This window comes from Eleutherodactylus coqui, chromosome 8 (assembly GCF_035609145.1).
Source record: "Eleutherodactylus coqui strain aEleCoq1 chromosome 8, aEleCoq1.hap1, whole genome shotgun sequence".
NCBI lineage: Eukaryota > Metazoa > Chordata > Amphibia > Anura > Eleutherodactylidae > Eleutherodactylus > Eleutherodactylus coqui.
This window is the reverse complement of record NC_089844.1, coordinates 133,984,543-134,128,721: the sequence shown is the minus strand read 5'-3', so window position 1 is coordinate 134,128,721 and position 144,179 is coordinate 133,984,543. Positions and strand designations below refer to the sequence as shown.

The 144,179-nt window shown below is 43.7% G+C and overlaps 1 protein-coding gene across 1 annotated transcript; it reads left to right on the top strand.

Annotated features, from left to right (window-relative positions):
- Positions 1-47,322: 47,322 nt before the first annotated feature.
- NTN3 (netrin 3) lies at positions 47,323-129,876 on the top strand. Its single transcript, XM_066576442.1, has 7 exons — positions 47,323-47,713; positions 70,331-71,301; positions 92,156-92,344; positions 103,038-103,187; positions 108,783-108,836; positions 121,955-122,029; positions 125,641-129,876. Exons 2-7 carry the CDS (start codon positions 70,353-70,355, stop codon positions 125,967-125,969), a joined length of 1,746 nt encoding a protein of 581 aa, XP_066432539.1. The 5' UTR covers positions 47,323-47,713; positions 70,331-70,352; the 3' UTR covers positions 125,970-129,876.
- Positions 129,877-144,179: the final 14,303 nt, after the last annotated feature.

Sequence of the window (144,179 nt, the reverse complement as noted above, 5' to 3'; positions counted from 1 at the left end):
TCCCTGCGTGAACCTGCATGCATTTATTTTATTTGAATTGGATGTGCTGTCTAACCTCGTCTAGAGTCTCTATGGGTAAAGATACATGGAGAGAAAAAGAGGAATAAAATCCTTATAGGGGTTTTTCATAGACCACCAGATATAACAGAAGCCAGTGAAAATCTATAACTGAGGCAAATAGATGAAGCAGCAAATCACAATGAGGCAATTATTATGGGGGACTTTAAAGGGGTTGTCCCGCGCCGAAACGGTTTTTTTTTTTTTCAATAGCCCCCCCGTTCGGCGCGAGACAAACCCGATGCAGGGGTAAAAAAAAAAAACGTCCAGTACTTACCTGAATCCCCGCGCTCCCGCGACTTACCTTAGTAAGATGGCCGCCGGGATCTTCACCCACGATGCACCGCGGGTCTTCTCCCATGGTGCACCGTGGGCTCTGTGCGCTCCATTGCCGATTCCAGCCTCCTGATTGGCTGGAATCGGCACGTGACGGGGCGGAGCTACGAGGAGCCGCTCTCCGGCACGAGCGGCCCCATTCGGAAGGGAGAAGACCGGACTGCGCAAGCGCGTCTAATCGGGCGATTAGACGCTGAAATTAGACGGCACCATGGAGACGAGGACGCTAGCAACGGAACAGGTAAGTGAATAACTTCTGTATGGCTCATAATTAATGCACAATGTACATTACAAAGTGCATTAATATGGCCATACAGAAGTGTATAACCCCACTTGCTTTCGCGGGACAACCCCTTTAACTATCCGGGTATAAACTGGGAAGCTGAAACCTGCGGATCTCATAAAGGTTATAATTTTCTGTTGATTGCTAAAGATAATTACCTTATCCAACTTGTACAGGACCCGACTAAGGGAGTGGCCATTCTGGACTTAATACTAACCAACAGACCTGACAGAATAACAGGGGTGCAGGTTGGGGGGGGGGGGGGGCACCTGGGAAATAGTGTTCATAATATAATATATTTCAACTTGTCTTTCATGGACAGTTCTATAGGGGAGCTACGAAAATACTAAACTTTAGGGTGCCTACCCACTGGCATTTGCGATTTTCGTGTGTGCACGTGCTGCAGGCACGGCTCTTATTGAAATCAATGAGAGCCGTGCCTGCAGTGACAAGCGAAGGCCACTACACGGAGATCGGCACGGAGGCTTCCGCTCTGACCTGTATTTGCAGTGCCGACAGCATGCGCCCGCTCAGCTGATCGGTCGGGGTTCTGAGTGGTGGATCTCAGCCGATCGACTATTGATACATCATCAGTAGCATTCTCCCTGAAAAAACTCTTTAAACCTTTTCGAATCCACTGTCTGACGTCTTCCAACATTCTGATTGAAGCCTGTACAGCTTCAATATCGTAAGACGTCCGGCAGGGTATTCTTACTGTATATTACTGGCCGCTCTGTTGTCGGGGGCCTCTCCGGCATGTCACATACTGCAGTACTGGCTCTAGCCAGCAGATGGTGCTATTGTAAAATGGCAGAAAGAGAAAGCCCCCTAGGAAACTCTGAATCCAAAATTAAATCGCAAAGGGTTAATAGACTGTAAGCCTGCATGGTATACTACAGGTATCAGTATGCCTTATCTATGTGCAAGCATTATACTAAGCAGTCACTCCCCCAATATGTAGTAGGTGTAAGTGGTTGTTCATCAGTATATTGCCCTAGTACAATCCTTCTCCATATAGCAGTCTGCCTGTGTCTTCTTTACCTGCCCTTTCATTTTGTATCAGTATAAGGCCTCTTCCACACGACCATGTACATTTTCATGCTGACCGCATCGCTGACGAAAATCATGGTAAAAAAGGCATGATTAAGTCTCGATCAAAATTAGCATTTTCTTATCCTTTCATATGGGCAGCTGCGGCGTATTAGGGAAAATATATGCTGCACATTAATCCTTGGAATAACTTTATAGATAACTAGAGACATCTGTAATCTTCTCCCGGCATTGGATGCTGCTAAACTCCCTCCCCCTACTTTTTTTTCAGCTCCCACAGGAGTCTATGGGAGCTTCCAGCGTATCTTGGCATAAAGATAGGACAAAACCTATCTTTTCCGGCAGCGTATAAAATCGGTTGCCGTTTTCTGTCGCCATTGTCCTATGATTCCCGGTATGATGTTTTTGGGCAGTTAAAAATCGCCCATCTGAAATAATACAATGGAATCCAATGCTTCCTATGGTTCCAATTTTTTTATTGCAGCTAAATTAGCCGTGTAAAAAGTATAATGTGAATAAAGCCTCAGCGGTTTAAGACAACTGTATGCACAAATATGCTCGCCTCAGCGCAACGTACTTGCGCTATGAACAAGGTTGATGATGTTAATTTGCGCCTGTGTCTGTGCATAGTACTATACTTTTTTGCTCAGGTAGGGCCAGGTCACACAAATTTGCAACACTCCCCTTCCATGGATTAAACGGCTATTTAGCCTGATGAGGTCCAGATGTGTTCTGTTTTTTCATGGAATTGCGCAGCGTATTGCACATGCGCGCACATTCCATATAGACTTCTATGGGGGCCTTTGCTGCACAACATGCAGATAGATAGGGCAGGAGAATGCTCATGAGAACGAAACCCATTAACATCAATGGGTTCTATTCTCTGCGTATTGCATGGGCAACGTTTGCACGTGCAAAACACGCACAAATAAGGTCTTCTGAAAGCGCCCTAAAGGCTTATTCAGACGGGCATATATCGATCGGGTTTTCACGCCCGGCCGATATATGCTGCCCCTCTCTGCAAGGGGAGGAGGCGGAACGGGACGCAAACAGTGGCGAGGGGCGGAGAGGGGGCAGGAGCTCAGTGCACTAGCTCCCGGCCCGTGTCTCCTCCTCCCCTTGCAGAGAGGGGCAGCATATGACGGCCCGGACGTGAAAACCCAACCGATATATGCCCGTCTAATAAGCCCTAATAGTAAGTTTGCCCGCTGGCAGTGATTTTTAAAATTGATATGTCCTTTTGCTGTGATTTACTTGTTATGAGATAGGTGTGGTCAACTGTTAAAAGATTTCTCAAACCACATCCCCCAGCACCACTTTTCAAAGATGACGTTCAAGTGTCCTATGTACCATAAACAGTCCTTAAAAATATCCTAGGTGATAAATATGGCAGACACCACCTGTCGCTTTATTTAGGACAATCCTAAAGTGCTTTCACACTTGCTCTGGGGATTCCACTTTCCTGCTCCGTTCGGGGAGCAGGTAAGGAGAATCCCCTTGGCTGAACGTAACTGGACAGCGCCGTCAAAACCCATTAACTATAAAGGGGTCCGCCCGCTTTCCGCCCAACTGCCTGGTTTTGGGATGGAAGAAAAAGGGCTGCTGGAGGTTCTGACACTGATGTGAAACCATCTTTATGCCAGTTTTAAGACTACAACACATTGAGAAATCCTTGTCAAGCTCTTTAGGTAACATAATCCAACAGCATTGTTAAAGGGGTTTTCCAGGCATTTATTATGATGACCTATGCTCAGGATAGGTCATTAATAGTTGATCGTAGGGGGTTGGCCACACCATGCTGTTAATGCAGCAGAGCTGGACATTGTTATGGTGGTCAGAGAAGGAACTGCTTTGCTCTGACCGTGATGCAGACTCCACTGCACCGATTATAGCCTGGAGGATCAGTTGATCAGTGAGGATCTCGAGCAGCAGATCTCCACTGACCAACTATTCATAATCTATCCTGAGGATAGTTCATCAGTAGTAAAAGTCCTTTTAACATGGTGTAATGGTAAAATAGGATAATGCAAAAAAACTAGCAAAGTACAATATTGACATCTGGTGGCCACGTGACGTTACTGCAGCATTTCTACAGCATAGGGAAGTAATTGATTCTGATAATAAGTGAGTAAAGGTATCTTTTACATTGGGTTATCGCCCAAATAATCACAGGAATCAGCCAATTTAGGCAATAATCACTCCGTGTACACACGGCCACCGAGGTCATTGAACGAGAAATCGCTCACTTGTTGCAGTCACTTGGTTTTTTGTAGAAGTAACAGTCAAGTAACTGTCAGACCGTGTAATTGTAGTCGTTCACCTATGAATGGCTGCCTGCTTACTGTGAATGGAGGCGGGCGGGCCGGATCGATATTCCACCACTTCACCTCCATGACACCGCACAGGAGCAACAGTCAGGTAGTAGTCAGTGGGACGGCTGTTGGGTGCTTATGTGCCCGGCAGTCGTCCCGTGTAAAACTATCTTTAGTGAAAACGTACAGAAAATGCTTTTTTTTTATAGACACACAAAACAGATTTTTGCAAAATCTATCCTGCATACTGACTATAGTTTCCAGATGTCAAGCAAGGTGGCCCAAACATTAGAAGAAGCAAGCAGCTACTGGTTACCAGGGATAGACACTAAGCCCCTGGACTGTAGGGGTGTGTTCACATGTAGCCGATTTAGGGCACGTTTTCTGCAGCGGAAAATCCACACTAAAATCAGTATGGCTAGGGATCATTGTATTAATTTGTCACTATTTTCAAGATCACTGTTTGCTTTAAGTGAATTTAAATATTAATTGTTTAAATTCAAAAACTGGAAATCAGTCCTGATTTATATTCTACTCACAGAGGTGCTGGGTTGGCTGCAATGTATCAGTTTAAGGCCTCTTACACAAACCCATATGCGTTTTTACACTGGCCCGATCACTGCCAAAAATCGCATGAAAAGAAAAAAGCTGTGAACACCGTCACAGTGTTCAGTAATGATGGGACTCCCCGCGGGCATGAAAGAATGGCCTGCCACACCTGTCACAGCTATCCTATTGCTTTCAATGGGGCCGATGCTGCTGTCGCCCCATTGTAAGCAATGGGATAAAGGCAACACCTGCAGCGATGATTTTCGGGGGGGTAGCTTGAAATATAAGCCTTAGCCCGAAAATCATCCCTAGCTGTTAAAAAAAAATGTAACTCATCAATGAATGGCAGAGCGCTGCCTCTGATTGGCTGAGAGCTGTGACTAATCAGAGGCAGCACTTTCTGGAAGTGGGGATTTTTCAATCCCCAGCCACCAGAATACAGATGAAGACTGCCGGGGGCGGGCAGAAGAGCCGAACAGCGCTTTTTGGTGAGTTATATATATTTTATTAACAGCTAGGGATGATTTTCAGGGTAGGGCTTATATTTCAAGCCACCAGCCCAAAAATCATCGCTGCAGGGGATACCTTCAACCCATTGCTTTCAATGGGGTGGAAGCAGCGCCGGCCCCATTGAAAGCAATAGGATAACATCTTGTTCCTCTGCAACGGCTGTGACAGCTGTGACAGGGGATTCTTTCAGTCCCACGGGGAGTCCCATCATTACTAAACACTGTGACCGTGCTATCACAGTGTTCAGTGATGAGAGGACTTTCATGGAGCAGCTGCTCCAGTGAGCAGGCATCTGAAACTTTCCCCTTTGAAGGTCTGCACACACTATTTTGGGCACATGTAAAAAAAAGCACGCACATTTTGCACATCCATGGAGCGCATTTTTTTGCATACATAGGTGCACCAAAAAAAAAAATTGCTTATCTGACCGAGCCCTTAGGCCTCATGTCCACGGGGAAAATCAGATCCGCTGCAGATTCTACATGTAGAATCTGCAGCGGGTCCCTCCTGCCCCGCGGACATGAGCACCGAAAATAGAAATTTAAAAGCATTTACCTATCCGTAGCGGGCGGCGAAGGTCAGCTGTTCCTCACGGCCGGATCTTCATTTTCGGCCGGCGGATGAATTCCTGACGCCGGCGGCACGTCGCCGGCACGTCGTCGACGTGCCGCGCGCATGCGCCGGGCACATCCACCGAGCCGAAGCAAGGGAGATGCGGCCGTGAGGAAGAGCAGAGCTTCGCGGCCCGCTGCGGGTGAGTAAATGCTTTTAATTCCTATTTTAGGTCTCCCGCGGATCCGGACGGCTTCCATAGGCTTCAATAGAAGCCCGCGGGAGCCGTCCCCGCGGGAGACCCGCATGAAAATGGAGCATGGTCCAGATTTTTTCATGCTCCATTTTTTTTAAAATGCCTTTTATTGACGATCCGCGGGTATTTATGTACCCGCGGGTGGTCAATGCATCCCTATGGGGTGCGGATCCGCGCGCGGGAGATCCGCTGCGGATTTTAAATCACATTTTGCCCGTGGACATGAGCCCTTAGGCTGTATTTACATGGGTAAGTGCAATGTAGGTCAGTGAAAATCTGAAAAATCTGATCTACATCACTCACATTTTCTGCAGTCTTCCTGCATGTATGATTTGTATTGCAGTACATGCATTTTTCATGCGCGTCAAAAAAATCATATGCGCTTCCAATAGTTAAAGTGGTAAAAAAAAAAAAGAATTGCACTTGCATGGAAATCACATAGTATGTGATGTCTATACAGTTCAGATTATTTCCGCAGGTAGATTTCAAATCCATGTACAAAAAAAAGGTGACTAGTCACCTATTGGCGTGGATTCGGTTCCACTTCTGTGCAGATCAAACGATCCACATCAAGATTTCTGCACATGGATTTAACCATTAAAAAGTGCTACGTCCACATACGGTTTCCACGATTCTGTATCTGCAGATTCCTGCCGTAGCTTTAACGGTACGTTCACTCACCCTTGGTGCCGATTTTGACATGGACCCACAGCTGACTTCACTCTTTCAATAGAGGGAGTGAATCGGCTGTGGATCCATACCAAATTCCTTACCAATGGTGCGGATTTTAATATAGCAAAAACACAGATTTTGGTGTGTATCTTCCACTGTGGAAAATCCGCTCAATTTCTGCTGTGTGTGAATATATCCTTATAGGAGGAATCCACCCGGAAAATTAAGCATTGGATTCTGTTGTGTGCACATAATCTAAAGGTGCCCATACACATTAGACTAGTTCTACACTGGCCAGTGATGATGAATGAACATTTGTTAGAATGCCCATTCACCCAATCATTGTCCTGTGCAATTAGGGCAGCGATCAGCTGGTGTACGATTAAATGCTTGTTCATCAACTGATCGCATCTCTTGTGCAGCCAAAAAATCAGTTGTTTTCAGGGCTCTTTCACACGTGCGCTGTGACTTGCGGTCGCCCACATCGTGGCCAAAAATCACATGAGAAAGAGAAAGTCACGGCGAAATCTCTTATTTTCTCACCCATTCAGATGGCTGGGCTGCGATGTATATACGCCGCAGCCCGGAATTCCATCGGCTGGGGGGAGAGACTTTAGCTCTGCTAAAGTCTCTCCCCCTCACTCCCTCTCCCTTTGCAGGATGATCGCAGCAATAGAAGTTCCCATAGTAGCCTATGGAAGATGCTGGCAAAAGGAGGAGGAGGGACTTCAGCAGCGCTTGTCATACTAATTTCCCTCCCTTCTCTCCTCAGCCTATAGGAGCTGCCAGCAAGGGGAGGGGGAGGGACTTTAGCAACGCGAGCCGCTGCTAAACTCCTTCTCTCTCCCTCACCTTTTCTGTCTATGGGAACCAACTATGTATTCCAGCAAAAAGATAGGACAAGTCCTATCTTTTCCAGCTGCGCGTAAAAGCAGATGGCTGGAATGCGCAGCGTATGCTCTATCTTTTCAGGTCGGACGATGTTATGGCCAGTCTGAACAACTGATAGCCAACATGGACTATAATGTGTTAGCTGCGTCTGCGAATCAAACGCTCAACAGGCGTTTTTTTGTTTTGTTTTGTTTTTTTGATCAACCGTCAACCTACTTCTTTCTAATGTGAATGTGCACTTTGAGAATATATGAGGATATATCCCTACATTATAACAGAACATGTAAATTAACTGGAACTGAGATGAAGGTGAACATCTTCTAAATGAATTAAAAGAAAATCTAAGCCAGAAATACTTATATTAGCTCAGATTTAGGGGCAATAGATCTTTTTGGAATTAGTCATTTATGTGTTTGAATCCTGATGAATGAGGCACAATGCAGCTCACACGTAATGATTAAGATATACATTTTTAGTACTAATCGCTTAATGCAAGCCTGGATGAGGCCCAGCAATGATGTTACTGCTGGCAATGAACTTTTCAAAGTCTATGGCATCTGAGAAAGATTCTGCTGGCTCCTTGGTGCGTCTGACTCCTGAATTATACATTATTTTCTCCATATGTGAATAATGTTAATATAAAGTCTGAATAAAATATATTACTGGTGCTTGAAAATGGAGATGGTGACATTTATTTGGGCCGAATCCCATGTCAGAGTATTTCATGCACAATCAATCTACATTGCTAAAGAAGACTAAAACAAGAAGCTACTTAAGGGGAACTTGTCATCACCTCTAAATCACATTTTGGGGCTCAAAGGTGAGGAAACGGGGTTCTGGGAGCTGTGTTTCATACTCACTGGGTATCTTGTTCCAGCGCTGTGTCCCCATGAAGTTAGCGGGTGCACGTAGTGTAGTGGCCCAAAGTCATTGGGTTCCCTCCAGAATGAATGGTATATGTAAATTGTCTTGTAGTTTGTCTGGTATAGCATCTTATATGAGGAGTGAATTAGCTAAATGTACTAATGTTTGCAAGAATGAGAGGGTTAATGTCTGCAAATGTGTTGTCTGTGTCTGGAAATGTAGCATTTTGTGTTGTGAGTGGGAAGTCATGTGACCATAGTTCATATATGTGTTTGCAAGGTGGAATGCAAGTCAGTCTGATGAAGTGTTGTCAGGACAGTTAGTCTGCAAGAGAGAGAGGCAGATGCTTTTGGACCCCCGCAGACACTGATCGGTCTGTGCGTGGATAATGGAAGAGGCTGAGCGATTTTCCGAGAGTTGTTCTAGGACTACTACCCCCGGGAATTCTTCCCACTAAGCAGAGGAGAGGAGATCGCCACGCAACGCTGAGAGCGGCTGAAAGTGTGAGTGTTGACAGGTTGAGAGTTCGGGGGAGTCAGGAGTGTATTTTCCAGGAGCGGAGCTGGACAGATAACTGGGACTGTGGGCCCGATATTCATCCTCAGTTTTGCCTCCCTGTCTCACCACCAACATTTCCTGTATCGGTGTTTTGCTCTGGCCTATGTACTGTTGGACTGTTTAGTGTTGGTGTTTACAAGTAAAGCAACAGTGATGACTGTTCCTGGCTGTGTTTTCAGCTGTACTCTGTGTGTATGTACTATCATTCTATCATCCAGCTTCACCGCAGAGGACGGAATGGTGGCATCACGTGACATCGAACTGTAAGTGCTGAACCGCAGCCTGGTTCATTGTTCCCCTTGAAGTCTCCCTCTAAGCCGTGGCCTGGATAGGTCTCGTTCATCCCTTATGGGGGAGGCGATGGTAGAGCCACCGTGACAAGTGACATCTCTACCCCCGCCATCTCCTCGGCAGTGGGCCCGCTCCTCGCCCGCTGCAGCAGTGTGACTCTTTTTAGATGGCTCCTTTTTAACCCTTTAAATGCTACTGTCAATTCAGACCGTGTCCTTAAGGGTTTAAAGGCGTTGCTTGAGCTATGCAAACTTCTGTCACTGGGTCCTCCATGCCTTAAAATTAAAAAACAGCGCTGAGCCATAATCACTGAGCACTGTCATTGGTTGCTGCAGCTTATTTGTGGATGGGCTCAGCATGCATAGTGGCGTCACCGCCGAGGCCAGAGCTGGCAGCGGAGAACGAACAGGGGAAAGGTGAGTAATTGCTGATCTTTTTATTGTAAGGCATGAGGAATCCGGTGACAGGGGTGTCCCTAATGAGGACAACCACTTTAAATATTTTTATATGAAAAGCTGCTGCACTGCTGCCAGGACTCAGAGAAAGCCTGTATGTCCCACTTTCTTGCCCACTCATATGGAAAGCCCATGAGTCTTATCTCCCCCAGACACAAATAGGAAATGCCTTGTGAGTCCTGCTTCCCCCACCCAGGACCATTTTAATACCGAAGTAGGCCCAGTGCATGGCTATTAAAATGGCTCCCCCCGCTACAGTTGTATAGAAGCCCCGAAAACCATCCTGGTCCCCTCCATATATGTCATGCATGTTTGTCCTATGTGGATGCACCGTGCAAAACTTGTCTTGTTATATCCAGTATGTGTGTTGCACAGCTGCTGCGCTTGGGAGGTTAACTCTTCATAAAAATCATAGTCTGCCTGTGAATGTATCAGTTTGTCATGTCATGTGGTATAAGTGAAGGTATAAATAGGAGTGGATGAGAGTGGGAAGGAGAGAGTTCCATCTTCACAGTGAGTGCAATCTTGTTCAGGGACCCAAGAGAGTGCTAACACAGAGCCACATGGAAGCACCTTTAGCTTCCATGTAGGTGAAGATGGAGGAGAAAGAAAGAAAGCATTTGAAGTCTGGATGTGAATGGAGTGAGTCCCGAGATCCTAGAGAGAGAAAGCAATTCCCAATAATTCTGTATAGAGGAACCCACTGTACAAGTATCAATACACACTACTAGTTTTTCCTGTGTGGCCGTCCAGTCAGGATCACCACACAGAGGTACCTTACTGAGACACACCCACGCACCTGCTGTGTGGGGTGTTATTACTAAAGCTTTAAAGTAAATAGTTGTCTGCCAGAGTGTGACCTTTACCCTCCTTCCTCCTCTGGAGTGCTTCCAGTCCAGGAGCGGTACCGTACAGATAACGTGGACTGTAGGACCGATTTCATCATGTGTATCCTCCCTGACCTCTGAGCACTAGTCATCTTGCATTTAGGAGAATTGTACCTGCATTGCATTAAATCATTGTTTGTAAAAGTTATTTCTTCAAATAAAGTTATACCGGGCCCTAACCGTTCCTGGGGACCCGAGGTACTATACACAAGTCTCTGTGTTATTTCTCTGCCGCATAGCATACCAGTGTGTGGGAACGGTGGCGTCACGAGTGATAACTACTACCCCCATCAGCCTGTTTATTGGCATTCCCTATCCTAGGGATGTCGGTGTCCTGCAGTCCTACTCTGGCCTTGGCTACGTGTCATCCCTCTGGGACCTGAGCCTGGTAAGTGCCACCATGACAACCCAACACTTATCCCTCCCAGCTCTGCACTGTAGTCACCCTCTGGGGTGTTGCAGTTGCACCCCCCACTGTTGTCCCACCACCTCTATCCCTGAAATTTTTTGTTTAAAAAAACAAACACTCATACTAGCCTAACCCAGGCACATCAAGCCGCAGGATTTTCATCAGTCTCTAATCACTTCCAAGTCCAGCGGTCATGTGACTATCTAAACATGTGACTGTTGTGGCCAATCACCGGCCTTAGTGGGTCCTGAGACTAGTGATTGGCTACAACAAGCACATGACCACTGGACTTGAAAGTAAGTGAAGAATAAAGCGACAGAGACACGCAATAGGTGAATATAGCTGTATATTATTTCTTCACTTCATCAATACTTTTCAACTGTATCTGTGCCAGGAGCCCAGCGCTACCAGAGGGCCCAAATATTCTGTAGCAGGACAATGACCCACAACATACAGCAAATGTCATTAAGAACTAAAATATTGCCCCCACAGATTACAGTTACTATTGTATCTTGTCACCACAAGATAGTAGTGGTGGAGACAAGATTGACAGGCCAGTGACGCCCCCTGTTCCTGATTGGCTGCAGAGCTGACTCCTGTGCAGGTCCTGGCAGCCAACTAACCTTCCCTCGGTCTCCCTGCTCTGTCACTCGGTGCTGCGCTGGTTCTTGGCTCCCGGCCCTGATTTCACCTCCCCGCTGCTGCTGTCACTCTCCCTGCCTCCCTGCTGTCCGTGTCTTTCCCGGCCTTGATGTACCTCCCCGCTGCCGCTGATGTCACTATCCCTTCCTCCCTGCTGTCAGTCTCCCTTTTCCCAGTAACCTACCCGCTGCTGCTGTCACTGTCCCTGCCTCCCCGCTGTCCGTCTCCCTTTTCCCAGGCCTCAGCTAACCTCCCCGCTGCTTCACTTGCTACCCGCGATTCCGCTCGCCATCTCCATGCCTGCTGCTTTCACTTGTCGGGTGGTCTGCCTTCTCCCCTCTCTGCTCTGCTGCTATGCAGTTCCCCAGCACCGACCTCACATCAGCACTGACAGATGATTTTTTTCCTGCAGTGCTGGAAAGGGGAGGCCACTTAGTGCTGGAGACGGAGAGCGGCAGAGCAGGTAGCCGACACATTGCAAGTTCTAGTAGCGTGGGGACTAAACTTTGGCTTGGATGGAGGGTTAGGGTGAGGGTTTGTTTAAGTGTTATTGTGAAATTATTAGCAGTAAATGCTTCCAATTTTGGCCATTTTCAGCTAATAATGTAAGCCTAACACTTAAACAAACCCTCACCCTACATCCAAGGCAAAACACACTCCCCACGCTGCTAGGACCTTCCTGCAGGCAACCAATCAGGACTTTTGGGGGCGTACCCTAGCCCTAAGCTGTCACTTTAGGTCTCCAACCATTATTCTGGTAGAGACAAGGTATAATAATACCCAGATTGCATTAAAAGTCAGAAGGATTTGAGTGAGCCTACATCCACAGAAGATCTGTTTCGTTCTCCAAGATTTTTGACGAAACCTCCCTGCCAAGTTCCTTCAAAAACTGTGTGCAAGTGTACCTAGATGAATTAATGGTGTTTTGAAGATGAGTGGTGTTCACACTGAAATTTGATATGATTTTGATTTATCTTTTGTTCATTCACTCAGCAGTTTGTTATTTGACAAGAAAACAATGAACACTTCTACTTTTGAAAGCGTTCTAACTTTCCCACTTTTTTTCTAAAACTAATTGCATAATACTATAGATAGATAGATAGAAATCTACTCTAGTATCTAGATACGCACAGATTCAGAAAAACAGACTTTTTTTTGTGTGCATTTTCAGTTAAGAGTCAAAAACTGTCATGCATATTTTAACCAAGACACCATCATGTAATCACATCTCTGTCCAACAGATGGCGATCTACACTGTATTTTGTAATATTTATGTTGCCCAGTATGTTGACTGAGTATGTTCACTAGCAAATTACTTCTACGCAGCTTTACAACAAATTAACCAAAGGGATATACATTTTTTGTCGTGAAGGGTGACAATATGAAAAGAAAATATTACATCTTCTCTGTTGTATTGTTAACATGTGTATTTGCAATGCAGAAGAACGATTTTTCACCACGTATTGCGCATGTGTTGCCCAGCTACGTGATACATGGTGAATGGAGTCAATGAAAGTCAATTGACTTTTTACTGATCCATGCACACATGTGTGTAGACACTGTGTGTAGATGGGCACGAGAAATAGATTGCAGCTTGCTCTATTTCTCTGGGTGCCACACAGTATGATACATATACATTTGTAAAGGCTGCGTATGATACGCTGTCATACGCAATACATTCAACCCAACTATGAAACAGAGCAGAAATTTTTAAAGAAAAGTGTCATACTGTGCATGACTGTGTTGCGTGCGATAAGACCCCGCCTCTAGCAAGAGATTGCTCTGATTGGCTGAGTGCGCAGGCTCAGCCAATCAGAGCCAGCGCTCGATGAACCCATCGCTCGATGAGCCATGACAACGCAGCTAAAACATTGTCAAAAATGCATGACAACGCTGCTGAAACGACAGTAAACGCAGCGTTGAAAAATGCTGCGTTTCTGCAAACGCATGTGTGAGGGAGGCCTAAGGCCTCATGTCCACAGGCAAAAGAAGAATTAAAATCCGCTGCGGATTTTAACTCTTCTCCTGCCCGCGGATCCGCACCCCATAGGGATGCATTGACCACCCACGGGTAGATAAATACCCGCGGATGGTCAATAAAGGTGATTTTTAAAAAAATGGAGCATGAAAAAATCTGGACCATGCTCCATTTTCGTGCGGCTCTCCCGCGGGGACGGCTCCCGCGGGCTTCTATTGAAGCCTATGGAAGCCGTCCGGATCCGCGGGAGACCTAAAATAGGAATTTACTCACCCGCTCCGTTTCTTCTCTTCGCCGCGGTGCCATCTTCTCTCCGTCGCAGCCGGATCTTTTTTCTTCAGGCCGGCGGATGCGCAGGGCACGTCACCGACATCATCCTGCGCATCCGCCGAGCCGACGAAAGAAGATCCGGCCGCGACGGAGAGAAGATGACGCCGCAGCGAAAAGGAGATCCGGAGCGGGCGGGAGGTAAGTTTATTCTTATTTATTCTCATTTTCAGCGCTCATGTCCGCGGGGCAGGAGGGACCCGCTGGAGAATCCAGAGCGGGCCTGATTTTCCCCGTGGACATGAGGCCTAAGAGATGGAACAATACCTGTGCAGCGCCACCTACTGTTACAGACATTCACTACGAAGTTCCATGCACATGACAGAGCCTATTACATTATTTATTGGCATTGGAGAGAGACAGCATGGACAGGAGAGAGGGCATCCCTAAGATCTGCCCACCCCATTCAAGCTTCAAAGATGAAGTTAATATACTAAAGATGCCTGTGTTGTGATCTGGAAATGACCACCTCATTTATCTGAAAGATCCAACAGAAGAGACCCCATAACTAGGATCATGTTTCCAATAAAGATTTTCATCTCCACGTACTGCTATATACTAACTTTTGTCCGTTTGTCGTATCGCCCAGGTGGAATTGAAAACATCAAAACACTAAAATAACCTATGATAGATAGATATGATATGAGAGATAGATAGATAGATAAATGGATAGATAGATATGAGATAGATAGATAGATAGATAGATAAGATAGCTAGATAGATAGATAGATATGAGATAGATAGATAGATAGATAGATAGATAGATATGAGATAGATAGATAGATAGATAGATAGATAGATAGATAGATAGATAGATAGATAGATGAGGAAGATAGATAGATATGAGGAAGATAGATAGATAAATAGATAGATATAAGATAGATAGATAGATAGATAGATAGATAGATAGATAGATAGATAGATATGAGGAAGATAGATAGATAGATAGATAGATAGATATGAGATAGATAGATAGATGTGAGATAGATAGATAGATAGATATGAGATAGATAGATAGACATGAGATAGATAGATAGATAGATAGATAGATAGATAGATAGATAGATAGATAGATAGATAGATAGATAGATAGGAGATAGATAGATAGATAGATAGATATGAGATAGATAGATATGAGATAGATAGATAGATAGATATGAGATAGATAGAGAGATAGATAGATGAGGAAGATAGATAGATATGAGGAAGATAGATAGATAAATAGATAGATATAAGATAGATAGATAGATATGAGGAAGATAGATAGATAGATAGATATGAGATAGATAGATAGATGTGAGATAGATAGATAGATAGATAGATAGATATGAGATAGATAGATAGATAGACATGAGATAGATAGATAGATAGATATGAGATAGATAGATAGATAGATAGATAGATATGAGATAGATAGATAGATAGATAGATAGATAGATAGATAGATAGATAGATAGATAGTTAGATATGAGATAGATCGATAGATATGATTAGATAGATAGATATGCGATAGATATGAGATAGATATGAGATGGGTAGATAGATATGTGATAGATAGATAGATAAATAGATAGATATGTGATAGATAGATAGGAGATAGATAGTTAGATAGATATGTGATAGATAGATAGATAGATAGATAGATAGATAGATAGATAGATAGATAGATATGTGATAGATAGATAGATAGATAGATAGATAGATAGATAGATATGAGATAGATAGATAGATAGATATGAGATAGATAGATAGATAGATATGTGATAGATAGATATGAGATAGATAGATATGATAGATAGATAGATGATAGATAGATAGATAGGAGATAGATAGATAGATAGATAGATAGATAGATAGATAGATAGATAGATAGATAGATAGATAGATATGAGATAGATAGATATGATAGATAGATAGATGATAGATAGATAGATAGGAGATAGATAGATAGATAGATAGATATGTGATAGATAGATAGATAAAATTAGATGAAAAAATAATCTTACAAACTTGGCTTGGTTTGCAATATTTAAATCCAAGCAGTACAGTTGAGGCAAAAAGTTTTGAGACTGACACAAATTTTGTTTTTCACAAATATTGCTCATTCAGTGTTTTTATACCTTATAGCCAGATGTTTCTATGGTTACTGAAATTCAATTACTATATAAGCATTTCGTAAGTTTTTAAACTTTTATTGACAAATTCATCCAGTTTAGGCAAAGACTCAATATTTAGTGTTGGCCCTTTTTTCTTTTTCTTCAAGACTTCTGCAATTCGCCCTGGCATGTTGGAAATTATCTTCTAGGCTAAATCCTGACTGACGGCAACCTATTCTTGCCTAATCAGTGCTTGGAGTTAGGGCTTATGTCCACGGCCGCATGTGTAAAACGGCGCGACTCTTGCACGCCTTTTCAGACATACACAGGCCTTTCGCTTTGCTGTCCTAGACCGCGTATGGGCCGAGTATGCACTGTGTATGTTCGGGAATCTGACGTCAAAAACGTGTGCAGCATGATTTTAAACTGTTTCATTTTTTCAAATTTCCCGCTCTGTTTAGAGCGGGGATGTGTATCGAAACGCTGCCCTCTCACACTGCTTGCGTAGGGACATCGTTTCAATACGGATCCCATAGAAGGGCTCCATATCATACACAGAGAAATAGTGCATGCTGCGATTTATTTCTCTTGCGTATTTAACCCTTTCCAATCCACTGTCTGACCTCTGAAGACATTATGATTTAAGGTTGTACAGCCCTGATGTTGGAAGACGTCCGTCAGGGTTCTCTTACTGTAAATTGCCAGCCTCTCTGCTGTCGGAGCCTATCCAATGTGTCACCTCACGCAGTACTGGCTTTAGCCAGCAGATACCGCCATTGTATAACGGCAGAAAAAGAGTAAGCCCCCTAGGAAAACCAGGATACAAAATGGATTGGAAAGGGTTAAACGTTGTGTCTGCACGCTGGCGTGCATGGAGGAAGGAATGTCCATTGACTTTCATTCCCTCCATTCACCGCATATAGTGCGTGCAACGTGCGCGTAATACGTGGTAGAAAAATGCCTGTGGACATTAGCCCTTAATCACAATTTCTGTGTTTTTGTTTGTCCACCTGTTTTTTGGGGATTCCCCACAGGTTCTTAATGTGATTGATATTTAGGGAGTTTCCTGACCATGGACCCAAAATGACAATGTTTTGTTCACTGAGTCACTTGTTTCTCACTTTGTGACATGAAGCTCCATCATGATGGAAAAAGAATTGATCATCACCAAATTGCTCCTAGATCGTTGGAAGAAGTTGTTCTTGGAGGATGTGTAGATACCATTCTCAAAACTGTGAGCGAGCCCACTCCCCTGGATGAAAAGCAGCCCCACATATAAATGGTCTCTGTTGGTGTGACACAGGACTCATGGTAGCGCTCACCTTTTCTTCTCTGAACAATCATTCTCTCAGATGTCCCAAACAGTCTGAAGGGGCTTCATCAGAGAAAATACCTTTAGCCCAATCCTCTACAGGTTTAATCCGTGTACTTATACAGAATGTCAATCTTTTCTTGGAGAGAAGTGACTTCTTTTCTGCCCTTTTTGACACCAGACCGGCTTCCAAAACTCTTCGCCTCACTGTGTGAGCAGATGCACCGACACCTGCCTGCTGCCATCCCTGGGCATTTTATGGCAGGACTGAAATTCTATGGAAATGGGTTTTTTTGTGATTAAATTAATTTTCATGGCAAAGAATGACTTTCCACTTTATTGAAATTCATCTGATCCCTCTTCATAACAATCTTCAGTTTATGCAAATTACCACTATAACAACTGAAGCGGCAAACTTTGTGAAAAATAAAATTTTGTGTCAGTCTCCAAACATCTGGCCACGACTGTATAGTTGCAGATAAGAGACTGCCAATGCGAAGGAGATAAGTGCCAGAAACCAAGGTACACAATCTACACAGGTCTATATTGGATTACCACTGTGACCTAGCACCACTTTATAATGCCACATGTCCTCAATAATGGATATCTAAGCAGTTACTTCCGTGATTAGTAATTTACAAATTAACAAATGAATGAGCACAACAGAGTCCACAGATGATGGAAGTAAAAAAAAGAGAGGAATGAAATAGTTTTATACACTATCCACATCAAATGCACACTACAACAGATTGCAGGATCTCAACCCCTTTATGGGCTGCAGCAGCCTCTCTGGCAGTGAAGGAGTGCATGAATACATTCCACTGCCACTGCTGCCCTTCCAGACAAAGTTGCCCCCTCACTGTAACCAGAGCCGGCCCTCAGTATGTGGAAGGCACAGGGAGACCAGGCAGAGTTCTCTCTTGGTTTCCTGGCACTCCCTAGTCTGATCTGGGCCGAGACCCATTTAAAACAACACGCCTTATGTGTGTGTGAGAGCATATGTCTGTAAGAAGGTCTGTGGGGGAAAGAGGAGAGAGAAAGAAAGGGAGGGAGAGCCATGGAGACGAAAAAGAAATGGAGGGACCCAAGCAAAGAGGCAGAGAGATGGGAAGAGATGATAGGAGTCATTGACTTGTATATGTGTGTCATGCTGCAGAAACCAAAAGGAACATTTTCTTCATAAGCAAAAAAGTACATTTTCTGCATTCAGTGAGATCATTTGTAACCCCCCGTCTATCGTGCATCATTTATAGCATTGGTCTCCCCATATGGGACAAAGGACTTTAGGGCTTCTTGAAGCTGCAGGACCAGGTGTAAGTACTGTATAATCGCTGCACCCCCTATATGTACTTGACCGCATCATTATATGTGCTGGTTACCAGGAACAGATTTTACACTTTCCCCCCAATCAGATCTACATTTTTACACGTACATTGCTACAATGGGACCAATCTTTATCGGTAAATTGTTGCTTTCATGTCAAAATTAAAAACTTTTATTTTACAGCATGAGCGATGTTTGCTAACCTCTTAAGGACAAAGATCATCCTGCCTCCAAGCATTCTGTAAGGCGTAATCTTTGAAAATTCCCGAAGAACAGGAAATGTCCCCGAAGATTAGAAAAGGGAAAATGTCCTTATCTTCAAAAAAGGAAATAAGGTGAATCCAGGAAACTACAAGCCTGTGAGCCTGACTTCTGTATGGGGAAAGATGTTGATCGCAGCATTTAAAGGGTTCGAAGAGGGAGGGCGCTCCTCTGTGAAGTCATCGGCTCACCACGATGTAATCACGGAGGGCCTATGGGTTGCCATGGCAACCAGACGCCAAATTATGGCGTCCGGGTTTGCCATGGCCTATGTTTGCTATTATTAGCATAGCCATCATTGCTTCACAGGTTCAAGTGCCCTACAGGGACATAAAAATGTAAAAAAAAAAAAAATAGTTCAAAAAACACATATTTGCTATTGGGACATCTATAACAACCTGTACTATAAATAGAACACACTTTATATCCTGCAAAGCAAATGCTGAAAAAAAGGTAAAACACATAGTGAAAATGCTTGTTTATTCAATTTGGCTCCCCAAAAAAGCAATTAAAGTCATCAGAAAAGCCATATATCCCCCCAATTTGTACCAATAACTACTAGTAATACAAAAAAACAGGACCCCACAGAGTTCTGTCCATGTAAAGATATAAAAAAGTCATAAAACTTTGCAAGGAAAAATATTTTCCCAAAAAAGGGTTTTTATTGTGCAAAAGTGGAAGAACCTAAAAAATGATTTAATGTTGGTATTGATATAATCGTTAGAACTAGAGATGAGCGAACCTACTCGTTTCGAGTAATTACTCGATCGAGCACCGTGATTTTCGAGCACTTCAGTACTCGGGTGAAAAGATTCGGGGGGCGGGGGAGGCGTGGCCGCGCGGGGGTAGCTGCAACCCCCCCCCCCCCACTCACCCACGGCGCCCCCCAAATCTTTTCGCCTGAGTACGGAAGTACTCGAAAATCGCGGTACTCGGGCGAAAAGGGGCATGGCCGAGTAGGCTCGCTCATCTCTAGTTAGAACCTGCAGAAAAAATGTATTGTGTCATTTAGGCCTCATGTCCACGGGGAAAATCAGATCCGCTGCAGATTCTACATGTAGAATCTGCAGCGGGTCCCTCCTGCCCCGCGGACATGAGCGCCGAAAATAAGAATTTAAAAGTATTTACCATCCGGCGCGGGCGGAGAAGATCAGCTGTTCCTCACGGCCGGATCTTCATTTTCGGCCGGCGGATGAATTCCTGACGCCGGCGGCACATCGCCGGCACGTCGCCGACGTGCCGCGCGCATGCGCCGGGCACATCCGCCGAGCCGAAGCAAGGAAGATGCGGCCGTGAGGAACAGCTGACCTTCCCCGCCCGCGCCGGATGGTAAATACTTTAAATTCCTATTTTAGGTCTCCCGCGGATCCGGACGGCTTCCATAGGCTTCAATAGAAGCCCGCGGGAGCCGTCCCCGCGGGAGACCCGCACGAAAATGGAGCATGGTCCGGATTTTTCCATGCTCCATTTTTTTTAAAATCCCTTTTATTGACGATCCGCGGGTATTTATCTACCCGCGGGTGGTCAATGCATCCCTATGGGATGCGGATCCGCATGCGGGAGATCCGCTGCGGATCTTAAATCATATTTTGCCCGTGGACATGAGCCCTTAAGCTGGATGATTAACATTGTAGGGGGGAAAATTGTGGCAGAATTGTTTTTTTCTCCCTGTCCTGCAAAAAAATTAATAAAAGTTATACAATACATTACAAGTACCAAAAATGCTACCAATGAAAACTAGAGCTCTCCATGCAAAAAAAAACAGCCCTCATGTGGCCATGTCAGCAGAAAAATAAAAAAGTTGCAGTTTCTTAAAAGTAGAGATGAAAATTCCCCAAAAATTGTTCGGTCTCGAGGTCCAAAATAGGCCGTGTCACTCAGGGCTCTGCAGATGGGTGTGTTTTAGCCCCATTATGCAGCTGTGAAAATTTACGGCCGCAAAACGGGCCGAAACAAAACCATTGATTATAATGGTTTTGTTTCCACTATCAGGTTACCCGAACTTTAAAACTATGTACAAGAAAAGATAGAGCAGGACCTATTTTCCCGTTTTTTTCTTCAAACTCGTGCTCACTAGCGCCAAATTTAAATAGTCCGGAAAAAAAAACAAGAAAACAGTTACTATTCAGCAATTAAAATGTCATCCCCCAGCAACAATGTATGTTTAGATTTGTATCCTTGTCACCTATCTAAGTGCTAATAGGCTCCCTTCACTTTGGATAATCGTTTTATTTAGGAAGGCCCCCAAAGACCAGTTGATCACAGGTTGAATTGTTACCAAAACTCTCCAGCAATCAGCTGAAATTATCAGGGGGCTTTACCTACCGATTTTCCTGATAATAAGCCCTAACCCAGTTTTGGGGGGAGGCTTGAAATATAAGCCCTTCCCTGGAAAATAAGCCCTATCTAATCTACATGAAAAAAAACTAAACATTAATACAGTAATGCCTTGGGTTTAGAATTTAATTTGTTCTGTGACGGGGCTCTTAACCCAAAACACTCGTAAGTCAAATCAATTTTCCTCATTAAAATTAATGGAAAAGTCATTAATCCGTTCTGGATCGCGAAGCTCTTCCACTGATTCCAATGGGGATGGGTTTGCCCTATTGAAAGAAATAGGATGCGGGCACCCCCACAGTGATTTTTGGGGAAGGGCTTTAAATATAAGCCCTTCCCTGAAAATCATTCCTAGCTGTAGTAAAAAGATTTAAAAAAATCTATACTAACCTGTTGGCCAGGGCTCAGGCGCGTCTAGCCACCACTTGTTCTCCCTGCACTGCTCTGAAGCTTTTCAGCAGGCGGGGATTAAAAATACAGGGAGAACAAGCCGAGGCTAGACAAGCCTGAGCCCCTGCAGCGGCTGTCAGGTGAGTGTATATTTTTTACTATATCTAGGGATGATTTACAGGGAAGGGCTTATATTTAAAGCCCTTCCTCAAAAAAATCACTGCAGGGGTTGCCGGCAGGCCATTGCTTTCAATGGGGACATCGGCAGCAGCGGCGGATCCATTGAGAGCAAGGCTCGTAACCCAAGTTTTTGCTCTTAAATCAGAGTAAAAATTTGGGAGAGAGCCTGCTGTCAAGTCAAAAAGCTCATAAGCTGAGGCACTCAACCCAAGGTATCACTATTCTCACATGATCGGCGGTGTCCCTGTGCCTCACGATGATCTCCAGCGGGGCTGCAGCAAGCTGCAGTGTCCTCCGCACTGACATATCAGTTTCTTTCTGGTGACGGGGCTTTGAATATCCTGCCTCCTGCAAAGCGAACGCTGTGATTGGAGAGAGCGCCAGCCAATCACAGCCGGCACTCGATTATTCACAGCGATTCAGTGAATGACATCACTGAATAGCTGTGATTAGCTCCGGCAACGCTGCAGTGTCCCTCGCGCTAACATATCAGTTTTTTTTCTGCCAAATGGGGCTTTGAATTCCCCGCCTCCAGCAAAGCAAACGCCAGCTAATCACAGCTATTCAGTGATATAATTCACTGAATGACTGAATAATCGAGCCCCAGCTGTGATTGGCTGGTGATCGATTCAATCACAGCGCTCGCTTTGCTGGAGCAGGGTATTCTAAGCCCCGTCACGAGAATGAAACTGATATGTCAACACGGAGGAAACTGCAGCTTGCCGCAGCGACGCCGGAGACCATCGTGAGGCACTGGGACGCCGCGGACCAGGTGAGTAGTTATGTTTTGTTTTTTGTTTTTTTTCATGTAGGTTAGCTAGAGCTTATTTTTGGGGGAGGGCAAGCCTCCCACGAAAACCGGGGAGGGCTTATTATCGGGAAAAAACTGTATAATACGTACCCGGATAGGGCATGCTGAAATTTCTTCCATGCGAGTAATATACATGCAAAATACAAAACGCTGCTGTAAGTGGCCCAATATAAATCAATGGGCTATTCGCATTGTGTGTCGCGCATGGGAAAATTGTGCGCACAATAACAATATGCAGATGTGTGAGCGGCCTTAGGAACACTTTTTCTTTAATTTAACCTCTTCATTTCAGTTGCTACAATAACGTTATTGTATGGGTTGTTATAAGTACATGGATATCATATATGTACGTTTTTACTGTTTACTAACCACAATAAACTCATTTTAATAACAATACGCTATTTCTTTTACGTCTCACGGCAATGTACAGACGTCTGTTAGGGAATACCTAAGCATGTTTGGTTGGACATTTAGCTATGTGTAAACACATAAAAGTTGCACACTACTAATTCGGCTGAGCGGGCTTTCATTCTTTTCTAGCAATCAAACTGTAAGATTTTTTTAATTAAAAAAATTTAAAGCCAAGGAAAACAAATCAGTAAGACAAGAGGAATGTGAACTGTTCTTGATAAAAACCTACATCTGACCACACACATATCCAAACTTGTACCAGAAAGTCACATCAGATTGGATCACACAGGCGGGGAAATGAGGTGACTCCATAAAGCATGTCTGAGCTCAAAGCATAGAAGCAGTGGAAACTATCCGGGGTCACATATAAGCGTCCCTGAAATACACATGCGAAAATAAACAGCCATAAGCGTAACTACGCTTGCCGCTGTGAAGCGTAGTTGCGCCTGAACGAGGGAAATTTCTTCCCCTTCGTCGGTCGTTCAAACTCTGCACCATAGCGCAGGAGTTTGAAGTTCGTGTGGGAAAGTTAGGGCATGTACTATCTTTTGTTGGCCGTAGTATTAAAAACTAAGAAAAGAGCTAGTGAAAACGAAACCAGTGAAATCCATTGAAATCAGGGGTTTCGTTTTGTCCCGTTATACGGCCGTGATTATCATGACTGCAGGGGAGAAAAAAAAAGTCCATGTGTTTTTTCCCTCTTAAGCGTTACCCTAGCTGTCAGGTCTTTTTATCTTTTATCCTCACTGACTTCCAAACAGAAAAACTACAGAATGAGGGTTTCGACAGAACGCAACGTGGCATATTTGCGCATGAACAAGGGCTGTCTGCAGGGTCACATCCTTCGCCCTGATTTTTTAAACCTGTCATAGACTTCTATCGCAGCTTTCTGTGTAACACGCAGAAAGATAGGGCAGGTCCTATCTTTTCTTGCGGACAAGATTTGCATACGAGAAACACACTCATAAGAATGAGCCTATTGAAATCAATGGGTTTGCTTTGTCACGGTTTGCGGGCGTGAGTTTTTCACGTGCAAAAACGTGCGCAAACACGTTCTTCTGTTTAATCCCTAAAAGAAAAAAAGTCTAGAATTTTTGGGGGCTTTTATGCCACATTCAGTTTGGGAGCTAAAGCCAGGCGAAAAGAGAGGAATAAAGACATCAGCGATACATCTCCACTGCATTCTGCTGCATACACTTCTGACTTTGGGTCCGAAAAAGTGTATGATTTAAGTCCTAGGGTGTATTTACATGAGCGAGTGCGATATCGATCCGAGAAATTCAGACCGATATTGCACTTATAAATCTGCATTCTTTCTCCCAGTGTGATGCGTTTTGCGAAACAATCACATTGCATAGCCGTACATGCAAGTTTCACGCATGTTGCTCCCTCCAATTATTATAATAGTAAGAATCACATTTCATTGCACATTGCATGAAATGCGAGTGCAATGCGATTTTTCCCCCCTCCCATGGGAAATAATGGGTAATATCACCCAAAAATAGAACATGCTGTAATTTCTCTATCTTGCACATTTAAACATGTCCATCATAAATAATGGGTACTACTTAAATATGAATTTTGTACGTCTTGCAATGCACAAAACTTGCCCAAGAAAATTTCCAGTGTAAATGCAGTCTAAGGCCTCTTTCACACGACCGTATGCGTTTTTACATTTGGTCGTACACGCTGAATGAAGAAGAGCCACGATCAAGTCCCGATCTTTAGCTGTGTATTTTCTACTGCTCACATGGGCGGCTGCACTGTATCGGCAAAAAAATACGCTGCAGTGCAGAAATCCCTCGATCCGCAGAAATCCTCGGAATGACTGCTAATGCTTAGAGGCAGCTGTCTTATTTCCCAGCATTGGACGTAGCTAAACTCCGTCATCCTCCCTTTTTTATCAGCTCTCATAGGAGTCTATGGGAGCTCCAGCCTATCTTGGACAAAGATAGGGCAAGACCTATCTTTGGACACAGCGTATAAAACCAGCGACTGAAAATGGCCGCCAGTGTTCTATTTTTGCAGCTGCGATTTTTTTTACACGGCTAAAAACCGTTTATCTGAATGAATACATTGGAATCCCATCCTTCAAATGGTTGCAATTTTTGCCCAATTTTTGCAAAGCTGCTAAATAGCCACGTGTATACGATCGTGAGAATAAGGCCTTTAAAGTACATTGTCAGGTCTCTCACTATTACTGTTCATACAGAGAGACCTGTTAATCAGAGTTGGGTAAAGTTGTGTTCTGTGCGATATCGCTGTGTTTTCTCGCTGAGATATTGCGATTTTGTGTCACTACAAAGTTGCGTGACTTTGCAACACTCTTTTGCCAGGATTTTAAAGGCGGTGGGGCTTGAAATATAAGCCCTACCTTGAAAATAAGGCTACACTAAAGAAAAAAAAAATAACACATCACCTATGAGACGCTGTCCGCTCCGCGGCACGTCTACTTCTGAAGCTCCGGCACACTTGTCTGTAGTCTTTTGCTAGCGCTTCCTCAACAGGGATTTCAAAAAGCCTGCCTCCAGAAAGAGCTGGCTCTGATTGGTTCATCAAGCGCTGCAGTGATTTGTTGAGCCACAGCACTACAGAACCAATCCCAGCCATCGCATTGAATGGCTGTGATTGGTTTATCAAGCGCTGCAGTGATTGGCTAAGCCACGGTGCTCGCGAACTAATCAGAGCCAGGTTTTTGAAACACCGGACCAGGAAGCACTGACAGAAGACTACAGATAAGTGTGTCAGAGCTTCAAAAGGAGACGTGTGGCGGAGCGGACAGCGCCTCATAGGTGATTATTATTTTTTGGGGTTTTTTTTTTAAAGGTAGCCAGGGCTTATTTTAGGGCTTAAACAGTAGGACTTCCTATACAGCATATCACGATTTTGTGTTCTCGCAATGTAGCAGCCTACAAAACATTGCTAATGTGAATGAACCCATTGGAAAGAATGGGCTTCACATCCCATTATGTTCTTGTGTTATACTTTACCAATTTTGTGTGTACAAAAAAAATAAAGAATTTTGATGCTTTTTTTGTTTGAAACAGTGATAATGCTGAATCGTGCTACGTGGGGCATCGACACGAGTTCGGGACATAGGATGCTGATGGCAATTGGTGATTATCTTATGTGTTAAGAAAACTGTGTTTGGGTAATAGACTACGCCTTACCTACGGGTGCCCCTTGCAATCCTAAAATGCTGTCTGAACCATGTGGAACATGAACCTGGGAGAGGCGCGGCCATTGCAGGAGTGTAAGTTTTATTCTGAAACACTGCAGTGTGTCAAAATAAAAACCTACTTTGAATATTGTCATGGAATGGTGTTTGAAGTTAAGGGCGAAGCTTCATTGGCCTTTTTCCACCTGCTGCTATTTTTCTGCACCCCAGTTCCTATGTTTTTGTGAAAAATTGAGTCTCCTGGTTTTTTTTTTAGGTGGAAGGTATGCCTTTTTGGACAATTATGGCCACACTTCTCCAAACAGTAGATGGGTGTACCTGGGTCCCACTGGTTTCTGACAATTCTGAGCTACTGGCACTGCTGAACATCTTACGATAGAATGATGTGTCTTTCATCTGCTGCACGAACTGTCCTGGGCCGACCACTGCGTCTACGGTTCTCATCATTAACCGTTTCTTTGTGACTTTTCAAAAGAGTTTAAACAACGCATCTTGAACCACCAGTCTGAAGTCTTTACCTGGGGGAGATCTTGCTGATGCAGTAAAGCTATGCTGTGTCTTGTTGCTGTGCTATGTCTTGCCATGATGTAAGACCTGCAACATGAAACTGTCTTCCACAATCTCACCTTTATAGCAGAGTTTGGCTATTCTTCACCCAGTTTTAAGCCTCCTACACAGCTATTTCTGTTCCAGCAAACAACTGTGTTTCAATCTACATATATCAATGACAATCATAATCAACTGTTTGCTAGAACTGGTTAATCATTTTGCAAATGTTACCTTGAAGAATTGAGGCTGTTTGGAAGCCAAAAGGTGTTCACACCAAATATTGATTTTCAGTCGCTTTGCATTTTGTTAATTGATAAAAATAAACTATTATCACTTCTATTTTTACAAGCATTCTTATTTTCAGCATTTATTCTACACCCGCCTCAAACGTTTGCACCATGCTGTATATGAGATGAGAGCTACACCCAAAAATGCTTATTATTTCATGTTATAATTTACAGTTTGTTCTGCCGCTATTCTTTATTGATTTTCATATCTTTACAATCTTTTTGTATTTTTTCTGAAAATGCTTGATTACAGAATGAGTTTGCTAATTGTGGAGTGTTGTGTCATTAGAAGGTGTCAGATGAAATGAATGTTCTTGTTTATAAGAGACACAACGGCCATGTTATAATAGCATCCCTATAAAATAAACCAAAAGGCACCGCAATGATGCGACTGGAATCAAAGCAATCTAATTAAATAAATCCTGCTATTTGTATAGCGCTAACTTATTCCGCAGCGCTTTCAGGTCATTTATTATTTGAGCAAGATGGCCGCCCTCTGGCTTTTCATTGAATAGAATTGAATTGAATCTACCCGGCTGTTTCGTTTCTTGTACAAGTGTTTTCAAAGCAGAATGTGGAGTGAAAATGACTATTGTGAATAGAAATAAACAGAAGCTCTTGTGGATACCTGTAGATGTGTCTGTCAGTCTATCACTGTCAGCTCTGGATTTACCTATAGGCACCCTCGGTTAACCTTTTGCATATTACATTTACCTGATTCCTTTTATGGATATTCTATTGATTGATGATCAAGATTCAGCTATGGTCTTTAAGCACTTATACAGAAAACCTACATCAGGTAATATATTATTACACACACAGAGTTCTCATCCCCCGCATATCATTAAGAACCTTCCCACAGGGGAATACATTCGAGCCAAGAGGGCTTGTTCCATGGAATCTCAATATACCAAGGAATGTCGTACTATTACCAATAGATTGCTATGCAGGGTGTATCTCAAATAGAGGTCGTCACATTACCGTTTCCAGAGACAGAGATTATTATACTTCCACTCTAGATATACCGCAGCCAATTCTGTCTGTCTTACTTTCTGAACGCACTTCAGCACTGATTCTTACAAAGGTGGTAGATATTGTTAAAAAGTATCTGCCTATTCTTAATTTCGATGAGAGATTAGGTCAAAATTTTCAAAATGCAGGCAATCTCTTCCACAGTCAATCAGCGATCATATATAACCACTTGTTCCATTCGCGCAGTCATGCTATCGGACCAGCTCGTGTGTGGCTGAGGCTCCTTTGGCTCGTCCTCACATGACGTTTGGCCTTCTTTGAATTGTCGCACCCACCAACGCACGTTTTTCAGGTCCATGACAACTTCACCGCATGTTTAACTCAACTGATGATGAATGTCAATGGGTGTCATTCCACGCAAGTGAAGAAAACAGATGATTACACGTTGCTGCCGTCATCCCGAAAGAATGCCTGTGTCTTCTAAAATGTGTCATATATATATATAGTACATTATATATGATTCATATATTAATTAAGCACTAATGATGTGAGAGGAGGACAGCAAGAGAAGGCTGCAGAGAGTGCTAGATGTTGTGGGAAGCGTAGTTTGGTCTGCCATCATATACTTTATTTTGTAAGGCCAAATATAACTTAAGGTGTAGCCCACTTGCTGTGTGGTCCAAAGGTCCAAACTTTCTGTGCCTACAGGCTCTTGAGAGGTCAAACCAGTACTGGTCACCACAATGGGCCCATTTCATCTAGACATAACAAGGCCATATTCTAGGGTTCTTGTTAAGGCTGGATACCCAAACTCTCTCACACACACCATTTCCACCTTCTCCTACATTCTGAGTTCAGTTTAGTTGATATTACACCTGTTTGAAGTTGGCCTAAGGGTCACCGATATGCTGAGGATTCAGGCAATCTCACTACCTGAGTAATAACCGCCATGTCTATAGTGACAAATTGAGCTTCAACAAGTGGAACTTTATTTAGATGTAAAGAAAATGTATTGTCCCTTTATGAAGAAGACTGGCCAGCTCTACTGACACGTCTGTTTGGTTAACTACTTGCCATCCACATAAAACAATTCTGAAGCGTCTTTTCTTTGCACTGTAATCTTTCAACTTTGCATTGTGACCTCCCTTTGTTAAGGCTCATTTAAACCTATCAATTATGGCTCAAAATTCGTTCAAACGACCGAAAATGAGCGATAATCGTTACATGTAAACGCGGGCATCGCGCACTTTTCGTTTGAACGATGATTTTAAGGTGAACTTAAAATCCATCGTTCAGACCCTGAGAGGTAAAGTATCTCTCAACAGACCGCAAGCTGTTATGTCCGCGGTAGCATGCACATAACATTGTAACCTGCCATGAGCCGCCAGGAGAACAGTGTAGCTGTGTGCACAGCTGGGCATGTGATTAATCAGAGACTGTGCTCTGCAAACAGCTTCAGGAGGCCCTTTTACATGCAAATGAAGATGATAAAGTGTTAATGGCCATTAACACTTTATGCAAAAAGATTGCTAAATCTTTCAATCTGAGTCATTTGAAAGATTACCTTTGCGTGTAAAAGGGCCTTTATTGCTCCTGGAAATATATGAATACACTGACAACTGGGTGTTAAGGCCCTTTTAACCACTTCTTGTTATAGGATGTACAGTTACGCCCTGCAGGGTCGGGGTATGTATGAAGAGAGGTTGCGGGGTGATCTGTTTATTACAGCTGATAACCACGGGCACTTTATCCAAAAAGATTGCTAAATCTTTCAATCTTTGAGTCATTTGAAAGATTATCTTTGCGTGTAAAAGGGCCTTTATTGCTCCTGGAAATATATGAATACACTGACAACTGGGTGTTAAGGCTCTTTTAACCCCTTCCTGTTATAGGATGTACAGTTACGACCTGCGGGGTCAGGTTATGTATGAAGAGAGGTTGCGGGGTGATCTGTTTATTACAGCTGATACCCACGGGCAATAGCTGCAATCAGCTGAACGGCACTATTACACCCTTTAAATGCCGCTGTCAATTCTGACAGCAGCATTTAAATCTCACGAACAATGTTTGGTGGTCCCGTATGGCCCCTTCGCGATGAGATTGTAGGGAGCCGTGCAGTTGTCATGGCAGCCGGGGGCCTTCTGAAAGGCCCCAGGGCTGTCTTAGCAGACTGCCTATCAAGCTTACCTGATCGCCGTATGATGTAATGCTGTGGCATTACATCATTCTGCAGGAGCGATCAAAACATTGCATGTTATGATCCCTTAGGAGGACTAAAAAAGAAACATTTAAATCACCCCCTTTTTGCCATATCTATAATAAAATAATCTAAATCATAAAACAAAAATACATATTTGGTATTGCCGCATCTGTAAAAGTCAGATGTATCAAAGCAATGCATAATTTACCCCGCAAGGTGAACGCCGTTCAAAAAAAAGAATAAAGAACGCCAGAAATGCACTTTTTGGGTTACCCTGGCTCCCAGAAAAAAAGGCAATAAAAAAGCGATCAAAAAGTCATATGTATTCCAAAATGGTACCAACATAAACTACAGGATGTCTAAAAAAAATGAGCCCTCTTACAACTATGTTGATGGAAAAATAAAAAAGTTATTGCGTACAGAAGATGGCGGCAGAAAATAATTTAAAAAAATTAAATGCCTCAAAAAAAATAAAAGTAGTACAGCAAATAAAAAACTATAAGTTTGGTATCGTAGTAATCGTACTGACCCATAGAATAAAGTTATCATGTCTGTTTTGTTGCAGCCTGCTTGCACAGAACGATGCAGCGGTGGACCAGTGATGATTTTTCGGCTGATCGGTTTATCACTGCATGCATTCACACAGCACACTTATCGTGCAAACCGTTTGATCAAACGAGCGATTTGCACAACAATCGTGCTTTGTAAACCGGGCTTTACTATTACCTTTGTCAGTAGGGTGTACTTCTACACACTGTCAGCATTGATTAAGGTATTTATGGACACGTCTCACTGACATCTATCTATCTATGGTGTCATGACGCACGGTTAATGTAGCAAAAATACTAATTGATTTTAAGAATATTCCTTTATTTCCATAACAAGGCTACAAGCGGTGAGGCTTACAGCCCAATAGGGAATTCTACTTTTGCATTCTGCAGTCGTTCTCAGCTATTCAATCACTATTCCTCACATACAGCCCTAGATAACACAGCAAGAAATCCAACAAGAACTGTCCCTTTTTGTGAAGAGGCGCATTCCGGGAGGACTGTCAGTCAGCGACAAAGGAAACAGAAGAGATATACAATGTCCAAGGGAAATTGCCCTTTTTCCATCCATCCCTCCCACTCCTTTTCACACACCCTGGGAAGAGCAGTTGAAAGCCTGATAAGCTGATTACATTAGATCTCCCTTTATCATCTGAGCTGAAGTGGCCACTTCACAGGTGATAAGAACCCTGACAAAAGGCATAAAGTCAACACTTGTATGTTTATCCGCAGCCCTCCTCTAACGCCTTCATTCTATCTGATCCTCCCTGTTCTTTTATGCTTATGTCATTGAAATAAAGGAAAAACAACAGGAATTAATTTGAATTGCTTTTAATTGTAAAATGACTTTATCTTATTAGGTTTCTTTTTACACGGAACCATCATGCTGAATCGTGCGAATCTGAATAACAAACGATAATTCGTTCGTCGCTCAGTTTCTGCAGGCATGAGAAAAAAAAGAAATCGAATGATAATCAGCCGTGTAAACAGGCAGTCGTTCATCTATGCCCGTTTACTGTGAATGGAGGGAAGCCAGAAGCGATCTCCGGCCCAGTCCGGCTCCATTCACTGAGTGAGCATTGTTCCTGAGTGAAAGCACAGGAGTGATTATGCGCCCAACAATCTACCCGTCTAAAAGGATCCTTAGTATTATGGACCCCGGCTTGGCAAACTTAAAGGGGTTGTCAGGCGAAACAAAGTGGGGGTATACACTTCTGTATGGCCATATTAATGCACTTTGTAATGTACATTGTGCATTAAATATGAGCCATACAGAAGTTATTCACTTACCTGTTCCGTTGCTAGCGTCCCCGTCTCCATGGTGCCGTCTAATTTTCAGCGTTTAATCGCCCGATTAGACGCACTTGCGCAGTCCGGTCTTCTCCGTGTTGAATGGGGCCGCTCGTGCTGGAGAGCGCTCCTCGTAGCTCAGCCCCGTCACGTGTGCCGATTCCAGCCAATCAGGAGGCTGGAATCGGCAATGGACCGCACAGAAGACCTGCGGTCCACCGAGGGTGAAGATCCCGGCGGCCATCTTCGCAAGGTAAGTAAGAAGTCACCGGAGCGCGGGGATTCAGGTAAGTACTATCCGTTTTTTTTTTCAACACATGCATCGGGTTTGTCTCGCGCCGAACGGGGGGGCTATTGAAAAAAAAAAAAAACCGTTTCGGTGCGGGACAACCCCTTTAATGCTTCAGGATCATTTTAAGGCGCTATGGAAGGCTTCAAACAGCGATTTATTGCCGGCAGATCAGCGCCCGTGGACATGCAGCCTAAAGGTGTAACATCAGAAACGCATCTTCCCAAGTTTTCTCTTTTCTTTTCTCTTCCCCCCTCCCTCCTCCCTGTCTCTCCTTTTTTCAGTACTGCATTAGTATAGTACTATCGCCATTTAGAATCTTTATTGTATTTAGAGTGATAGTTCTCACCTTGGTATAACTTCTGTTTTTTGGGGGGTTTTGTTACGTTTTTTATTTTTTTCTAATTTATAAAAAAAAATGTACCTATTTTTACAATTTTATTTAGTTTTCTTAGGGCACTTAAAGCATGTTAAAATACAGTATAATGCAATACTATAGTATTACATTTTACTTTTTAAGTTATCAAAGATGTGCCATAGGCACATCTTAAAGGGGTTGTCCCGCACCGAAACGGGTTGTTTTTTTTTCAATAGGCCCCCCGTTCGGTGCGAGACAAACCCAATGCATGTGTTAAAAAAAAAAACGTTTAGTACTTACCTGAATCCCCGCGCTGCGACGACTTCTTCCTTACCTTACTAAGATGGCCGCCGGGATCTTCACCCACGATGCACCGCGGGTCTTCTCCCATGGTGCACCGTGGGCTCTGTGCGGTCCATTGCCGATTCCAGCCTCCTGATTGGCTGGAATCGGCACACGTGACGGGGCGGAGCAACGAGGACCAGCTCTCCGGCACGAGCGGCCCCATTCACCAGGGAGAAGACCGGACTGCGCAAGCGCGTCTAATCGGGTGATTAGACGCTGAAATTAGACGGCACCATGGCGACGGGGACGCTAGCAACGGAACAGGTAAGTGTATAACTTCTGTATGGCTCATATTTAATGCACGATGTACATTACAAAGTGCATTATTATGGCCATACAGAAGTGCTGAACCCCACTTGCTTTCGCGGGACAACCCCTTTAATAGGCAACACAACCATGGCAGCAATGGGAGCCTTCAGAATGCCCCAGGCTGCCATGACACCTGGATGGCACACATATGATCTTATTACGACAGGGCTGTTTGGTACATTAAAATCCCAATCAAATGGGGCATTTAAATGCCGCTGTCAGAATTGGCAATGGCACTTCAAGAGTTAACGGACGCAATTTCAGTTATCTCTGATTGCGGCTGTTGCATGCAGGTGTCAGTTATCAAAAATGGCTGATGCCTGCATATATGGAGCCAGTGCAACACCTTAGCCAGCTCCATACACAGCATATGTTGTGGATGTCTATATACAGTTATGACGAATATAGCCATATGGCTGATGGAAAGGGATTAAAGTATCAATACATATCCAGACACTTCCTCAGGTAGAATGTACTAAATATCTTATAGTGCAACTGTACTTCCAAAAAGCATTTGATATGTCAAACCTTTTGATCAGTGGGAGTATGAATGCTGAGACCCCAACCAATCGCTAGGACAATGCAGCAGAAGATTTCGGCTAAGCTTGAGATGGGTTCAATAGAAATTCTATGGGCCGCATTTACAAACTATTTTACGCCAGTTTCAGGCCTAAAAAGGCACGAATGTTCAAAATTTGCAACTTTTCTGTTTTCTGCGCCAGTATCACCACTGTTTGCAGGGGTCATGGTCACCTCAGACCAAAAGATTTATGTATAATTTACGCCAGAAACTAGCGTAAATTATACCAGAAATGTACGACAGCTTGGACCTGGTGTACATTTCTGAGAAGGCGCAAGGAGGTGCCAGGATGTGCTGAATACATGAAGAGGCCGAGCGGAGGAAATCCCCTAGATGCCCATCTCCATCTCCGAGACAGCACTCGGATGTGCACTTTTGCTGCTTGGTCTTAGCACCTAGACCTCCACTGATCAAAACGTTTGACATGTATCCAACAAGTCAAAAGTTTTTTTCAAAGTACAGTCACACATTCAATAGCACAATGACTATATCTATATTTCAGATGAAAGTCACCTCATCTGCACTTCAGCCTTACTGCAAAGCCACCCACTTGTTTATGGAATCTCTCCAACCATGCCTGGAATTTTTCTGCAGGTTTCATATTCTCAGAAAGTCTGCTAGTTGAAAACACTTAGGGTGCTTTCATACAGGCGGAATTAGCCTGCAATGCGTACCACAACAAGTGGTAAATTCCACACAAAAATGTGTAGGACTACCTGCAGATTTTGAGGTGGAATTGAAAATCCATTAAATCTGACTACAATTTTGCATCAAAATCCACAATTAACCTTTAGAATTTTGGTGCGGCATTCCGCAGAGGCATCTAAAGCTGCATCTTGCAGTGTGTCTTGCGGGCTAATTCCGCCCGTGTGAAAGCAGTGTTATGCTATACACATCCTGAAGTCAAAATTCAGAGACACCTTTTATTGAATCACCAAACAAAGCAGGGAAATGTGCTGAAATGTAATGGAATACAATGAAAAATTAGCTCAAGGAACGATAGTGGAGTGAAGAAGGTTTGTACCATAGTTCAGATACTTCTGTATTTATTAAAGAAATTCAGGAAAGTAAAATAACGAGTTAATAATCTACAACTTCATATGGCTCAAAGATCACCAGAGACTCGTACAACCCGCCAATGTATTTGTAGAGTAAGGCTGTGTTTATGTCAACATTGGATGTTGCGTTCGGAGCCCCCGCTGTGGATTTCCATGAAAATCCCGGACGAAAGAAGGTAGAACGCTGTGCTGGACAGCCGGCCAGAAGCCAAACAGGCCCCATTATAGTCAATAGGGTCCAAAAAGCATTTGCTATGCCAAACCTTTTGATTAGTGGGAGTACGAATGCCGAGACCCCAACAGATCTAAATCTAATGTACATACATCATCGAAATAATAGGCTCACTGTACTTGGTCTAACTACTTTCTTCATTATCAATTTATATCATGTGACCCTGTGCCTAAAAAACATCTCCTCTTCCTCTTCCATCTTGTCTGCATTTGCTACTTCCTCCCCTGTACATAGGCTCCAACATTGTACATTATAAGGTACAATAAATAGCACCATTGAAAAATACAACTCGTCCCACAAAAAACAAGCCCTCATACAGCGACGTCGATGGATAAATAAAGGAGTTATGCTTTTTTCAAAGGGAGGAGGAAAAAACAAAAATGGAAAAAAGCAAAAAAGCTCCATCATTAAGGGGTTAATGTCCATGATTATGATTTTTAAGTCAGAATTCTGTGCTGATAAATTTCTTAATATATCAGTATAGGAAAGACCTGGTGTGTCTGACCCAGTGAATGATATAATTCTAGCTAACTGCAGTAACCACTAGGGGAAGCTCACTGCATAGGGATTTACACAGGTATTATTGAACTCAATGGAAGCTGTATAAATCTGTATACAGCGAGCTCCTTCTAGTAGTAAAGGTAGAAAGACACCAGGTCATGGCAATGAGGTGGGCACCCTTTATGCCATAAGCTCCACTGCATGTGTAAAGGGCTCCAATAAAAGGTGTACTGGGTTTCACAATGGAGCACCAAGATGAATGCTCCAAACAGAACGGAGCATGCTCCCTGGGAACATTCTAGTGACATGATGTCAGCACTATGAGAGGAATTTCTGCTGCACCACAGACAGAGTGCAGAGACAGTGTTAGTGAGAGGTACTGCTGGGAGCTGCTGCTAGAGAGCAACAACATGCAGTGAAGATATAGGCAGCAGGAGTTATATCCCTTGGATATGAGGGGGGCTGTTGTATGGCCTGAGTGAACACGGAGATCCAGGAAAAAGAGCCATCTGGAGGAAAGAGAGAACGCAGGACTGCACAGCAATGAGCCAGACCAAAGAGAACACAGAGGAATGTGCTGTAAATGAGTCGTAAGTGAGGCCGGCCTCAGAAAAAAAAGCTAATTGTGCACACCGTTAGGCAATACAGTAGCAGCCTGCTATACGAAGGGCTATTAATACAGACACTGATGTTGTGTAAATTCCATGTGCTAAAATCTTACTTCCATAAGATTTCTTATATTCCATAAGACTGAGATGGATATTGATCAATGACAGTCAAGCATTAACCCTTTCATGGACATACTGTGCCTTTACATTGTGAGATGTATATTTCTGTTCTACAGGACTGATCTGTTTGCAGCGTTTTTAATACTGTTCTCTCGACATTATCCTTACCTTGTGTTATGCAAAAAGTTTTGATCCTGGGATATAGTTTGTGGAAGGAAAATCTACCGTAAAAGTTGAACTGCTTGCTTGTTATTATAACATTACTCATTTTGATTTCTTTGTTTGCAAATAAATCATTTTATAACTCCTTCTGCTGTATCATATCCTGAATCTGCGTTGCGATACCTTCGACTGCGACCTATGCTCTGCTTTTATGGTACATACACAATTCATCGTGCTCATTTTTTCAGTACAAGAGGTGGGAAAGGTATAACTAGTGAATCTTTGGCAATATAACACCTTCAACCAAAAGGTTGTTGAAAGGTTACAGCTGTGTTGGAGGATTGTCGCACAGCTATAATTTTTACTCTTTGATGTCATGGGAAAGATGAGCATCCATTCCAACTGGCTAATGAATATATTGACCCTGTGATGCATTTTTGTGCCAATTTAGTGACACATACTGTTTCTCTACTGAGGTAGGATAGAACATGAATGAATACAGTATATTCTTCTTAGTACTATGCACAGACCATAAAAATACAGAACAACAATAATACAAGTATAGCCTCAACATGACTGCTGGCTGGCACCGTACAAGCCTGGAATGTGGGGGTGACATTTGCGATGCGAGTGATGGTTGTGAGACGTTACTTTGCATACGTTCCCCCAGAGCTGTCAGCAGTCATCACTCCTTGCGCTTACACAGCACTCGTAGCAGGATCAGTTGCCGGAAAATAAGTTGGAGACTTCTAAATTTAATTACCTCTGACTCACTTTCGACCACACAAACTGATTTTTGCAATAAATCTTACAACTGGTAATGTGTCAACATCACACCTGTTCAAGAAACGACAGTCCAGACCAGCACAATGATGCCTCCCAGTAACCATGGAGTTAATGCAATACAACTTTGCAAGAAGTCAAAGCAGTACAGAATACACACACGTTGTCAGGATTTTCTGGCTGACGCAGTTACTAATTGGGAGCGGGCATCTGTAGAGTTAAGGAAGTGAATGTTTACTGAGAACACAGAAAGAAGAGGCCAGCTCCCAGAATCCTCCAGGGATTTGATATCATGTCTGCCCTCAGATCAGTACAGGTGGCCAGGCAATGTTATGCACACAGCACTGCCGCGCTGAGAGATGTGTGCCGCCCTTTTACTAATCAGCCGCCCAAGTATTTGGCATTACACTGGCTGTGCGGCCAACAGAGTACGAACGCAGGGGCAGAGGTATACTCAATGAATTTATTGCCACACATGGAGCAGATGCAAACACAAAGAAGTCACTAACTGGCCTCACTAGGAACGCTAAAGCCCTGACAATTGATGCCCTTCGTCTTTTGTTTACCAAGGTTGTCTGAGATTATATCAATAGGAGTATAAAAGCTACATACGGGGATCGCTCGAAATTACCAATATATCTTCCGGCAAGATTAAAAGTGGGGGTCTATACTTTAATTACATTAATGTTTAATGAGCGGTGTGCTCGTAATTCTCTACTTTTGTTCACAGGATATCTTGGGGATCCTTGTGTCCGGTAAGGGCATACTAGAATGACAAAATATATGGCTGCTATGACACCCAACCTCAGTTGATTTGATCGCCTTTGCGATGGGTGGTGAGAACCTGTGCAGGAGCATTGTTAGACAATATTGGGAAAAAGGAACTGGTTTAAGGGTCATGGAAAGGGTATGGAATGGGAAACAAACACCGGGCCCTTCTGGCCTGGGTGGCAAAATTAACATAGGGATTCATTTTTATTTTTGCTGTGTATGGAATTGTGTCTATGATGTGTATGACTACTTGTACACACTGCCACCGGTCAGAGAATCTGCCTTAGGGTAAAATCTACAGATGAGCGAGCGTACTCGGTAAGGACAGATACTCGAACGAGTAACGTCCTTACCGAGTACCTACCTGCTCGCCCGCAAAGATTTGGGTGCCGGCGGGGGGCGGTGAGTGGCAGGGGAGAGCGGGGGAGAACGGGAGGGAGATCTCTCTATCTCTCTCCCCCCCCGTGCTCCTTCCCACAACACAGCGCTCACCCATGCCGACACCCGAATCTTCGCTCGAGAATCTGTCTTTACCGAGTACACTCGCTCATCTCTAGTAAAATCACATGGGGTATGCGCTAATACACTCGCTGCTGCGAACCGGGGGTTGTGTTGCTTTTTTGAACTATTCAAACTCCGTACTAGCGAATTTGAAAAAAAAAAAAACGCAGGAAGATAGGTCCTGCCCTGTCTTTCTCGCACGTAGTAATAATGAGTGGAAATCCGGATTGTGGAAACGAAACCACTGAAGTCAATAGTTTCATTTTGTCCCGTTATGCGGCTGTGATTTTCACAGCTGCATGACGGCGCTAGAACACGACTATCTGTTTAAGCCCTTGGGCCACTAGCGCAGAGTTCGAATAATCCAAAAAAAAAAAACAGTTCATGCGCTAATACACTCTGCAGTGGCAAGCGTATTAGCGCATATGCCCATGTGGTTTTGCTCTTAATAAGAATAGAGCATAGGTTTTCTATGTATATGCCATGAACCCCCCCATTCACAGAGTATATAACATAGCACTGCTCATGAAGAGTCAGTGTAAGGAATACATTAAAGGAGTTGTCTCACTGCTAGCGATTTTCAAACAGCCCTTTACATTGCATAGTGGCTCAGGTTGGTACTGCAGGATGAATCTGATTGAAGTGAATGGGACTCAACCTGTGGTACCAAGCTGGGCCACTGTGCAATGTACAGAGCTGTCTCAAAACAGCTAGAAGTGGGACAACCACTTTACGGCTATTTCACATGGGGCAAATTTGCGTTAGCATTTAGAGAAGCAGCAAAGTGGATGAGATTTTCAAAATCACATCTACACACTGCAGGAAAAAAATATTTCTGCTGCGGAATTTAATTTTACGGTTTTCAAATAAAGACACGCAGATCTTAACAGGTGTGGAATTTAAGCCCCATCGGGACGACACTGTGATGCAGAAATGTCCGCGGGGACTAATTCTGTGCCTAAAAATACTATTAGGTGCTCTTACACAGAATGACTATCATTTGGATTCCTGCAATCCAGCAAGAATCTGAATGATTATGGTTCAGTGTAAATGCGTGCCCCGACTTAACGACGAATGAGAAGTCTTTCAATTCTTGTTCGTCGTTCAGTTCCTGCATTCAGAAAACTGAATGATGTATCGTTCCGCGTAAAGAGCCATCGTTCACTTATTAAAGACTGCCTCCTTACTGTGTATGGAAGCAGGCCGAAATGATCCCCAGCTCGCTCCCCCTCCATTCACTACCATACCTCCACAGTCAGTGATGCTACAGTCATCGCTGGGACAGCCGGTCAGTCATCTGTTGCCCGATAGATCGTCCCGCGTAAAAGCACCCTAAGGGCGCCTACCCACTGGCGTTGCCGATTTTCGTGCGTGAAGAACGCAGCGTTTTCCGCAAGGTTTCCGCGCCTTTTTCATTAATTTCCATTGACAATCATGGGTGCATTAAGAGAAAAATAAGGAGACATATGCAACTGACAGTTCCTATGTGAAAAATTGCATCGCAGGGAAAAAAAACGCCAGTGGGTAGGCACCCTTAGGCTTTATTCATAATGAACCTTTTACCACAGGTATTTTGCTGCTATAAAACGTTGGCCAAAAATCATGGGCATCTGAAGTATTGGATTCCAATGCATTCATTCAGATGGGCGATTTTCTGGTGCGTATAATCAGCCGACCAGAAAAGATAGCACATACGCTGCAGATTCTGGCTGGCTGCTTTTACGCGTGGCCGGAAATTATAGGTCTTGCACTTTCTTTTGGCCGCAATCAGCCGGCATCTCCCATAGAAACCTATGGGAGCTGTCAGTGTAGTGGCCCAGCATATACATTCCTGGCCCCCTCCATTATGTCATACATTGCATGTCTTATGATGGTGCCCTGTGCAAAAGTGTCTAGTCATTCTGTTATGTTTATTGCACAGCTGCAGCACGTGATGGGTTAAGCGATTCAAAAGCCTGCAGATTGCCTGTGAATGTATCAGTTTATGCCCCATCACATGGTAGGAGTGTGTTTATAAATAGAAGTGTCTGAGAGTCGGAAAAAGTCCATGTCTTCTGGGTTCCTCACCAAGAGTGCCATCTACATGAGGGTACCTTCAACCCTCATGTAATGAAGAATGGAAGAAGAAGAGAGGTTTCCCTAAATTGTCTGTTCTAGCATGAGAGAAGAGTGAGCCCCAGGTAGAGAGAGAGTGTGAGCAAACCGGGAGTGAGTTCTTCCCAAGGCCCAGTGCAGAGGTACTCGACTTTAATTCCCACATCCGGCGTACTGAAGTCTGTGACTGCCAGGTGGAGGTACGTGTCTTCAGTTATTCACACACAGGCCTTCTAAAGTCAGGGATTACCGTGTGGAGTACTCTTACTTAAGTATATCTTAATGCCTGCACTTGGAACATTGTTTATTCTGCCTTGTACTGTTGGAGTTTTATTCAAGTAAAGTTTTGCCAGGCCCTGACCGTTCCCAGGGACCTGAGTTACGTTATATCTGTCTGCGGCTCCTTTATTCTCCGCAGAAGGTTATTCCGGTGTAACGGAACGGTGGTGTTACCCGTTACAATACCTAGGGGTGTTCAGAAGAGGCCCAGAGCTGCCCTGGCCGAGGCTACGTGCGTCCCTCCAGGAGGGAGCATGGTAAGTTCCGCCGTGACAAGCCAGCATCTAACCCTCCCCGCTCCTCAATGTACGCCTTGTGTCCCGGGTTACCCTATGGGACGCTGCACAGGCAAGAGGAGGGCAGTGAGAGGGAGAGAGTTAAGCTTCACTAAACTCTCTCCCCCCGGAGAATTCTGGGCTGCGGCATATATACGCTAGATTCGGACGTGTGAATGGGCGAGACGTGCGATTTTGGGCCGCAACGCAGGTAGGGCGAAGATTGCAATGCCTGTGTGAAAGAGGCCTTACATTTACGCCTCTGTACTGCAAAACACGGGTGGAGCTAGACTGCTTGCAGTTGGCACATGGACTGATCAATTCAATCACTATGAAGAGTCCAGGTGTCGGCTGCATTCAGCGTTTCTCTGCCTGGAGAAATGCTGTCATGTAGAAGAATCTGTAGGCTGGTTTCACACGGGCGCACACGTATTTGTGCATGCCTGAGGGCTGAGTTTTTGCTCAATGAATGTTGTTTTTTGCACACACGTGTGTACTTTACTGTAACGTTTGCACCCGCAAGGTATGTTCATTTGCCTGTGCAAAGACTCACCGATTGAAATGGTTAATTAAGGCCCATTTAGACACAATGATTATTGCTCAAAAGATGTCTTTTGAGCGACTTTTGAGCGATAATCGCTGTGCATTTACAGTGCAAGGTGATCCCTCAAACATTGAGCGATCATCAACGGGGCCGCTTGTCTTCTGCATCCAGCTGTTCTCTGCTCAAAGCACCCGGCTGTTATACAGCCGAGCACTCCGAGCAGGGTATGAAGAACACAGCTGGAGCGCTGTGTTCTTCATACCCCGCCTGTGTTAAGGGAGCGGGATACAGCTGAAACAATAGAATCAGCTGTATCCTGCTGTGAATCCCTGATAAGGCTCATGGTCGTCTTTCAGCATTTTGAAAGACAACGATCAGCGACTGCTTAAAGGAAACTCCACGATGTCAGTACAGTTACACACAACGATTATCACTCAAAAGACGGCTTTTGAGCGATAATTGTTGTGTCTAAATGGGCCTTTAGTCTTGATGAGTTCCAAATATATTCTTTTTTCTGCGTAATGTGTTTCACGCATATTCTTGAGTATTGGGCACAAATTTGTGCACTCCCCCATTGACTTCTATGGGGACCTTTTGTGCGCAAATTTGCAAAACAAAATAGAACAACCAAAATGGGAACAAACCCATTAAACTCAATTAGCTCTATTCTCAGCGTATTGCATGCGCAAATACGCCCATGTGAAGCCAGCCTTACTAGCAAAACAATCATTTCAAGTCTGACACCGTTGAGCAGCTGGAGGTAAAGTACTTCTTCTTTCTGTTCTTAATTTGCATATTTTCTAATCTTAATTTGCATGTTAGACATGAAAGCACATAAAACTGGGAAGTCTCTTGCTCTGGAGGACCCAGCATGTCCACGCATTACATGGGCAGCCTACTGTTTTCAATGAGAACTGTGCAATGATTCAATTTCCCCTGCGGTGGTGCTGTACAGAAACTGAACACTGCCTGCGAGGTTCATCCATAGATCAGAGCAGATTGTTCAGGATCTGATATCCTTTGATTTGCTTATTGTTGAGGGACACTTGAACAAGAAGAGTCTACAGCTGACCACACAAGCACAGCCACCTCTCCATTGGAACTTAGCAGATAAGTGGGGCTCCCAACTGTCAGACCTCACCAATAAGACATTTACAGCATAGCTGTTAGAAACTATTTAACCCTTTAATTAATTAGTTGAATGCAAACGAGTCCGTTAACAATGTTCACATAGTGAGAGTTCATTACTGTTGGTCTGTAAATACTGGTATATAGACATCACTCACATACCTTGCAGAATACATCCATTCCTAACACTTCTTATAAAAGGCTATAATCTCTTTGGTTCTCACCTGCAAATACCTAACTAATTTAACTTGTCAGTCTTTACATCCACTAATTCCTTGTTTAGTATGGAAATCCTTCTCCAATAGTGCCACAGAAAGAGCAATTGCCCATTAACACCTCTTACAAAGGCCTCCACATTACAGTATTCATGACCCTGGCAGGAGGCAGCCAGGGACAACAATAGGTTTCACCTCAATGAAGGATGGACTCATTTGCTGGGGAAACCAGCCCACCATTTGTGTACAAGAAGTGTGCATTGGGAAAGGAGGGGGGTATAGCTCAGAGACACATTTTCTGTTCAATAGTCCCTATTCTAGCCCAGTCTTCCTCGTTGCAGTCATGCAGAAGGGGCATTTGTCAATTTTTTTCAGCAAGACTTTATAAAATGGAATAAAACTGGATAAACAATTGGTATGGTCGCCTTGGAGGCTGCATACCATGACACACCCATATTATATAGGACCAAAGGGTACAAATGTGCCATTATATTGGCTCCATGAAAAAGGCTTTTTTTGCTTACATGAGGACTTATAGGGATTTTCTAGAACTAAAAATAATTTGAGGGCAGGGAGTAGTAAAATAAAGAAATAAGACACATTCACCTCCTTAAAGAGTTTGTATGAGGATTACTAGCTGTCTTCTATCCACAGGATAGGGGATAGCTTGCTGATCATTGGGGGTGTCAAGAACAGGGGTGAAAAGGAGAATGGATGGAATGCTGGTTGCGCAACCGCACTAGCACTCAATTCAATTATAATGGGACTGCAATGATAGCCAAGCAGTACCCACTTGTGTATTTCTGTCAATCCCACTGAAATAAATGGACCACCAACCGTGCATGCCCAGTCAGCACTCCATTTATTTTGATGTCACCGCAGAGGAAGAAGCAACCCCCTGCAGTGACATCAGAGCAGGACATGTGACCACCGGGGATCTCAACAGTGAGACCCCCCCACCAATCAACAAGTTATTACCTATCCTGTGGATAGCGAATAATTTGTAATCTTGGTACAAGCCCTTTAAGTGCACGCCACCCACTGCAGAGGAAGCTGCGGCAGGCACATATCATTCATTATTCCCCCTGACCGCTCAGTCGATCACAGGTTTTGGCGGTCACATGCTGATCATGGAAAAATCACCAACTAATATCAATTAAAAAAAAAAAAGTGATACTTTCCCTTTGACCTTTATGTCTTATGGATTGTATCTTCTTTTGTGAGAGACCCTGACTAACTAGAGGACACCTAGCACAGAAAATCTACCGTACAAGTCAGACGCCTCCATTTTCATGTAGCGGCGCTTGTCTCCAGTCTTTGCAAAACTACAACTCCGACCATAACGGCTGTCAGATCCTGCTGGAAGTTGTAGCTGTGTAACAGATGGAGTGTCAAAGGTTGGAGACCCTTATTATGGGGTCTGGCACAGTTTTGATGACTTTTCTTCCACACCACAATGTATGAGATAAGTTTGGCCACATATTTCTCCCTGTATAAATAGAAGTAAGGTGGAGCTGCGATTTAGCCTTCCAGACCGGTCTTACTTACAATGGCTTTCGCAGAAAAGGCCATTATTACATTTAAAGGCGGTTGGTATCTGAAAGCACTTAAACACCTCCAAGTATTTGTGGTTTTGTAAAATAAATTGACAGCAGGGGGCTAATTTGTAGTCGGAAAAAGCATTTGGTCTTGAATATAGATTTATATAGCACTTTACTACTCTTTATTAGGAAATATATTCTTAGCTGCGGGATCAATAATGGATTTCATTCACAGACCTCTATTTAATGTGAGATAGAAGCTATAAAATGGTAACAAGCTGATAATTGAAAATCCAAAGTTTTCTCCTCTGGTGAGCTGGCTGCAATCAGTCATTGGCGTACTGCGCCCGTATAGACAGCCACTGAATGTGAAGAGAGTGCTTCAATGTCATCGGGAACACTAAGAGAAGTAGACTGCAATGAAAAGCTCGGTTTCGCAAGAGATTTGAGTCGTGTTGAAACCTGGAGGCAGAGGTACGCGGCTATTTTACCACATACATAGCGGTGGATTTATTATTTAAAGGGGTTTTTTAGGAACATACTACTGATAGCCTATTGTCAGGTTAGGTCATCAATAGTTGATGGCTGGGGGTCCTCTGCTTGGGACCCGAGACAATCAGCTGAACGGGCGCCTGCTGTCAGCGCTGCAAGACACAGAGTCAGAGTTGAATCCGTTGCTCCGACCTCTATGTAGTGGCCAGCATTTGTAACTGAAATTAATTAGACCCAAGCATGCAATTACCAATGCCATCCAGTTTCTGTTCCTTCCCCTGTGTCTTGCAGTGATGACAGCGAGCGCCCGATCAGCTGATCAGCCGGAGTACCAAGCAGCAGACCCCATTCAACCAACTATTGATTACCCATTTTGAGAATAGATCATCAGTAGTTTTACTCTCTTCCATGCAGACACAATTACTTTAAAAGGGTTGTCCAGCTTTAAACTACCGATGGCCTATCCTCAGGATATGTCAGCAATAGATCAGTGGAGGTCTGCTGACCAAGATCCCTGCTGGTCAGCTGTGCTTCTGGCCGGAGCACTCATACACTGTGCAGATTTTTGCAGCAGATGGCTCTGTTACTGCTGCAGTGGCCCGGCTTAGTATTACACGTAAAGTTCATTCACTTTAATAAGAACTTTGCCTATAACACCAAGCCAGGCCACTGGAAAAATCCCCTCTGTGACCAATTGCACTGGCCCAATGAACATATGATAAGCGGGGATCTGCTATTGATGGACTGTGTTGAGGATAGGCCATCAATAGTTTAAAGCTGGACAACTCCAACAACAAACTTTGAGCCTTTTTTATTTTAGCTGACCGTTAGTTTTGGTGTCTACTTATGCTACAATAAATTCTGTATTTTAATTAAACCCCATAAGGACACAGATTTCCCGCTGTACCACTGGTGTTAATAGCCTTTTTTTTCATATACACCAGTACATTATATAGACCATATATATACCAGTGGTATAACATTAGGAATATTGTAGATATCAACGCTTGTGATTTCTAACAGCTCTTGTATTGTCCTCCCTTTGTACCACACTGTTCTATACAGTATGACAATACTAATAATTACTGGTCCATCTGGCCCACAATTAGGGGCACACCCAGACGTAAAGGCTGCTGAGGCACATGCCCCAAGTGCTTGAAATCAAGGAGGGCCAACAAGCTACTCTGCATGGGCAAGGGTACTTATATACAGCTATAGGGCAGTGAACTGAAATTTTGCTCCATGTGAAAAAAAGCCTATCAATTCCTCTGCTCATATTACATATATTTTACCACATACAGAGAAAACATTTTAACCAACCCATTGTATTTCAAGGGGTTGTGCAAGAATCACAAGTTATCCCCTATCCACAGGATAGGGGGTGACTTGCTGATGGGTGAGAGCCTCACCGCTGAGACCCCCACCGATCCTGAGGATTGGGGTCCTATGCCCCCCTGTCTTCCTCACTGTGGGCTTACTGTACCCCCTGCAGTGAGGAGGAAACTGAATGGAGCGCTGGTTGCACAAGCGCGCTGCCCTTCCATTCATTTTGAATAGGGCTGCCGGAGATAGCTGAGCGGCAAGCCCCATTGAAATGCACGCTCGGCCAGCACTCCATTCATTCTGACATCACTGCAGGGGGGTGAAGTGACCCTACAGTGACAGGCAGAGGGGGACACGAATAGGGAATACCTTGTAATTCTGGTACAACCCCTTTAACGTATTACTAAGCAAACAACTCTTTCTACTATATCCTAAACGATGACTGGTATAAAGTGATGATAAATACCAGAGACAGAATGAAAAGACCGCAGAAAAGGAAAACAACAAAAAAAAAAAAAAATAGAAAATTCACAATGCAGCAGCGGAATGAAATACAATGGAAAATTTGGAATTCCTGTCTCTGTGTCATGACTTCATTCTTGTGTTGTGTCCTCATCACTTACTCTCCCCATCACTAGTGTCTGAGACATACGCACACACATTACTTACTGGGACCCCCCTCCTTTCACACCGGAGAGCCTCGGAAGGAGTGATACTTAGAAGTGGGAGGGGGGAGGAATAGCCAAAGCAAAGTGTATTGCCTTGAAGTGGTAGAGGAGAGGAAGCACACTGCTCCAGTATGTAGCACATCTCAGTCTGCTCTGTATAGCACAGCATCAACCAGCCTGCTCCTCTCATACCTTAAGGAGATTCCTGAAACTTCAGCATTATTCTTATTCTTCACCATTATTTCTCACCTTCCATTTCTTTTTTGTATTTTACTCCCTTTTCCGCTTTTCCTTTTTTATTTCAAATTTTTTTTACCCCCCCAAGTCTTTTCTCCTCACTTGGAGATTGCAACCTTGCTGGGAGAAATTTAGCTGGTGAAATCAGGACCTCGTATTTTTGCGCCAATTCCTGGAAAACGCTGTTGGAAGTGGTCGGTACCATAATGTGTGGATACTAACTCCATATCGGAACCGAAGATTTGCTATCCAGAATATTCCTGCTATCTTCAGATTGTAAGTTGCTGATCTAATGCCGCCCCAATTTCCTATTTTTCACACTGTAGACTAAAGACAATGTAAGGTCTAGTAAAATGATCATGCATATTATATTGACTTGTAGCTGGATTTTTGTTTTTTTTCTTTATCATTTTTTTTGCCTAGTTGTTATATTACCACCCCCAAAATCTGTGACTTTCTCCGTTAGTCTTGCAGCATTCTTATCATTCATCTCAGACAACTGTTATTAAACTTTTTTTTTTTTCCTCGTAATTTTTTTTTTTTTTAATTGGAATTGTATATAACATTTTTTGTCGGGCACTGAGCCAATAGCTCCCATGTAATGAATGGCGTCTAGAAATGGGATCTTACCGTCACGCAATATCTACGGGGGATTCCAAATAGGAGACTTCAGATCTAACAATACTGATGTTCTTCATTGGGGAAAATCTCTGTCATTGCATCTAAATGAGATTGCGCCTTAATATTAGTTATTCTGTATTGGTAGTTTGCATCCTGTTCATTCATCATTATATATAAAATTACTCTTTGAAACATTTCCTTCTGATACAATATGCTGTTTCAGTTCCTGCTATTGAGCTGCTAATTATCAATTCTGAGAATTGATGACATGTCTATAAATTAGTGTGGATAAATAGTAAACCAGATAATGGACTGAACTTGGAAGGCAAAAGGCGGAATTGAAATTTCTGTGTAGTTTATAGGAGACTGGAGGCCAGAAAGAAATGTCTGATTTTACATCTTGAGAGGATAGATAGATTTTATTCTCTGTTCTATGTAGTGTTAATAGGTTTTAGCCTGGCCAATTAAATGCAAGCTATAGATACAAGAGCATTTACCAAACCCCTTTGAACAAAGATCTAATCATCTTATAGGAAAAATGTTTAGAAAAGTAATCCTTATGGAAGAAAATTCCAATTTATTGCACATTAATAATAATACGGCCTACAGAAATTGAAATCTTCTATCAAACTTCAATGAAATTACAATGCAGTTTTTGCTTGGCGCTGCCAATAACCCAGCTTGTTATGTTTGTACGCTGCTTGTCATTTTCCATTTACACCGCAGCAGCTGAACTACTACTGTGCCTGCTTGAGCACCTGCCCAATGCTAACAAATTCCTACAGAGCAGGTCTATTTCATAGGCGTATATGCGCCATACATTTTGCATTCGGCTGGTACTGCCACTTTTTCTCTGACCCAGGAATTAGTATATTGCAATGGTACTCTCAGATTGTATGAATGTTTTTGTCATACTACTCCTGATTGGGCATTTTTCAACCCTACTATGTATGTGCAGGAGCTACATTTCTAACTATGTGTACTCCTGTTAACAGAATGATTACATTTTAGTTGTCTCTGCAAAACACTGGCCATTGGGATTGATACATTAGGGCAAAATCATAGATCCATCCATCATACCTATTAGACAATTCTTTACAAGTCAGAGTGAAAAATTTAAGACGTGTCTCAAGAATTTTAGGTGGATTAAGATATTTAATCCAAACATTCCACAATTTCAGAGGCATTCCCCTACGTGCACCTTACAGATGTGTGTGGCATGGATTTGTAGTAGAATGCCTATACACCGCTATTGGCCCATTTTCTACCTTTCGGTGTCTCCGATTCTTTTTTTTTGCAGAGGCAAATAGAGCTTTTTGATCCTGGCATTTCTACGCATTTCCTTAACTAATTGGGCTACTGACTAACCCTCTACTTACCCGTGACACAAAAGCACTGCAAATCTATTATTACCATGTAGCAGGTACATGAACTAATTGTAATGCAGCTTACGTCTTCATGTGTCCTTATAAGTGCCCAACAAATCCTATGTGAACGGGTCTCAAGTGTTCTCCTGGCTGCTTTCTCCACCAATGCAAAGCAGCCCTGAGTAACAAGCATTGGTACTTTAGATGTAAACCCATTTTTCAATATAGCATCTGCAATGGGCGAAGAAATGCCAGTTCACACACTTGATATGTAAATGTATGGGAGTGAACTATAATTGGTAATTGATGTTACTTGTGAGTATCTATAAGACAATATTCTGCGCAGTGCTTGAAGTTGTAGTACAGGCTGTGTGGACAAAGGCTTTCCTCTCTGCTACACATAGAAATAACAATCTCAAGACAGAAGATAGAGGGCTAAGAACATGAAAGTGTCCACCAGGGGGAGCTGTTTCCTAGCAGCTTCTGCTATTTAACGAGTGTAGTAGTATGTGCTTTCCCGAGGGATAAGTCAGGTAGATCACTTTTTGTGTTTTAGCATTGAGGTTTTTACTCGTTCCCTTCTAAAAGTTGCTGTATTTCAGAAAGGAGTCATTAGTGTGAAATGTTCTACTTCAAAGGTCCTTTCGGGTCAGGACCACATGCACACAGTATTGCAGTAAGTTATGATGCAGTTGATATTTATACAATTCAGTATAAACCCAAGTAACGCGGGCAAATAACTTCACAAAAGTTACATTTAAAACTATTTGATGGAGGAACTATTCACATACATGTGTATAAAGTACAACATTTGGGACTGACAAGCAAACTACAGAACTGACGTGGAGCTGATGTCTTGTAATATGAAGTTGCGTCCACTGCAAAGTGGAAATTCCTTATAAATAGATCGCTTTGCTTTAATTAAGAGACTTTTACCAGCAAGGGAGAGCCTCAATTATCGGAATTGAATTCAGTCCCGTCCAAGTAGTTACTGCCATCAGTTAACCGGAATGACTGAATGCCCAGCTCAAGACTCAGTCAAACTTTTTAGCATTGGTTGATTGCCAGAAGAATAAAGTGGCAAGTTGGCAAAAATGGCAACGCATATTTTATTACAGGATAATGGGGAAGGAACCTTACAAGTATGTGTTGTGCCTCATTTCACCAGAAGCAATGGCCATAAAGATCAATGACCTCAAGTCATGAGGTGCCATCTATTGCTTGCATGATGCTGGGATCCAATGTCCATACAGCACTGAAAATACATTGTCTGAACTAAAGCTTTTCGGGCATATGGACTTCTAGAGGTACCCCCAGAGAAAAGATCTGCTGCAAAGAGCATCTCTTGTTCTGGAGGACTTGGTATGACCATGTCCTTCATTCATCTGCTCCATTACCTTTATCACCAACTGCTTCTCCTGTTGATTTGGTTATTTAAAGTAGTTGAGATGAGGAAAAAAAATGATCAGTTTTTTTGTCCCACCTGGAAGAGCGCCATTCTTCTCCACAGGCTGTGTCTGGTATTTCAGTTCTTTCCCTCACTTGAATAAGACTAAGCTGTAATACTTAATATGTCTATACCTTACTTCTAAAATAGAAAACTTTTGAACTTATTCCTTGACACTTCCTTTTCCTCCACATCTTCTCAAATGTTTCATATCTTCCCAGGAACCTGTACCCCAAATGTTCTAAACTCTCGAATCTAGAAGCCTGAATCACACACTGTCTCATAGCAGGAACTATATTAGACAGCCAGTATTTCGCTATCACTTTCCGTGCTATGAACAAGACTTTAAAAAGTTTACTGGGGCATAAAAAATTTGGAAAATAATGAGCTATACAAACCCCCTTAAATGGCTCCCAGGTCCAGCACACGCTCTGGTCCCAAATGTAGCTGCAGCGGTCCTGTGCAGTTCATGGATGCATCACTGCTGGTTGGCAGCCTCATGTACAATGGCCTTACTGGTGATACGAACATGGACGGTATGTAACTGCTACAGCTAAGTAAAGTGTAAATCTTTGAAATTAACCCCTCAAAATCTTTCTTATTAATCATAAAACTTCCTTTTGATCGATATACAATCTTTATTTTTAATCTTGGAAGTACCATATTTTAATTTGAAGATCCCAGAAAAACGTTCTTTGTATCAAACCTGATATAACTCACAATTCTTCAAACGCTAATAAATCTCCATCAGTACAAATCTGTGCGATCCATGTTTTCCCTTTACTAATCTAAAATTTTCGGCCTTCCATAAAAATTAAATTAAAGGAGAGAAACCTAACCATACAACTCTGTGTACCTCCATCCGTGTTCTGGAGAGCTGAACTAAAATCAGTGATGATTTTCTGCACAACGCTCCTGCCTCCAATTAATAATAATCTTTATTTGTACAGCGATCCCAATTTTAATTTCCATTGTTTTATATATTTCACCTCGAATTTATTTAAAATGTTTCAAATGTGCAGCTACATAGGAAATTCTAACTTTCAGACCCGCCAACCCACCCTCTTTAGGACTATTTTTAAAAAACCCTTTATGAAATTCTTACATTCCCAGTTTTCCAAATTCAATCATTGAACATATTTTCCATTTTTCTAAAGACTCTATTTTCTAACCATATTGGAGACATATCAGTTACATCTGAGGAAGTAGTAACATCTTTATGAGGCTTAAACCTCTGCATTTACACAGGAGTGACCATCGGTCAGTGAATGGGGTAGGAGCGAGCCGGAGATCGTTCTGGCCCGCTCGCCTCCATTCACAGTAAGCACGGAAAGATGCATGCATTCACACTGCACAATGATCGTGCTGTGTAAAAGGGGCTTCATTCTATTGGCCCCACTCAATGGCATTACTCGAAGATTTACATCTCAAGTTGTTCCTTGGAATTTTGTATAAGGGGCGTAATAGCTGCTAGAGGTGGTTGAAACATGTTGATGAAGACCTACACGTTTTGGCCTAGGTCATACTCCAGCTTTGGGTCATGGATTGGTGACCCACTCTTAAGAGAGTTTGCTTCTCGTCGGCCTACCTGAAGTTCATGAAATGTTGTTTGGGCTCTTTTGACGCAGATGTTTGAGGAGGGAAACCTGGACCTCATCTCATTAAGCAGGATGTGCAGTGGTGGGGTCAGGATCATGACATTCTGCCCTGCATGAAAAGAATTAACAATTGATCTCTCAGAAAAAAATATATTACTTTCAACACTAACCATAATATAAAATACACCTAAATAATGGATGCAAAGGACGACTGCGGGAGGGGGGGAACAGGTAATAAAACAATACACAACTTTAACTACAGAAACACGTCCGAATTTTTTAAACTTTTTATTAGGCAATTTGTCCATAATGAACATTCATGTGGCACCACTGATCTCGTGAATGAACAAGCGTTCTCAACATTCATTCATATAGAATAATTATGCACGTTATTCTTAAAAACTGCATGATGGCATTTCCAACTACCAACCATTCTGTATTTATACATGTAGGATCAGAATACTATGCTTGTAGTATGTAACCATAACGACACATAAACCTGAACAGGAGCTGTATACACAAAACGATAGATTTATAATCAAGAATATTTGCAAAGTCACTTCATTTCTTTTAATTTTAGATGTCATATGAAAGGTTTCAAAGATGTACAGCGACTTTATAGGGGTTATGCCAAGATACAAAGTTATTCCCTATGCATAGGATAAGGGATATTTATATGATCGGTGCAGTTCGATCTCTGGGATTCCTGCTGATCCTGAGAACGGGGATCCCAAAGGTCCCTTCATGAATGGAACGGAGGTCATGAATGCACCTTGTTAGTCCATTCAGTTCAGTGGGGAGCGCCACAGATTGCCCAGCACTTGTATTAGGCGATTCCCAGCTCTCCTATTGAAATGAATGGACAGCGGTGCACATGCATGACATCTGCTACATTCATACACGGGCCTTCAGAAACTCCATTTTCAGGATCGGAGGGGGTCCCAAAAATCTGTGCGAGTTAAGTCTGTGTCCGAGTCGGACAAAATTTGCACGAAAAAAATAATCTATTCATTGGAATAGGTTCATTCACATGAGCAACTTTTCGCTCGGACCGATAGTCTGAGTTTGAAAAATCGCTACATGATTCTTGTGCGAGTCTCAGATGAGAAAAGGACATGTAATCTGTGGTGTCCCGTTCATCAGACAGCACACGAATGGTGTGTCTATGTGCTGTGCGAATTACAGCCGAGAATCTCGGGCGCAACTCGCTCTCGACCATGTGAATATTTCCTAAGGAGAATGGGATCTGTGGGGTTGCTGGAAAACTCCTCTCTTTTCCAAACCATTCTGTGGTGAAAATCTGTCCACAGCATGACAATATCCTGCTGCATTTATTCTTCACTGTAAGGGAATGGGATTTGGTAAAACCCCATTCACTTACATTGTACTGTGCATTGCTGCAGCATTTCAGCTTATGTGTAAAATTATCCTCATGGACCTTTGACATAGACAGTACACAATATACACAATTCTATTATTTAACAGCCAGTATAAATAGTGGTATATGATGAATACAGCACTGCTTATATGCTGAGCTAGTATCATCAAATCTATCCTAAAAAGAAGTATGGCAGATTGGTCATTCAATATACAACATCTATGGATCCTTAAAGGGGTTTTCCAGTTAAGTCAATAGTTGATCGGCTGGGGTCCGTCGCTCAGACTCTAAATCAATGGGAGCCGTGCCTGCAGATACAAGCGTCGGCCACTATAAGGAGGTTGGCACAGAGGTTTCCGCTCTGACCTCTGTGCTTATGGAGTGGAAGTCTCCGTGTTGACCTCCCATGTAGTGTCCGGCGCTTGTAACTACAAGCACAGCTCGTGGTTGATTTCAATGTGAGCCGTGCAATTACAAGCGCCAGCCACTACACGGAGGTCAACGCGGAGGCTTCCACTCTGACTTCTGTGCTATTGCGCCGCTGACAGCATGGGCCTGCACAGATGATTGGTCGAGGTCTGATTGGCGGACCCCAGCCGATCAACTATTGATGACCTATCCTGATGATAGGTCATCAATAGTACTTAACTGCAAAACCCCTTTAACAGGAAGCTGTCATGTCCTTTATGTGGTCTTCTCTAGTGACACATCATGATTCCAGCGATCTGTCACTTATGGGGTAGTTCATTGTGTTTTTTTCATAACTTGTGTTTAGACAGGAGCCCACGGCCAGAGAGAAGTCACGGTGGCCACCAACCCTGCCAACTCACCGTGACTGATAGATTTCTAGCTATAATATGATAGTTGTTCGGTGAATGGCGGAGGAGCGCGCCAGAGATCTCCTTCGTCTGCCCTTCTCAAAGATGAACGACTGCCTGTTTATACTGAGTGAGAAGTCGCTCACTAGTTGCTTCATTTCAGTAAGCTATCTCAAGCAATTTACATGGGACAACGATCACTTAAAATCCTGATTTGAGCGATTCATTTTGGCCAATAGTTGGTCCATGTACAAGTACCCTTAGTTGGGAAAAAAAGGTAAACTGGTGTTCAAATGGTGAGCAAACAACTTTGGAAACATGTAATTATATTATACACAGCACAGTTAAGGCTCCCACGCACTTGCGTTTTTTTTTACATTGCGTTTTTTTAATGCAAATGTCAATGGGACTTTCTAATGTTAAAAACACATCGCAAATTTGAGCTTTGTGATTTTTGTGTGATGCGTTTTTAACAATAGAAAGTCCCATTGACATTCGCGTTAAAATAACGCAAGTGTGTGGGAGCCCTTAGGGCTTCTTCAGACAGCTCTGCTTTAGCGTGTTTTTCCGCACGGTAAAATCCTGTTCATTCTCATTTCTTTTTTTGGGGCGCATAGTTCTAACGGGTGCAGAAAAATAGGAACTGCTCTATTTTGTGCCTATTTGGGCACCTAAGAGCCCCATAGATGTCTATAGGGGGTATGCCTAGCACACATAGGTCAGAAACACTATCCTTTCTCCTTACAGAGAGCACCTATATGGTGAGTGAGGAGACTCAAAAGGCCATTCATGCTCCTCTGGGTGATATGCAAATAAGGGAGATGGAATAATAACTCCACAGTGCCACCTTATTGGAGGGCAGCATTCCTTCAAGCCAAAGTTAGACTCTTTATACAAGCTTTGTAACAATGACTGGGAATTAAAATCAAAGCCAGACGTCATGTCCAGACAGCTGTTTCAGGGTATTTGCCCTTCATCAGAGAAAAAAAAAGCATTTCTGACCCCCATCCCAGGCCTCTCACTAGCAAAGCCAGACTCCGACCCTACACTGATGAAGGGCAAATACCCTGAAACAGCTGTCTGTGCATGAAGTCTGGCTTTGCTCTTAATTCCCAGTCATTGTTACAAGGCTTGTATAAAGAGTCTGACTTTGGCTTGAAGGAATGCTGCCTTCCAAAAGGTGACACTATGGAGGTATTGTTCCATCTCCATTAAATGCACACATATGTACTAGCGGGTATGTGCAAAATGCTCTGCAAACCCACACCCACTGGTACCTTGTTTGGCTTAATAGCCATTTAAATGAGGGCAGGTGATTCCCCCACCCAAGTGAACTAGTGGTGCCTACACAGTATTTGCGCAGGCACACATACAAAATCCACTCGTTCTCTGTGCGAAAAATTAGCACGCTAGCGAACATATTTTGGAATACGCTCGTCTGAAGCCACCCTTATTTTCTGATACTTCAAGACATAGAGGTAGCATAGCAATTACCTACAAAGAGCAACTGTCTCCACCTGCATTGGTGGAAAGCCATATGTCAGCTCCATTTCTGGCATTAGCCAATATAGCAGAGTCACAATGGGAACTAGGACTTTATTCTCTAGCCTTTCTATCAAACACTGCAAAAAAGGGATCTTAGAGCTTTACTGCTGCAATGAAACTTAAGTTTACTGTGTCTGTACATTCACTTAACATTTTTATGTGGTGGTCTGCATTAAAACAAATTTAGGGGCACGGGCCAGGCAGCTGTTTTTGCGACAAAGCAACCTACAGGAATAAAACTGACTAGATTAAAAGCGTAATTCCAATTTTAAACCACAATGAATGGATAGAATAATTCGAGAGTAGTTTGCTGGACACAAGTTATTACAGTGCAGCGAAGCTTTGTCCCTTGGCACAACTAATTGTGATATCACATTGCATTATCAGTGTTTTCACACAGGACTTCAGGTAAACCCACTGCATTGTTTCAACTTTATGCAATTTCCTACTAGAATTATCATGCTAAAGGGTTCATGGTGCCCAAAACCGCGAGCCACATGAAGCAGAGACAGGTATGTACAGTGCTGTGCAAAAGTATTAGACAGGTGTGGAAAAAATGCTGCAAAGTAAGAATGCTTTCAAAAATGGAAATGTTAAATGTTTTTTTGTCAATTAACAAAATACAAAGTGAATGAACAAAAGAGAAATCTAATTCAAATCAATGTTTGATGTGACGGCCCTTTGCCTTCAAAACAGCATCAATTCTTCAAGGTAGACTTGCACACAGTTTTTAAAGGAACTCAGCAGGGAGGTTGTTCCAAACATCTTGGAGAACTAAGCACAGAGCTTCTGTGGATGTAGACTTGCTCAAATCCTTCTGTCTCTTCATGTAATCCCAGACAGACTTGATGATGATGAGATCTGGGGTCTGTGGGGCCGTGTCATCACTTCCAGGACTCCCTGTTCTTCTTTACGCTGAAGTTAGTTCTGCAGAAAATATTTGGAGTCAATCTATTTTTGAAAAACGATCTTACTTTGCAGCATTTTTTCCACACCTGCCTAAACTTTTGCACAGTACTGTACATCGAAGGCAGAAACGTTGCAGCATTTGTGTATAGAGAGCTGTCACTTTAAGCAACTGGGGCGCAGAGAGTCCAATCAGGTCCTGTCCACATGAAGCCAAGGTCCATTTAAAGTGGATATTTAAAGGATGTTTATTCTGAAACGCTGCAGTGTTTTCAAATAAAAAAAATGCATGCGTGCAAAATATATAGATGTCCCAATTCCATGCTGCCAGTGGTTCAGGTTCCCTTTAAACAAAGTTGATAGAAAGATGATTAGATACCGGTAGATAGAAACATGATTAGATAGATAGATAGACAGACAGACAGACAGACACACAGACCAGAAATAGGGCTCCAGGAATAAACAACAGCAAAAAAGCACTTATGCAAATTAGCCATCCCCAACTACTTGAAAGGCTGCAACACATGGTGGCATTTCATGACTATGTCACTCACTTATGCCCTTTAGCTCTCAACTTCAAATTAGTAATCGGGTAAAAATTCCATAATCAAATTACCTAACCTGTTGTATATCGATCTTGTAATTGACTATTTTTGTACTATTTAATGTATTTTACACTTACGGCAATGAATTTTAATAATAATGGGTAAGGAGGGCTGTGTACACCCCAGATCATGAAACACTTGCACTAACATTGGCTTGGATGGTGGCTAAATGCTGTGATGTGGGTGGCTTTACCTACTGCTAACTAAACCGCCACCCCGGCACTATTACTTGCAGACTATATCTCATGTCTCCCTCCCCCCTCTTTTTTTTCAATCCCTTGGTCTTTTGAGAATTCCCCTTCTCAACTGTCTGTGCATCAAAAAAACATCACTTCAAACTAAGCCCTCATCTCCTGCCCCTCCTTCTAATTACAGATGCAGAAGGCACATAATTCCCAATTGTACCCCTATAAACACAAGACGGAAGGGTCTGTGTGAGCTCCCGTGGAAGACTGATCCTTGTATTTCAAACCACAAAGAGGAGGAGGGAGCAGAAGCAGAGGGAGAAATATATATACTGTTCAGGACAATGGATCTCTGTAGAAGAGTTAGGATTCTGGAGATGCTAGGAGAGCAGGCAAGCTGGTCTTTTGACCTTCCTGCCCTACAGCAGGTGCACAAGTATTTGTCCCTTTATATTCGTAGAATGCCGTCATTGCATGACAGAATCCCCACTGCATGTCCCATACCTGAATTGATGGGGCCTCTCGAAAAACGCTCTCATTCAAATAATATCCTAAACGCCCTGACTGCACTTATTATATGAATTGACAAGAGCAGACATGGAGAAATGAAGAGTGGCTTTGGCAGACAAGACCCATGACGTTATCAATGTCACCATAGGCCTGCTTCCATCTCCATTACATTCACATGCAAATTATACAAGTGGTTGGGGACCAATCAATTAAATGAATTAAGCCAGGCTTTTCACCTGCGTATGGTAAAACTTTCCAGGCTTAGAGGGGTTGTCTGCGTTGGACAATTCCTTTTTGTTAAAAGAGTATCCAATGATAAGCTGATTCACAGGCTCTCCTGCTGCTGGAACTCCAAGTGTTCAGTTTCCCTGCAGCACCACCAGAGGACAAATTAAGTAGTACACGATGTCCACTGAAATCACTGGACACTTCAGACATTTATTACACATCCACGGGATATGTCATAAATATTTGACTGCTAGGGGTCTCACTAACCAGGAGAATGGGGTTCCCAGACCCCCATTCTGCAAACCAAAATAGTCAGTGTTGGTTACATATAGAGGACTGTGCAAAGTACAAAAAAAGTCAAACAAGCACATTTGCCTGTTTCTATAACTCTCACGGGCTGCTAATGAGTGACACCTCTCCATTTGGTCTACTATATGTGATCACGCTGTCTTGGTTTGCTCATTCTCATAATAGGCCAGTGTCTTAGAGGTGGGACCCTTAGCTGTCAGACATTTGTTGCATATCCTGTAGATAAAGTGAGTTTAAGCATTTTCTTCACCTTTTTGTAGGTTACACCTGTTTCTGTTTAGCAGACACTGATGCAATTTTGCATACAAGCTACAGGGGAACGGGTAAACCTGTTAGTCCATGTCACCAACATGATGGCCATTTTGAGTGTCGTCACCCTGAATTCAACTCAAATTTTTTCAATGGTAAGGTAGGTGTGTGATATATCGAGCCGGCAGAGAATATCGCCAGATAACCAATGGCGTGCTTCCTTTAAGCATTACCTTACTCATTATCATGTCAGCACAATGATTTTTCTTCACTACAGGCAATGTGAATGATGGCGTTATCTCAAGCAGAACATGTAGATATCATCATTATGTCAGATAAGTGAAGAACATAAACATGTGTTGTCATAGTGGATATCAACCAATTCCATCCAACCAGACTTCCCAGTGTAGTGGGAACAAATAAAGTTATGCTAAAATGTAGCACAACACTGTTTTTCTGGTAAAATTCTCTGCCAGTTTTCCCACTGGAAAAGTTAGTGTTGAATCAAAGATGGTGGCATTCAAAATGGCCATCATGTTGGTGACATGGCCTAACAGGTTTCCCTCTTCCCCTGTAGCTTGTATGGAAAATTGCATCACGCTATAACAAGCCGCTTTCATTTTATATGCGTGTTTCGACACTTTTGAGACACCCTGTATAAGTGGAGGGTTATAGATTTGTCTTGCAACTCTGCACATTTTAAGGGGATTGGGGGGCAACCGCTGTGCAATTTGTAATCCTGGCCATAACTAAGAAAAGACAAATAAGTTCCACCTTGAGGTGTATAAGTATTAGTGCTCGTCTGTATTCAAGCCCAGCTAGAAATGTTTAGTGATCAATCTCAGCATCTTCAACTACTAGTGTGCTATGAGTAGAAATGTAGGCAGAACTTTGTCAAGCTGGAAGTGTATAGCTTCACGGGAAGAGGTTTCTGTGGGTTTGGCTCGTACTGAAAAGTGGCTATTCTGAGTTTACGGGAAAAAAAAGAGAAGACAGGTTCAGCGCTGCACCAGGATTTTCTCCCCCACTCAACTATTATTCTGCTTCTGCTCAACACTTGCCATATGTACTTTATCCTATTTCAGCCAAATAATTAGATATTACCAATGACAGAAGTTATCCTGATGGTATATTAATTTCTACAGATAAGACACCTACTGTAGGTGTCATTATATTTATTGTAGTACTACAATTAAAGGGGTATTCAGGGCTTTTACAACTGATGAGGATAGATCATCAGTAGTTGATCAACTGCTTGGGATATCCGCCTATCAGCTGATTGTCCAGCCCGCTGTCACTGTATTGGGGGCGTCATCATTAGTGGTCAGAAGAGGAAGTGTAAGTGTCGGCTTCACTCCCATTGAAATCAGTGGAAGCAATGCACTTCTATGACACTTCCTGTTCCTCTGTCACGTCCGCCCAGGACATGCTGGAACCGTAACCCGCAGATCTCACACAAAATCACACAAACTGCGTCAAAACAATAATAAACCAAATTATGGGAATTCTTTCCCTATCTAAATAATCTCAGGGATGGGGACCTGCCTAAACACAGGCAATTTGCCCTGACAAGGACATACCTGACCTTGTACCTCAGTCCCTAGTTAACCCTACGTGGGAAAGGGGAATAACATAAGAAACACAAAAGAAAAGAAACTACTTAGCTTTGAGATGCAGCAGGCAAATAATAGGTCCAGGATCAAGCTCTGACTAAGACCACAGTCAGAGCTAGAGTGAAGATTCAACGGCAGTTCAGTCCAGCATCAGCCAGACTAAATAGCCGTGACAATTACCCTCAGGAGCAGCTTATCTCACCTAATACGACACCCAACATGGCCAGAAGATGGAGAACCACCTACAAAACTTACACCAAACTATCAGCATGGCAGCAATCCCAGAACCGCTGCAACATCTTCATTATGGTCAGGATGGTCAAGATGGGATGTCCGGTCCTAACCAAAGTAAGGAGCAGGAAGTGTAATACAAGCACAGCTGTCTATTACACTTCCTCTTTTACTACTGATCATGATGTCCGCCTTGTCCGGACCCGCTGCACTGACAGTGGTCTGAGCAATTAGCTGATCGAAGGTGATCCTGAGCGGCAGATCCCCATTGATCAACTACTGATGAACTATCCAAGGTTTATAAAGGGCCTTGTGTATACCTTGAAAAAGTGAAAACTATTTTTAATACCATTTACCTATGCTAAGCAATAATCACTTGAAGTTATAGGCTCATAGCCTGAGGCTGCACTACTGAAAGATTCTGATGACATCATCTCCCCTTCCGATTCCTGTCAGATGCAGTGTTGTCATTGAGACCTTTTGTGGGTCCAAACCTCCAATTGCACTGCTTCCTATCTGTTGTTAAATGCAGGCTATAATTATGCAAAACGAATACTGAAGGCTTTTCCACATATGTATGTGGTTATTGCTTTAGAATTTCAAATGCAACGTTCCCTAAAAATATAGGAGATCTTGAGACGGGAGAGTAAAATTTGGGATTCCCGAGTAAGACATAATAGGCTAACTGCGTGATATAGGATAAAATTGCAAAAACAAAATGCCATGTCAAGCTGTGCTAATGGAACCTATATATATTTTTCAATGTTTTAGTGTTGTTTTTTCCAGATATACAATAGTATCATTCATCAGTATCTACCAAAATGTTTTTGAATTGTCAGAGAAAAGCAAGGAACCTGCAAACCTACACAAGACTATGGAGAACATAACTTATAGGACAACACTATTGGATAGCAATAAGAACTTTAGCGCTACAAGGCAGCGCTGCTAACCACTGAGCCACTATTGTATGAACTCTATTCTGCCCTAAACCAACCACAACCCACTTAGCTAAAATACTGGTCTTCTTCTGACATCATTTTAATTGTTTAGGTACAATGTCGTAAGCAGACATGGCTGACCCGTACATGTGTGGATGACCACCCAGTAGCTCTCGGGTCACCTGCTTGTGGTTCTACCTGCAGATATTATTGTGCACATTTGGCTCTAGTAGGACCAGGGATCCCATAACATAACTAGAACTGAGTACTAGGGTAAAAGCCTTGCTCAATTTATCTATTTCTTCTATGGGTTTATAAAAACAACAAGGCAGATTACAGTCCATCTATGCGTATTGCAAAGGACACTGGCACTAACAGTACCAAATGAAATTATGACCATCTGTTCTGCAGTGTCTGTACTATGGCCACCACTGAGGCACTGTTATAAGTTAAAGAGGACCTGTCATGTCTTGGGGTCAGCGGGGCTGGCTACACAGCTTTGTGGCTGTGGCACTGCCTACTCTATCACTGGTTCTCTTTCCTTTCTACTCCCCTCTATTCTAATGTACTAAGTCCCATTAGATTCAGCTTTGAACACTTTGAATCTCCCATTGACAGTGATCACCCATATTACAGATTTGGCTCCAGGTACTTGTATTCAAACAGGAAGCAGTTTGGGGAAATGGGGGGGAAGAAAAAAAAAAAGAAAACCGGTGATGGAGTCAGCAAGGTTGTAGCTGTAAAGCTATACCAACCAGCCCTACTGACCAAAGGACATGGCAGGTCCTCTTTAAGAATGAACGTTAGTTTGTACATTCTAATTCCATTTAGCTAATATGTGCAAGAAGTAACGGAACAGAAACTAATATGGTGTACGACTGTATAGCCCAGCCAAGTGCAGCAACTTGACGTGGCATTCATTCCACAAGTGGACGGAAGGCGTCTGAAGGGATGTTGAGCCATAGTGTCTGGATAGTTACCCACAGCTTTGTGGTATTTGTAGGATCTCTGCACCACATCCCATAAATGCTTGACTGGGTTCATGTAGGAAGAATGTGCAGGCTACACCATTCACAGGAACTCTACAGAATGCTCATCAAAACAATTCTGGACAACTTGGGCCCAATGCCATGTTACATTAATCTGCTAGAATATCCTATCATTGTGGGGGTACATGAAATCCAAGAAGGGCTGCAACTGGTCACCAAGCAGTGAAACATAACAGGCACCGGTCAAGGACATGTTTAGGTGGACCAGTGGACCAAACCCATGCCATGATAACAGACTCCACACCAGTATGGAACCATCACCAGCCTGCACAATGCCCTGTTGACAAGTGGAGTCCATGATCTCATGGGGTCTGCTCCACATGCAAACTCCAGACCCTACCATTACCCCAAAACAATTGATACCATGACTCATTTGGCCACACTACATGTTGCCGGTCGTCTAGGGTACAGTTAGTAACCTCAAGTGCCCAGGCGTGGTGCTGTGTCCAGGGTTGTGGTGTTAACAAAGGCACTCTGGTGGGTCTTATGCTCCCATATCCCATGGATATGTGTGTAAGGCCTCCTACTTTGAATGTGGATGTCTGTTTGCATGGACAATTCTAGCCAGACACCATTGGTTGCGATTAAGAAGCAGTGGGCGACCAGTGGGTGGTAATGCCTTCTATGACATATTCCTGGTATGAACGTGACACTGTGGATGATGGAACATTAAGTGCCCGCACAACTTCAGAAATGCAATGTCGAACTCCAATTCACATTGCCTTGCCAGGAGCACAATGATGAGAGTTTGCCCCCACTCACAAGATAGCACCTCACAACTTAGGCCAGATTCACATGGGCATCAGTATATTCATGCATGCACTTGCACTGTGTATTTGTGCGATGGTCCTTGCGTTTTTGCATGCATGTTCATATTTTTCTGTATTTTTTGCATGCGGGTGCCCTGCGTATTTGAACGCCCATTAAAACACGCAAGCATGCTCCTATTGATTTCCATAGCATTAAGTTTAATTAATTTTAATATGTGCTATTTTCATGTGCGATATGCACAAAAATAGGACAGGTTGATTTTTTTTGTGTGTGTGTGACCGCAATGTGCGCCCAAAAAATGCACATGTGACCGAATCCATTGAAACCTATTTCCTGTGTATTGCGCACAAATTTTGCATGTGTAATACCCAGCGCAAATGCATTTGGGTGAATAAGACCTTATATAGGTGTGGGCATTCCCAAGCCATAGCCTTAGGTAATGTCACCTCAAAATCAACTATCCCATGACTTTTGGCATGTCAGTATATATTTTCTTTGCCGTGATTTCCCGTGCACACAAGAGCTCACAATCTCTTTTTTTATTCTTTATAAGAGAGGAAAATAAAGTGTCGTTCCAGGTCACAAATGATTTGACGTTTGGAGTAGTGCTAGAGTCTCCAGTGTGTCTTTGGTTCATAGCCAGTGCTTTTAACCACTGTGCCAGCTTTTTCTCCCATTGTAAATGATACCTGTTTATATGAAGTTCTTACAGTTCTGGTGTGTATCTGTCTATGTGGGACTGTTAGGAGTGGATCTGGGGTCGATCTGTCTTTCAGGAGCTGTGATGAATAGATCTGGGGTGTATCTGTTCTGGAGGGGCTGTTTCCAGCAGTTCTGGGGTGTATCATTCTGTAACGAGAAGTTTTGGCACAGTAATCACATCATATTCCGTATATATAACTATGTTTAGTTTTTGTACTGGAAGTATTTTGACTGTTATTTTTTTAATCTCAGCTGGGCAACCTTTCAACTATGTGCTCTTAAAAGAAAGAAGGAGAGAGACGTCTGGCACATTTAACCCTTTCTCGGCAAGGGATAAGTTTCCTTATACGACTAATCCTGGCAATGCAAAAGTGTGTGCCACACAGAAGTTCGCCTCTGCCTTAAAGTGTCAATAGATATTAGATGTTATATTATTAGATTGTTAGATATTATGAGTTGGCAGGCCAACAATGTTTGCAGGATCTGCTGACAATCTAATGTTTATGGCCCCAGGGGTTGTATTTAATGGAAATAAAAGGATCTGCTTTTTTAATTCCAAAATCAGCATCACTTGTGAATGGGCCTTCTCTGGTATAGCAGTATTGACTAGAATGGGACCAAGCTGTAATACCAGGCAGAAGCTATAGAAAAAGGTGGTGCTGTTTAAGGGGGTAGGGGACAGACACCTTTCAGTTCTCATTAAACCGCTTTATATAGATAGGCTACATGAGCTAACCTATCAGTATGTCCGCAGTTGCACCTCCCTATCTGATAATCAAATGAATGTCTATTAAAGCGACTTTCCAGGCCTGGACAAACATAGATGGACACCCCAGCTTATTTAAATACCTGATGTACACTGTACATTAGTATGTATCCTTCATTAGTCTAAAGCCCCACTTACACGCAAAGCTGATTGCTCAAAATTCATTCAAAAGATAGGATGATTGTCAGTTTGAACAATGATTTAACATAAGCTGCTAATGGGCACTAATGCAGTCCCTGCCATCAGCTCTCCGGCCGAACGATGGATTTTAAACTCAACTAAAAATCATTGTTCAGACAAAAAGCAAATGGTGGTAGCATTTATACGCAATGATTATTGCTCAAAAGACATCGTTTGAGCGAATCGTTGCATGTAAATAGGGCTTTAGACACTACACCTGCTTTGATTAAGCAGTGCTGCCCAGTCAGAACACCATGTAGTATATTAAGCCCCATTTACAGACAGCAATTAGCGCTCAAAATTCACTCAAACTATGTATTTCGAGTGATAATCGTTACGTGTGAATGCTACCATCGTTTGCTTTTCGTCCAAACGATGATTTTTTGTTGAGTTTAAAATCCATTATGCGGACGGAGAGCTGATAGCAGGGACCGCACGCTGTGATTCTCCATGGGAGCACTGATAACATTGTATTCAGCTGCAGTCCCATGGCAGAACAAAGGCGTTGTATGCAGATAACAGACCACCTGCTCTTCTGTGCATACAGCTCACGGTGGCTCATTTACATGTAAATGAAGCTAGTAAGCTGCTAATGGGCATTAGTACCCATTAGTAGCTTATGCAAAATGATTGCTCAGACTATCATTCTCCCTGTCTTTTGAACGAATTTTGAGCGATCATCTTTGCATGTAAATGGGCTTTAGACTACGAACCCATACTATGCACAGTTCATCCATCTTTGTTTGCCCAGGCCTGGAGAGTCACTTTAAGGCTGCATTCACATGAACGTATATCAGCTCGGTTTTCACGCCGAGCCGATATACGTCGTCCTCATCTGCAGGGGGGGGGGAGGATGGAAGAGCCAGGAGCAGGAACTGAGCTCCTGCCCCCTCTCTGCCTCCTCTCCGACCCTCTGCACTATTTGCAATGGGGAGAGGCGGGACGGGGGCAGGGCTAAATCTCGTGGCTTAGCCCCGCCCCCATCCCTCCTCCTTTTATTGCAAATAGTGCAGAGGGGCAGAGAGGAGGCAGAGACGGGGCGGGAGCTCAGTTTCTGTTCCTGGCTCTTCCATCCTCCCCCCCCCTGCAGATGAGGACGATGTATATCGGCTCGGCGTGAAAACCAAGCCGATATACGTTCGTGTGAATGCAGCCTCATGTTGTAAGCTGACTATCTTCGTTAGGGCTAATTCAGATGAGGGTGTCTGGTTTTGGTCCATGAAAAACAGATTTTAATCAGTGTGTACATCCAATGGACGTCGTCCATGTTGCATTACATAATTCCATTTATTACCTTCGTGTGTCATCCAAATTTTTTCGTGCACAAAAAAAAAAGAATGTGGCTCCATTTTTTTTTTAGATTTGCTCAGCAATTATCAATGAAAAACGCAATGCACACAGATGTCCTCCATGTGCAATCTGTTTTTTTTTTTGCTTGCCCATTGACTTGACTGGATGACTGTCATCTGAGAAGCTGAATAGCACATGCTGCAATTCTTTTACAATCCGTGTAAACAAACACATGTCTGTAGAACCCCATTAACTGAAGTGGGTCAATGTGCTGTTGGCGTGCTGTCAGCTGCAAATACGGACAGCATACGGACTTAAAAATCGCTCATGTGAATTTTAGGTAAATGTCAACCGAACCTAGCGATTTGAATTGACCGTCGCCAAACTCGGTCATTGGGGAAAGGAAAGAATGGGCACTTTGCCAGAGGGGTCTGGCAGAAACTGGTTTTCCCCTCTCACCCTTGAAAAACACATGCACACTTGGCTGAGATGGCAATGTTTTGGGGGGAGGCAGGAGGAATAGCTGTTGGCTGAACACGCTATCTTAAGAGTACGAAGGACCTTTAGGCTTTCACCATAAAATCAGACATAGGACAGTTTCAGATGGCCGTATGCGCAACTACGGGCAAGTCCTATCTTTTTTCAGCCGTACAATTAATGGGCGAGAATTCCGAAAGTGAAAACGAAACAACTGAAATCCCTTGAAATTAGTGGTTTCGTTTTGTCCCGTTATGTGATTGCATTAGGAGAGAAAAACACATTTATGTGTTTAAGCCCATAAAATGCAGCATAGCGTATTTGCGCATGAACAAGGTTTGAAGAGGTCCATAATCAGTGTTGCGCGTGTCTGTACCTATTACTGTAATTTTTGTGCACACAGGGCCAGTTCACACACATGCATGACATCAATGGGTCCTATGCTATGTGTTTAGCGCGCGCAGATTTTGCGTGTGCAAAAACCTGCAAAAACATGGCCGTGTGACGCCTCCCAAAGGCCTCTTTCACACAGGCGGCAGCGATATCACCGCTAGAAAATTGCTGCAATATCGCCGCTTTGTACACGCGATTTTATAGCATCAGCAATGCCTTTTCTTGTGAAAAATCACGCATCGCGTCGCTGCTGCCCGCAATTTTATCATGAGAAAGTTAATAGGAGTTTCTAATGTTAAAAATGTATCACATCGGACGAAAATAGCAAGTTTGTGCTATGCAATGCGATAAACAAGGAGGCTCCCTATGGGAGATGAAGAATAGCACATTGCAGAATGATAGAGCATGCAACGATTTTTTTTTCTTGCAACATAACATCAATAAAAATATCGCTAATGTGAAGGAACTCATTGAAAGGCATGGGTTTCACAAACATGCATCTTGTAGCGCTGTCACATCACCGGAAAATTGTGCGATTTTGCAGCCCATGTGAAAGCGGCCTAAAGTTAATGAAAATGGTTGATGTCAATCAAAACTATTGTTTATCAGGTGAAATACAACAATAAACAAACGTTTTAGGGCTGGTTGGGACACAACAATTTTCGCTGAAAAAATCTTTTGAGTGATAATCATTGTGTGCTTTTTGCAAGGTGATCGCTCAAAAGATGGCTTTGAGCGATTTTTGAACGAATGTCTAAAAGGGCCTTTAGTTGACGGATAATGGATCATCATCATAAGAAAAGAAGCCTATCACACTTGAAATTTTCATCTGACTGATGGACCAAAGAGCTTTCCTTTAGGCTGGGTTCACACAGAGCGGATTTGCCACGGTTTTGCCGCAGCAGGTCCGCCCGCGGCAAGACTGCCTGCGGCCGCTAATCTCGGGATTAGCCAGCCATGTGGACAGCTAATCCGCTGCGGTAAATCTGGTTGAAACAGTGGCTGCAGCAGCCGCAGCCGCAGTGTCAAAAGAAGCAGCATGTCTGTTTATCTTTTCTTTTTTGTTTATTTTCATCGCGGCCACGCTCTCCTCTATGGGAGCGCCGGCCGCAACGGAAAAGCAAGCGGCCGGGCCGCTTCAAAGCCGCCGCGGCTTAAACCGCGGCGGTTCTCCTGGCGGGAATCTCGCGGTTTTTGCTGCGGCCAAACCGCGAGATTTCCGACGGGAATCCACCCTGTGTGAACTCAGCCTTACGCTAGTTTCACATGAGTGTAATACAGGTTCATTTATGAGATCATGTTGGAACACTAGCGTTCAGGCTGGAACATTCATCCATATTATAGGCTGAAATGTGCTTGCATGAAACTGGCCCTATGAAAGATCTTTCTTTGAAAGAATGTTCCCAGAAAGATTGTTCGTGCATCGCCCTGTGTCATAACTACGTATGGCCAGTTTGACTGACTATAACCAATATGGATTAAAATATGAATGGCTGCATCAGAGAAATGATCGTTCACCAGATGGTTGTTTGGTCAACAGTTGATCAACCAACAAACGTCTTCTATCTAATATGTATGGCCATGTTAAGATTTCACTTCAGCAAAGGATCATCTGCTTACAGTTATTAGATGTTTGTTGGGGGATTCTCAAATATGTATATGTTACATCTGCTGGCCACAGCACCGACACAAGATGGTATTGAGTCCAAACAGGAGACTTAGGATACTACCCCAATGTACACTGGAACACCAAAGGGAAGAACTGCGTACTGGACTCATGGACAGACATAACATACGGAGTAAACTGACAACCAAACACGCACCATACATACCTGCACACATAACAGATGGAATAGCTATGAAAGCATGAGGTATTAGTTTGTGAATTGGCTACGTCATTTAAGCCCACGAGCCCGCTTCAAGGGTCCTTGTTGTCTCGTGGGTCTCTACACTCACAAGAAAACTACCATGTGAAACCTGCCTGTATGCGGGGCAACAGCCCCACGCTGGAACCTAGGGACCTACCTCACCCAAGATGGCGAGCTATCAACAGCAGGACAGGACACAGTTCACACCAACACTACAGGGATTTGCACGCAAGCCAGAACAGAACTGTACAGATACATCTAGTCTGGCCACCTGCACAGACCAAATGAACGCATCACTGTTTCACACACAACACAGACAGAACAGGAATGTTCACATCTCATGTCCCACCACCTGAAACACAGAAACAGAGAATACGACACTGTTCATACAAAGACACATAGACACCATGCATGAAGCAAACACCAGGGTGTTGGGAAACCAGCTTCCTCTAGCCAGAGGGGCTGGTATATATGTGCAGCAGACCAGGTAGATTGACTGTCTGGAGAATTCCACACCCAGACAGCTCAATTATCCCACACCTGTGAAGCTGTGCTGCTGGAAAGCCATAGAGAACAACAGATCCCAGCAGCACAACCTGACAGTATGATACTGCAAGACTCTTGTAAAAAGTCTTCCTGAAGAAATATAATAGATCAAGCAGGTTGGAGTTATGGTTCGGGTCTATGACCTCATTCAGTTTTGAGATAGATGGGTAGATGGATGATAATGGTTGGTAGATTGGTCAGATGCATAGAAATACAGATGTGTTCTTACAATCGAGACATTCTTTGTAAATAATATAAAGATTATTAAATATACTAATAAACATTTTTCTTTTCTTGTTATAGGCATGTGTTACTTCCTTCGAAGATGCTTCATGTATTATTCATTTTCTCATTTTTTCCTGTGCTGCTTCATTCGGCATCAGCACCTTTTTCTGGCCAACAGCAGCACCCAATCCCAGACCCCTGCTATGATGAGCATGGCGTTTCCCGTCGATGTGTACCTGAGTTTGTGAATGCAGCCTTTGGAAAAGAAGTCCAAGCCTCCAGCACTTGTGGACGTCCAGCCACCCGTACTTGTGATGCTTCTGAGCCAAAGAAGGCTCACCCGGCCTCCCACCTAACTGACCTTAACTCAGCCGGAAACATGACTTGCTGGAGGTCAGAAAGTTTCCCACGTCACTCACCTCAAAATGTCAGTCTAACCTTATCACTGGGAAAGAAGTTTGAGGTGACCTATGTCAGTCTACAGTTTTGTTCTCCTCGGCCCGAGTCTGTGGCTATTTTTAAGTCTATGGATTATGGCAAGACTTGGGTTCCATACCAGTATTATTCGTCCCAGTGCCGCCGACTGTATGGAAAACCTAGCCGCGCTAGTGTCACCAAGCAAAATGAGCAAGAAGCACTGTGTACTGATGGGCACACAGATCTTTACCCACTGACTGGAGGCCTCATAGCCTTCAGTACCTTAGATGGTAGACCCTCAGCTCAAGACTTTGACAGCAGTCCTGTGCTCCAGGACTGGGTGACTGCTACAGACATTCGTGTGGTCTTTAGCCGTCCTCACCTCCAAGGGAACAGGGATTCTGAGATATCAGACGATGGGCCAGGTTTCTTCTACTCAGTTGGAGAGTTTCAAGTTGGTGGCAGGTGCAAGTGCAATGGGCATGCCTCTCGCTGCGGCAAAGACAAAGAAGGACGGTTAGTGTGTGACTGCAAGCACAATACAGAGGGACCAGAATGTGATCGATGCAAGGCCTTTCATTATGACCGACCATGGCAGAGGGCCAATGCCCGAGAAGCCAATGAGTGCATGGGTAAGTGTGTGATGCAAATGCTAATTTCCCTTTTGTTTTTCTCTTTGTTCACCAAAGAAACGTCTTGACTCTTGAATATTTGAGTTACACAAATCAAAAACATTTAAAAGGTCAAAGTTTCATAAGACATGTAAAGATAAATATTGTCCTGAAGAGTCTAATTGATTTATGAATCACAGTTTACAATAACTCTAATTATAGTTATATGGATTACATTTAGTCCACACTATGGTCATGCACAAGCCAAGTTTTGATTTCTAAATAAGCAGTTTCATTTTTAAAATAAGAGTTTGATTTATAAACCCAAATCATCTGTCATAAATTCTAATCCCGTCTTCCTTCAGTGGTTGCCCATACCATAGTTTTAACTTGTCCTCCTGCTGAATTCCTATCTTATAGCCAGTGCCAACTGGGTTTTAGCCACTTCCCCTAAAAGGATTAGCTGTTTGCTCTGGGGCACAAAGCCATGCTGGATGACAAGGCAACTCACATATTAAAGAGGTTGTCTTTAATGAGACAACTCCTTTAACCCCTTAGTGACGGCCCCATTGCCTTTTTACGTCCTGCCTAAGTGGGCTTTAATCCTCAGGGACGTAAAAACATGCTTCCTCTGAGGATTAAAGGCACGTGGGCTGTGGACATGACAGCTCCATGCTGTCATGGGGGCCGCGCGAAGCTCCACCGGTCATGCGATCGGCGCTATCTATCACAATTAAGTCAATTAAAAGTTTTTAAAAGTTAAAGATTCAGCTGCGCTGATGGATCAAATCCATCAGGGCAGCTGAAAGTACTCACCCCCGTCCTCCGTGATGTCCCGTGGTGATCTGGTCCTTCTGCGCATGCGCACCAGACGTATGACTTCACTTGCACGCGCAGAAGGCTGGGAGTCACGGTAAACTTGAAATTTTATGGCTCCCGACTCCTGAAGGTAGCGGTCCCCGGGCCCATGATCACCGGTATCCAATGGATACTGGCGATCACGGAAAAGTAAAAGAATAGTTTAAAAAAGTTAAGGTTTCAACTGCCCGTATGGATGGGATCCATGGGGGCAGCTGAAAATACTCACCTACGCCCTCCGTGATGTCCCCTGGCGTTTGGGACCTTCTGCAGGCTTATGCGCATGCGCAAAAGGCTGGAGAACCCGGCAAATTTAAAATGCGAACCTAGCTGTCAAAGATAGCCGAGTGCAGAAAGATGTGACCGGGCACTGTTGTATGCGGTTCCCGATCACATGATCACTGTTGTTCGTCAGGTAACAGTGATCATGTAAAGTTAAAAAAAATTAGAATAAGAAGTTAAAGTTTCATCTCCCCTTACGGATCGTATCCGCGAGGGGAGATGAAATTACATAACTAAGGTCCCTGAATTTCTTACACAATGGGATCTTTATCCACGGACCTTACCATGGCTTCTGCACATGCGCCCGTCAGCAAAATGGCTGGCTGCGATATGCGGTTCCTGGTCACGTGATCGCCGTTATCCAATGGATAATGGCGATCACATAAAAGTAAATAAAAATAGTTTAAGTTTCATCTCCCATCACCGAGGCGATCGGTGAGAGGATATGAAACTTTTTACCGGTGGCCTCCGTATTTGACCTCTGTCACGATCCTCCTCCACGGACCTTACCCGGATTCTGCACATGCACCCATCGGCAAAATGCTAGACACATTCGCAGGAGCCGGGAAGGGCCTGGGAAATTTAAAATCTCCTTGCTTCCGGCTATCCAAGGTAGCCGAGAGCCTGGAGCAGTGACCAGTGGCCTCGTTGAGCAGTCCCCAGTTACATGATAAAAATGCTGGTCTCATACGATGGGATAGGAATTACAGATTCTGCATGCGCCTGATCCGCGGTAATATGCAGATCAATCAAATGCATTGGATTACACAATTCCGCTCACATTAGCGCCTTGGAATTACGTAATCCACTCACCAAAAACAGAACGCAGCACGTTCTATTTTACTGCAGATATCCACAACATAGAGCCCATTGTGCTCCATGGTCGCAGATATACCTGCAGCCCATACGCAACTACATTGTGTACGGGCTGCGGGTACCTGTGTCATCACTAAGCTATAGTGCGAGAAATACAAACTAAAAACAGTTTACTGTGCATGACCGCCTCTGTGAGTACGCAGGTTTGCGCAGTACCGCATGCAGCCGTACGCAGGGCCACAGCCGGGCTCACACCTGGGATCCGCTCATGTAAAATCCATGCTGAAAATCCACAGCATAAATACACATGCTGTGGATTTAAAATCTGCATTGCCGGTCAATATATATATAGCAGATTTTTTCCAACAACATGTGTATGAGATTATCTTGAAATCTGATTCGCACTGCTAGTACTGTAGGATGCTGTGGATTTTCCAAAACCGATTCTGCTACAGAAAACCTGCAGCATTTCTGATACATGTGAACATACCCTTCATATGTGGCTCAACACTATCTGTTACTGTATATTTGAAGGTAACTAGGGAAGGCTGAGGACCTCTATTTTATAGCATATCTCATCTCATACTCTATGTCTTATGTCTCCTCTCTGTTTTCTTCAGTCTGTTCCTCTTCTCTGTCTAACACTATAATCAGAGCCTTTTCCCTCTCATTTATACGGCATGTGTCTCTTCACAATCTCTCAACAAAAGCCTTTGTCCTTTCTCTACACATTTCATGGAGCCTGCGCCTTTTCTTTTACCTTACTAGCAGCATGTGTTTCATCACTTACCCGTCCTACAGCCTATGTCCATTTAAATACCATGCAGTCATCCTTCGGTTTATCACTCATTTGAAAAAGTAATTTTTACTATTTTCTGCAACCCTTTACTTTTCCTTTAAATTCAATCTCATGTCTTTCCTGAGATCCGCTGCTAGCTTCCTTAATTTTCCCACGTCTGTCTTTATAGCCCTTACTATCTACTCTTACAGTCTTCTACAGTACCCCCCACCCAATGCTCTCCATGACTTTTTAACAATGACACCTCATCCGCTTTTCTGAACAGATGCTCTAATTAGCACCAATTAAAGGAATCCTCTCTAGTCTTAGTGGGAGGTCCTCTTGCAAGGAGTCTCTCCCCATGTCTCTACTCAGTTGAAAAGGAACCATCTGTGTGGGCAGCATCTCGCAGCATCAACCAGTGGCCAGGAAAAAAAGTATCAGTGATATTGTGCCAATATCAGGAAATTGTACATCAGAGAAACCTAAGATTGTGAGTCATATATACAGAGCGTGCCTCTGAATTCGTGGCACAGATGCATAAGCAGAACAGCACACTGACAATGTGCTCAGCAGTAAGGAGTGCAAAGTTAATTGGTTTATTATCTGTTAATTAGAGAAATCCAACTCTTGGCATTGGCAACCTATGAAAACGCAGAGGAATCTTAATGAAGAGTAATTGTTGCCAATATTGATAGTAAACTTACAAATGCCAGGCAGAGCGGCAGTGTTTTACATTAAGGAATTGGTATAATGACCTTTACAATTCTGTCTGTACTGAGGGAATATGGTTTACAGCATTGCTGCCCACTATTTACATCGACTGTATCACTGGATTACTTTAAAGTACAACTCTTGCCTGTGAAGCTGTTCTTCAGGTCTATAGAGCTGCTAATGAATCAGATGAGCTTCCAACATTACATAGTTTGCCATTAAGGGCTCTTTCCCACGAATGTAGGCATTTTTACGTGTGCCCGCCGATGCCGTGAAAACGTGTGAACAGGCACACAAATCTAACGTTTGTGTGCCCATTCAGATGGCACAGGCCTGGCGCATATACGTCGCAGCTGCAATGCCGTTGCTTCCCCTTCCCTCCCCTTCGCTGGCTCACCTCCTCTCTCCTTCCCTCCGGCTGTTTGCAATGAGAGTGGGCGGGGCAGGGGCGGAGGTAAGCACCCTCCCCTTCTCTGCAGCCAGCAATGGGAGGGGGTGGCGCTCAGCTCCACCCTATTTGCCCCCTCCCATTGCAAACAGCCAGAGGGGAGGAGAGAGGAGGAGAGAAAGGGAAGGGAGTTTAGCAATCACGCTGCTAAACTCTCTCCCACCTCCCTTCTCCGGCCGCTGTCAAAAACATTGCAGGTGATGACCTCATGAAGCTGACTGAGAGAATGCCCAGAGTGTGCAAAGCTGTCATCAAAGCAAAAGGGGGCTACTTTGAAGAATCTAAAATATAAAACATATTCTGGTTTGTTTAACACTTTTTTGTTTCCTACTTCACTACATGTGTGTTCCATCATAGCTTTCATGTCTTCAATATCAATCAATAATGTAAAAAAAAACAAGAAAAAACATTGAATGAGAAAGCTGTGTGTAAACTGGTACTATACTGTCGCGGAATATTCCGTCCTGTGTGAAAGGTCCCTTATAGAAGACTGGATAGTAAATAAAAAAATATGTTATGCAATTAAATAATGGTGATGTTCTGCAGAAATATGAGCGAGGTCCCATATAAAGGTCAGATGAAGGACCACAGCTACGGATTAATGTCTACAATTATGATGTCCTTGGATAGTCTCTGAAAAGCAATAGGCAACCCCAACGGGGTTAGAAAAACATCACCAATGAGGTTACCGATAATTGCTTTAATTAACCTAGTCCCACTGCCATCGTTGGAACAAAACTCCAGCTGTCCCACAGAAAACATGGTGTGTGTTCTTCAGGCCAACATGAAATAAGCACCTAAAAAGGCTTAGATAACCTGTGTCTTGGCAGCTGCTCAGGAACTACAACCCCCAGCAGGACCTGTCCTTGAAAAACCCAACTGCTAGAGTAGCACACATTGTTTGCATCTGATTTATATCTTCAATAGCTGATACGTTTTATAGGAATGGAATATGTTCAGAATATCTGGAGAGCATTTACGTTAATTTAAGTAGCAAACCACAAAACACCTATTTTATTACATCTCAGAGACTTGTAGCGCACCAAGAAAAAAAATAATATTGGTATGTTATACAAATCGTCCAGAGCTACCATCCCCCTCCATATATTTTGCGGATAAGTGGGAGCAGATCTCACAGCCTTTTCCAGTATATCTCAAACACGTTCAATGTGGTTACAGTCTGGTGAGTTTGAGGGCCAAGGCAGTGTAGAGAATTAATTGTCTTCATTGTCATGTTCCTCCAACCACTCCCTAGTGATCTGAGCTTGATGAAACAAAGCGTTGCCCTGTTGTAGGATGACACAGCTGATTATCTGCACCTATATCTTTAAGAAGTCATACCCAACCACTAACAGGTCTCTGTAGCATTCACTATTCAAGAATTATGGCATGAAGACCAATGGTCCTAGGCAATTCCAGAAAAATGCCCCTCAGACCATGACACCGCCACCACTGGGCTGTTGAACCACAGCAGTGTACCCATGAGATGTTCATGGGCTTCTTGCTGTTTATGTCAGGCACAGATCAAATTGTCTGTATGGTTCAGCAGGAAACAAGACTCGTCACTCCAGATGACCTTCTGCCATGTGTCCAAGGTCCATTGACATCTTTCCCAAGGCCACAAGAGGCATTGTTGGAGATGACACGGGGTAATCATGGGCACTCTTGTTGGTCTTCAGCTATTGAACCACAGTCGAAGCAAGGTACACCACAGTTTCCTTGCTCTTGTACTACTAGGTCATTTGCTAGGTCATCTGCTAGGATCAACTACATGTGGCCTGCTACTGTGTGATATTTTGTAGGATGTATGTCCTTGGTTCAACCAGTCTTGGTACACTCTTGATACCATCGTTCAGGAACAGCCAACAAGTGCAGCTGTTTCAGAAGTACTGGCATCACACCCCCGGGCACCAACAATCTGCCCATGGTAAAAGTCACTCAAGTTACCACGGTTGTCGAATGTTGTCTTCTCCTGCACAGAGGAGAGATCACATTATCTAAGAGCAGATTGTAATGCGGCCATCACATGGTACCGTGTTACTGATCACAAGATGTCTTGTGCCAGCTGTTCCTAATACAGTGATTGCTCAATGTATCTAGTGATAAAGTAGGCTTTCCTTCACCTGGGACAAAGATTCAGATTGCTTCCCTAGTCATGTTTCTGAACACGCCGTCTCAGGCACGGTCAAATGCATATATGCCATAGAGGCAGGCAATGTGGCTGCAGTGGGCTCTTCGAGAGATGGGACCCAAGTCTGGTTTCCCCGTATCATCTTTGCTATTGGATGGCAAGAACCTCTGAAAAAGGCATGAAGATGGAAACAAACACCAAGGGACATATTTAGTTTAGACCAGCATTCCATACACTGATCTAAGTAAGGTTTCCGCCAGAGTCAAGTGTGACAAACATATTAAGAGGCACAAGTCTTTTAATACATTTGTTGCATTCATCAGAACACCCATGTGCCAACTCCAAATGTGAAGGACTGCAAGTGGCCACATGCCTTATTGCTTACCCCCATTAACTTTTTAAAAAATTGGTGGGTCCAGTGTGAACCTTCAAAAAGTTAAAATTTTTGGCATTCACGCCAAAGCTATGCTTTTTGATGCCACAATTCTTGTGCAAGCCAGATAATAAGCATGCCAACATGTCCTTCTGTCCTGGTTGGCAAAACACAACAACATAATGGGAGGCACATTTTGGTCTTTGGTATGGAGAATCCTTCTATTGGCACCTCTAGGCACCCCCTGAGCACTCAGCATTCATCTATGCTCTGCAAGCCCACATCAACCCCTGAATAATGCAACACAAATACCACAGGACGATAACATTGTCATCAGGAAGGCTGATGGAACGTTATCTTATAACCCACTGCCTTTAGGACCCAATCTGCACAGCACAGATATGATTTTTATGGATTGCTTTCTGGCACAAGCCTCTTAATACATTTGTCACATTTGTCAGAAGGCCCATGTGCCCTATTGCTAGTCCCCATTAACTATTTTAAAATTGGTGGGTCTGGTGTGAACCTTCAAAAAGTCACAATTTTTGGCACTCACGCCAAAGCTATGCTTTTTGATGCCACAACTCTGGAGCAAGCTAGATAATAAACGTGCCTCCATGTCCTTCTGTCCTGGGTAGCAAAACACAACAGCATAATGGGAGGCACTTTGTAGTCTTTGGTATGGAAAATCCTTCTTCCATTGGCACACCTAGGCACCCCTTTGGCACCCACTCTCCTGAACACTCAGCATCCATCTATGTTCTGCAAGCCCACACCAACCCCTAATTAATGCAACACAAATGCCATAGGACAATAACATTGTCATCAGGAGGGTGATGGAACTTTATCTCATAACCCACTGCCTTTAGGACCCAATCTGCACAGCACAGATATTATTTTTATGGATTGCTTTCTGGCACAAGCCTCTTAATACATTTGTCACATTTGTCAGAAGGCCCATGTGCCAACTCCAAATATGAAGGGCTGCAAGTAGCAAAATGCCCTATTGCTAGCCCCCATTAACTATTTTAAAATTGGTGGGTCCGGTGTGAACCTTCAAAAAGTCACAATTTTTGACACTCATGCCAAAGCTATGCTTTTTGATGCCACAATTCTGGAGCAAGCCAGATAATAAACGTGCCTCCATGTCCTTCTGTCCTGGGTATCAAAACACAACAACATAATGGGAGGCACATTGTGGTCTTTGGTATGGAAAATCCTTCTTCCATTGGCACACCTAGGCACCCCTTTGGCACCCGCTCTCCTGAACTCTCAGCATCCATCTATGTTCTGCAAGCCCACACCAACCCCTGATTAATGCAACACAAATGCCATAGGACGATAACACTGTCATCAGGAGGGTGATGGAACTTTATCTCATAACCCACTGCCTTTAGGACCCAATCTGCACAGCACAGATATGATTTTTATGGATTGCTTTCTGACACCTCTATGCACCAAGCAGTCATTTGTCTTTCCTAATGTTTCCGCTGGGTTTTGATAAAGATAAAATATGAGCCATTTTGGGGCCCTTTTAGAAATTCCTAACACTGTGTGTGATTTATACTCTCCTATAAAAAAAATGGTGACTTCTTTCAGAATATGTTAAATGCTTGTCATATGGCCATTAATCCTGCTGGGTTATTACAGTCTGTGCCATTAACTATACAGCTAAATTAAAGCATTCTGTCCAGTAACATCAATTAGGATTTTTAACCTATTTATGGCTGCAGTGAGCCAATGCATCAGTAACTCTCCAAGAACACATAAATTCATTATTTTCAAATCTTCTAGGGAAGAATATAGAATATGGCATAAAAGAGAGCATGCCATAATACCACAATTTAGTTTTGCACGTATGCAAAACCCTGTATGTCTTCTTATGAAGCTGAAGGGAAACTGAGGTCCACTAAAGCCCGACAGCAGTCTATAGGCGCCCTTTTACGACTCCACACAACTTGTATGTAGCCATAACATATTAGTTTGCATAAGGATTTACTGTGCTATAATGAATACCAAAAGCAACAACACCTACATTAATAACGTGACGTATAAATTGGTATTAAATAAATTGTGGGGATGTAGTCGAAAACCAATAGCTTGTAAAACTGCAGGAAAAACCTGCTCTCTGCATATCAAATTACTTACAATGAAAATTTACCAAAGAGAATAATTACACACATTGTATAAACCACAAGCAGTTCTGCAGTGTTAAGTGTTCATACAAACTTGCCAGAGTAATTGCACTAGCGGTGGTGGGCAGGCCGGTGTGACTGTATTACTGAATTAAAGGAGTTGTGCCAAGATGGTCCTGTTCATATGCCCTATTAGGGTACATGATGGTCACAGAACTGATCAGTAAGAGCTTCTGTCCTGCATCACCCACTGCAGGACAAGGGTCAGGCTGGCTGCAGCTACCCTTGCCGAGGTCAGCTGTTTGCCATGGGTGCTGAGAGAAAGACTCTGGGTAATATGCCGATCACCCCAAGCCCTGCATTCTCAAAGGTTTTATGCATCTTGGCACAACCCCTTTAAACCTCATTTATCAAGAACATCTGAAAAAAAATGACCATTGTTTCCCAATACAACCAATCAGTTTTAATTTCCTAAACTACTCTAGAAAAACGTAAGCTGCACTGTGATTGGTTGCTAATGGGCAGGTGGGAGGGGGGGTGTCTTGTAATACTCACCTAGCAGCTGGCGTTCGGGTCTCTCGCGCTGGCCTCCGTCGCTGCTGCAGGCTGCAGTGTTCTCCTTCTGAACACCGACAGAGCATTTCTTCCTGGTAGCGGGGCTTTAATACCCCGCCTCCAGCAAGCTAATGCTCTGATTGGTTGATCGAGCGCTGCATTAGCCAATCAGAGCCAGCACTCAATTAACCAATCACAGCCATTCAATGAATGGCTGTGATTGGTTAATCAAGCGCAGTCTCTGAGTGGCTGACGAGGCGCTTGATCAACCAATCAGAGCATTAGCTTGCTGGAGGCGGGGTATTCAAGTCCCGCTACCAGGAAGAAATGCTCTGTCGGCATTCAGGAAAACACGGCAGCGGCGTCATAATGCCAAGGGCGATTGACCCGAACGCCACCTGCTAGGTGAGAAATGTTTTTTGCTTTTTTTGAGGTAGTCTAGCTAGGGCTTATTTTCGGGGGAGGGCTTATATTTCAGGCCCCCATCCCCAGGAGCATGCCTGGCCTTATAAGTCCCCTAACACCTTTAAGGTGCTCTCCTTAAGGAGACACTATACCCTTCTTGATCCATATCATAGCCCTCTCACCCAGCTGAGCCAGCAACCTACTGCACACTAATGAGTCTGTCTGTACATAGTTCTCTTTTAATCCTGGAGAAGACTCTGGTTTTGGTTTATAATCTCAGTCATTATTTCAAGGCTTGTTAAAAGGTCTAACATTGACTTGCAGGAATGCTGCCTTCTAATAGGTGGCGCTGTAGAGGCATTTCCCATTTGCAAATGGAGTCAGGAAGACTAGCTGTTGGCTGTCCGCTATGACAGTGTAGGGGCAGCTTAAGCTGGAAAGAATCTGTATGCAAGGGCCTTTTTGCATAGAATGATTCAAAAAAATGGTTGGATTGTGTAAAACTGAACAATAAATCTTCAGTGGAAACAAGGCCAACGATTGAACGACCAACGCAAATTTGTTCGCTTATGGTTTGTCGTTCATTTCACGTAGGCAAAAAAATCATATATCATATCACGTATAAAAAGCGATCAGTCAGTCGTTCCCATTCTCTGGTAGAAACCTCTGGAAGACCGATGACTGAGAGAACAAGCGAATTACAAAAAATGGTATACAATTATCTGCGCGTGTAAACTGATGGCCTTTTAAAGCAAACGACTTTTTCATCATTTACTTGTTCCAATGATTTCTCGTTCTGTGTAAAAGGACCCTTCACAAAGGAGGGAAATAAGCCAGCTTTTCGCAATCAGGCAGATTTTGATGCAGAATTGAAAATAGCAGGATTCTGCAATTCACATCAAAATCCACAGTTAGCCGTGCAAATTTTAGTGCAAAATTGCAGGAAAACATATTCCGCAACGCTGTTGTGGAGTATTCCGTCCTGTGTGAAAGGTCCCTTAGGCCTCATACACATGGCAACGAGGTCAGAAGGTGGTTGTATGGCAGCACAATGAATCCCTTTGGCTCTGCAGCTGTTAGGTCCTACCTCGGTATAGCGCTCTTTAAGCGCCATATTACAGAATCATTCTTTCCTAGAAGCAATGCCACAATTTTATTTGGCAAAACCCTTTGCCTGCCACTGTATGTGCAAAGTTATATGATAAGCCAACATCATTACTGGCTGGAAGTGATGCATTGATGAAGCAATGATGAAGACCACCCAGCTTCCATCCTGTGAAGTAATACTAATAATGTCATTTTAGCCGCTCTCTGTAGATTTCGTTCCTGTTTCACAGAGTTCTACCTCGCTCTTGGAGAGGTGGACCTCGTGGCTGGACAGAATGCCCTCTCCTTAATAAATTGCTCCTCTCTCAGGATGCTGTATTATTTCTCTGACATGTTAATGAATTTCACAGCATGTCTGGAAAAACTCGCACCTTAGCTGAAGGTTTTCAGGAAAGGGGGGAGAAGAGGGAAAGGGTGGGGGGCCTAGCAGGCTGAAGAAAATCTTGTTTTCATTATACCCTGCCCTAAAAAAAAGTTAGAGAGGTGGAGATGGTCTGCAGAGTTTGGGCGGAGGACGGTGGGGGGGGAGGTGTGGGCCCTCGCTGTTGGTTTTTATAAAGCACATGTGGCCTATGAAGCCATCAGGCCCCCCAACAGCTGTAAAATGGTCTGAAATTAAAAATAAGTTTCACAGGGCATGATAGATATAACAGGTTTGGCATGCAATGTGCACAAGCCTATTATGCCACGGAGGACCAGAACCGGTCACAAATAACCGGCCATGCTGATCCTCAAAGGCTAGCAATCAAGCTGGAATCTTTTTTTTCCCCTCGTCTTCCTATGCGCCCCCCTTCTTATTAATTCCACCGTGTCCTTAATGTCTAACATTCTGACCCCTGCAACACCTGGCTCTGTGGGGTAGTGAGAACACCCAGCATCTGGAGTACAGATTGTTCCTAAAACCTGCAGCAGACTCCATACACAAACACCCATTTACACTAAAGCTATACACAGACATATATTATATGACCCAATGAAACAAAATCATTAGCGTGGAACATGTGTCTCTGTGTATTACATACTAATATCAGTGTTCCCTAACCTGTGGCTCTCCGGCTGTTGCAAAACAACTCCTTCCAACATGCTGGGAGTTGTAGTTTAGCAACAGCTAAAGAGTCTCAATGTAAAAAAAAGAGTACTATACAGCATGTTATTTTACCTCCTTGCTTGTTCGAGGTCTGTACAGAGTTTGCTTTGGTGATCTTGATTCAGTGTAGTCTTTGCACCAGTGAATGGACGGTAATGTGAATAAGGTAAATATTTCCTGATGACCATCCAGTCATCATCTAATCATTAGGGCAGCTGCTCAGTGATATAGACTGATGTTCAGGAAAGTGTTGCGGTTATCCCTATAGGTATTCTAATACTGATGACCTATCTTCAAATAGGTCAACGATATCTGTTGGCTGGAGATCCGCCTTGGGACTTCCACTGATCAGCAGTTTGAAGAGGCATTCACAAGAGTAGTGATGAACGAACTTTTGAAAAAGTTCAGTTTGGTCAGTTCGCCGAACGTTTGAAAAGAGTTTGTTTCGGTCTGAATTAGTTCAAACCAAACTGGAAGTTCACCAAAATCCCTAAAACAGGTGTAGAACCATAAAAGCCCTGTATGGCTCTTAGATAGTGTTGTACACCAATGTTCAGGACGAGTGTTGAGTTAACTGAACTAGTAGAACTCTGTTTTGGGTACAACTTTGCTATGAGCTCATTTTGGGTCCATGCGGAACTAAACTTTTAGGAACGTTCAACCTGAAACAGGGTTCTTCTGCTTTGGTTCGCCAAACACTACAGATGAGTGCCACGGCCTCTTCTCAGGCATGTGACATCACATTCATTGGTCAGATAACCTATAATGGCGCTATACAAATAAAGATTATTATTATTATGCAACTGAATGAGATTGAACTGCTAGACCAGGCATGACTGCTATACAATGTATGATGCAGTACCCAATATGCAGTGAAGAGGTCGTGATGTACACCTGATCATCGCTGCCTCTTCAGTCCTGAGCAGCAGCCTGGGCTGATCAGATACTGATGACGTATCCTAAGGATAAGTCATCAACATTAGAGTACTGGAAAATCCCTTTAGGTTCTTACTCTCTACTTTTTTCCAACTGTATTTTTTTCAACTAGCACCAGTGTTTCTGGTGGCGCAATGCGCCACTTACTAATAGCACGTCACACACACAGCTCTGCTACATGCATTCACACACACAGCTCTGCTACACGCATGTCACGCGCACATACACACAGCTCTGCTACATGCACGTCATACACGTGACTGATCACATGACAGTTACATCATCACAGGTCCTGTAAGCACTCGACTGCTGTCAGGCTCTGTATGATTAAGGACCTGCAATGACGTCGCCAACATGTGATCAGGGGAGGAGCTCAGAGCCCCGATGACTAATAGCATGACGTTCACGTCATCACATGTAACTCACACAGTTACTCATCACTCACATACAGGGGGTCATTAGTATTTTGACTGTATGATAATGAGGCAAAAATTAGTCAGATGCTAAGTGTCTCCTGGGCAGGTAAGTATCCAGCTGTAAGCCCTCCACTTGCTTGAGTGACGACTTTAGCAGATAGCAGCTTATGAGACAGGATGGTAGGGGTGGGTGAGAATTTACAGCCATGAAATCAGGACACTTGCCTCCCCGCAGCCCCCTGGAAATTTTGCATCTCATTAGTATTCAGCTATTAAAACAACATTGTCTTCTAAGTTATACATAGTAACACAGTATGTTAGGCTGAATGAAGACAATGTCTGTCTAGTTCAGCCTGGTTTAACCTCCCCCTTATTGGTCCAGTTATGCTTGCAGTATGATCAGCAACACATGTATGTTTATATTTGTATCCTTGTTACTTATCTAGTGGTGTAAGAAGTTGGGGGGCTGTCAGAAGTGCTAATAGTCTTCCTTTAAGTTTCAAATACTTATCCTTGAAACACATTTATTTGTACATTAACCCTTTGCAATCCAATTTTGGATTCAGGGTTTCCTAGGGGGCTTTCTCTTTCTGTTATTATACTATGACGCCATCTGCGGGCTAGAGCCAGTACTGTGGTATGGGACATACTGGAGAGGCCCCCGACAACAGAGCGGCCAGTAATATACAGTAAGAATACCCTGCCGGACGTCTTCCGACATCGGAGCTTCAATCAGAATGTCTTCAGACGTCAGACAGTGGATTGGAAAGGGTTAAAGAGGTCATCTACTTTGGATAATCATTTTATTTAGGAAGGCCCCCAAAGATAAGTTGATCACAGGGAGATCTGTTGCCAAGACCCCCCAGCAATCAGCTGAAATTATCAGGGGGCTTTACCTAATTCCCCTGCAGCACCACCATAGGGGAAATGAACAATTGCATTGTGACAACTGAAGTCAATGGGATCTGACTGTAGGGATGCACTCACACAGGGTGGTTTGGATGCAGTAAAAAAACGTGTTAGAAAAATACCGTATTTTTGTCTCATTCACAGCAGATAAAACCACAAACGCATTTACTGTTTCTACCATTTCCAAACCTGTCCGTGTGAATGCACCCTAACGCATGGCCATGGCGAGCCCTCCAGAGCAATAGAGACGCTATTTGTGGCTGCTCTATATTCTGGCTATTTGATGAACTTTATATGAGGGATTTATTACTATTAATGCATAAACACCCTTAGGCTGGATTCACACGAACGTATATCGGCTCGTTTTTTTTTTACGCCGAGCCGATATACGTCATCCTCATCTGCAGGGGGGGGGGGGAGATGGAAGAGCCAGGAGCAGGAACTGAGCTCCCGCCCCCTCTCTGCCTCCTCTCCGCCCCCTACACTATTTGCAATGGGGAGAGGCGGGATGGGGCGGGGCTAATTCGCGGCACTTAGTCACGCCCCCGTCCCACCTCCTTTCATTGCGAATAGTGCAGAGGGGCGGAGAGGAGGCAGAGAGGGGGCGGGAGCTCAGTTCCTGCTCCTGGCTCTTCCATCCTCCCCCCCTGCAGATGAGGACGACGTATATCAGCTCGGCGTGAAAACCGAGCCGATATACGTTCGTGTGAATCCAGCCTAAGGCCGGACAAGCACGGGCATATGCGCAAAAAAACATGCAGTAGCGCAACATATTTTCGTGGTGAACAAGGGTTTTCTTGCACGAGTGTGGTACAAAACAGGACTAAAACACGCCCATCTATTTAAGCCCTAATGGTTTGTGTAAAAGAAATTGTAGCATATCCTATTCTGTTGCGATTCACTGAACAGAATCGCCCATTCATTGCATGCAAGTGTGTTTTCTTTTTTGGGGGTGTTTTTACACACTCCAATGTGAATTATAAATGACTTTAATTGAGCCATTTTATTTTGTTCCACAAATGTGAAAAATAAATTGCAGTCAGATGAAACTTGTGTCTTAGAGTTTAAATACATTGGCGTGTACTTGTCCCGTTACGCGGTCGTGAAAATCACAGCCGCATAACGGGACAAAATGTGTAATTGATTTCAATGGTTTCATTTTCACCATTGAGATTCTCACTAGAGATGAGCGAGCATACTCGTTAAGGCAATTTACTCGAGAGAGCATCGCCTTTTTCGAGTACTTGCTGGCTCGTCCCTGAAGATTCAGGGGGCCGCGGGTGTGAGCGAGGGGTTGCAGAGGGGATCAGGAGGGAGATCTCTCACTCTCCACCACCCCAAGCCGCCTCCGCAGCCCCACTGAATCTTCAGGGACGAGCCAGCAGGTACTCGAAAAAGGCGATGCTCTCTCGAGTAAATCGCCTTAACGAGTATGCTCGCTCATCTCTAATTCTCACGCATTAAAGGAGATGTCCCGCGCCGAAACGGGTTTTTTTTTTTTTAAACCCACCCCCCGTTCGGCGCGAGACAACCCCGATGCAGGGGTTAAAAAAACCACCCGCACAGCGCTTACCTGAATCCCGGCGGTCCGGCGTCTTCATACTCACCTGCTGAAGATGGCCGCCGGGATCCTCTGTCTTCATGGACCGCAGGGCTTCTGTGCGGTCCATTGCCGATTCCAGCCTCCTGATTGGCTGGAATCGGCACGTGACGGGGCGGAGCTACACGGAGCCCCATAGAGAAGAGGAGAAGACCCGGACTGCGCAAGCGCGGCTAATTTGGCCATCGGAGGGCGAAAATTAGTCGGCACCATGGAGACGAGGACGCTAGCAACGGAGCAGGTAAGTATAAAACTTTTTATAACTTCTGTATGGCTCATAATTAATGCACAATGTACATTACAAAGTGCATTATTATGGCCATACAGAAGTGTATAGACCCACTTGCTGCCTCGGGACATCTCCTTTAATGGTACACACAAGAAAATATAGGACTTACCCTATACGTAGCTATTCTACATGTGAGAAAGATAGAGCATGACTTTCCTTCAAGCTTTTTTTTTTAACCTTGCGTTCAACATCACAGAGTCTGGGTAGTCAAAAAACCCCCCCAAAAACGGGTTCATGCACTAATACGCTCCGTATTAGCACATGTGCCTCTGTGTTTAAGCCCTTAACGACACAAATACTGATGTAAAAGGCACATACACTTGCAGGGAAATCAATCAGTTTTTCACCACCCAAAATTGTACTCGTCTGTGTGAATAAAGCTTTACGGATGTTGCATCCTAAAATATCATCCCATCCATTTGGTGACCTCTGGTCATAAACTGAACTTATTTTTAGCAAATAACAAAATAACAAGAGCGACACCTGCTGGTTACACCCTGCTAGAGTCCAGCAGTGGGATAGATGGATGGATAATGCCCTGATTCTCTCTTGTAATCCTCAAAATGCTCATTTTCGGCCAGTGAAGTTTATTTGGAGTGAGACTTACCTGTTAGATTTACCATCATAATGAAGCAGAAAAATCCCCAAAGCAAACCTCACTTGGAATAATATTTTGCAATATGATTCAGTCCATAAATTTCCAGAAACAGATCATTCGCACTGCGAGGTGATGTCAGAGGGGGGACACATATATTCCGTATTTAGACACCTCAGACAGAGATGCAGCTTGTTAAAATCCATCAGCATGTAGACAGATAAAAGGCACAAACTGTGTATTTATGAATTACACGGCTCACAGCCACATACGTAGAAAGACATTTAAACACACAAGCACACACAAACACAGGCGGACGGTGCCAAATGCACAAGCGTGGACAAACACCCAGCGACAGACCCTCCCGTACAGACACTGGGGGCTCTCAGGAGAAGGCGACGGTGCGTACCTGCTGTCTACACACATACACCCTTCTGACAGATTTGTAGGAGACCCCTTGCAGATTGGAGGAATTTAATTTCTTTTTGCGTTATTTTACTCTTTATTTATATAGCGCATGCATATTCCACAGCGCAGTACACAGCCTGCCATCACTGATGTTGGGCCCTGTCCTCATGGCACTGTTATAGCAGCAAAGGGGTTAACATTGTAAAATTACTCAGGAGCCAAGAAGCCATCTATAAACTGAAACTTCCCAGTGAGGGTATGTTCACACGGAAGAATCGCCCTGGAATTTTCCGTGTTAATTCTGCCTCCAAAAACCGCATCTTTCTGGCGCGGCTTTTGGCATAAATTTAGACTGGTCAACAGGCAAAATCCACATGTGGAAATCCAACAACGAAAATGGCATTTCTGCAAGTTTACGCGTCAAGAAGTGACGTCAATTCTTGAAGCGAAAACACTTGTTTCCGTGTCGGAATTCCGCGAGCAGATCTTGTCCACTGACAGAGCTTAATCCGCATGTGGATCCATGCCAAAAAACGCATCAGAAAAAAATGTGGATTTCAACGTGGTTTTTAGAGGAAAATTCCGCAGTGAATTCTGCCTTTTGAACATACCCTTACTCAGACAACCACTCCGATGCTTCCTTCACACACTTTGCGTTGATATTTCTTGATCCTACAGAATGCTTGTAAAAAACCGAATATAATATATATGAATATGTGTGTATAACCCAGAAGTATATAATAAGTAGCTGCAACCGTAGGTGGGCCACTACCCCAGCCTACCAGGATCAATGAAGGGCAAAAACAATAATATACAAATGGTGCACTGAACCTGATGAATGTGCCTATAGAAGTGCTACCAAGAAAAGGGGCATATGGGATGCAGCAGGGCGGAGTGCCAAAAGGTAATATAACAATGTTAAAAGATATAAGAAATATAACAATGATACATTGTTTTTTTTACTTTTAGGCTGGATTCAGACGAACGTATATCGGCTCGGTTTTCACGCCCAGCCAATATACGTCCTCTCTCTGCAGGGGGGGGGGAGCCTGGAAGAGCCAGGAGCAGTGCTCTGAGCTCCTGCCCCCTCTCTGCCTCCTCTCCGCCCCTCTGCACTATTTGCAATAGGGAGAGGTGGGACGGGGGCGGGGCTAATTCGGGAAACTTAGCCCCACCCCCGTCCCACCTTCTTTCATTGCAAATAGTGCAGAGGGGCGGAGAGGAGGCAGAGAGTGGGTGGGAGCTCAGTTCCTGCTCCTGGCTCTTCCATCCCCCCCCCCCCTTGTAGATGAGGACACCATATATCGGCTCGGCGTGAAAACCGAGCCGATATACGGTTGTCTGAATCCCCCCTTATTGTTACTTTTTTCCTATATTTTTCGACATTGGTATATTGCTTTTTTGTAGTCCATCCTGCTGCATCCCATATGCCCCTTTTCTTGGTTGTACTTACATAGGTATATTCATCAAGTTTAGTGCACCGTTTGTATATTATTGTTTTTGCATGTGAAAAAAAAAGTCTGCAGCCTGCCGCAATTGCAAAGTGCCGGTATTAGTGTATCTTGACACCACCGAGAGCTGGTGGTTTGACAGGAGGAACGCCCCTGTCACACCCCTAGCTCCCGATTGGGCCAAGGCTGGAAGGTCCTAGTAGTCCACAGTGTGGATTGATTTGTGTGTTCTCTGCCAACTTATGGTCAGGGTAAAATTTCTTCATAGCCTCACATTATGAGCTATAAATGCTGTCATGTTACAGCTGTAACATGGCAGCATTAACATGTAATAATGTAAGCCTAAGAAGAAATGTTACCCTCCCCCTAAGTTCCCCGGCTCACAGCTGCCGCCCTCAGTGCTTGTGGTCCGCCACCAGGACTGTCAGCTACCTGTCGGCCACTCCCACGCTCACAGCTGGTGCCCTCAGCACGTTTTCCCCCGCCACCGGGACTGTCAGGTCCATGGACGCCGCTCCCCCGCTGACAGCTGGCGCCCTCAGAGCTTGTGCTCCGGCGCCAGGAAAGCCGCATCAGGTGGGGTGGGAAGGCCGCCGGTGTGTGCTCCTGTACTGTGTGTCCGTCGCATACGACTCTCTCTCCTCCAGCCCTGTCGCCTCCCTGCAGCGGCCGGTATGTCAAACTTACATCGGGTGGGAGTGCCTCTTGTGGGGCGCAGGAAAAAGCGCTTCAGGACGCTTTCGGCTCAGTGCTACAACACTGAGCCTGGTTCCGCCTTGTGCCTCAGAGGCAAGGAATCCCGTTTGGAGCTGTGGCTGTGCATTAGCACCAGGGCCCGCTGTATGTATTTTCCGTCAACTTTTAGTGGCCTTCCAGGACCAATTTGCCAGGCTGCTGTACAGCCAATCAGCATCAGGGGACGTCACCCACTGTCAATCTTGGCTCCACCAGGACTTCCTGGTGGCGTCAAGATACAATTATACCCAAAGTGCCACCGCTGTGCAAAAGAACACAAGTGAAAAAATCCACCAAAAAAGAGATGTTTGCTGCACATTTATATATTTACCTATTAATAATAATAATCTTTATTTGTATAGCGCCAACTTATTCAGCAGCACTTTGGCCTACAGCTAACATTTGGCTGCCGTTTTATCACAAAAAATGCTCCCAACAACACTACTAAAAATATGGCATTTTTCTGAAAAATGCTGCAAGTGAAACTACCCAGAGTGGACATCCTGTTAAGGTCACTTAAAGGGACCAACAGGCAACCGTGAAAGAGGTGAGAAAGAGCGCACGGGTCAGACAAAACCTACAAGCTGCAAAATCCTCTGTGTCCACGATGAGAAAAACACTGAACAAGAATGGGGTTCATCAAAAGACACCACAAAGGAAGCAGCTGCTGTCCAAAAGAACCCATTGCAGCCCGTCTCAAGCCTGCTCGCGATCACCTGGATGTTCCACAACACTTCTAGAAAAACATTCTATGGACAGATGAGACAAAAGTGGAACTTTTTAGCTCAAATTCAGAACGCAATGTTTGGAAGAAAACACTGCGCACCAACGCCAAAACCTCATGCAGCTGTGAAGTATGGGGAATAGTTTGGGGCTATTTTGCTCCCTCAGGGCTGGACACCTTGCAATCAAAGATGAAAGACTGCGTGTTTACACTAAGCAAGAAGTCAGTCACTAATTGTTTAGTATCAGTGAGCTGAAGTGAAGCGATTAGTGACTACTGACAAATTGTGTAGCCGATAGTTGGACTTTGTAAAAGTTCCCAAAGGCTGAGTTAGCCTTCAAACCTGTAGTGATAGGGAATTTTGTTTGAGGTTTTTGCATCTTCTGGTGGGGTTACTACACTCACCATGCACTCAACATCTCCATTTTGGGGGTTTATGGTGAGTTGCTCTTTAATTTAGACTCCTCAAAGAAATAGTAATGAACTGAAACACATTTTTAGGGAGCAATTCACCAAAATTGTGTAAATCTTAACACAAACATATAACAAAGGTTCTTGCACCAATATTGAAGGCTGTTTCCGCTTTGGCTGCTATAGGATTACTGGAGCCTACCACACCACCATAAAGGTGCGCTTACACATGCACAGCACAGCACATAAAACCCAGGTCCAAGCGCAACAGACAGCAGTTCTCTAGTGTTTGTAATCACCACTTCTCATGCTTACGACTGGAGTGGGGTTTTTGCGGTAAGCATAAAAAATGGTGATTGCAAACACTAGAGAATTGCTGTCTTTTGTCCTTGGACCTGAATCATTTAGTGGTGGTGATTGCTGATAAAGGGGATCTACAGGTTATTATGTGCTGTTTATCCTTGCACTGTGGATGTTTTCACAATGAGTGCAATAAACAACCATGAATGTTACAAATATTTATGTGTTATTAGTTACATTGTGTTTGTCTGTAAGTGTGACATCCGTTTCATAAATGCATTTTAAGCATGTTTCCATTTTTTAAATCATATGCGCAGTATACATGAACTGTATATCTTTTGGGATAATACTAAAAAGAAATGATTATACTGTTTTTCTAACTATTCATTATCTTTTTTTCACATGTCTCCAGCTTGCTCCTGTAACCTACATGCCCGGCGTTGTCGCTTCAACATGGAGCTATATAAGCTGTCTGGAAGGAAGAGTGGTGGAGTGTGCTTGAACTGCAGGCACAACACAGCAGGCAGGCACTGCCATTACTGCAAAGAGGGCTTCTACCGGGATGTCAGCCGCCCAATAACCGACCGGAGAGCCTGCAAAGGTAAGAAAGGATGGCTAAAGAGTCATCTACTGTTAGTGGATCTTTCTACAGATCTCCAAGTTACCTGGAGACTCCTTCTGAAATGTTGGGGATGACTCTTCTTCAGCTTGATGTAACATTCCGACAATATAAAGTGACCCGGACCTGTCCTGTTACTACTTACAGATGACCAGCCACTCCATAGGCTGCAGGACCCTCCGTACCATCACTCCTTACCATACAATGCTATCCCCTGTCAATTTATATGTGCAAAAAATTATAAGGAGTGTGAACAAGGGTGTCCCTGGTAAATAAGAATGCATAGAGGTTGGAAATCATTTGAAATTGTAGCCAAAAGTGACATTTATGAAAACTCCCACAGGATCTGCATTCACAGTATTGGCACCTGGTACCAGGTGAGCTGCAAAAGCCAAGTGCGCTGTCTGCACAGTTAATGATTGAACAAGAGGTAATTACGTGCTGATCATTGATCCCCATGCCCGCCTGCCCACCCGCCCGCCCGCCTGCCTCTGCTGTGAGGAGCAGCTGTAGAAACTTAGCTGTGCCTGCCAGGATATTGCACGTGCCTCCTATATACTACCCTAATTGGCACCTGTGCATTGATCAAGCCTTGTCTTAGTAAATTATCTACTTCTGTCATTTATTTCTGACATTTCTAGGTTTCTCAATCAGTTTTGCCCCCTTCATTCTGCCTGCACACCTCCATTCTCTATATTCCTGAACTTTACATTTTTCTCGTAGCTTCCTAACACGTTCCTTTTTCCACAGTTAAAATGAAAAAAAAAATCCTGGAAAGAATTTCCCTCTCGCTTTTTTTCCTGTCCCATAACAAGGTGGCAATTAGTTTCTCCTAATGAGCCCTAACATGCCCCCTCCCCCTCTCCTCCTTTTCTTTTGCCAGTTTGCTATTGGCCAAATTACTCTACCAGCTGTGAGTTTCCCCATTTGGGTTAAATTCCTCCCATTTTTCACACGGAAAATCCAGCTCCGTCTCTTAAACAGCTGCAGCTGAGGTAGGCGCTGCGAGGGGGTTTGCAGACAGCTGTTTACAGGGGCTCCTCCTTCCCAATACTTTGCTATACAATCATCTCTGCAAGCAAATTCATTTTGTCTCAACGCATTAAAAAGCGGGTGATTTTGTTTACGCCAGCCCTTGTAAGTTAATTGCGTAAATGTAATTAGCTGCGAAGACCCCCGTACGTGTATAATGACTGAGAATTCTTTTGCTAAAATAAAGTAGGTTCTTTATGCAAAAATTCTTCCTTCCTAGAAAAAATAATCACTATTGGATCATTCCTCATATTGGAGAGAAAGTCTGCGGCCTCAGGGCTTAAAGAGACAAACTTGTTTGTGCAGGTTTTTCCGTGTGTGAAACTCACGCCCGTAAGACGTGACGAAACGAAGAAGCTGATTTCAAAGGATTCCGCCTCGCGAGCTTGTTTCTTGCGCGCAAATCCTGCGTATGAGAAAAAAAAAAAGGGCTTGCTCTATCTTTCTGCGTGTTACGCAGAAAGCTGCCGTAGACGTTTATGGCTACTTAAAAAATGGGAGGGGGAGGGTGTGACCCTGCGTGAAATGAGGGAAAAGAAGGCAGCTGGCCCTAATTTGGCTTTAAATAGCCATTCTATTTCACGCAAAGGGAGTAACACACGAGTGTTAACTGGCATTTCAAGCGTGAAGATTACATTACTATGCGCTAAAACGAATGTATCAGCCTGATTAACTTCAAACCTTGTTTATGTGCTCTATTGCAGCGAGCGTATTTGCGCTCATTTACGGAAGCCCTTAGACACACAAACATATTTTCCGTCCGGATGCTCTCTGAGTAGACTCTAATGGCGGTTTCACACAGACGTATCTCTGTGCGCAATGCGCAGAGAATAGAACCCATTGTTTTCAATGGGCTTATTCTCATTTTCGCTTTTGCGCACGCATTTCACATGCGCAAAAAAAAAAAAAGCAGCATGCTCTATTTTAGTGCACATTTGCACACCAAAGGAGTCTATGGAGGGTGCGCAAAAATCCGAGACCCGCAAGATTGTGCAATTTTATGGGGAAGGGAACTCAAGAGAGACTAAATTAGGCTAAATAGACTTTGAACTCAGAAGCGGCTTTGTCCCACACCCTTGTGAATGGTCCTGGTCAGAGACAAAAATGACATTCATGGTGCAGAAAAGTCATGCTATCGTGTACATATAGTTGTGGCAAGCCAGCCTAACAGTACAGTGAGCCATAGTACTCAATGTTCCAATTCACACAGACACGTACCACATGGAATAAAGAGTGCAGCGTGCACTATTGTGATCTGATTTGCGGACAAGATTCTACCATTCAAATCAATATGGACACACAAAAAACGGAGAGCTCACAGAAACCATCCATATGCTGTCTGTATTTCACTGATCCATTGCTAAGAAATGCAGAAAAAAAGAATTGGATCTGTTTCAGGTTTTTTGGAAATGTGAAAAATGGATGACATAGTGAAGTAAAATAAGGGACAGACCCAGTGCATACGGAACAGCACTCAGATGGAAAGATGTCCGGTTTTTTTCAGACGCACCATGGATGAGCTTTTCTACAGTTATGTGCCCAGGCCTAATGTTAGCCACATACTGCATAAAGGGATTGCTTGGTTACGTGAGTAGTAGTCTAGCTATTAAGGAGGATCCCAGCCCGGGGAGTTCTACTTGACGCCATTGCTAGGCACTAATAGGACTTAAAGAAAGAGGTTGTTTTCATTAGAAAATCCTTTCCATCTGCAAGCTGCTTTCCTTCTCCAATTTTGATGAGGCGTAGTAAGCCAGTATGGTCACTCCATGCGGACAGGACATGTAGGGGTTTCCATGTAATCATCAGCATTATTCCTACTAGGCCTCATGCAGGCAGAAAGCAGATAATCCAAAACTGGACATTTTTTTCCGCCGATGATCTTTATCGCATGAGAATGGAAATTTTTGGAGGCTTTATTTGTTTTTGTGTCTGTTGTTTGCATATTGCAGTGGAATAAATAATGAGGAGGCCTCTGCTGCTTTTGAAATTTGACTGGAAAGGGAAACTGTCAGCATGTTTGAGCCCATAAACTATGTCATGGAATTCAAAGGTGAGGGAATGGGGGATCTGGGGATTCAGCACTGCACCCCAAGAAATCAGCATGCACCCACAGCATGACGCTTCTCAGTAGGATGTGTGCGCACTGATTTTTGGAGGTCACAGCGCTGAACAGGGGACCGGGTGAGTATGAGACACGACTCCTCGATTCCCTCACCTTTGAGCCCTATAACATAGTTTATGAAGCTGAAATCTGCTGACAGGCTGTCTTTAAGTGAATGTTCCCTAACCAGTGTCTCTTGCATAACTACAAGTCCAGTAATGCCCTGACAGCTCAGTATGTCGTGGTGTGATGGGAGCTGGAGTTTTGCAACTGGAGAGCCACAAGATGAAAAACACTTGTCTATTGAAAACACTTTCTGATCTCCTGTTGTATACAAGCTAAGGCCGGCTGCAGACGACCGGGCCGGATTCTGCATGTGAGAGCCCACAGCAGAATCCGACCCTGTGCCCAGCCGGCATCTGCGCGTACCTGCTTTCTTCTATCGCCAGCTGTACTGCGGATGGTCCGCACGGCGAGCCGTCGCACATGCGCAGTACAGTTTTTTCTTTTTAAATTCCTGCTTTGTTGCAAGGCAATGACACGGTTACCCACGACCTTTCCGCAATATCATTGCGGAAGAGCCATGGGTCAGACGACTTCCATTGACTTCACTGAAGGCCGTCCTTGCGGAATCCGCACAGAAATAAATAGAGCATGCTGCGATTTTCCCTCTGCAATAATCGCAATTGATTTCCGCTCGTAAAGAAGAAAACGCGTTTTGCCTATAGCATGCTATGGGCGGTATTTGCTGCAGAATCTGTCCGTGTGTATTCCCTAGGGCAGTGGTGCACAATGTTTTGGATCTGAGGACCAATTATTGTAAGATTGAACCATTCTAAAGGGCTGCAATAAAACGGAAAGATTCATTCACATCGACAACATTTATGGTATTCAAAAAGTACATATACCGTGGCAAAATTTTATGCCATAAATGTCTCACATGTGCCAGTTCCACATCCAGGACTCCCCCCCCCTTCAGGAAATTGGGGGCTCCCTTGTTCCCCAGTCAGCACTCCAGAGAGGAGACCATGAATGTTGATGTCTCAATTGCAAATGATGGGTGTTATGGTAATAGCCTTGCACAACCGCAATGGAGAAAGCTACATGCATAGACTGCTACTAATAACTTATATTCTCCTTTCTGGAATACCAAGCTGGGCCTTTCTGATACAGGTGAACCCAGAGATGACTACATAGTCCCACATTAGTACTTGCCCATTTCTGCTCCCCAGCTGTGTGCGATTCCTCTTCTCTCTGACATGAATTTTACATATGAGCAGCCACCACACAAGCAAGCATTTCTAAGTTCAGATGGTTGGCAGCCACAGAGAATGGCATTCTGGCCCTTGGACTGCAGGTTGTGCACCGCTACCTTAGGGCATATGGACACAAATTGTCTTCATGTGATAATCTGATAATCCCCCATCAGGATAGGTCATCAATAGCTGATCGGACGGGGTCCGACGCTCAAGACCCCGACCGATCAGCTGAGCGGGCACATGCTGTCAGCGCCACAAATACACACAGGTCGGAGCGGAAGCCTCTGCACCACCCTCCGTGTAGTAGCCAACGCTTGTAACTGTAGGCACTGATCTCATTGAAATCAGGGAGCCATGCCTGCAGTTACAAGCGCCAGCCACTACACAGGAGGTCAGCACGGACACTTCTGCTCCGACCTCTGTGTTATTGTGGCACTGACAGCATGTGCCCGCTCAGCTGATTGGTCGGGGTCCTGAGCGATGGACCCTGGCTGATCAACTACTGATCAATAATAACTCACTGTAAACCCCTTTAATGACTGAGAAGATGCGCATTGGAACAAGAAATCACAACCGCATCTCGATTTAAGGTCCGTTTACACAGAATGATTATCGTTCAGAATTTCCATGTAAACACAGCCACGGATCAAACAATGAGTTAATTCGCTTATTGTTCATTTCATGCAAGCATGAAAATCATCGTTGGCTCGTTCACTAATCGTTCAGTTTAAATACCGATCGTTCAGTCGTTCTCGGTCACTGGTACAGCGAATGTGAATGACTGAATGATTTGCGAGTGAACGATGTATCTGCTACACAAGTAATCAACAGAACTCTGTCATCGTTCGCTCCGGTGAAGAATAAATCATTCCGTGTAAAAGCATCCCAACTCATTACAAAGTTATAGCTTTGCAGTAAGGGAAGCGGCTGATTTTCATACATATTACCTTCTCCTTGTGGGATAACTCTATACAAGGGTTTCAGTCTCACAAGTGCCTTCATTATGTTGTCTTTCTCCCACATACCTGGGATATTACTAGAGATGAGCGAACGTACTCGGTAAGGCCGATTTCGCAATCGAGCACCGCGATTTTCGAGTACTTCACTACTCAGATGAAAAGATTCGGGGGTCGCCGGGGGGCGGGGCGTGGCGTTGTGGAGCGGGAGGTAGCAGCGCGGAACAGGGGGGAGCTCTCTCTCTCTCCCTCTCCCCCCCACTCCCCTCTGCAACCCCCCGCTCACCCACGGTGCCCCCCGAATCTTTTCACCCGAGTAGTGAAGTACTCGAAAATCGCAGTGCTCGATTGCGAAATCGGCCTTACGTTCGCTCATCTCTAGATATTACTGATCTTAAAGAGTTAAATTCCCTATATCTAATTTTTTAACATTTTTTACAAAGACCTGGTTTTCCCACATATTACAAGTCCTGGCCCACAGAACTATCCTACCGCCACCCTGAATTCCCCTTGGTATCTGACTAAATTGCCTTGTGAATATTCCAAACATGGTTTATAGAAGTCTTGTAGTGGTTTCAGCTCTTTATTTAAGGATTTATCCAACGGAAATACTCAGTGTGGTTATGATTAAGGGAACACACACAATTTCTAGCATTTCAACACCATGAAAAATATCAACAGTGAAATAACTTTGTGATGTCAGCTCTAGTAATCTATGAACTGTGAAAATCTCCACCAATCCTTTTTTGCAGTGCAATTCTATAAAGGGGATCTCTCGGCTCTCCGAACATGTCTGTTTTAGTAAACACACTCATTGTCAAAAACAATCCCTCCCTAGAAGGAAACTGTTGTGATTGCAACAAAAGGAGAATTTATTGCAGAAAGCTGAACACTTGAAGGGAGGCTCTAGTACCCTGTTGTACCTCCTCTAGCTTGGCTACAAGATGTGATACGGGCGGGCATGGAGGCTCTAGTACCCTGTTGTACCACCCCTAGCTTGGCTACAAGATGTGATACGGGCGGGCATGAAGGCTCTAGTACCCTGTTGTACCTCCTCTAGCTTGGCTACAAGATGTGATACGGGCGGGCATGGAGGCTCTAGCACCCTGTTGTACTGCCTCTAGCTTGGCTACAAGATGTGATACGGGCGAGCATGGAGGCTCTAGCACCCGGTTGTACTGCCTCTAGCTTGGAGACAAGATGTGATACAGGCGAGCATGGAGGCTCTAGTACCCCGTTGTACCACCTCTAGCTTGGGTACAAGATGTGATATGGGTGGGCATGGAGGCTCTAGTACTCTGTTGTACCACCTCTAGCTTGAACCGAGATGTGATACGGGCGGGAATGGATACTCTAGTACCCTGTTGAACCACCTCTAGCTTGGAGACAAGATGTGATACGGGCAGGCATGGAGGCTCTAGGACCCTGTTGTACCGCCTCGAGCTTGTATAGAAGATGTGATATGGGCAGGTATGGAGCGTCTAGTACCCTGTTGTACTACCTCTAGCTTGTATACAAGTGGGCATGGAGGCTCTAGTACCCTGTAGCACCACCTGTAGCTTGGATAGAAGATGTGATAAAGGCAGGCATGGAGGCTCTAGTACCCTGTTATACCGCCTCTAGCTTCTATACAAGATGTGATTCGGGCAGGCATGGAGGCTCTAGTAGCCTGTTGTACCGCCTATAGCTTGTATACAAGATGTGATATGGGTGGGCATGGAGGCTCTAGTACCCTGTTGTACCACCTCTAGCTTGGAGACAAGATGTAATACGGTCGGACATGGAGGCTCTAGTACCTTGTACCACCTCTAGCTGGGAGAGAAGATGTGATACGGGTGGGCATGGAGGCTCTAGTACCCTGTTGTACCACTTCTAGCTTGGAGACAAGATGTGATACAGGCAGGCATGGAGGCTCTAGTACCCTGTTGTACCGCCTCTAGCTTCTATACAAGATGTGATACAGGCGGGCATGGAGGCTCAGGTATCCTGTTTTACTGCCTCTAACTTGTATATAAGATGCAATACAGGAGGTAATGAGGCTCTAGTACCCTGTTGTACTGTCTCCAGCTTGGATATAGGATATGATACAGGCGGGCATGGGAGCTCTACAACCCTATTGTACCACCTCTAGCTTGTATACAAGATGTGATACGGTCGGGCATGGAGGCTCTAGTAGCCTGTTGGGCCACCTCTAGCTTTGATAAAAGATGTGATAGAGGCGGGATTGGAGGCTCTAGTACCCTGTTGTACCGTCTCTTGCTTGGATATAGCATGTGAAATGGATGGGCAAGGGTTTTTTAGTACCCTGTTATACCACCTCCAGCTTGGATACAGGATGTGATACGGGCAGGCATGGAGGCTCTAGTACCCTGTTGGGCCACCTCTAGTTTTGATAGAAGATGTTATACTGGCATGCATGGAGGCTCTAGTACCCTATTGGGCAACCTCTAGCTTGGATACAAGATGTGATATGGGCAGGCATGGAGGCTCTAGTACCCTCTTGGGACAACTATAGCTTTGATACAAGATGTATTACAGGTGGACATGGAGGCTCTAGTACACTGTTGGGCCACCTCTAGCTTGGATACAAGGTGTGATACGGGAATGCATGGAGGCCTTCAGGCTCCATATGGCATCCTGCAGCATAGCAGTCCACATTTGCTGTAACTGAGCCTCTAGATCGTGCAATCCTGCCGAATTTGGCATCCTAGGTGGTCCTATATATGTTCTATTACTGATAAATCTAGCAACCAAGCAGGCTTCGGAAGTGTGGCAATGTTTTGGAGTCATTCCTGTGACACCCTTGTGTGTGCTGGAAAATACCTCTTGGAAGCCGCCATGAGAAGAACACATGTGGCTGCAGGACGTCCTGAACATATTACTAAGCTGTCATTGTCCCTCGTACTACTACTAGGGTGGTATGTCGTATGCGATGTTCCCCCCAGATCACCACACCAGCAGTGGGGACAGTGTGCTGCTCCACAGCAAAGGTAGGATTGAGGAACTTATCTCTAGGTCTCCAGATACAAATACGGCCATTATCACTGCTCAAACTAAACCTGGATTCATCACTGAAGACAACCTAATTCAACTTCATAGCATTCTAGTTTAGTCATTTCCGACACCTCTGCAAACAGAGTTGACGGTGGGTGTCAAAAGCAGTACATGTAATGGGTGCTGTGACCAAACGTCCTTCAGCCAAGCGCCTGGAAATGGTTGAGACAGACACAGGGGTGTAAGGATGGCGCCACCTGTCTCTGCATGGCGGACAACAAAACAGTTGGAGCTGCTCATGCTTGCTGGACAATCAGACAATCCTCTCTACTGGTGGCCTGTCAGGGGCGTCCTGAGCCCGGCCGCCTTGTGTGCTCTCATGCATCCACTGGTCCCAACACCTTCTAGCAGTCTTGACAGAAAGGCCAAGGTGGCGGCAACTTCTCAATATGACCGTCCAGCTTCTCGCATCCCAATAATGCGCCCCTCTCAGACTCTGTTAACTGAATGAAATCTTTTCAATTGTGTCGTAGAGACGTCTAGTGGTCAACAAGCTCTACACAAGCGGGAAAAAGAGGTCACTACACACAAGGAGCCTCTGAAAGCCTTTTTATAGGCCAAGGGTTGGGACCATTTTTAGGGCGTCAGGTGGCAAGACCGTTCATCTAATCATTTGCATATTTGCCTGAGATGTAACTGCATGCCGAATTTTGCAGCAAAATGACAACTCCTTCTAGGTGCTCGATTTTTTTCTTTTTTTTTTCTTTACAAAAGGTACTTGCATTCCCCCTCTGTAGAGATGAGCGAACGTACTCGTAATGAGTACTTACGCACCCGAGTACCGCCATTTTCGAGTACTTCAGTACTCGCGCGTAAAGATTCGGGGGGCGCCGGGGGGTGGGGAGAGGCGCGGCGGTGCGGGGGGTAGCAGCGGGGAACAGGGGGGAGCCCTCTCTCTCTCCCTCTCCCCCCCACTCCCCGCTGCAACCCCCCACGGCGCCCCCCGAATTTTTTCGCCCGAGTACGGAAGTACTCGAAAATCGCGGTATTCGGACGAAAAAGGGGCGGGGCCGAGCACATTCGCTCATCTCTACCCCTCTGTTATTCCTCCTAGAAATGTGTGAATAAATTGACAACTGGGTACTACCATTCTGCTCAACAAAGAGGTATGTCGCTACATAATCTGACTCTGGCAGCACTTATTGGACAATGTCAGAATTTGCATGGACAGATCTCCAAATGGTAACACTCACTCACCAATTTATTCATAAATCTACAGGAGAAATAACAGGAATGGCACAAGCTAGAGTTTTCAATAGTCAAATCTATGTGTGGAATTCCTGACATTGAGTCCATGTGAAAAAAGCGCAGGATCCATGTTAAGAAGTGATATTGTAGTAGGTGTGAGGAGACTTAGAAGGCTCCTCTGGGAAATTTATACAAATTGTAAGATGGAACAATGCCTCTACAGTGCCACCTACAGGAAGGTAGCATTCCTGCTAATCAATTTCAGACCTTTTAACGGGCCTTGTAACAATGACTGGGAATCAAAGTAAAGCCGGAAGCTCATCCATAAGGAATAGCTAATCATGTATGTACAGTTGTTTCAGTCCTCCAGTGTGCAGTAGTTGGCAGGCTGGGTGATAGGCCTGTGTTGTGTTTTGTGAGGGGTAAAGTTTCTGCTTAAGGAGAACAGTGACCCTCATCATAGGACTCTTGGCCAACCAGCCAGCAACCTACTGTACTCTGATGAGGCACGAAACCCCTGAAACAGTCTGTCTGTACATGGTTATCTTTTCCTACTGGAGAAGTCTCTGGTTTATGTCCCCAGTCATTGTTACAAGGCTTATTTAAAAGTCTGACATGCTACCTTCTAGTAGGTGGCTCTGTAGAGGCATTGTTCCAGCTTACCATTTGCATAAATTTCCCAGACGAACATGCATGGCCCTATAAGTCTCCTCATAACTTCTAGGTGCTCTCCCTAAGGAGAAACTGTACCCCTTCCGAGCCACACCATAGGCTTCTCACCCAGCCAGCCAGCTACCCACTGATGAAGAGCAAAACCCTCAAAGCAATCTGTACATGATTATCTTTTCCTTCTAGGCAGGAAGGCTGCCTTCTAATAGATGGCAGTGTAGAGGCATCGTTCCATCTTCCTATTTGCAAGAAACAACATGTCACTTTTTTTCCCCCATACGCAAATTCACGCCGTACAGATTATAGAGTGGATTTCCATTCCTAGATCAAAGATTGAACCCCGAAAGATGAAAGAATGAACATGAAATTTGCTGTATTATGAGTAGTCATTGGTCTTATTGCTTCCTCTCTTCCAGCTTGTGACTGCCATCCGGTGGGGGCAGCAGGTAAGACCTGCAACCAGACCACAGGACAATGCCCTTGTAAAGATGGTGTGACTGGCCTAACATGTAACCGATGCGCTAAGGGATATCAACAAAGCCGATCCCCTATTGCTCCATGCATCAGTAAGTAACCTACAGGAACGGCCTTTTCATTGATCTACTCTGCCAAATGTAAATGCTAGTTTCACTGAAATCTGTTGTGGATTTGTTACCTAGTCAGAAAAAATAACAATGAATCACAGTCACTGGTTAGGCCATGGCAGATATACAGGCTTGTATTTCTACAAATTTGTGCACGCCAGTTACTTGAGGTTGATTGGGGCTGTGCCCACTCTCCGTCTTTTGTTTGGAGATACAGAGTTATTACAAATAAGTTTCCGATTTGAAACATTCATAAGTCACTTTAATGGCCCTCCGATACATAAATCCACAATAATATTATAAATGCCAAAGTAACTGTCTGTCTGTCTGTAACCTTTTTACGGCTAAACTGCTGAAGCGATTTTGATGCAATTTGGCAGGGAGATAGCTGGCATCTTGAGGAACGACATAGGCCACCTGCAGACGGCCGGGTTGGATTCGGCAGCGAGAATTCTCGCCGCCGGACCCGACCCGAGCGCCTGTAGAGAGCAGCGCGTACTCACCCACGCCCCGCGGCTCCTGCTCTTTCATGTGCCGGCTGCCGGGCAGCCGACGCATGGGCAGACCGGAGCTGGCAGCGGATGAGTGACGTTTCTGTGCAGGGCTCGAAATAGAGCATGCCGCGGTTTGTTTGCCGCGTGAGATTTCGCACGGCCAAACCGCGGCCGTCTGCATAGGATTGCGTTTGTTAACGCAATTCTATGCAGGCTTCGAGCGGCCGAAATCCTGCAGGAAATCCCGCCGCGGAATTTCCGCCCGTCTGCAGGCGGCCAAAGGCTATGTTTTATCCTGAAAATCTATAGAGTTCTCTAGGGAGAGCAACAACACCTCCGCTCTGCCGTCGGGTGGCAAGGTGGAGGGGGTGCACATCATAAGCTATGCCTACACAAACGGGCAGAGACATGAGGGCAGACGTCATTGCCCAGGATTAAAACTTGAACCAAACACACATTAAAGGGGTTGTCCCGCGAAACAAAGTGGGTCTATACACTTCTGTATGACCATATTAATGCACTTTGTAATGTACATTGTGCATTAATTATGAGTCATACAGAAGTTATCAGAAATTTTTCACTTACCTGTTCTGTTGCTAGCGTCCTCGTTTCCATGGAGCCGTCTAATTTTCAGCGTCTAATGGCCAAATTAGACGCGCTTGCGCAGTCCGGGTCTTCTTCTTTTCTCAATGGGGCTCCGTGTAGCTCCGCCCCGTCACGTGCCGATTCCAGCCAATCAGGAGGCTGGAATCGGCAATGGACCGCACAGAAGCCCTGCGGTCCACCGAGGGAGAAGATCCCGGCGGCCATCTTCAGCAGGTAAGTAAGAAGTCACCGGAGCGCGGGGATTCAGGTAAGCGCTGTCCGGTGTTCTTGTTTAACCCCTGCATCGGGGTTGTCTCGCGCCGAACGGGGGGGCTGTTGAAAAAAAAAAAACGGTTTTGGCGCGGGACAACCCCTTTAACATGGATTGAGATTTTAAAGAAAATCTGTGTTTCCAGTAGCAACCAATCACAGCACAGCTTTAATGTTACCTCAGCAGTATAAGAAATACCAACCAATCACAGCGCAGCTCTAATGTTACCTCAGCAGTATAAGAAATACCAACCAATCACAGTGCAGCTTTTATTTTCCCTCAGCTGTGTAAGAAATTGTTTTTCTTATGATAATCGTATTTCCTATGCATTGTTTGGTCTTTTAATATGCAGTCAGATCTAGCGTGTAGCTCTAGTAGAGCCCAAGCTGTGAAAATTACTAGAACCCAAGAATCTGATGACCGCGCTGAGGAGGAAGGCATCAAGAAGCTGAAAGACAAGCTGCTCTTAGAGCAGTAGAGCCCCCGGAGCGGTCTCAGGCCTGTCAGAGTCTAGACAACTGTGCTGACATGGCATATTACAATTAATTCCTTTCACTATTTCAACTTTTTACGTTTCAATATACAGCAAAACACAGATTACATAAAAAAATACAAAAGTCGCAGGTAACAAGCTAGTTTGATATATTTGGAAACAGAAACTCAAAACATTTTGTTGTGCAACATCAAAAATGTCTTCCGCATCAGAGGTGTTCAATATGAGCCCCTTTTGTCACTTGACACACATCAAGCCTGCAGCCAGGTTCCTGCCATACAGGTTGTAGCGTATCATGATTGACTGATGCAATGACAGATCATGCGTGGTGAGTGGTAAGGGGGGGTATGTAGACCCTAAGGCTGGCTGTCCACGGGCGATGCGGTGTCCCGCGGCAAAACTCCGCTGCGGGAGCCGCCACTGAATCTCCGCCGGTCAGCCCTATCTAATAAATAGGCTGACCGCGGAGAATCGGGTCAATTCGGAGCATGCTGCGAATTGCCCACCACGAGCAGAGAATCGCAATGATTCTCCGCTCGTGGACAGGTGCCGGCGCTTTCCATAGCAATGCTATGGGAAGCGTCGGGCGACTTGATTCGCCGGCGGTTTACTGCTGCAAAATCACTGCCATGGACAGGGGGCCTTACACTCACCCAAAAAAAAAAAAAATCACAAGGCGTAAGGTCCAGGGAACGTGGAGGCCAAGGAACCTGCACAACCTACACCGCCAATCCGTCTATTTGCCTAATGACCTCACTTCAGACTTCATTACGAAAATCGACAGGGGAGAAGGAGAAGCCATATCTGTAGCGTCCAGGTATGAAATCCCCTGGATTGTTTCTTCATGGAAAAAGGAGGGCTGTACACTTTCCTACAGGTTATAGCGCAAATCACATTCCCCTTCAGGGGGGTCGCACACACGCTCCACGTAGACAGGTGGGGTTTCCCTTCCCAGATTCTGATATTAACTGTGACTGAGAGGTGGAAGGAGGCTTCATCACTAAACACTAAAGACTCCATGAAGCCACCACTTTCCATTATAGTTTGCATACAGTCGCAGAAAGAATGTCGCCTCGCTTTGTCGCCCGGTTTCAGGGACGGTAACAATTGGAATCGGTAGAGATAACATCGCAAGCATTTGTGCAAAATCTTCCACACAGTCGGCTGCCGGACGTCCAATTCTCTGCTCACTCCGATGGTGGATTTCTGAGGACTTCATGTGAAACTTGCACGGACACGCTCCGCTGTTTCCACACTTTTTAACTCGTTAGCTTGAGAAATGAAAGCTGCGCTGTAATTGGTTGCTATGGGCGCAAGGACCATCTTACTGGTAGACAGTTTTGCTAAATTAAAATTTTTCTGTTTCCATTGATATCAAATTTATGTATTTGAGTGTCATAAAATGTGAGTTATGAGGGTTTCAAATCAGAAAGATCATTTGTAATAATCCTGTATTAGGCAGAATGTACGCGGCCAGGTCGGACTCGGCATGCTGGATCCCGCAGCAGAATCTGACCCGATGCCTGGCCGGTGACCCCTGCGTACCTGTCTGGATTTATTTTCGTCTGTGTTGCGGATATGTTGGCGTCGCACCCGCGTACATGCGCAGTACAGATGAGGCCGCACCATCACTAGGCGATAACGTGGATTCTGCAGTCCGTCTGCAGCTATCACTGCATACGGCCCACGGATTGGACGGCTTCCATTGACTTTAATGAAAGCTGTCTGCGTGGAATCCACGCTGAAATAAATCATGCTACGATCTTCTCTCCATGAGCAGAAAATCGCACTTGATTTCCGCTCGTGCATAGGAAAAAACAATTTTCTATAGAATGTCTATGGGCAGTTTTTGCTGCGGAATCAGGTGGCGGATGCCTGCTCTGGATTCCGCAATGCAAATACGGCCCTGTGTGCATTAGGCGTAAGATGTAGTGCAGCCAGAAATTTAGTGAACAAACTGTAGATTTTGAGTCTTTTTTCCTTCCCTCTTCTGGTTTCTAGAAATGTACATTTTCTCTTTATGTACTTGCTGGGTGAGGTCTTCCTAGTGTGATATAAAAGCTTTGCTGTGTGCCCTAAGCCAATCAGCTGCTTCCTCCCTGCTGCCCCTCCCTCTTTCTGCAGCTGCATCCCCTCTTCTTGTTTTCTATTTACTATTTTACACTATATGGATTTTTGGAGACTGAGAAGGTATCTGAACATTTACAGAGCTACTCCATTTAAAGGGGTTGTCCGGTTACAATATAATCTGCTCACAGCATCTGAGTGGACAAGCAAGAAGAACAGCACCTGGGTGCTGTGGCTTCTGATTGGCTGCAATGGTCAGGTGGTACTGTTCCAAAACAAAGACCTGGAGGACCGCAGCACTGGATCGCTGAGGCTGAGAACAGAGAAGCACACCTGGTTTTGTTATTTTTTTTAAACATGTGCAACTGTCATTAAAAAATCATAATGTAAGAGGACAATGCCTTTAATGAGTAACGGTTGGTTCATAAAACTTTTGACGTCAGAGTAACATGTCAGACATTTTGATCGATGGTGGTCCTAGGAGCAATAATACAATCAATATCAGGCAATGCAGGAACAACATCACTAATACAGTCAGTGTCAGACCGGGATGTTCAGGGCCCACCAGTAAAATTCATTCTGGGAGCCCCCTGCACAGCTACATGCAAATATTACATGATCTCCGATCACAAATTACTTGCCATTGCATTCTCCATGTACTTCAGTAGAAAGGTGACTGTATTTACGTGTGCCTGTTTCCACTGAAGTTCACCAAATATGTGCAGAGCTTGGGATGGAGGGTTGGGAGCCCACTTTAGCTCAGGGCCCACCGCTGGATTCAGCTTTTCCCCTGTGGGTCAGTCTGAGCCTGAATACAGTTCAGGGAGCGATCCTGAAGGACAGAAAGACAACCAATGTAATGTAATGTACAGTTCATATTAAAGGGAATAACAGTCCACCTTTTGCGGTTTGGTAACTCTGGAATACAACAAGACAAATGCTGATAATGTCTCTAAGAGTTTAGGTTCAACTCTGCTTAATGTCTCTTCCTCAGTCTATCCCTAAATAACCGAGCCCACAATTGGTAACAACCGTTCGAATAACAAGTGTCTAATTGCTCACTAGAGTTTTCCTGTGACTGATTGCAGCAGGCCTGCTGGCTAGTTAGCCCTTAGTGGTGTGCACACCTAGTGGCTTTACTGAGGCCAGCCTCACTTATGATTCGTTAACAATGAACTCCTCGGCGATCCTTTGGTCTAACTAGGGAGCGTGCTCAGTTCTGTATTGAGCAGCCATCTTGGTGCTCCCCTGTGAAGCCCAGTACACCCTTAATGGGAGCCCCTTACATTATGACATATCAAAAGTTGTATGAAAGAGCACTTACTTTTTAAAAATTTCCCATACAAGACAATGTGTTGTTTTTGTTTCCTGGGGGTGGGTTGCGATGCCCAGGACTGTTTTTCCTAAAGGTAAGTCAATGCAGATTGTATCAAGCTATCTCAACATGTATGAAAATGAACTTTCAGATACTGAGTTTGTATTATTTAAGGAATGATATCTTTGTGCGTATGGACAGCCTAATACCTTTCCGTTTCCAAAGTTCTCTAACTGTATAGACCCTTCTCCATTGTCCTTTGTAGTATTTTGCCTTCCATTACCCACAGCTCATAGTTTGTTAACACATTGCATAAATAAATGTAATCTTTTCTTTGTTTCCCGCCTCCCAGAAATCCCAGCAGTGGTCCCTACTCCAGCCCTCACCAGCACAGAGGAGCCAGCTGGTAAGTCTTAACAATCTGCCGGAGAAAGGTGGGGCACTATTCTAGATAGCAGCCCCAAAGTAAATGAAATTAACATTGTTGCCAGTTCATCTTGTTGGGAGGAAGATGGTGAATGCCAGACATTTAAAGAGTGCATCAAAACACTGGGAATTTTTCCCTGCTTTCCGAGACAAGCTGTTCAGAGACAAGTTTTCCAGGCCCATCGCCAGAGAATATGCCAGGCCGCGGGGGGTGGGAGCATGCAAAGCAATGGGTTAACTGGTCCTGGCCTCTGTCCCATATTTAATAAAAACTAGAAATGAAGAAGGAAGGAAAGGACACTTAGTTCAGGGGGGGGGGGGGGGTGACTAAATGTCAGAAGAAGGAAAACAAATGTCATTTTACAGGGATTATGCAGAAGTTTTGCATTATTCCCTGTATCAGTCAAGTGAGGACAGTTATGACAGTTCAATCCGGTGATATATTTACTAGTAACATTCAGAAGATTGGAAAGGAGAAAGTTCAGGGGCAGCAAGAAGGGATAGTTGTAAGAAATAAAAGTCAGCAAGAACATTCACAGGGGAGGGAGAACAGAAACGATACATGGATCAAAACACAATGTGTGGAATTTACAATAGTAGTACATGTGTGAAATGTAATGGGGCTGTATGTTAATAGGAAGGTTCTTGTCTGTGGATTGTAACTGGTATTACAGCTACGGCTCATTCACTTAAAGGGTGCATTCGCAAAGGGCGGTTTGGATGCGATAAAAATCAAAAACCACGGAGGCAAAACCGTGTATTTTTGTCCGTCTTTGCACCATGACAGGTCCTCTTTAACTACATATTTACAAAACCCTGTGATTGTATCTGCCAAAGTGAGAGTCATTAATAGGGCCTATAGCCTTCGTGAAACAGGCCCTTTAACCTTCTGAATGAAACTTTTATAAATTATAGTTCAAAAGGACCTGTCGTGGTGTAAAGTAAGCAGGGTTGGCTGCATGGCTCTGTGGCCCTGCTGACTCTATCCCTGTTGGGTTTTTTTCCCATACTCGCCTCCTTTCACAAAGACGGGCTCTTCTAAGGTCCAGCTCTGGGTGCTGAAATGGGTGGTCTGCACAGCTCTCAATGGGTGATTTGATTGACAGTCCAACATTACCTATTGATAGTGAGGAGTGGGCATCACCCATTTGACACATAGGTCCGACACAAGGCACTCTCAAAGAAGAGCCATTCGAGTGAATAGCAGCAAGTATTAAAAAAAAAGACGAGGATAGATTCTGCGGATCGCAGCTGCAGAGCCATGCAGCCAGCCCTATGGACTTTACATCTTGACAGGTCCTCCTTAAATCCTGATAACGATAATAGTTAGCAGTCATCTGTGTGGAAGGTCCTTAAGTAATGGCTGGTCAAAAATCTTACACAGAACATTTTTGTGGTCAGGATGAGTTAACTCCATCACTACCAGACCTGCTGCTTCCTATCCAGCAGTAAATGATGCATGTTCATGTATAGGGTCTTCTCCCCCTATGTTATGTTCATCCAAGAGCTATACGTAAATTTCCCTCTTCTAGTTGCTCATAACACCCTTCATTAGTTGATAAATCCATTTTTGGATAATAGAAACCTTAAGCCTTTCTACTGTCCATATCTTATAGCAAATGCATGTCGAACAAGGTATTAAACGGTTTGTCTTGCTAGGATATATCATCAATGTCAAATTAGTGGGGGTCCAACCGATGTGACCCTTAGTCATTTTTAAGGCTAACCATCCAAGGGGATGAATGGGCTGACCATACACCATATGAAAAAAGCTGAGGAGAGCCGTCAGGAGCCATAGTAGTATTTTGAAAAGGATCACATCGGTCAACCCCCCATTGATGGCATTTTGTAGTGATGTGCCATCAATGTCTTAAGTGAAACAAGTTCTTTAAAGAACCGTATATGCTCAGCAACAGCTATCTACCGTAGCAGATACAGCTGACACGGCAATAAGGCAGCCAGGTGAGGTGAGACAGCAGCCAGGAATCACGCTTCCATCAACCTCAGAAAGGGGTCTGCTCCCCCCTCCTTCATCCTGCAGTCAGGGTGGAGACCTGTTCGGCTCTGTTTGCATTGACATTTTTGAGAAGTTCTCCCCTCATTTTCTGAAACTAAATCTCTCAGCGGAAATAATGATACTGTTAACCCCTTGGACAGCAGAGTGAATCGAAGCTAGTACTGGCTATAAACAAAGTAAAAATCTCAGCAAGGGTACAGTAAAATACCCAGACATGGTCTAAGTAACCTGCACTTTCATACTGTTCCTGCTCACCTACGTAAAAGATCCTTTCCAGAAAATGCCAGGACAAGGTTACTTCTAAACCTGAATAACCATACCACTGACTGCAGAACTAGCATTTTTTGTCAACTATAATACCCAATCCCATACTATTTTCTAAAAATGTTGTGTAAAACAGGACTTCCCATCAGTAATCAATAGGAAACCCTTTAAGGACTATATGTTCCAACCTTCCTGCCATGGGGTATCCAATAATACATTTGTTCTGGCAAACCCCAACAACTACACTATTCTACCAAAAGTAATTGTATACCTGAGCAAGAATTAGAAGTATTGCTTATTTCCATATGTTAATACTTAGTAGGGTCTCTTTTGGCTCTAATGACATCAGATCCTCTCCATCGCAAGTTTTATACTAACGTCTGATACACTTTAGTGGTATTTCCCTCCATTCATACTGCAAACATCTGGTGAGTTCTCTCAACGAAGATGGATGGTGTTCAGATTTGGCAGTGATCATGTTATCATGAAACCTGAGTAGACTCAAATTTCAAGGTTGGATTTCAGAAAGGCAGATTTTAATGAATTTAGAAAGGGGGTAAGAAGGATCCAATGGTTGGATGTTTTTAAGGACAGAAATGTCCAAGATGGTTGATAAATATTGCGAAATGAGATTCTCAAAGCACAATCGTTAACAATCCCTAAAAGAAGGAAGAATGGAAAGCACTTAAAGAGACCAGGATGGATGAACACAGAACATAAATACATGCTAAAATTTGTTTATCAAATGAAAAGAGGGGGGAACATTTAAAGTAGAATATAATGTGCTCTGCAGAAACTGTAGGGCAAGTCAGAAAAGCTAAAGCTAATAATGATTTGGGGCTTGCAGCAAAGGCCAAAAGCAATAAAAAAACGATTTGGGGGAATGTCAAAAGTAAAAGAAAAATCAAAGATGATATTGGATGCCTAAAAGATGAAAATGGTGAATTGGTTAAGAATGATGTTGAGAAGGCCGAACTTTTAAATTCCTATTATGTATCTGTTTTCTCTCAGAAAGTAGATAGAACATCAACTGATGTTCCCTGTGCTATTGGGGGAATAAAAGAATGCAGGCTATCTATAAGCAGAGAGATGGTGAGGGAACACTTAGCTAACTTAAATGAATTCAAGTCTCAAGGTCCAGATGAATTACATCCTAGGATACTAAAGGAAACAGCGGAGGTAATTGCTGAACCCTTCACCATAATCTTTGAAAATTTCTGGAGAACAGGAGAAGTCCCAGAAGATAGGGGAAGGGCAAATGGTGTCCCTAACTTCAAAAAAGGGAAGAAGGTAAACCCAGGAAACTATAGGCCTGTGAGCCTGACTCCTATACCAGGAAAGATCTTAGAACAAATTATTAAACAGCATGTATACAAGTACCTGGATGAGAATGGAGTAATTAGCCAGAGCCAGTGTGGCTAATTACTCCATTGTAACAAACAAGTCATGCAAGACAAATCTAATTTCCTTCTATGAGAGATTCACGAAATGGGTTGATTAGGGAAATGCAGTAGATATAGTATATCTTGAGTTTTGCGAAGCATTTGACAAAGTATCTCATACCATTCGTATTGAAAAAATGACCAAATATGGGATTGACAAGGCGACTGTCAAAGAGTTGTCATAAATGGTTACACATCCAAGTGAAAGAATGTCTCAAGTGGGGTACCAGAAGGCTCTGTCCTGGGCCCAGTGTTGCTCAACATTTTTCTAAATGATTTGAAAGAGAGAATAGAGGTGAAACTGATCAAGTTTAGAGATGACACAAAGCTAGGAGGGATAGCTAACACTAGAGAAGAGAGAGTATTCAAAAAGATCTAGAAAAGCTTGAACAGTGGGCGGCGACTAACAGAATGGTATTTAACAAATAGAAATGCAAAGTATTTCTGGGCAAGAAAAATGAAAAAGGCTCATACAGAATGAGAAGTGGAAGAAAGAGGAAAAAAACAAGAAGAGGGTGATATGTGTATATATGGACACATACACATATATATAGGGGCCCGGATGCAAAAGTTCAGCTCGGGTCCTCACTTGTACCCATACCTAAATTGTGCTGCATACAGCTGCAAAACGAATTTCCATACATGATCTGCCCCTTGGTGTAATCTTTCCAAACATGACGCACTTCCTGCACTACATGAAAATGAGTTTGCAGCCTTTTAGGCCACTCTCATACACACATCCCCTTTACTGTTTTTAGCACGGGGAGTCCCGAGCGCCATGCTAGCTGCAGTGCACTGCTCCCATTGATTTTAATGGGGTTACTCATACCTGAGCTCGAACATGGTGTTTCTAACAATGCGATCTTCGAGAGCTGCCTGTTCTAGTTTTGCATTTTCGCAGTTTTTAATGTACCTCCTCACCCATCACAATGATGGGGTGCATTAAAAAGTGCTGTCAAACACTGTACTATGCGTTCAAAAACGCCGCTTGAAATTACTGTAAAAATGCAGAGGTTTCGAGCTGCGTTTTCTGTACGCATGTGTGAGAGTGGCCATAGGGTGTGTTCATGTTTTTTGTTATACTTTTGAACCACATTAAAGAAAAACACATTAAAAAACCTGCATACAGTATTTAAAAGGCCACAAACATTTTTAAGACACTGCATACACTATTAAAAACCGCATGTGTTTTTTATGCGTTTTTTGTGTGTAAAGTATACAATTATATACAGTATATACAGGGAAATGTATAACTTATACCAGTCGTAGATAGATATGAGAGAGAGAGGGATATTAGAGAAAGATAGATATATGAGAGATAGATAGAAATTGATTGATAGATAGATAGATATGAGATAGATGATAGATAGATAATAGATAGATAGATATGAGATAGATAGATATGAGATACATAGACAGATAGATATACAATAGGTAGATGATAGATAGACATGAGAAAGATAGACAGATAGAGAGACAGATACACAGACATACAGACAGATAGGCAGACAGACAAGCAGATAGAAAGATGCATACCCCGGGGCCCGGACCACTTCTTTGGTGAGGAGAGCAGCTGTACACAGTGTCAGCAGAAGGGAAGCAGCAGGGAGATGACATCATGACTTGCCGTGCGGTGCGTCTGTATCGGCTACCCCTCTCCTCTTTCCCCCGCCCCCACCTCCTCCTCTTTCCCTCTCCAAGTCCTTCCTCCTCACTTTTCCTCCTCTCTGGCTCGTGCTGTCATTCGGATTGCACCAATTACGCGGCTGCTGACAGCGTGACCTGAATGTGTTTTTTTATATGGCGGAGGGTGGCCTCTGGGCCCCCTTAAGCGTAGGGGCCGGGTCGCCATTGCGAGCCCAGCGACCTCTGATGGCACGCCTATGCATATGTATCTTCTGGAGGGTGATATTGGCGCAACCTTTTTTACGTAAATAAAATTAATATGAGAGAGGTGTATTAGCTCAAAAAGATGTTTAACCGAGTGCATGGAAAAACAGAATCTTTCTTTGGCATCTTTTCCCCTCTGGGCTTGTGCACTTTTCTTTACAGGCTACTGTGACTGAGGCCAGTTGTGTAAGGTGCAGTGGATCTGCTTCAAGGTGCACAATTGGTGCATAACTCCCTCCTGTTTATGGTCTGCATGCATTGGTATCAGGTCCGTAGGATAAGTCCTGTATAACATGTGTCTGTTGGAGCAGGTGCAGGTTCTTTTTATGCTTTAAAGGTTCAGAGGCCCCTTTTTTTAAAGGTGAGGTAGTTAGGTTGTGCTGCTGGGACCTGTTGTTCTATGAGGTTTCAGGACCACACCTTTACATCTGGGGGATAATTGAGCTGGCTGCGTGTGGAGTTTCTTCAGTCAACCAATTCCCCTGGTCTGCTGCACTTAAATACCAGCCCCTCTGATTAAAGGATGCTGGTCTTTTTACTCATTCTGTGTTATTTCCACTCAGAGCTGGTTGTTATGCTTGTTAGTCTGAAGTGTTTCTTTTACCTTCCAAGAGGACGGTCTGGACACCTGTTGTCCCTGTCTGCATCTTATGCGAATCCCCTCTCCCTTCCCTTTTTATAGGTGTGGCCTCCAGACGTCTGCTGTCACGTATGGTCAGATGGCTGATTCCTGACACTATTCCCATTATGTCAGCACTTGGTTAATTCTCTTTTCCCTAGGTGTTAGGACATTTGGACTAGCTATTATTTACTAGCTGTATGCTTGTGAGTTCTGGGTGGGGTTACTGTTCTGTGTAGTTTGCATTACAGGGTGTCTTGGTGTGAACAGCTATGTGTTCATTAGATCTGTGCAGGTGGCCAGACATGTGCTGTATTTACAGTCCTATTCTGTGTTATTTGCATTACCTGGTGTGTTGGTGTGAACAGTGAAGTGTTCATTGGGTCTGTGCAGGTAGCCAAACATGAAACATCCTGTTTTGCGTATAGGTGTGAACAGTTATCTGTCCTGTGTTTTGTGCATCTCTCCAGGTTCCCAATCAGGGATAGTCAGGTCCAAGATGAAGACAGTGGGGCCATCCTTTCTAGGGCGCCTACCCCGCTTTTAGGCAGGGGTGCCCACACTTCCCCTGATTAGTAAGGGACAGGTTTTCTTCTATCTTTCCCTGGAGTGGTATAATGTGACTTTGCAATTACTGTCAATTTGTTTGCGGGTTTACTAGGACACAATCTTGAGTGTGCTTTAGTGCACTGCACGAACGTAACAAGCTGTCACCATGCAGAGGAATCAGCCCTGTTCCCATTTGCCCAAGGAAAGAATAGAAGCAATGTGATGAAACTGAAAGGGAGAAGACACATTACATATTAGAAAAAACTTTCTGACAGTGAGAGTGATCAATGAGTGGAACAGGTTGGCACGGGAGGTGGTGAGTTCTCCTTCAATGGAAGTCTTCAAACAGAGGCTGGACAGACACATGTATGGGATGATTTAGTGAATCCTGCACTGAACAGGGGGTTGGACCAGATGACTTTGGAAGTCTATTCTAACTCTATGATATGAGTTCCTGATCCGATGTTCGAGTTCATCCCAAAGATGTTCAGTAAGGTTCAGGTCAGCACTCTGTGCTGGCCAGTCCAATCATGGAACATCCATATCCTTAAACCAATGTAAAACAGTGTTGGATTTATGACAAGGCGCGTTGTCTTGTTGGAAGTATTGTTGACCATTCCCAGAGTATTGCCATGTTGTCAGCAGCACAATATTGTCTTGAAAGTCAAGGTACACCTCCGTGTACATGGTTCTTGTCACTACAACCAAAGGACCATGACTATGTTACATAAAATATCCCCAGACCATAGTGGAATCTCTGCCATAACTGTTGGCACAACACACTTGGGCAAAATGCATTCCACAGGCCTCCTCCACAGCCAGATACATATATCTGATTGAGATGGAATAACGTGATTTGTTACTCCATAGAACGTTCTTCCATTGCTCAACTGTCCAATGACAACTCTTCTTTCACCATTATAGACAGGCCGATCCATCTTCTTTGAAAGAACTCACTAGATGTTTGCAGGATAAATGGAGGGAAATACTAGCTGAAGTTTAATATGAGATATCAGTAGAAAGTGTGTCACGGAGAGTATCCAATGTCATAAGGGCCAAAGGAGGCCCCACTGAGTATTAACATAAGTAAATAAATATTACTTTTAATTCTTGCTTAGGTGTCCAACTACTTTTGCTAGAAAAGTGTACCCCATCCCCACGGTAAAAGTGTTAGCTCACGCTGCTGCCTTTCAAAGGACTCAGAACCATGTAATAATAAACGCCTGAGTAGCCCCTGCTATAGTTTAGCAGCAGGTAGATCTCACTGCTCTAGTGTAGACGCAGACTGCTCTTTAGAAGATTTGTATCCACTATTTTCCAAAGCTGAGAAGTCAAATATTTTAAAGGGGTTCTGAGATGACAAAAATTTTTACTTACCTTGCCTGGCCAGGACTGATCGTCAGGCATGTCCCCTCCATCGGGCATCTTCTTCTTTAGCTTCTTGAAGCAGAGCTGGAGCAGTCAAAATAACCGCTTCCTGCTCTGCTCCGTCCGTCAGCAGCCACTTCCGAGGCGAACGGACGGGCGCCCTGTCACAAGCAGTGCTTGCCATGGGTGGCCCGTCCATCCTGGCTGAGCTGGAAGGTCTGCGGGTGCACAGTGGAGAGGCGGCCCATCCTGACTCCTGTCAGAGGGCACCTGTCTTCTGCGCCTGCGCGCAATCCTGGGGGGGGGGGGCGGCCCGTCCTGGCTCATCAGAGGAAAAAGGAAGCCTCCTGTGAGATGACCCCTTTCTGCACAACAACAACAGAAGAAAAGGTAAGCATTAGGTTTTTATGCTTTAGCACACCAAAAAACGTGAGTTCCCTGTGTCCATTAGGCAGACCAGGGAACAATGGCTGTTAAAGCATAAAAACCTTATTCGTGTCAGAACACCTTTAAGCTATTTACATATTTCCCTAAATGGAACGAGTGGAGACTGATAGCAGAAAGTATCCCAATATTACATATTAATAATTGTAATGATGCAATTCATTCTCTACACGTTGCTCGCCTATAAAAAATCTGCTCCTGTCTGATCAATATTCCCCACAGTTAATTAGCATTCATGCCTAGTCATAAAACCAGATACATGACACATAATCACAAACGCTCATTACTGGTTTGATCATATAAAAAAATCACTACATCTAGGGGCGGCTTAAGGTTTGATTAGTACAATGCTGCCTAAAATACATGTCAGACTGACTGGCTGTACTGAATTATGAAGTCTATCTGGACTGTTTATTTTTGGTCACACAATGACAGGATTATGAGTTAAGAAGGAGGTTAGGTACGGTATATGACGGTGCTTGTAGTTTATAAGCAGATTTCCTCTTTATCTGAATGAAAGCTATAATGTTAGGATCTAGGGGCCTGTCCTGCCTGGGACTAGAACTGAATCCAGCTTATAGGAACCCAAGGGGATTTAACTTTTTCTTGCCATGACCCTGAACTCTCAGAATGGTCTGTGCAGTATACACTACAGGAAATTAAAGGTATGTAAATTACTGTATATTTATTCCTAAGCTCTCACTCACAACCAAAAGGTTGCGAGTTCAAGCGCTGCATGGTTCAGGTAGCTGGCTCAAGGCTGACTCAGCCTTCCATCCTTCCAAGGTCAGTAAAATGAGTACCCATAATAAATTACCTGAAAGTGCTGCGGAATAAGTTGGCGCGTTACAAATAACAAGTTCCTTTCCTCCCTTTCATGTACACTGAATGGCCACTTTATTAGAGCCCCCATCTAGTAGCATGTTAAACCTCCTTTGGCCTTCAGAACCGCAGCAATTCATCGTGGCATAGATTCTCCTAAGTGTTGAAATCGTTCTGCTGGAATATTGGTCCATGTAGACTACCCTATTTTTACATGAGAGAACCCTATGCAGTTAGAAGTGAAATCTTGTTACCAGCTAGTCAAGCACCGACGACCAAACGTCATTGGAAGTCACTCAGATAACTAGATTTTCCCATCTAATGTTGAATCACACTAAAACTGATCCACAGAACATGAGTCACAAACAGAGGTGTAGCTAAAGGCTCGTGGGCCCGGATGCAAAAGTTCAGTATGGGGGCCCTCCCACAACTTTCCTCTGCATCATTAGGTCTCTTAAGATGCCCATCGATGCAACACTAACAGGTGGTGGCATTGCTAGAATCTTAAAAGATTAGGCAGAAGCTAAATGTATGGGGTCCCAATGCAAAATCTGTAACACAGCTCCTAACCATCCATGTGCTATTTATAAAACTGGTCTTTTCTTATATGATAGAGAGGCCTTTGGACCCCCCTAAGGCTCCAGGGTCCGGTAGCAACTGCTACCTCTGCACCTCCTATAGATACGCCCATGGTCACAAAAATATAAATGACCCATTTTATCAAGAATAGCTTTATACTTTCCTCCATCCAGCTTTTTATCAACCCTGAACAGACTCCCTGTTCCACACGCTGAAAAACTCCCAACAGCATAATGCTGCCACCACCAGGCTTCCATGTAGGGATGGTATTAGGCAGGTGATGAACAGTACCTGGTTTCCTCCAGACATAACACTTAGAATTGAGGCCAAATAGTTCAATCTTGGTTTCATCAGACCAGAGAATCTTGTGTCTTACAGTCTGAGAGTCCTTTTAGGTGCTTTTTGGTAAACTCCAGGCGGGGTTCCATGTGTCTTTTACTGAGGAGAGGCTTCTTTCTGGCCCCTCTGTCATAAAGCCCAGATTGGTGGTGTGCTGCAGTGATGTCTGAAAGTTTCTAATATTTGCCCACAGGATCCTTGGAACTCAGCCAGAGTGACCATTGGGTTCTTGGACATCTCTCTTACCAAGGCTGTTCTCCCCTGATTACTTAGTTTGGTGGGTCGACCAGCTTTAGGAAGAGTCCTGGTTGTTCTAAACATCTTCCATTTAAGAATTATGGAGGCCGCTGCGCTCTTGGGAACTTTCAGTACAGCAGAAACTTTTTGTTGTAGCCTTCTCCAGATCTGTGCCTCCACACAATCCTGTCTCTGAGATCTACATGCAGTTCTTTTATCTTCATGGCTTGGTTTTGACACTGATATGCATTGTGAGCTAAGAGACCTTATATAGACAGGGGTGTGTCTTCTAAAATTATGTCTAATCAACTGAATTTACTCAAATCAAGCTGTATAAAGATCTTAAAGATTTTCAATACAAATGGGGACTCTACCAAGCTAAATTCCAAGTGTCATAACAAAGAGTCTGAATACATATGTCAATGCAGAATTTAATATTTTAAACATTTACAATATTTTAAACATTTACAAAGATTTCTAACATTCTGTTATCACTCTGTCATTATGGGGTATTGAGTGCAGAAGGGTGAGGAAAAACTTGAATTTTGTTTTTAATTTGCACAAGACCACAACATAATAAAATGTAAAAAAAAGTGGAAGGTGACCCTACCAGTAACAGATACCTGTCTTTGGACCAAATAAAATCAAGGGAAGTAGAACACCAGTCTATATGGTCAAATTAAAAGACTAGGGACAAATGGATTTTCTAACTTTAAGGTCACCCTCACATGGTGCATATCTGCTGCAGCTATAATGTGAGTTAAGCCTGGTTTAGAGATGATTATCGCTCAAAAGATGTCTTTTGAGCGATAATCGTTATGTGCCTTTACAGTGCAAAGTGATTCCAAAAAATGTTGAGCGATCACTTTGCGCTCTGAGCGGGGTATACAGAACACAAGCGGGGCCGCTTGTCTTCTGCATCCAGTTGTTCTTTGCTCGGAGCGCCCGACTGTTATACAGCTCAGAACTCCGAGCGAGGTATGCAGAAGACAAGTGGGGCCGCTTGTCTTCTGCATCCAGCTGTTCTCTACTTGGAGCGCCTGGCTGTTATACAGCTGAGCGCTCCGAGCAGAGTATGCAGAACACAGCTGGACTGCTGTGTTCTTCATACCCCGGCTGTTCACGGAGCGCTCAGCTGGTATACAGCTGTGCGCTCTGTGCGGACTATGAAGAACACAGCTGGACCACTGTGTTCTTCATACCCCGCCTGTGTTCAGGGAGCGGGATACAGTTGAAACAATAGTATCAGCTGTATACCGCTCAAAATTCCTGAAAAAGCTGATCGTTGTCTTTCAGCATACTGAAAGAGAACGATCAGCAATTCCTTAATGAAAACTGTACGATGTCAGTGCAGTTAGACAGAACGATCATCACTCAAAGGACGGCTTTTGGGTGAATTTTGAGCGCTAATCATATCTAAATGGGCCTTTACAGTTTTGCAACAGAAGCGGAGCTGTATGTTGGGGTAGACTGGTTTGGAAGTTCACTTTAGGCCTCATGGACATGGCTGTGGCTCTGTACAACCTCTGAGCTGTGCTGCCGTGTGCATGAGACCTTATTGTTCTATACACAAAAGTTAACAAATTCAGCCCAGCTACATCTGCAAACTATATAACTTTTGTATATATTTATTTAAGTTGAGGAACTATAGAAAATCAATAAGCAGTTTAAAGAAAACATTATGATGTTTTTACAGCAGCTGTGATGCAGTCTGTATTAAAAAGAATTAAATCATTCCTACTTTCATTCCCCAAAACAAATAACGCTCCAACATTCAGCATTTAAAATAGACAGATTTGATGTTTTTTTTTCCTACTAACCCTTCTTATAAATCTCTCACAGTGAATTATATAATTAGTCTTTTTAATCGGCATTATACCAGGTGATCCAGTTGCAGCTCTTACCACGGAAAGCTGGGCCCTAAAGCTGTACCTGCCTGTGCCCAGCACTAGCCTGGCTTGTGAAAGGATTTCTAATGTCAACTGGCACTGGTCCCTGGCACACTTTGTACCCTCCACCCTACAACAGATGGACTTTTCACCCTGGCTTAAACCCAAAGCTTTTTATGGGGGGAGGGGGCTCCCATTTCCCTCTTTTCAGTCAATTCAAAAATCACAAGTGGACATATTTAACACGAACTAGTACAAAACACCATGAGCATTTTCCTATGTCAGTAAGCCTGACATCATGCAGATACGTACATTGAGTAGACCATTCCTTTTGGTGCAGACATACATTGTTAAATTACTCTCTTGCTGGGGTTCGGAGCCGTATGAAGGAATAGGTCACCTTCTGTACTCCATCTGTTGCTGATCGGTAACCCTAATACACTGACAGCTGCACTTATTTACAAAAATCAGGGATTTCTTGAAAGCCTAGAAGTGTCCACCTCACCAGGACAAGATGATGCACAGTCATATTCAGACTATTTTATGTACTGCACCTAATGTGCAGAACTGGAAAATATATCCTCCAGCTGTATTCTAAAAGTTGTTTAATATATAACAATACTTTTCCATATTTTTCAGATTGTGAGCAGTACTGCAAACCTCCTAAAGGAAATTATAAAATTAACCTGAAGAAATACTGCAAGAAAGATTTTGGTGAGAATCCGTATAGGTTCATATATGTATGTGTGGCTGTACTCTATGGGAGTGATACAATGTAGACTAGACGGGGATGAAACAGACAGGGAGAACAGGATGGGGGACACTGGCTGTTAACTTTACATGAAGACTTGTTATAAAGTTGTTGCTACTTGTAGTTGTGTAGTCCCCATGTAAAATCTGAATCAGTGTTTAGCACCTAACTCATTATGACTATGTAAGCCACTGTTTACAATACATCACCTTGTATAATATCAGTATACAAGACTTTAAAAGCTGCTTATACATGTTAATATCGACAGATCCCACCATTTTAGTGGGATCTGGCCTCCTCTCACCTGAAGGGAATGAAGAACTGTGGATCAGGAACGTTAGATTTCAACATGCCCGATACTTTGCCAAATGAATCTGGCAAGGGCTTTTCTCCTTCCACCCTATTGAATAAACATGCAAGTATGGTTAGTCCAAACCTACATGTTATCTATAATGCACTGGCAAATCTCTGTATATCCCAGTATATTGTGCCTGTCAAGGCTTACATCGACAGCAGTGCAGTCTGTGGCTTACCATTAGGCCTCCTGCCCACGGATGGATATTTGCTGCGGAATCCGCAGCGAGCGTCTGCACCACGGATCCGCAGCAAATGCCGGCCATAGCATTCTATGGGAAATCAATTCTTCTTGCACACTTGCGGAAACCAACTGCGGTTTCCTCAAGAAGAGGAAAAATCGCAGCATGCTCTATTATTCCGCGCGGATGGCTTCCATTGAAGTCAATGGAAGTCGTGCAATCCGCGGCTCTTCCACAATAACATTGCGGAAAGGTCACAGATTCTGCATTATCGCTAGGCGATGATGTGGGAAGAGCAGTAGTTTAAAAAAAATCTGCACTGCGCATGTCACACGGCTCACCGTGCGGACCATCCGCAGTATAAATTAAAACTGAGAGTACCAGGTAGATGCGGACACCGCTGCTCCCAGGGCCGGAACCTGCATGCAGAATTCGGCTCTGCCATGTGCAGGGGGACTTAAAAGGGTATTGATGACATATCCTCAGTATACATCATCAGTATCACTTCAGTGGGGTCTGCTGCTCAGAATTCCCACTGATTAGCTGTTCGGGTGAGCACCACACCCTCTTCTCAGGCTTATGATGTCACATCCATTGGTCACATGACCTGAGAGTTCAGCCACATTCAAGTGAATGGAATTGAACTACAATACCAGGCACAGCCACTATGAAATGTATGGTACTGTGCCTTGGTATGCAGTGCACTTCAGGCAGCTGATGAACAGGGTGGTGGACCTCCACCAATCTGTTATTGATGACTTATCTCGAAGAAAGGTCATCAATATCTTAGTCTTGGAAAACTGCTTTAAAGTAGCTATACACATTAGATTAATATTAGCTGAACTCACCAATTTCGGTGGGTCCAGCCTACTATGTAATGTGTAAGGAGGTGTCTCAACTCTCCCCCCCAAGATAGAGTTCACCATGCCCAATTATTTTGTTCTGAAGAGGAATAAGCTGCCCCCAGGAGTGCTTGGGCGCAGTGTACTCTCCCCCTATTAAAAGCACCTGCATGCTTGGCAGAGCCTGCTTGTCTACAGGGGTGAGGAGAAATAGCTGTTAGTTGTGACCTGGTGTCACTCATTTGGACAACAGCTATCTAAGGCTTTTGGTTAAGTTAAAGTGGTTGCTCATTCTTGTATACATGAAGCTTAAAAGAGTTGTCCAGTTCTAAACTATAGATGCCCTATCCTAAGGATGGGCTGTTATTAGTAGATCAGCAGGAGTCTGCCACCGGGGACCCATGCTGATCAGCTGTTAATTGGGAAGATGCCTTTATGCACTGAGCTGGTACAGACAGCTCCATTCTCACTGGAGTGGCCAGACTTGGTATTGCAGGTCATTCACTTAAATAGGGGACTTTGCCTGTAATACCAAGTCTGGCCACTGCAGAGAGAATGGAGCTGTCTGCTTCCTTCAGAAATCAGCTTAGTGCATAAGTGCACTGGCCTGATGAAGAGCTGATCAGCACAGGGTCCAGATAGTAGACCCTTGCTAATCTACTATTGATTGTCTATCCTTAAGAATTGGCCACAAATAGTTTACAACTGGACAACCCCTTTAACCAATGTGTGATAATAAGCTTCTTATCTGTGTGTAGTAGCATGCAGTTTCAATGTACTGCAGTAATAAAAGTTGTCTAAAATGTTGCCTTCAATGAATGAAATGTATTCACATAAAACCATGAGACATTTCAATTATTTATATTGCTTGTGTTTTGTCATACAGCAGAGCACATTAGCCTATTGCTTCCCCTTTAGGAACTTGACCCTATGTAGCTTCAACTACAGCAAAGGGTTGTTATCAGGCCACGTGTGTTTTCCATCCTTCCAAAGCTGCTTTTCATTGAACATATGTACAATACTTAGTCAATAAGACGGAATAGGCGAGAGCTTTAGATCAGTTTAGTATTTCGTGGGCTAGAATAGCTATAAGGTCAGTGACTGATTACTAATCAAAGGCCTCAATGCAAATACTGGTACAAGGGGTCAGAGGAATGTTATACACTAATTTCCAAATGTGAGCTCAAGATGCATTTTATAGATCTCGTACTTGGGTCACGTAAAGTTCAGAAACTGACAAGCAAGTGTGAAATAATGTGCCCCCTGAAGATGTTTATACACTATTCTTATATAATCTAACATATACCCAGTGATTTAGTTTATTTGTGTGTGGGTCCTTCCATTGCCGGCCCTTTGACAGCCAGAGCATTGACATTCCAGGACTGTTCAGCCACAGAAGAGTTAAGAGAGGCACAGTGAGGGGAGATGCCACTGGGTTATAAAAGGACTGTATCCTCATTAGGGTGAGAGAAGAGAATACTCTCTCGCCTTCTAATTCATGGGATGGTCTGATTCCACCTCTATTTCACATACCTCCCTCTCCCTATTTCTTTTCATTCCTATCCCTTTCTCTGGCTGCCAGAAATGTTAAAGAGGATATCGCCGCCCTCCCTTAAAAAATAAAAAAAAAAATCCATGGGAGGGAACCATATGTTAATGAGATGCTAATAATCACCTGGCTGTGCAACCATTGGACGTAGACTGATGGCCCCTAATCAGTGTGACACGGTGACCATTCATCCTGAGCGCAGAGGGGAAGCAACACATTGATGTATGGCAGGGACTCTTGGCGTGCGGAGAATAGAGAAGGCGTTATGGGTCTGAGAGACGAGAAAGTCTGAACCAGGCCTCCCCAAGCTGTCCCTGTCAGAAAGACAAAGACCCCCCACTGATAAATAGAGCTTTTTTTGGAAGTGGGGGGCAGTGGGCTCATATTATAACCTCCGTATTTGGTACCTCATTTAGTCCAAACAAGAGATATTATGTGCCTGGATGATAAATCAAGGTTATTATCTTATGTGAATGAAGCTCCTGCCCTGCAATACTGTTATCTCAGTGATATACGGGCAAAGGGTTAAATTTATATAATGAAACGGATAATTAACACTCTCTTAGATGCCTCGAAACTTAAGGTGTTAAGGTTGAGTTACGTCATAAATATATAACGATGCCTTTTCTAAACTTTTTTTCATACAGTGGTGCAAGTGAACGTTCTGGAGATGGAGATGGTTGGTTCCTGGGCAAAGTTTACTGTCAATGTTCTTTCGGTCTACAAATGCCGAGACGACAGGGTAAAACGTGGAGATAATGTACTTTGGATACACATAAAAGATCTGTCTTGCAAATGTCCAAAGATCTTGCTGAGCCGCCGATACTTAGTGATGGGCAGTAGCGAGGGTCAAGGTGATAGGCCAGGACTTACTGCTGACAAAAACAGCATGGTGATCCAATGGAGGGACGCTTGGACCAGGCGCCTGAGGAAACTACAGCGCAAAGAAAAAAAAGGAAAATGTGTGAAACCATGAGGGTTGTCTAGGATAGGGAACTTTATTTCTGTATATACACAACCTCCAATGCTTGGAACTACGCACATGTTGGCATCACCGGAGATTGAGAGTCTGGGTGAGAGCAAGGATGTGAAGGGTGCAGCTTAGACAAGATCCACTTACGCAGAAGAACACTTCTTTAAAATGGTCTAATAGAGTTTCGCCCACTGATTGGGTGAAAACATTAATTATCCATCAATAGGATTACAATGCCCTTTCTCACAAAGCAAGAGACAATGTCACCCATGTCCTGCCAGCCAACTAACCCCTAAACATGTCTTTACACCTCATTAATGGGGGTCTACTACGTCTTACAGACAATGCATAAAGATTTAAGAAGGACTTGGATCATTCTCAAGCTGTGACCTGGTGTCACTCAGTTATGAGGCCTTGGTTCCACACTACAAGGTTCCCGTACATTTTTTTCTGTCTTGAACTATTATGCCAGATGGCTTTACCTTATGTTTCAAAAATATTTTGACTGGACTGGAACATGGGATATGTGTTGTGTAACCCAAACACTGCTCAGTTACCATGACGGACCTGCAATGGGAAACATGTCTAAGCTCTAAGAATATATACTAAGCTTTTTGCCCTCAGATAATTATTTTTAAGTGGTCATTGAAAATTCTGAACAGCTTCAAAAAATTGTCTCAAGATTTCAAAATCCGCCCATACTATATAGCATGATATTACGGAATACGTATGCCCCTCAACATGGGCCCCAAATGTAATTCTTGACATTGGTGAACAAGGATAAAGAGATAACCATCCCGCTTCCAGCAAGGCCACTGTTAACTTCTACTGGGCAAAAAAAGAAAACCTACCAGCCCCGAAAACATAGCACCTTCATTCTGACTTGCAGAACATAATATGGAACTGTATGGATTGTTTGTAGCAATCAAGACCTGCAGAGCTATGTACAGTAACCCAGCTTCTGCCAAACAGCACGACACGGCATACGCTGCCTCTTAACGGGAAAAAAAACAATTATTGACTTGACTATTGACTACCGTCGGAGTGTGTAAAAAGTGTTGTGATATGCAAAATAGTGTAACATACAAGCCGGTATATTATCTTCTATTATCATACATTAGACAGGACCTGCTCGCTGCTGCTGCTCACACGTAGCGGTGAAGGGGTGTGTAATACAATGTGTGTTTTGTAGTAATATATGTGTAATTTTAACCACCTTCGGTACATTTCTGTACTGTTTATTTAGTGTGTATCATATGTATAGAATATTTGGTCGACACAGCTGTTTTCTTTGTGTCCGTTGCTTCAGAGTTCCCACATCCACTCATCTGCTAAAGAAAAAAAATAAAATCTGTAGGGCTTTTATGGAAAGTGGTAAACAGGAAAAATGTGCCGCATCCAGTGAGCAATTAGATTAAAATGGAAGTAAACAGACGATTCACTACTGTGGGATACGGTGCATATTTCGCTGTGCAACCAGAAGGAATTAACCGTGTCTGCTGACTATCTTAACACAGCAGTCAACGAATTGCTGATTTTGCCATTTTTGGGGGGGCACCTTTTTTGATTGACGTATGGTAAATATATGTGGAAAATACGTATCCGTTTTATGTGAGATTGTAAAAAAGCAGAAAGCCGGGCTGGGCTGACGTGAGCAAGAGCGCTGGCGTGCTGCACGCAAGAGTCTCGCTGTGACATGCGTACTTGCTGTGTGCCGCCAATCCCCATGCACTATCTTAGCGTGTATGCGCAGGTAATAAGCGCCAAGATTGTGCATGCTGCGATTTTTTTTTTTAGGTGTGCAAATAAATGCTGGTGTGAGTGGCCCAATAGAAACCAATGGGTCGTTGGCATCGCATGTAATGTGCGGGAATATTGCGCAATGAGAATGCGCCCATGTTAGAGCAGCCTCACTTGTCCCATTGGGGGAAGCTGTGTCTTACACAAATCTGCTACATATTACAGGAAATCTATAAAAACTGATGCAAAGGAAAGGGATATTTATTAATACAATGAGGTCCCATTCACACAGAGGTTTATTGGCACGGATTGCAGTATAGATTACACTCCAGAATCCACACCATTTGTACATCCTAACGAAGTTAAGAGGAATCAATGCCATAGTTAATACGGTGCAGATTTTAAAATTTGCGCCCTACAAAAAAAAGGATTGATATGTCAACTCTTGATGCAGTTTCCCCGCAGCCTACGTTGGGGGGCTGCACCCAAATTTGTCCCAATGAATTGGGCTAAATCTGCATGCAGGTCCACAGCAGAGCTCCGTCTCAGATTTCTGCTGCAAATTATTGTGGCTGATCTACGTAGAAAAATCTAACATAGATCTTCCAATAAACATAGTGGAAATGATACTCTTTGGGACTATGTCTGGTCCATTAAAGTCATTGGATATACCAAGGAATGCATTTGAACGCCGCTGAGAGCATCAACATGATGTGAACAGGGCCTGATACCCCAATACAAATAAGTTTTGAGAGGATACCTTGTGTGGTGATCCCAGATCTTTCCCAGGATCAGCAAGGTTTGCGACAACACTTCTACTAAGTAAACTGGGCAGACTGTACCAGATGTATTATATGACTGTACAAGGTATAATATATTTGGTAAACTCACTAGGTACGTTTAGTCATTTTTCCATACGCTGTATAATGGCTGGTGTCAGCATATGCCAATATATTTTGACTCCAAAAATGCTGTAGGTGTTTAATTAAAGGAGTTGTCCAGTTGTAAACTATTTATTAGGGTAGATCATCAATAATAGATTGGTGGGAGTTTGCTGCCCAGGTTCCACGACGATGAGCTGTTCACCTGACCAGTGCGCTCATGCACGGAGTTGATTTCTACAGGAAGCAGACAGCTCTGTTCCCACTGCAGTGGCCAGGCTTGGTATTGTAAGCTACGTATCCATTGAAGTGAGTGGGATCTTTGTATATAATACCAAACTTGGCCAATAAGGTGGGAATGGAGCTGTCTGCAAACTGCAGAAATCAGCTTAGTGCATGAGCATGCTTGTGTGATATACAGCTGATCAGTGAGGGTCTTGGGTGGTAGACCCCTGTCAATCTACTATTGATGGCCTACCTTAAGGATAGGCAACCAGTAGTTTATAAGTGGACAACACCTTTAACCTAGTGCATTTTTTATCTTATTTTAACCTACCCCCTTTTTTTAAAAATATATTTCAAAACTACATTTTTACAAGTTAGTTATAGAAAGTATCTTAGACACACAAGAATTGGTGCACACCATGTGCTGCATATTTAGATGCAATTTGTGACAACATTTTGGGTGCATTTTGCTAAACAGCACTCCCTCGTTTTTTTACTTTCTTCGGCTTTGGAAATATTGTGGTAATGAGGCTTCGAGGGAACGCGTAAAACCTTAGATTTGCACCTGCTGAAAAGTTTTCATTTTGCTTTACACAAAACAGTGTTAAAAACTAGCAGAGGGGCACAGCCCAATTTTATTACACGTCCACCTATAGATATAACGAACTATACCAAGGGTCTGTTCACGAGACACGTTTGTAGGGTGCAAGTAGGAGAAGGTAAATCACTTGGGTAGGAGAAAGGAGCAACATTACAAGTATCAGCTGTGGGCAAGTGCCGGTGACATACTGTAGCTGTATGAATGCAGTTACTGTCCGCCTTCCTCTGCAGTGCCTCGTGAATCCCGATGCCCACCCAAACGTTTTCCCCTCTCCATCCTTCCCAGAAAAATTTTATTTAGACTTTGATTCCAAACATTCTGACTCTGATCAATGAAGCAATTACTGTATCTACTTACACCACATCCTAAATTCCTTTTCTTTGTGGCAAAGGAGCAGGCTCCTGCCTTGTAAACACCTTTCCAACATGGAAACACATTCAATAAAAAAAAAGGATTTACCTGACTCTTTGGATGTTTTTTGCTTTATTTCCTACATATCGAGTGTCAAGTAAATTTGTGTGTGGAAAGAATGCTTCTATGTGATCCTAGATTTCTGCAATGTGTTCCTTATGTGTCGGAAATAATTCTGGAAATGATCCTTTAAAACATCATTTTGATGTAATTGGCTCACAGATGGCTGTGTGATGTGTCAGCATATCTGAGATATTTAGACTGGTGGAAGGGCGGCAGGGGGTTATGAGGGTGAAGGTAAAGCAGGAGAAGCAAGTAAAAGGAAGAAGTATATCGTAGAACAGGATGCTGTCTGCAGCGGAAAACCTGCAGCAAAATCCGTGGCAAATCCATAGTGGCCAAATCCGCACCTAAAAGGATTTAACCCTTATATTTCAAAGGCATAAGGGCTCATTCACATGAGCGTATTTTAAATCCGTATAAGGGCGGTTTTGGACGAACACTGTCTTATCACATTATGTGACCGTGATAATCATGGCCGCATAACGAGACAAAACCAAACCACTGGTTTCAATGGGATTTCAGTGGTTTCATTTTCATTAGTTCTTTTTTGGCCGTTAATACTACGGCCGAGAAAAGATAGGACCTGATCTATCTTTCCCGCATGTAGTGAATACTACGTGCGGGAAAGATCAGGCAGCAGCTATCTTCCCGCGTTTTTTTTTTTCAAACTCCTGCGCTCTGATATGGAGTTTGAACAGCCAAAGAATAACCTCGTTCAGGCACAACTATACTCTATAGCGGTGGACGTAGTTGCGCCTCCGGCCGTCTGAGACCGCCCCTATGTCAATATTTTTTACACATGTAATATGGACTACTTAAACCCCATTGACTTACATTGAGGTTTTTGAACATGTGTTTTTCACACATGTGAAAATGATAACAGCATATCCTATTTTGTTCCGTATCACGGATCAAAATCGCCCATGCAAGTCTATAGGAGCATTAAAAATATGCAGTGAATACACATGATGATATTTTCATTGTTTGGCTCAGAGGATAGAGCCGAACAATGGAAATCTGCTGGAGCCACAGGCGCAGATGTGAATTGGCCTAACTCCAGTAAGTACTGACATACCAATTGCAGCCCGTGAACAAGAGTGATGCTGTTTCAAGAAAAGCACTACTTTTATTCTAGTCTCACATAACCTGCTAGAAAAGGCTAATCATAGATACACATAACAAAACCAATATTATCTAGTTCTAGAACCCATATATAGTATGTATAGCCCATGATATAGGAAACAATTTACCTGTAAAAGTCGCCATACTTAGATGTAAGTAGGCTGAACTCTATTTCGCCTGGACAGAGCGATATCTAATGTGTGCGGGTGGTTATCCAACTCTCCTCCAAGACGCTGGCAGAAAGAAGGCTCAGATATGTTGGATTTCAAAAATGTCCTTATTCCAATTATAAAAAATGCTGAAATGTATCTCTAGGATAAGCTATCGCTTTATGTTCGTGGGGGTCCAACCTCAGACAACCTGATGATGAAGGGATGTAGGGCTGGTGTAGTGCTGCGTCTCCGGCACTGTTTTGCCCTGCACAGCCAGATAGCTGGAAACATTGCTGTTCAGGGAAAGACCTAGGGTGGGACAGAGCACTACACCAGTGCTGTGGCCCCTTCATTCTCAGGATTGGTGGGGGTCTCAGAGGCCGGGCCGCCAACGATCATAAAGTAATGGATTATCCCAGCGAAATGCTATCACTTTGTAAGATAGAAAAACCTTGTTAATTACTTCTGTCCCTCTCTTTGCTACCATTCCCAAGTGCTCTTATGTCTAATATATTCTGCGTTTCACTCCACCCCATCCCCTCCACACATGTAATACACAACGCCGAGCCCACTAACCACTTTACCACTCACTTCTGTAGTTCATTTCTTGGCTCCATCCTTAATTCCTCCGGCCTCTTCTCTACAGGTAAGCTGTGATTGGTGACCCCGGCTGTCTGTCACACAATGACCATCTATTCCTGCTCCTTCAGCAATGCACTAAAGGAAATTGCTTATACCGGCCTACAACTTCAGCAGCAGCTCAGACACAGTGCCCAGTTGGCCACACAAAGACATTTTAAGGCAAAACACAGTTAGGCCGGCTTCACTCGGTGTTCTTTACCGCGCTCTTTCTGCCCATGGGGCATGTTTTTTTGACCGCAGGACACACACACACATACTGATTGAAACAGCTAATGAGTTCCTATAATGTTCTTATTCTTGCGCAATTACACAGTGTTTCACGCATCTCCTTGCGTATTGCATGCACATTTGCGAACCCTCTATTGATTTCTATGGAGACCCTTGGCAAATTCCACAGCATTTTCGCATCCAAAACCACACCAGTCGAAAACCGCCGTGTGAACATACCACTATGGTACTTTTAGAAGGGATGACAGTTGTCCCAATGACTATTACTCCTGTGGGTTCACACAGAGGCGATATCGTCGTTTAGTGAGTCAGCACACGACTGAAATCTTTTTCCCCCTCCAACACAGCAGGTGTGCATTCATTGTATCACTGACTGATGTGGCTTTGGGCTACTCATAAAAGATGCTCTAAGGGGTTCCTTGGTCATTAACCTTGAACTCCTTTTTGAAGGACCTGGTCTATGCTGCAGGGAATTCCTAGGTTGTTTCCCCAGAAGTAATCTCAGTGCAATGACAGCTAACTCAGATGGGCCAAAAAGCACCGAAGTGTGGTACCAAAGGAACAGGCAATGACATAATCAGTATATTAGATCAATGTCAGGACAGACAGAGTTCATGAAATACGGCAATCTGGCAGGAGGTCAGGGTAGATGGCTGGAGATCAGGGCGCTCATGTGACATGTGCCATGACATGTGACTGGCACTAGGCACATGTAACAGCACGTACTACATGACCGTGCTGAGCCCAGAAGGAAGAATGCTCAAAGAAGTGGTCTGGAGCAACATGAGGATGCTTTGCAGGGAGGCGAGTATAGTATATTTAGTTTATTTAAACCAGCAGAAAACAGGGACATCTAATAAGGGATGCAAAAAAGGCAGCATTATTATTAGTGGGGGCAGAAATGGCAGCATTAATTACAGGAGCAGAAAGAAGTGGTGTTATTAATTATGGGGCATAAAAAGGTGGCATTACTACCTACAGAGGCAGAAAAGGCAGCATTATTAATAACAGGGTAGAAAAACACAGCATTGTTAATGGCATTATAAATGAAGGGGCTAAAAAATGGTGGCATTATTACCTACAGGAACACAAACTGTAGCATCATTAATAGCGGAGCATTACAGGGTCAGAATTGGTTGCATAACTTATGGGGGCAGAAGTGGCAGCCTGATCTATTATGGGATCGAAAAGAATGGCATTATTTATTACAGGGGCAGAAGAGGGGCATTATTTATAGGTGGGACCCAAAAGGCAGGATTATCAACTATGGGGGCAGAAAATGGGCATTATTACTTATGAGAGCAAAAGGGGGTCATTTTTAATATTGGGGCAGAAGAGTAAGTATTATTACTAATGGTGATGGTTTTGGTGTGGATAGAAAAGGGAAAGAGAATGACACCAATCAGAGATGAAATCGCCTGTGATCACTGGAGGTAACCACATTGTAATTAATGTCACTATGTAGAGCTGTTAACTGACTATCATTTATAGATATACTATTACTATGAAGGGGTCACTAGCTTGCACTATTACTTTACTGTGAGAGGATACAAAGGGCATGGCCTATGACCCGCTATATTTTTGCATTGCCTGGTGTTACTAAAGGGTAACACTATCATAATTGACTACTCCGTACTGTGGAAAGCCTTAATGTGGCCCTGCCTACGGGCAGACAGCAGATGAAGGAAGAGTGCAGCATTTGCCACACAGAAAATGGGGACCCAAAGAATGCTGATAGTCGTGGGGAGGAGGAAGTAAGAGAGAGCATTACCAACCATGACCAGCAACCGTAGCACCTCGCTGACCTTCAAGAAGGTCACAGAAAAAGTTCTTCTCCAGTCAGTCCTGTACTTGAGTATTAGCATGCACTGTGTGCAATCCTATATAAAACTAAGGACAAACTAGACATAAGGGATATTAGATGAACAATAAAATGCATGTTCACATAGTATAACACACCTGGAAATAATGCAGTCCATCTATCTGAGTGTCCTTTCTGGAACATTAACCGCAATTCCCTAATGCAATAAATTATTATTTCTGCTCACAGAAGGTTTGCCTACACTAGATTCAGCTGCTGCAGCTACAATGACGGGCTAATCCGACATTTACTTTGGAATGTATGTGTCATCATTAGGTCTGAGTAGAGGAAGATGAATAACCATAAACAAAATGCATTCATACAAGCCAATAATATTAAGCAAAAGAAATTCAAGGTAGCTCACCGGGGCAAACAAAGCAATGTGGGCGGTACTGAGGGCACTATGTAAACAGCTTGTGGTACCCAAACAAGTTAAATCATGTCAGAGGAAAAAATAATAGGCTTGTCTTCTGCATCCTCTGCTCCGAGCGCTTGGCTATATAACAGCCGGCGCTCGGAGCAGGGAACAGCTGGATGCAGAAGACAAGTGGGGACGCCCCACTTGTCTTCTGCATCCTCTGCTGGCAGTGCAGGGTGATCGCTCAACTTGAGCGATCATCTTGCGTTGTAAATGACACAACGATTATCGCTCAAAAGACATCTTTTGAGCGATAATCGTTGTGTCTAAATGGGCCTTAGATCATGGGGATAAGTGGATCAGATAGAGCACCTAACCTCAGGGCCCTCACTGTATAGCTACATTAAATACAACATCTCTTACAACTCCTGCTTGTCTTATGGTCAGGACAGGACGTGATGTCCTGACCATAAGACAAGCAGGAAGTGTAAGAAAAGCGCGGCGCTGCCATTGATTTCAATAAGAGTAAAGCCAGCACTCCCACTTTTTGCACTGACTGCTGATGACAATGTCCGGCCCGTTGCAGTTCCGAGCGGCGGTCCCCGTCCATCAGCTACTGGTCAGCTGTCCAGTGGATAGGTCATCAGTTTAGAAAGCCCAGAATATTCCTTTAAGTTTCAAACCTCTACATGATGACCATATTTTCCTTTTAAGTAAAGTTTTGAAATTTGCACGTAACATATCCTTGGATAAATGTGAGAGCAATCAATATCATGGACTTTAAATTGAAATCCAAGAAATTTCCTAAACAGGAGATGGGATGGGAGTCATTGACCTTTAGCCATGCAGTTGAAAAAGATCTGCATGCCCTTACAAAAGTGGGGTTTAAACATAATCTATCTGCTACGGAAATGAAAGCATTAAGGGAACGACAACAGAAGCAACTAATTACAATATGTCCTGTAGACAGGGAGGGAGTCATATTGGATACAGAGACGTGCGAACAGGACTGTATTGGACAACTTTCTAATGAAAATACAGAACACTACTGCAGGAACCAACAGGTGACTATGTGGCACAATAAGGGGATTTATGCAACCAAGTGTTATATATGTTTACCAAATAGAAGCAAGAATTCATTTTGTGTACACAACAACAAATACATGTGTACTGTTGTATACCAAAAATACATAAAGATGCAAACAATCCACCAGGGAGGCCCATTATTCCATAACATCAAATCTCCCACACTATGACAATTGTTTTTTTAAGCCATATATGTAAAACAACGCCTACATATTTGAAGGACACCACGAAAATTGTTGAAAACCTAAAACAGCAACCCGGGTGGGTTTTAGGTACCCAGGTTGTTAGTTCATTCTATACATGTATTAAGTAATCTTGTAGATATGATACCTTTTAATGACTAACAAAAATACATGATGTTAATGTTAGCTTTCAAAACTACTCAGGGTTCTTCCTCAGGCTAAATGAAATAGATCCAAAGAGGTATATATATTTTTTTTATTTATATATATATATATATATATATATATATATATATATATATATACACACACACATATATGAAAAGGTGTGATTAATTAGCTGTTAAAAAAAATACCACAACAGGATGAGTAGAGGAGTAAATACTTAAAGGGGTTGTCCCGCGCCGAAACGGGTTTTGTTTTTTTTTCAACAGCCCCCCCGTTCGGCGCGAGACAACCCCGATGCAGGGGTTAAAAAAGCAAACCGCACAGTGCTTACCTGAATCCCCGCGCTCCGGTGACTTCTTACTTACCGGTTGAAGATGGCCGCCGGGATCTTCTCCCTCGGTGGACCGCAGCTCTTCTGTGCGGTCCATTGCCGATTCCAGCCTCCTGATTGGCTGGAATCGGCACGTGACGGGGCGGAGCTACCAGGAGCCGCTCTCCGGCACGAGCGGCCCCATTCAGAAAAGAAGAAGACCCGGACTGCGCAAGCGCATCTAATCTGGCGATTAGATGCTGAAAATTAGACGGCACCATGGAGACGAGGACGCCAGCAACGGAACAGGTAAGTGAATAACTTCTGATAACTTCTGTATGGCTCATAATTAATGCACAATGTACATTACAAAATGCATTAATATGGCCATACAGAAGTGTATAGACCCACTTGCTTTTGCGGGACAACCCCTTTAATTAATTAGTCCATTGATAAGGATGTGAAAGTTTTATGGTCTCTAAATTGCTGTGGGGGGTCACCAGGCCAGCGTGTTATCTCTGCTCAAGATTTCTCATATTCTCCACTGATGGAAAAAGCCCCCTTCGAGGTTCATTCCCTTTTTGAGAATGTCAAGGATGGCTTTAAACTTGTACTCCCAAAGGCTTCTGTGATGCTGAGATTTGAAATTGCCTTTAAGTATAGTAACTTTCATATGTTTTTGTTAGCCATTAAAAAGTATCATATCAACAAAATTACTTGGTCTCTCTTACTGAGAACAATCACATTTTGCTCTTTTGGCTAACACGGTATTAAACTTTTTTCGTTATACATGTATTAAATACACTCAAGGTTTACAAGCAGTCCAGATTAGAGATGAGCGAACGTGTTCGGCTCCGCCCCTTTTCGCCCGAACACCGAACTTTGCGAGCAATTCCGTGCTCGGGCGAAAAAAGTTCGGGGGTCGCCGTGGCAGCGCGGGGGGGTGCGGCGGGGAGTGGGGGGGAGAGGGAGAGAGAGAGGGCTCCCCCCTGTTCCCCGCTGCTGCCGCCTGCGCCGCCGCGCCTCTCCCCGCCCCCCGGCGCCCGCCGAAGCTTTACGAGCGGACACTGAAGTCCTCGGCAAAGCCGGTGTCCGGGTGCGTAAGTGTTCGTTAAGAACACGTTCGCTCATCTCTAGTCCAGATCCATCTTGACTGACTGAGTCATGAAGACTAGTAACTTGACAAGATGTTGCTGTCTTCTGCACATCACACTGGGGTTATGGCACTGACCACAACCAATGGCTGGAGAAGGTAGGAGATGCCAGTGGCCCTAACATATATTTTTTAAATATTTTATTGTATTTTCTTTGTTTTTTTACTTGGGGGCACAGGATAGCAGTGAATACAATATCTATGTGTTCCCTGTTGTCTCCAAAAAGAAATAGTATATACCTGGTATACATGATAACAGCCCATTAGCTCACTGTTAGCAGTGATCTGTATTCACAGACATGCAGAGAGGATGCAAATTGCTTTCTCTCTCCAAGCTCCAAGCACCCCATCTGCATAGGGAATCCCTGGGACATCATTACTGATATCACATGATTCCCTAGCAACTACTCAAATCCAGAAGCAGCACTTCTGCATTTGAGAATAAACCACTCATGATGAGTGCTATGTACAGGGTTCTTTCTGACAGGGAACGATTATTTCAGTATAGCATTATCAAACACATAACGTAAATTAACAGGCTGCAGGCATTAGGACCAGCCTGCTGGCTCATTACTATCACTTCTCCTTCATATATGAACTCGAGAACTGCGAACGGGGCTCACGGACAGACATAAACCAACGACTGACAAATGCTCAAAACACTCACCTAGCATACTTGCATGCATAATCGGATGGAATAGATATGGTACAAGGTATTGGTTCATATTTTGGTCAAGATACTTAAGCCCACAAGCCTGCCGACAAGGGTTGTCTCGTGGGTCCCTAGTTTTACAAGACTACTTACTGCATGAATCCTGCCTGCAAGCGGGGCTATCATCCCAATAGGGATGGCCCCACGCTGGAACCCACGGACCTAACTTGCCCAGGATGGAAAACGATCCAAAGCAAGTTAGGACACAGCTCACACCAACACACTAGGGATTACATGCAACGCAGAACAGAACTGTTCACACACATGTTCGGCCACCTGCACAGGCACACACAGCACATCATGCATGAAAGCAAAACCCCAGGGTGTAGGAAAAGCCGTATCTTCTTGCCAAAGGCTGGTATATATGTGCAGCAGACCAGTGGGGATTGCCTGGCTGGAGAAATCCACACCCAGCCAGCTCAATTATCCCACACCTCTGGAGGTGTGCTCCTAGAAACCCATAGAACAACAGGTTCCAGCAGCACAACCTTACAATTTTTTTTATGTGGCATAGTGGGTAAGGGGTTTATACAGCTATACTGCAATAAGTCCAGGGTTAGCTGTCCTCTCTGAGCCTCTTCCCTGACCATGGACTAGTTTCAGCGTGGAGAATTTCACTAGAAAAACAATGGTGGGCTTCATTTTAACATAATGTTAACAAAGTGATTTTTCTTCATTACAGACAATGTGAATTATAGCATTATTTCAAGCAGAACGTGTTCAGATCATCCTTATATCAGGTGACCAAAGCACACACGTCATTGCCATAGATTTCAATCAATACCACCCAACCAGACCTCCCATTAGCCACAGTGCAGCTGACAAACTGCTTTCCAAAAGGTTCTGTCGTAGATAAACCATAATCTGGATGACCAAAAACCATTACTGATGAAACATCAGCAACTGCTATTCTGGCGTCATTCATCAGTAATGGTTTTTGGTCATCCAGATTTTGATTTGTAAGCAACAGAACCTGTTTCTCAAAACATGGAAAGAAGTTTGGCAACTGCATTGTGGATAGTGGGTGTTGTGGTTGAGTGCCGTTGATTAAAATCTGCCGCGATGACATGTCTACCATTGTATTCTGGTGAAATTATCTGCCAGTTTTACCTATCACACACCTACCTTCCCGTTGGAGATATTAGAGTTGAATTTTAAAAATGGCGGCATTCCAAATGGCTGTCTTGTTAGTGACATGACTTAACACGTTTCCCCCGCACTTGTTTGCCAAATCATGTGCATTCTGTATGGGCGTTTACACACTTTTGAGACACCCTGTACTTTCGACTTGTATTTGTGTTAATGTTTTCTGATATTTATGGTATATGCTTTTAAAAACAATTTGATACATTCTTATATATGATGATATATTGTTTTATTGCGATGTGATGCCTTGTTAGTCTATTGTTTGTTCCTCTGCCGATGATATTATGGGGAATATATTAGATATGCGTATTGTTCTGACTCCTGTAGTTAGATGCACTGACTATTCACATGACAAATGGTAGTTGGGCTCGATTCCACGTGCAGAAAGACTTCTTGCTGTTCAAATGTGGAGAGGAGACAATGGCGGTAGAAATGTGCATGACAGACAAACACCTGCAAGAATACAAGTAGAGTGAGACGCTGAAGGGGAGTGAAGACAGATTCACAAGGGATGAGATGATAATTCATCGCATTATCATCAGCTGCACACCTGGGTGTTGTAGAAGCTAATGGATAAGCAGGGGGAACAGGCAATATAATATAAGGCAATAGAAATGCCTCATAGCAGCGGTGAACTTCACAGAATGGCCTTAGAATTCAATTGGGTTGAATTTATATATATATATATATATATAATTGTGTGCAGTAAAATAAGGTAACATGGTGACCCAGAGGTTGAGACTGCAGCCTTGTAATATTGGGGTCCTAAGACCCGACCAGGGCAAAATCTGCAGGTGTCTCCCAGGGCTTGTGTGGGTTTCCTCTGGGAGCTCTAGTTTAATCCCAAATGCCAAAACATACTGGACAGTTAATGAACAGAAAAAAACGGTAATCATGCGCTACTTCACATAGAAAAAAGACCGATTTTCTTAAAAGATTTCAACGGTCAATTGCAGATTAGAACCAAAAAAACATTTTTGAGAAAGGCGTCTAGCACGCCGAAACGCGTCGCATATTGTTCCGCAAGTATCACCTGTTTTTTTATATGAGGCTGTGACCTCTGATTGTACTAATAAATGTTTTTTTGGTTCTAATCTGCAATTGACCGTTGAAATCTTTTAAGAAAATCGGTCTTTTTTCTATGTGAAGTAGCGCATGATTACTGTTTTTTTCTGTCTCTACCTTTGTCCTATCCGACCTCTTATGAGGTACGGATTTTTGGTGAAATCTGCAGCTCTCCAGTGATTTTAATTCAGTGGATTTTTGGAAAGAAAATGCTATATGCCTACCGGGACACTGGGTGCTGACATGTTCACCTTGGGGTGACATGTCTGGCACCAGGTGAGTCGTTATACTGTAATATATATTGCCTTGAAAGTTGTTTGGCGCCCTCCTTGACTCATATTTACTGGAAAGTTAATAGGATTCCTATGAAATGGGTCAGTGGGCGGCAACTGGCAGCTGCATACGGCCATCAGGCGCTCACCGCTTCTTCCACTGTGTTCCTTACATTACACAGAGAAAGAAGAGAGGATCCAGCATCCATAAAACACACCTTTTATTCGAATCAATTAAGATCCCATCAGGATTTAGGCTGCGTTCACACGGGCAAGTGTGATATCGGGCCATGAAACTCAGCGTGATATCGCACTCGCCAACATGCGATTTCTGTTGTGGAGCAAGGCGTTTTTGTATCAAAACCGCCTTGCATCACTTCGGGAAAGTAAAAATCCTCTGGCACGAATGACAGCCACGGCAGAGGATCGTGGAGTGTTTTCCATTGTTTTCAATGGGAAACCTGGCATCGCATCGGACTCGCATACACCTAGCACATGGTGTGATGCTGCTGGCGGCCCCATTGAAAACAATGGGCAATGCAAGGCAAGGGCACGCCCAAGGACACTACATGCCGCTATCGCTCATGTGTATCACCCCATTCAAATAATGGGGTTCATATTTGTGCAAGATTTGTGCGTCTCTCAATGCACAATTCTCATGCGAGAATCTCGACTGTTTGAAACGGGCCATATGGAGGAAAAATCTTTTTCACCGTTCTGTGTTTTTTTTGTGCACATAAATTTGTAGTGATCACTGCGTATTTAGGTGTGTAAAAAAAAATAGGCAGGGAATAGCTGTATAACTCAGTATCAGCACGGGTTTATGAGAGATCGCTGGGTGTAACACCCACCTGATCAGTTCCAAGGAGGTAAGTTCTAGACGGGACCAGGGAGAGTTACTGGATCTTGAATATCTGGTCTTTTCCAAGGTGTTTGACACTGTGCCGCATAAAAGGTTGGTATATAAAATGAGAATGCTTGGTCTGGGTGAGAATGTGTGTAAGTGGGTAAGTAACTGGCTCAGTAATAGAAAGCAGAGGGTGGCTATTAATGGTACATACTCTGATTGGGTCACTGTTACTAGTGGAGTATGACATGGGGTAGTAATGGAGAGGTCACCTTTACTAGTGGGGTACCACAGGGGTCAGTACTGGAGAGGTCACTATTACTAGTGGGGTACCACAGGAGTCGGTATTAGAGGGGTCACCATTACCAGTGAGGTACCACAGGGGTCAGTATTGGAGGAATCATCGTTACTAGTTGGGTACCACAGGAGTCGGTTTTGGGCCTTATTCTTTTTATTATACTTATTAATTATTATTTCCTGGTAGAAGGATTGCACAGTAAAATAGCAAATTTGTGTATGATACAAAATTATGAAAAGCAATTAACACAAGAGAGGACAGAATGTGGTTGCAAGAGGATCTGGAAAAATCGGGGGTTGGGCAGAAAAGTGACAAATGAGGTTTAACCCTGATAAATGTAAGGTTCTGCACCTGGGCAGAGGAAATACATGTCACCATTACACACTAAGGCTAACTTCACACGGGTGAGCGTAATATGAGGCCGTGAACCTCGCATCCTTATGAAATCCTCGAGGTTGCAAGGTGTTTTCTTGTGAAAACTTCGGCGATGTAGGTTCGCAGAGTTTCTCCCATTGTTATCAATGGGAGACCTTGCATCGCGTGCACTTTGCGCATGAGGCGATGCTGCCGCCAGCCCCATTGAAAACAATGGGCGGTGCAATGCGAGAGCACACACAAGATAGAACATGCTGCAATTTGTTCACACATAGCATCGCATCGCAGTGCAATGAAGAAAAGCATCACTCATGTGTATGACCCTGTTCAAAATAATGGGGTTCATAGTTATGTGAGATTCGTGTATCTCGCAACGCACAAATATTGCGTAATTATATCAGCCGTGTGAAGCCGGCCTAAATAGGAAACCACTATGTAAGGGCTCTTTCAGACGAGTATACACGTTCCTGCGGTTTCTCGGTTGCGCCGTAAAATTGCATGAATACCCGCTGTTCTGCAGTCACTCCCAGCATTTTCTCGCCCATTCACACGACCGGGAGAGAGGTTTTTAGCTAAAAATACACCGCACCCCGGAAAAGCCTCGCTCTGCCTTCCAATAACTATGTAAGCTTTTCGCAGCTTTGAATGCTGCTAAAATGCCTCCCCCTCCCTTTTTTTTTACAGCTACCATAGGAGTCTACAGGAGGTGCCGTATATTGAGCAAAAGATAGTTCCAGAACTATCTTTTTAGCCATCGTATATAAGCCGCCCATATTTCGGTCGCGTGTGCTCCATTTTTGATGGTCCAACATATTTAGGCACCATATATTCGTCCGTGTGAACGAATGCATTGGAAACCAATGCCTCAGATGGTCGTGTATGTCGGTCGGCCCTAAAAACCTTGCCATTTATGCGCTCGTGTGAATTAAGCTTCCTGACTTGGGGATTTTAGTTAACTGTAAATTTAACTGGAGCAACCAGTGTCAGGCAGCTGCTGCCAAGGCAAATAGGATCATGGGGTGCATCAAAAGAGGTCTAGGGGCACATGATGAGAACATTGTTCTTCCTCTTTACAAGTCACTGGTCAGACCACACATGGAATATTGTGGACAGTTTTGGGCAGCGGTACTCAAGCAGGAGATATCAGAGCTTGAGGGGGTATAAAGGAAGACAATTAAAGTAATAAACGGAATGGGCGGACTACAATACCCAGAGAGGTCATCAAAATTGGGATTATTTAGTTTAGAAAAAAAGACTTCTGTGAGGCGACCTAATAAGTATGTATATTATATCAGGGGATAATCCAGAGACCTCTCCCATCATCCAGTTATACTCAGGACTGTGACTGTAACAAGGGGGCGCCCTCTACATCTAGAGGAAAGAAGGTTACTACACCGACATAGAAGGGGGGTTCTTTACTGTAAGAGCAGTGAGACTATGGAACTCTCTGCCTGAGGACATGGTCATGGCAAATTCGATAAAAGAGTTGAAGAGGGGTCTGGACGCCTTTCTTGAGCGATACAATAATACATGTTATATCACTGATTACTTCAGAAGTGTTGGTGATCCAGGATTATTCCGATTGCCAGATTGAAGTTGGGAAGGAATTTTTTGGGGGAAATTGACTCTACCTCATTGTTTTTTTTTTTGCCTTCCTCTGGATCAACATTGGGGGAAAATAGGCTGAACTGGATGGACATATGCTGTTTTTTTTCCGACCTTACATACTATGTTACTATGTTATCACTAATAAAGTTACCTACAAAGTAATACTTCTTTTCTCTTTTTATCAGACTTGTATTATAGAAGTGCAAACATAAAGTGAACCCAGTGTGAATGTCTGAGGTTTTACACATGTGTTTCTTGATGTCCCTCCCAACATGTATCAATGAGCACACCCAAATTCCGTTCTCAGGAAACACCCCCAGAAAAGTAAAGTGCTACTAAATGTGTAGACCTGGAGAAAAAAATAGAAAGACGCAGCCAAAAATGAAAGGCTTCACATAACTTCTAGTGCCATTTACTCAAATGAATCTTGCTGATTTTTCTGTAAATCATATCTCAACTTTAGTGACTTTATTTTTTAAAACTAATTTCACCATTTACATTTGCATTAAAGAAAAAAAACATTTGTTAAAAAAAAAATCACAATTACTTCTTAGGGTGCCTACCCACTAGTGATATGTTTTCTTGCGATGCCAGAGCGAGTGAAAACGCAGAATTATGAAACCAATGATTTTCAATCGTTTCATAATCATTTGGGATTTTTACACTCAAGCCTTGCAGCGCAGAGAAAAATCTGCAATATCGCTCAT

Coding starts and splice junctions, on each gene's coding strand:
- NTN3 (XM_066576442.1), top strand. CDS start 70,353: ATGCTTCATGTATTATTCATTTTCTCATTTTTTCCTGTGCTGCTTCAT. Junction 71,302..92,155: donor AGAAGCCAATGAGTGCATGG/GTAAGTGTGTGA, acceptor ACATGTCTCCAG/CTTGCTCCTGTAACCTACAT. Junction 122,030..125,640: donor ATACTGCAAGAAAGATTTTG/GTGAGAATCCGT, acceptor TTTTTCATACAG/TGGTGCAAGTGAACGTTCTG.